General features: G+C 33.0%; 16 protein-coding genes and 1 pseudogene across 54 annotated transcripts; 7 read left to right on the top strand and 10 right to left on the bottom strand.

Moving 5' to 3' along the window:
* The first annotated feature begins 6388 nt into the window (after positions 1–6388).
* On the top strand, positions 6389–7348 carry LOC137833162 (monothiol glutaredoxin-S10). Its single transcript, XM_068641521.2, has one exon. It carries the CDS (start codon positions 6709–6711, stop codon positions 7150–7152), a length of 444 nt encoding a protein of 147 aa, XP_068497622.1. The 5' UTR covers positions 6389–6708; the 3' UTR covers positions 7153–7348.
* A 4204-nt stretch (positions 7349–11552) lies between these two features.
* LOC137832356 (Tetratricopeptide repeat (TPR)-like superfamily protein) lies at positions 11553–17276 on the bottom strand. 3 transcript variants are annotated; one of them, XR_016521555.1, is made up of 4 exons: positions 17141–17276; positions 16588–16780; positions 12956–15899; positions 11553–12773 (listed from the first exon to the last, which is right to left on the bottom strand). XR_016521555.1 is itself a non-coding variant. In XM_090303526.1 (3 exons), exons 2-3 carry the CDS (start codon positions 16676–16678, stop codon positions 13837–13839), a joined length of 2154 nt encoding a protein of 717 aa, XP_090159652.1. In that variant the 5' UTR covers positions 16679–16780; positions 17141–17276; the 3' UTR covers positions 11553–13836. The 3 variants fall into 3 exon arrangements, 1 of the variants encoding a protein (XP_090159652.1); XR_016521556.1 differs by having other exon boundaries at positions 11553–13175; positions 13434–15899; XM_090303526.1 differs by having other exon boundaries at positions 11553–15899.
* A 9129-nt stretch (positions 17277–26405) lies between these two features.
* On the top strand, positions 26406–33311 carry LOC137832355 (Protein kinase superfamily protein). 3 transcript variants are annotated; one of them, XM_068640480.2, is made up of 6 exons: positions 26406–26526; positions 26729–27122; positions 27949–28151; positions 28374–28563; positions 31525–31916; positions 32235–33311. In XM_068640480.2, exons 2-6 carry the CDS (start codon positions 26975–26977, stop codon positions 32841–32843), a joined length of 1542 nt encoding a protein of 513 aa, XP_068496581.1. In that variant the 5' UTR covers positions 26406–26526; positions 26729–26974; the 3' UTR covers positions 32844–33311. The 3 variants fall into 3 exon arrangements, with proteins under 3 accessions (XP_068496581.1, XP_068496580.1, XP_068496579.1); XM_068640479.2 differs by having other exon boundaries at positions 26418–26634; XM_068640478.2 differs by lacking the exon at positions 26406–26526 and having other exon boundaries at positions 26668–27122.
* Positions 33312–34313: 1002 nt separating this feature from the next.
* On the bottom strand, positions 34314–45694 carry LOC137832354 (ISWI chromatin-remodeling complex ATPase CHR11). The gene is made up of 25 exons (XM_068640477.2): positions 45313–45694; positions 44907–45035; positions 44716–44819; positions 40933–41036; positions 39909–40006; positions 39563–39742; positions 39248–39469; positions 38458–38592; positions 38086–38368; positions 37917–37990; positions 37558–37778; positions 37387–37474; positions 37206–37299; positions 36930–37118; positions 36791–36822; positions 36590–36666; positions 36397–36486; positions 36243–36312; positions 36084–36138; positions 35940–35998; positions 35696–35861; positions 35258–35436; positions 34943–35158; positions 34766–34861; positions 34314–34673 (listed from the first exon to the last, which is right to left on the bottom strand). The coding sequence occupies exons 1-25, from the start codon at positions 45535–45537 to the stop codon at positions 34656–34658; spliced, it is 3204 nt and encodes a 1067-aa protein (XP_068496578.1). The 5' UTR covers positions 45538–45694; the 3' UTR covers positions 34314–34655.
* A 1776-nt stretch (positions 45695–47470) lies between these two features.
* Positions 47471–52627, top strand: LOC137832353 (lipase). Of its 3 annotated transcripts, XM_068640475.2 has the most exons (11): positions 47471–47737; positions 47878–47949; positions 48111–48190; positions 48770–48835; positions 48978–49025; positions 49114–49181; positions 49941–50013; positions 50086–50247; positions 51495–51689; positions 51943–52031; positions 52168–52627. In XM_068640475.2, exons 2-11 carry the CDS (start codon positions 47883–47885, stop codon positions 52388–52390), a joined length of 1071 nt encoding a protein of 356 aa, XP_068496576.1. In that variant the 5' UTR covers positions 47471–47737; positions 47878–47882; the 3' UTR covers positions 52391–52627. The 3 variants fall into 3 exon arrangements, with proteins under 3 accessions (XP_068496576.1, XP_068496577.1, XP_090159150.1); XM_068640476.2 differs by lacking the exon at positions 48978–49025; XM_090303024.1 differs by lacking the exons at positions 47471–47737; positions 47878–47949; positions 48111–48190 and having other exon boundaries at positions 48959–49025.
* Positions 52628–54712: 2085 nt separating this feature from the next.
* LOC137832350 (CHY-type/CTCHY-type/RING-type Zinc finger protein) lies at positions 54713–58318 on the top strand. The gene is made up of 12 exons (XM_068640470.2): positions 54713–55130; positions 55382–55469; positions 55563–55619; positions 55721–55753; positions 55849–55926; positions 56080–56123; positions 56221–56261; positions 57037–57119; positions 57238–57329; positions 57421–57490; positions 57627–57668; positions 57856–58318. The coding sequence occupies exons 1-12, from the start codon at positions 55081–55083 to the stop codon at positions 57979–57981; spliced, it is 804 nt and encodes a 267-aa protein (XP_068496571.1). The 5' UTR covers positions 54713–55080; the 3' UTR covers positions 57982–58318.
* A 673-nt stretch (positions 58319–58991) lies between these two features.
* LOC137832351 (CASP-like protein 1E1) lies at positions 58992–61521 on the bottom strand. The gene is made up of 2 exons (XM_068640472.2): positions 61156–61521; positions 58992–59541 (listed from the first exon to the last, which is right to left on the bottom strand). Exons 1-2 carry the CDS (start codon positions 61404–61406, stop codon positions 59208–59210), a joined length of 585 nt encoding a protein of 194 aa, XP_068496573.1. The 5' UTR covers positions 61407–61521; the 3' UTR covers positions 58992–59207.
* Positions 61522–63609: 2088 nt separating this feature from the next.
* Positions 63610–66484, bottom strand: LOC137832352 (protein mago nashi homolog). The gene is made up of 2 exons (XM_068640473.2): positions 65949–66484; positions 63610–63890 (listed from the first exon to the last, which is right to left on the bottom strand). The coding sequence occupies exons 1-2, from the start codon at positions 66342–66344 to the stop codon at positions 63831–63833; spliced, it is 456 nt and encodes a 151-aa protein (XP_068496574.1). The 5' UTR covers positions 66345–66484; the 3' UTR covers positions 63610–63830.
* A 1343-nt stretch (positions 66485–67827) lies between these two features.
* LOC137832349 (CASP-like protein 1D1) lies at positions 67828–69656 on the top strand. Its single transcript, XM_068640469.2, has 3 exons — positions 67828–68311; positions 68780–68906; positions 69030–69656. The coding sequence occupies exons 1-3, from the start codon at positions 67977–67979 to the stop codon at positions 69252–69254; spliced, it is 687 nt and encodes a 228-aa protein (XP_068496570.1). The 5' UTR covers positions 67828–67976; the 3' UTR covers positions 69255–69656.
* A 788-nt stretch (positions 69657–70444) lies between these two features.
* Positions 70445–72081, bottom strand: PCB2 (NAD(P)-binding Rossmann-fold superfamily protein). Its single transcript, XM_068640468.2, has one exon. The coding sequence runs from the start codon at positions 71899–71901 to the stop codon at positions 70666–70668; it is 1236 nt and encodes a 411-aa protein (XP_068496569.1). The 5' UTR covers positions 71902–72081; the 3' UTR covers positions 70445–70665.
* Positions 72082–72795: 714 nt separating this feature from the next.
* LOC137832347 (uncharacterized) lies at positions 72796–75654 on the bottom strand. Its single transcript, XM_068640467.2, has 8 exons — positions 75325–75654; positions 74917–75089; positions 74729–74822; positions 74177–74287; positions 73978–74067; positions 73556–73641; positions 73323–73387; positions 72796–73115 (listed from the first exon to the last, which is right to left on the bottom strand). Exons 1-8 carry the CDS (start codon positions 75568–75570, stop codon positions 73009–73011), a joined length of 972 nt encoding a protein of 323 aa, XP_068496568.2. The 5' UTR covers positions 75571–75654; the 3' UTR covers positions 72796–73008.
* A 1658-nt stretch (positions 75655–77312) lies between these two features.
* Positions 77313–82810, top strand: LOC137832346 (putative serine/threonine-protein kinase At1g54610). Its single transcript, XM_068640465.2, has 7 exons — positions 77313–78314; positions 78690–78974; positions 79086–79403; positions 79587–79814; positions 81377–81477; positions 81771–81882; positions 82105–82810. Exons 1-7 carry the CDS (start codon positions 77976–77978, stop codon positions 82354–82356), a joined length of 1635 nt encoding a protein of 544 aa, XP_068496566.1. The 5' UTR covers positions 77313–77975; the 3' UTR covers positions 82357–82810.
* Positions 82811–83592: 782 nt separating this feature from the next.
* LOC150027370 (uncharacterized) lies at positions 83593–84251 on the bottom strand (annotated as a pseudogene).
* Positions 84252–88077: 3826 nt separating this feature from the next.
* On the top strand, positions 88078–91107 carry BMY3 (beta-amylase 3). The gene is made up of 3 exons (XM_068640464.2): positions 88078–88741; positions 89376–89861; positions 89966–91107. Exons 1-3 carry the CDS (start codon positions 88508–88510, stop codon positions 90842–90844), a joined length of 1599 nt encoding a protein of 532 aa, XP_068496565.1. The 5' UTR covers positions 88078–88507; the 3' UTR covers positions 90845–91107.
* A 1449-nt stretch (positions 91108–92556) lies between these two features.
* On the bottom strand, positions 92557–97873 carry LOC137832344 (tubby-like F-box protein 3). Its single transcript, XM_068640463.2, has 6 exons — positions 97101–97873; positions 94857–94944; positions 94616–94745; positions 94347–94526; positions 93676–94160; positions 92557–93100 (listed from the first exon to the last, which is right to left on the bottom strand). Exons 1-5 carry the CDS (start codon positions 97380–97382, stop codon positions 93689–93691), a joined length of 1152 nt encoding a protein of 383 aa, XP_068496564.1. The 5' UTR covers positions 97383–97873; the 3' UTR covers positions 92557–93100; positions 93676–93688.
* A 9704-nt stretch (positions 97874–107577) lies between these two features.
* On the bottom strand, positions 107578–114402 carry LOC137832342 (uncharacterized). Of its 33 annotated transcripts, none has more exons than XR_016521768.1 (14): positions 114189–114402; positions 113980–114024; positions 113665–113767; positions 112912–112998; positions 112453–112499; positions 111959–112016; positions 111647–111760; positions 110684–110806; positions 109947–110058; positions 109633–109715; positions 108674–108978; positions 108363–108568; positions 107982–108180; positions 107578–107814 (listed from the first exon to the last, which is right to left on the bottom strand). XR_016521768.1 is itself a non-coding variant. In XM_068640445.2 (14 exons), exons 3-14 carry the CDS (start codon positions 113744–113746, stop codon positions 107762–107764), a joined length of 1263 nt encoding a protein of 420 aa, XP_068496546.2. In that variant the 5' UTR covers positions 113747–113767; positions 113980–114024; positions 114189–114402; the 3' UTR covers positions 107578–107761. The 33 variants fall into 33 exon arrangements, 26 of the variants coding, with proteins under 26 accessions (XP_068496546.2, XP_068496553.2, XP_068496550.2 ...); XR_016521769.1 differs by having other exon boundaries at positions 108674–108824; XR_016521770.1 differs by having other exon boundaries at positions 108674–108824; positions 110684–110800.
* Positions 114403–115724: 1322 nt separating this feature from the next.
* On the bottom strand, positions 115725–119139 carry LOC137832341 (vesicle-associated protein 1-3). Its single transcript, XM_068640444.2, has 8 exons — positions 118836–119139; positions 118695–118765; positions 118540–118621; positions 118327–118442; positions 118108–118236; positions 117541–117726; positions 116703–116780; positions 115725–116142 (listed from the first exon to the last, which is right to left on the bottom strand). The coding sequence occupies exons 1-8, from the start codon at positions 118882–118884 to the stop codon at positions 116029–116031; spliced, it is 825 nt and encodes a 274-aa protein (XP_068496545.1). The 5' UTR covers positions 118885–119139; the 3' UTR covers positions 115725–116028.
* Positions 119140–120461: the final 1322 nt, after the last annotated feature.

The following is a 120461-nucleotide window of genomic DNA, read 5'->3' as shown; positions in this document are numbered from 1 at the left end:
TTATATCAATAAATTTTCTTTTTAAATATTGTGTGTCCATTAAACAACATCACTAATTTTCTATTCGTTATCTTTTCAAATCAATCTTTTACCATTGACCCTGTACCATATAAGGCATTAAATAAATAATAACATAATTGTCAAAAGAACATAATATTAATGCTTAATATATAAAAAACCGATTCTATAAATATGATGGATCAAGGTTTTTTTGCATTTATTACTAATAGTTATTCCCTACTGTTATAAAGAAACATATTCGTGAGATTTTATGAAGATATCCTTCTTTTGCCTATGATTCCCATAAGCATTAAAATTTGTCTTCTTCTCATTGAGGAAAGCTAAATATTTTCATTTTATTATTTTTTAATTACAATTTCATTAGTATATACTTATCTTATAAATATCTTTTCAGGTTTTCCAATTTTTTTATTTTTTTTATTTCATTCTCTTGAATTATTGGTAAAGATGTAAAAATATTCTGATACTTAAACCCTAAACATTCGTTACTTTTACTTTTTACCTTGAAAACATTCATTTATTTATAATTTTTTCATGGACTATACACTACATGATTAATTATTCTATATCCATTTAGATCCAATTTTCTCTTAATTACTCTTAGAAAATAATCAAGTTTTGTTCATAATAACCAATGTGTAACTTATCTAATGAGAGACATGATAGACATAATAAATAAATATGGATATTTAATAATAAATAAATAGGATCATTTAAGGAATAATTGAATTTTTATACAAAATAGAAAATGAAAGAAATGTACTATTCATAAATATTATTTGCACAGTCACTACTTAAAATTGTTATTTTTTTATAAATATTTTATAAATCATATCAAAGATGGTTTTTACTATATATTCAAGTGTTTATATAAAGAGTGTTTGTCTAATAATTATTTTATATAATTAACCAATGCTGACCTTTGTATATAGTAAGCATTTAACACATGCACATAAGCGATTCACATACCACGTACCTGAATATTTGCGTAATTTCTTAATCTTTAATTATCATATTTCTTTGTCATTGTTATTTTATTTCTCAACATATTTTTTCGGATTTTGTACTGCTTTCGAACAATTTTAAACAGAAATTCCATGAAGAATACAATACTTTAACTTTTTATTTAAATAAGTTGTTTTTTTTTTCTTATTTACACAAACATCAGTGTTATACAAGATTGACCATCTTTTTCAATTTTTTTATATAAGAAATAAATAAATATGTTTTTTTCTTCTAAATGCTATATTTTTCACTCTAAATTTATTGGATAATCTATGAAACACTCTAAACACGTCTCTTTTTTAGTTTTAAAATATGTTTTAGAATGTGTTAGAGATCCCATCGACTATATGTTTTAGATTGTGTTAGAGATTCCACATTGACTAGAAATTAAGAAATTTCATAGTATATAATACGTGGATGCAAATCTGATCTTATAAGTCAGTTTTATGAGATTAAGTTAAACCTAAATTCATTTATTAATATGATATAAAAGTTATTTCGAACTTATTCTAACAAGTGTTTGTTGAGCAGGTCAACAAGGTCAACACTTATCGGACCACCCACTTTTTAATAGACGTTTTTATGCTATTGCTTAATTGATTTATCACCTAAAATGTTAGTTCTGATTTTTTTTTCTAAAAAAGAAAAAAAAATAGAGAAACTAATCAAAGATGTTTCTCATTTTAAATCACTTTTCTTACCTTCTTTTTAAAATCCCTGAATGAGAGGCCAATATGAAGAAGAGAAAGTTGAAGGCATCTCTGAACAATATTTAAAAGCAGGAAATAAAATAATTTATAAATAATATTAAAAATAAGATTAAGTTTAATTTATTTTTACAAAACCCACTTATATGCTGATGACCTTACTTAATAATTTTTTTATGTAAAAAATAATAGTTAACACCCTGAAAAATTATACCATAAATAAGTTAGTATTTTATTTGGAGTTAAATAATATATAATTAAATATTAATATTAGTAGTTAAGGGATTTTTTTTATTGAAAATGTCAAAATATCACTTCTTCCTATATCGTGAAGTATGGTCTCACGATTCAACTCCTTCTTTTACGTAAAATAATATATTTAATTGTGAGTTTTATATTAAAGTTAAAAATTGAATCTCAAAGTATGACTAGTAAAGAGTAGTTTTATACTTTGATGAAAGATTTAAGATTTTATTTGAGAAAGAGATCCGCAAGAACATGACAGCATTGGGCTGATTGTTAAGCAGCCCATGAAGGTGGTTGGAACAGAACAAGACTCTCACTTTACTTTTGTCGATAAGGAATTCATATAAACTGGAAAAAAATTGTTATTATAATAAAGAACATGTCTTATGTAATATTTCTGTAAGTTTGGTAAGGGGACAAATCTTTTATCCTTTGAACCACACAGGACCACCTAAGATAAATATTAATTAGTGGATATAAAGAAAATTTATAAATATGTAACTTGTAACTTGAATATATAATATTAAATTAAATTAACCTTTTGGTCACTGTACCTCAAGAAGAATAAAAATGAAAATAATAATTTTGTAAAATCATCCATGACTTTTGTATCGTGTTGAGTATTGGGTGACTGGGTCAAGTGATGTGATATGATTGAGATCGTTCTTTATATGATTTATCTGACGAATTATGATCATTATTCCATATTCATTATGTCTCCATTTTAAATGGACGATGAATAAATTAAGTAAATCGGTTCCTAGAAAATTTGGTGATTGATGCTATTGAAAGATCCAATAATTAGTAAGAATCGACTTTTAGGAGACCTCCTCAATATCTCCTCAATATCGATTATATTCATAATGTAATAATCCTAACAAAAACCCACAACTGACTTCAAAATAGGATCGTCAGATTATAACGATTATACTATTATTGATGTTTTTTCTAGTGATTCCAGATTTTATTTAAGACCTGAATCGTCTATAAAACAACAACATTGAAATGAAAATGAAAATTTGAAAGAACACATATTCTCATTGATCTGGGAAGAGATGATTCCTCACCTGCCCAGAACAACTCTAGTCATGCCAAGAAAGACCAAGACAAATTAAAAATACCGATTTGTTCACAACTCTCACAAACAAATATTTGTTCACATTTGCTTAACAAATTAATATTTGTTTACATTTCATCAAGTGTTATTCTTCAAAATTAATTTTAACTTTATTAAATAATTTTTTTTCACTATGGTTTTTTTTATTTATTTTCTAAATAACATTCCATTTACTGCATGAATTCATTAAAAAAAAATAATTAAATATCAATTAATTTAAAAATAAAAATAATTAATTATTATATTTACTAAGTTATATACTATTTTATAAACTAACAAAATATTGGTATTTAAAGTAATTTCTATTATTAATAAAAAAATTATAAAGTAATTTTTAAATTGATATAGAAATTCAAAATAAAATATAGGGTTAATGAGACAGTTGAAAGGTATAACGCAATGCTAGTAGTAAAGGAATACACATAAACAGAAGGCATTGACTACCTTGATACTTTCTCTCTCCCGTAGCAAAAATGACTACCATAAAGTTGCTTCTTTCTCTAACTTCTATCTGTAATTAGGAATTGAAAGAATTAAACATAAACAATTCCTCTTTACATGGAGAGTTGAAAGAATATATGTATACATGGTTGCTCCTCCTGGATTGACTTTTATTCAACCAAGACAGGTTTGTAAATTAAAAAAAGCTTTATATGGCCTTAAGTAAGTCAGCAGAGAGTGGTTTGTCAAACTGTTATCATTTTTGCTTTCTGTGGGATATACTCAATCTATGAGTGATTGATCATTTCTTGTTTATTAATTCTTCTGAAGGATCTTTTACAATATTATTGATGTATGTGGATGATATAATATTGTCAAGAAATGATAAAGAGAAGATTGAACGAATCAAACAAGCCTTGAATCAAACATTTCAGATTAAAGATCTTGAAAATTTAAGATATTTTATTTGTCTTGAAATAGCAAGAAGTGATAGTGATTGAGACACCTATAGAGACAATTAAAATATCTGGCAATGTATCTTTTGTGATAGTGATTGGGACACCTATAGAGACAATTAGTAACTGATTTTAGTGTGTATATTGGAAATACCTTCATATCCTGAAAATCAAAGAAACAATAAACAATATCAAAAAGTTCCTATGAAGTTGAATACAAAGCAATGATCACTATTACATGTGAAATTCAATGACTAACTTATCTTCTTCAAGATTTCAAAGTTCTTTTTGAGCAACCATCTATTTTATTTTGTGTCAATGACTCAACAAGATACATTACAACAAAAATCTAGTATTTCATGAGCGTACATGTAAAAATAGATTTTCACATTATCAGACAAATTTTGAAAAAAATCTCATACATTTACTTCTCATTTCAGATATTAACTGTGACATTTATACCAAGTCTGTCAAACAAGTGTAGCCTTCGAACTTGCAACTTTTTAATGCAAAAGAGCTACACAATAAATTATGAAGCAGTAATTCTAAAAGAATATTTTAAGATCCACTTTTTCCAAATATTTCCCTTCTACAACTTCAAGTTTCCTCTTCGTACTCTCTTCCACGTCTCTATTACTTACGACATTTATTTCTATAGATATAAATATATTCTTATATAATAAATTTGAGAGTTTTTCATTGAATAGAGAATATGTATGGTGCATTCATTTTTTATATTAACGAGTTAATGCAAAGTTTTACTATATGTTAAACATTCCCTATTTTATTTTTTCTTCCTTTTAGTTTCTTCTCAAACATCATTACTCCAGTTTAGTCAATCTCGTAGGTTAATTTAAATGTAATATTAGATGCCCGTATCAAATTAATAAATATAAAATTGTCTTGATCCAAATAATCCATTCTCATAGTTGCTCCTTAATTTCAAAAGTCTTACTCCTTTATTCATTCTAAAAAAAAAATTACCATTGTTGATTTTTGAAGATACTCATCTTAAATATTTTTCTAAACTTTAAATTTTATTAAACCTAATAACACTAAAAAAAATTATTAAATAATAATTAATTTCAAAGACAATAAATAATTAGTTACTATACTAACTAAGTTAAATACTAATTTATAAATATTAAGTATTTGAGATTCTAAATTAATTACTAATTTATAATTAAAGACTAATTTAGAATCTAAAGTAATTATTAGTTAAATGTTAGTAGATATGATAACAATTTATAAATTTATATTAATAGTAAAAATTATTTTAAATACGAATAATTTTTTTAATTTATAAAATAATATTAAATTTAATCAATAAAATGACTAATTATTTTTTTTATTAATTTTTCTTATAGTTAAAGATGTAATATACAACGATTCATTGTTTTGACCGATATAAATATACTTTTTATCTTAAGAGAATAACAATAATAGAATAGTTAGACTATATATTAGAGATGTTATATTTTTTTTATCTGTAATTGAAAATATTTGTTTTTTAAATATGTCTTTAATATTTTTTTTATTCATGTTGAAATATCTCATAAATGTTACATTTAACTTATTCATTCTTGTGGATAAAAAAATATTTACTTTATGTGAATAAATTTTTCACTTCACTAGATGGTATTTTGTGGTTTAAACATTTGCAACACACGTAACACCAAAAACAAAGTGAGGTGTGTATGGTAATTCTTCTGAGTTTCTTATTTTGTTTTGGTATATCAGAATCTCCACATATACTTCCAATCACCTATATACGTATGCATATACCTCAACTACATCCGTATCCGCCATGTGTCAACCTCCATGCTCATCCCACGTGCTATCTATTCTCCTACCATTAAAAACATTCTTCACGTATTCCAATATATATTGCTTCACTTTAAAGACATAACAAAATGATGTCACCTAATAACTTTTAGGTTATATTAAATTCAAAATAATATTATAAAGTTTAATAAGATATCTACATAACACATTTCATTGTATATAAGTGAGTATAATATTTCATGAGCCGATTTTATGGGTTTGAGTTATGCTTAAAGTCCACTTCATAATATGGTATTAGAGTCATTTTGAATCTATCATAACAAGTATTTGTTGGGCTTATCAGATCATTATCGAACTACACATAATATGTTGTATCACGCACGAACTGTCACTCTCGGTGTGAAGGAGTGCGTTGGAGATCACAAATCACTAAAATTTCTTCAAAACCGAATCTAGTTAGTAAGTTTATTACTTTTAATGCCTTAGTCTTTTTTTTTAATTACTGTGAGAGTATTTTAGAACGTAAGATCTTCGACAATTGCACACTAAAATTGCATCAATTTAGAACTAATGTAATTTCACAAAATCGTTTTATGAGTTCACGTGTCTCAACAAAAACTATTTCCATTTCAAATGTAATTAACATATCATTATCTCTTAGAATTTCTCCGGATTAAAGTTGACATTCTTGACGCACCACGAAACCCACGTAATGAATGAACAATGTTTTGATCCACATGAACCATGGTGGTCCCATTTCCGACAGTGTTTGGCTTATCTTGATGGCATAGTAGATTCTTTGTCACACAAGTAGCTAGCCATCTACATTAGCAACTAACACACCACACAAGTCCCTCTCAAATCAAGGATATTTTCAGCATCAACTCATGCAAGAACCTTCAACATTTTCACCCCTACCTCTTTTCAATGCATGGCCCTTTCATCACTATATATCACCCTCACTTCTCACATGTACAAAATCAAACCAAACCACTCCCTAACTCCTACTTTCTTCTTCAAATTCCCTCCATTTTCTCATAGTATATACTTCACAATCAAGTACATAATGGAACGCATAACGAAGTTGGCATCACAGAAAGCAGTGGTGATCTTCAGCAAGAGTTCATGTGGGATGAGCCATGCAATCAAGAGGCTGTTCTACGAGCAGGGTGTGGGGCCAGCAATCTATGAACTTGATGAAGACATAAGAGGGAAGGAAATGGAATGGGCTCTCATGAGACTCGGGTGCAACCCTTCTGTCCCTGCAGTCTTCGTTGGTGGCAACTTTGTGGGCTCAGCCAACACTGTCATGACCCTTCACCTCAATGGCTCACTCAAGAAAATGCTCAGAGATGCTGGTGCTCTATGGCTCTAGAAGAAGACTAACTTCATACACCTCACATTCTACCCATTTGCAGACACCTAGCCAAACACAGCCTTATCGCAAACGCTGGTTTAATTGTATTATAATCTCATAACCTAACTTTTTTTTTGAACTTAGGGTTTTCAAATCTACATGGTACTGCAGTAATATCTAGAGAGAGTGCTTCAATATACTCTTCTTGAATTTGGGTGCATTGTTTTGCTAATATATACTGATATCAAGTATTTTTTTTGTATGTTCTTCCAATGATAAATTATTCTATACGATGAATGTTAAGTTTATTAATCATAACAAATTTAAAGTCATATATCAGATATATTTGCTGATAAAAAAAGAATATCAGATATATTTTGAAATTGATGTATATTGATGAGATTAATATGTTGGAAACAACTACTTTAAAAAGTTATAATAAAATAAGGTGGCGATAATGTTTTAAAGATCAAATCTTAATTTCTTGTAGGTATGTGTGTTTGCTTCCTTCTTACGTTTGAGCATGTCTGAGAGTTTTCAATGTTTTTTTAATGTTTTTTTGGAGTGGTATGAACAGGAGAAAATAAAACAGGTTTTAACTGCAATGAATATTGTGGGAATTGAGGAGATTCTGACTTACGTAGAGGATGATGATGATGATGAGCATCCATGCATAAGAATAATTTAAAAAAAATGAAAAAAAATTATTGGGGTGTACGTGGCAACCATGTATTTATGTAAGTATGTTGGGGTCTTTATCATTTGGAAAGAAGGATATATTCATAATTGATTGATATGTGCATATATATAGAAGTGGATAAATTTGCCTTCGAATACAAATATTCTCATTCTAGTGTTGTTCCATCAACATGTACACGTAATTCATGTGTGGCCTTTCGATATGCTTCTTGGCTATATATAATAGTATAAAAAAAATTCTGAGATTTTAAATTACTTTTTATGAATTTAATTTATATTATCTTTGAATGAAAGAAAAGTTATAACTTATAATACAAGAATGGATCGTTCTTTGTTTTATTTTTTAATTTTAATTAGGATATTTTTATTATTATAAATAATTTGGTCGTTTATGTTTATGTAACAAAAGCTTTAATTGATAAAAAAAAAAAAATCAAAGGCAACCCAATGAAAAAAAAAAAGGATTATTAGAGACATTTTCCTCGTATTCTCTAATTGGAGTCATGGTATAGATTTTTCCTCTCTTACTTTCTATTACTTTCTACGAGCTCTATGGGCACAAAGAGGACTAACGGGTAAAAATATGTCATTCAGACATCATTAATTATATTAAATATTTTTATTTATTATTTATTCTTTTTTTCTGATAAAAAGAAATCAAGTCTAAATTCTAAACCTCAAACTTTAAATACTAAATCCTAAACTCTAAATCTATCATAAGTCTTATTTTCTTCTTTTTTTTTTATCTTTTATTTATCTATGTGAAAGGAAAAGTCTTTTTAATCAATTGTGACGTAACTTGGTATTCTTTATATAAAAGATTTAATAATTTTTTTAAGTTTATGTTTGTATCTCTTTTTATTGGAGATTTCATACAGACTATATAAGCTTATGCAAATTTTACTTTAATTGTGTAAGGTTGAGTTAGACTTAAAAGCTCACTTATTAAGATGGTATAAGACTCATTTAGGGCCTAGCGAGAGTTTGTTGCATTTATCGTTATCGAGTCGTTATTGAAACATCTATAAATATATAGTCTCACGCATTAGTTGGAGGGTCTCAGCGTGAGAGGGGATGTTGGAAATTTCACATTGAATAAAGATAAAAAAAAATATTCCATAATATATGAGTGAGTGCAGACCTCGTCTCATAAATCTGTTCGGTAAAGTAAAGTTAAGTTAGGCTTAAAGTCAATTTCTTAAGACTTTTTTTTTATTCTTAATATTTGATGAGAATGATTTTCGATTTCTTCAATTAGTAAATGAATATTTTCTTTATAAATGTGTTCTAAGATGCAAATCTAAAGTCATTTGATGTTCACTATACCATAAGACGTTTGAAAGTTTAATTACATTGCTTAAAAAATTATAATTACACTACAAGAAAAGTTTTAATTAGCTGCCAAAAAAAGTGAGGGTCAAGTAAGGGACATTATTAGTGTCCCCAAATCCTACATAATTGAAACACAAAATTAAATATTAATTATAGTGTGGACAAAGAGGTTTTAAACGGACACTAAAATCATAAAAAGAAAATAGTTGTGTCCCTTATAGTCCCCACTAATTCATTAACAACTTTTGGATTAGTATCAACTTAATAGGACACTAAACTCACTCTAAGTATCATTTAGTGTCTCCTTTTTACTTTTTGTATAGATTTTTTGGGGAGGATAATATTATTATTTCTTGTAGTGTTAATTTAAATAATTAAGTAATTTTGGCTAATAAGTTGATGTATATATGTTGTAATTTATAAATACCGGATATAACTTTAATTCCAATTAATAAAAAATAAGTATTGTATTTTTTTTTTGTATAATGAATAAAAACAAGTATTGTATGCAAATAATTTTGGAATCTCATTAGATTTAATTTTTTAAAAGTTTTGGAATGTATCGTTAAAAATATTGGCGTGATCTTAGATATTAGTATTAAATAGGTTGCGAACAATATTAGCTTTGCAAAAGAGGAGTTATTGATTTGTAAGGCACATATTGTCCTTTCTCCAACAAACCAATAACGATAATGTTAAAGATTCTCATCATCTTTTTCTCTTACATTCTTCCACGAATCAAACTAATTATACTTCAATTATTCAATAACTTTTCAAAGTCACATCTCTTCCATCAAAAAGTGAAATATAAATTTCATGACATTTATTGGTGCACTGAAAACCCTATCCTCTTTTTTTTTTATTCTATTTAAAATTTTATTCCTAAAAAGTTATCAACTATCCGTTGCCTTTTAGTTTTTTGATAATTTGTTTTATATTTATATAACAATCTCAACAATTATTTAATAAACAGCTATAATTAGACTTATATGATATTTTTCACTTAAAATAATAAAATTTAATATGATCAGTAGTCTAAAAAACTCGTTAACCCAAAAGTAAAGCTTTGAAATTATCTATAATACTTTTTTTCAAGGAATAAATGCATATAATAAAATGGGCATTTAGAATATTTCAATCCTTTTATAGGAATGTCATCCACAATACATTCTCAGTATTTTTTTTCAAGGAATAAATGAATATAATAAAATGGGTATTTAGAATATTTCAATTCTTTTATAGGAATGTCATTCACAATACATTATTAGTATGGTATAACGAGATTTTCACTGTTAAGTGATTTTTATAGGAAGATCCTATCACTTCAACAAATGTTTTTAGTTATGGTTAAAACTGTTTCTTATTTTGACGATAGTTTATATCATCATTATATAGATAAAGAATAAAATGATTATTAATAATAAAAATATTATTGTAGATAAATATGAGGTAGTTGATGAAGAGATTTCGACTCAACATATGACGATAGTTTTGACGACACTGTCATTGTTTGTGGGTTTATAACAACACTTTCTCATTATTTCTCTTTTTCTTTTTTGATGTTCTGATTTATACTTTCTCTCGCTTGATAATTAAGCAACAAATATTTAACATATATTGTACAACCAGCTAGAATGAATAATATTGTATGAAACCATAAAAAAAATATTACAAATGTCAAGTCTGAAAGCTTTAAAACAAAATCCATAAGTGACAGGTAAAATTACAAAAAAAAAGTTTATAAAGTATTGTAATATCATATAGTCTATTGTAAAAAATGATAAAATAAGTTGTCTATGGGAATCTCACGTACTTAATGGATTTATAATCGAAACATGCATGAAATATTACAACAAATAATAACTTTACAACAAATAATAACTTGAATTACTACATAAAATAAACATAACTAGTTTAATTGTGAATTAGTTAAATAATTACCTAGACTTATCCTCTTTCAATGTCAACTTAGATGTTGTCATCCATTGCATTACTTAATATTCATACTCATAGACTTTAGTTTGTTTAATACACTACAGTTCACTATAAGCATAATTAACATATTCAATTGATAAACAAAAACAAGCAAACAACTATATTTTGGCAAAAATTAATTTCCTTGAGGACCTGTTGAATTAATTCAATCTTGATCTGTATGTACATTATATAATCTCCGTGGCTCTTTTAACTGCTGCTTCAAAAGCTGTACTTCCAATGATCTTTCATTTCTAAAGTTATCTACCTTTATATGAAGTGTACAATAGTCCTGCACTTTCAGCAACTTATTTCATGTGAATAATGTTTCTTGTTTCATTTCCAGATTGCTTACCATTTTGTGAGTTCTCCAAAGAAAGAAAAAGTTATGCCCAAGCTAAGGAGCATTCCCATGTCATGAACATTTTTCTTTAATGAATTAGGAGTTCGCTTTTACAATTAATTACCAAACAGGACATTTGGAGAATGTCTCCTACAAACAATCAAACAAGCGCATCTTCTCTAAAGCCTCATATCAGATTACTCCCTGCAAATAATAGTACATATGAAATGAAACAAGAAACAAAAAATTTGCATTTCAAACCTGTACTAACTAAAAAGCAAACACGTTATCTTCAGTATGGGCAATCTCCTCTGGTTTCAAACTTCCGAGACATGATAGATAACAGCACCCAGCGTCATCGTCAACTCATTTGATCCAACAGTCGTTTTAGCTTTGCATGCATATTTACAATTGAAAAGGTAAGAGAAGGTAGTTATAGAATACAAGAGGACCACAAAGTAACAACAATTTGTGGAAAAAGTTAGTGCCAGGAACAAAGCACGAAAATTAAAATGCTGAATGCAAGAAGACATGATACTCAAAGCTGCTAGATTTACCAATTTTCGTATGCAAAACTACTTTATATATTAGAGTAGCATGCATATATGTTAGAGAACAATGTCTTGTTCGGAACATGAAGTACCACCTCTCCAGTCATACACTCACTGCAACAGTTTTGTATAATTTTACCAGGATGTATGAACAATGACAAGTGAAATGCCCAAATTCCACGACTTAGCTATATAATGTTCAAATACTCATTCAAATTCTTAAGCATACTGAAGAAAAAATGACAAATCGAAACCATTATAATAATGCCAGTTGAAAACCATTTTGGTATGAAATTACTCCCTTTTGCATGACTGATAAGATTGTATATAATCAGCAAAAAGACTTAAATAGCCAACCCCTACTTGACCATTTGCTGGTGAGTATATATACTCTCTTTCCAAATGACAGAATTGATAATTCATAGATTAAATCCATTTTCCAGTCAGCAGCATCCCTATTTCATAGTCCACTGATAGTTTGGCAGACATTAGTAATCAATAATAATAAAATATTATCACCTGCATTTTGATTTCACATTTATTCCCTTTTTGTACAGTTGCAGAGACACGGAAAAAAAATCCATCAGAGCTGAATCTGGGCTGGGTTGCAGGCTTGTGGCTGTGGTCAGCAACTATGAGTGACCTCAAATGCAGTTACCTAAGCCCATTGTTCAGCTATCCATTGAGCAATGCTCGAAATAGGTTGATCCTTATGCTGAATATAGAGATATTACACACATCTGGACAATTTATAATGACCAAAACTATTAGAAAAACAGGGAACGGAAAGATAGATGCAATTTGAGAAAAATAGGAACCTTGTACATTGAAATCATCATAAAAAAAATGTTTAGATCATTCCTCTTCTTTTTAAGTGACTGCCACCTTTTGGCATTAACAAATTATCCGCATGGGTCCATACCAAAATATACTTCACATCGGCACAATTTTCTTCAATATTGACCAATCCAAATCAGTATCAATTGCATGCTCTAAAGCTTTGCAGTAATGATTGTCAGAAAAATGAGGGCTTTCTTTGGATGAAGAATCTGAAGCTGAATCCATGGTAAAGTAATCCTCACTCACAGCGCACTTATGATATTGAAGGAGAACATGCACATGACCTTGAACTGAGCATATAACTGATTGGCAATGAAAAAAAATATATATAATTGCAATTGCTAAACCAACACCTTGTAACACACTATACTTCTGTAATTGTAGATGAATAAAGTTGTCCAATTGAATGGAACACTAGAACAGGTTATGTAGCCTTTATGGAGTCTCCTAGACCAACATTATTAAGAGCATGTTGAATGTTCTGTAATGCAGGAGGGTGACATTTTAAGAATGAATTGTTGAAGGATTTAAAAAATGGCTCACTTCCAACTGGTACATACCCAATGTTAAGTCCACCATTGAAGTTGTAGAAAGTGAAATTCTTCCTTCTTGCAATGGCCGAACACAGTCATTAATTTCAGCAAGCTGCTCATTGAGAATGGTAACCCTGGCCTCAATTTCAGATCCAATAAGTTATCTCAAGCTAGACTTGTAGCATCAAATACTGTTTTTTTTTCGTAAAAACAACCTTTTTTCATTAATTTGCTTTTTCAAAAAGAACTTGTGATCTTCTGAATAATGTCTAACTCGGTTTTTGGAGAACCTGTATTGAGCTAGATGTTTTCAAATGATGAGAACATGGAAGCCAGTTCCCAATATAATTTGAAATCTAAGAAATATGGAAACTAACCAAAAACAACTATTTTTGAGCATTCCCATAATGAGGCTGAATGTAGCCATCTGCTAATCCACAACATCTTCATGAAGAGATCTTATTTCCAGCCTAGCATCTCCTATATTTTCCCTCAATAATTCCAGAATGGTTGTGATATGTTCACTTTGTGGATGAGCCTGATCCCCAGCAACAAATGCATTTAATTGATCATTAACATTAATCCAAGACCATCCTCGTTCCTTTATTACTCCCTTTGACTTCATTAACTTTCTTATATCTGCAACTTCCTTCCATCTCCCCTTGGCAGCATATATGTTAGCCAGAGTAATATGAGTTCCAGCTGAATTTGGATCCAACTGAAGCAACTGTTCAGCTGTCCATCTTCCACGATCAACATCTCCATGCTCTTTACATGCTCTGAGTAAGGTAGACCACACAACATCATCAATACCGAATGGCATAGTTCGTATCATGTGCTCAGCTTCACTCAATTGTCCTGCTCTGCAGAGAAGATCAATGATGCAACCATAGTGTTCTTTTGAAGGACTAATCTGGTACTCATTAGTCATTTTCAAAAAATAGAAGACACCAAGATCAACCATTCCAGCATGGCTACATGCTGTCAGAACGCCAATAAATGTCACATAGTCTGGCATTAAACCAACACTGGAAATCTTCTCAAACAAGTCAATGGCCTCTAGGCTATAACCATGTTCAGCATATCCATTAATCATGGCTGTCCATGATATAATGTCATTCATTTGCAAACCGTCAAAGACTTTTGACGCTTCTTGTACACTTCCACATTTTGAATACATACTAATAAGAGCACTATGAACCATTGCTTCATGATCTACGCCACTGCACAGTAGATGTGCATGCACCTGTTTCCCTTGCTCAAGAAGTGCCATGCTTCCACAAACACTCAGTATGCTAGCAATAGCGAATTCATTTGGTTTTGGCCCTTCCCTTCTCATCCATGATAGATAGTCAAAAGCTTCTTTTGCATAACCTCCTTGAGAATAAACCGCAATTATAGTGCTCCAAGATATAATATCTTTTCTAGTTATACCACGAAACACTAATGAAGCTGAAGTCAACAGACCACATTTTGAATAAAGAGTGATGATGGAATTTGCCACTGACAAAGCATCAACCAAACCAAGACGGAATACATGGCCATGTATTTGTTCCCCCCATTTAGCAATAGCAAGATTTGCACATGCAGAAATTATGGCTGCAAAAGTGAATTTATTAGGAGGGACATCTGATTTTCTCATTCTTTTAAATACTTTCACTGCATGTTCCTCTTCACCCATCTGTACATAAGTTGTAATAAGATTTGTCCATGAAACTACATCTGGCATCCTCATTTTTTCAAACAATCGCACGACATAATCTGGTTTTCCACATTTATTATACATGGTTGCCAGAGTATTAATCACAAATGAGCTCTCATCAAATCCTTGTTTTATTGTCTGTGTGTGTATAGCTTTCCCATGATGTAACAAACTCGAATCAGCAGAAGCTTTTAGAGCAATGGAAAATGTATGTGAATCATAGCCCACTTTTGATCTCCACATTTCAGAAAAGTACAACAGTCCCTCCATATTGTAACCAGCATGTACAAGCCCCGAAATAATGGCAGTCCATGATACTACATTTTTAAACATCATTTTTTCAAAGACTCTGCAACCTTGTTCTATTTTGCCTACTTTCATGTACATATCTATCAAGGCACTGCTGACAAACACTGAGTTTATCAAACCAGATTTCACTGAAAATCCATGTAGTAATTCTCCAAGGCAAATGTTGACACCAAGTGCACATGCCTTGAGTGCAACACTAATCATGAATTGGTCTCTTTGAAGTCCAGGCTGGACCCACATATTTGAGAAAAGGAACAATGCTTCATATGAATCTGAGGCATTGACATAACCGGATACTAATGTAGTCCACGAAATCTCATCTCTGTGATCCATTTTCTCAAACATATCCCTAGCTTTACAAAGTTGTCCCTGTTTCACTAATTGCTTCAGTTCAGAGTTAACTTCAAGCATATGATAAACAGGATAGACAGTTGGAGCAAGTTGTTCTCGTTTTGCTTGCTGGATCAATTCAGTGGCAGTTCCTGAAAATAAAATTGTTAGAAATACGATTTAAAATCATTCATGTCTCCTTATTAAACAGCTTAATCTTTTGGGGTTAATGGCCTAGTGTGATCCTTATCACAAAAGTTGAATTTCAGAAGAAGGAAAGTGGGTCTGTGCATTGTCCACAATTCAAGCTCAAAGGGCCCTTGCCTAAGAGGTCATACTAGAAATATAACAAAATCATTCATGTGCCTTCATTTAATGGCTTAAGCTCTTGGAATAGCCTTTTTGTTTTCTATTGAAACAGGTTGTTCAAGAAGAAACAAAAACTTAAACAAGCTTGAAACTGGATAAAAAAACACAAATACTTTTGAACTACTATTAATTCACCATTGATGTGAGCAGTCTAGATTGAGAATCTTAAGTCAGGTCACTATTATTTCATTATTATTATTACACACAAAAAATGGCATAATCAGAAACATCAAACAAGAAACCTTCATTCAAAACCACAAATGCTGTTGAACTTGATCAATGCAAATAATCATGCTGAAAACAACAAGCTCATCTAAATGCTCCATCTCAAGACTAACTGTTATATAAGCAGAAAAACCCTATAGTGTTTTCCAATAAGGGGAAGATCAGAATGATCGAAGAAGCTTTCTTCTTTTCACATTTTCCGATTAACTTTGCGGAATTACATATGCATTCATATCACGAACAAACCTGAGATGTAAGTGCTATTGGAGAAATAAAAACTCCGATTACGAGTCATCAGTGCAGTCAACAGAGGGCGAACAGGGTAATGAAAATTCATCAATCCAGAACGGGGGTTCGTAGGCCGGCGACGAAACCGTGTGAAACCCCGAGCGGTACACAACAGATTCTTCCCTATGCAGACCTCTGCTTCGATTCTATCCTGGCAGCAGAAATACAGAAAAGCTTGCATGAAGATGGAAATGAAGGAGAAAATGAAGCAGAAAAGCTTGATTTTACATATTGCATGAATTAGATGACACTGGAGTTGAATCCTGGAAATATACATATAGGCATGTAAACACACTCAGTTCCTGTACCAGTATATAATTGTCTCATTTTGTGGGTTAGGTCCATAAACCTTGATAACAGTGGGTTTCAGGTGATTCTCCCCAGAATCTTCTGGTTTCCTATAGTCTATATTATCAACAAAAGATAACAAGTTTAAACCAAATCTCAACAACTGCATCTGTAGAAGTTTATGATGCTACTACACTCCAAACAAGTCTCGTAAAAACAATACCCTTTGGCACAGATGTCTGGTCAGGACTGTCCACAAAGCTCCGCGTCAAAGGGCCAGGATTCATGATTGATATTGTTCGAATTTCATGACGAATAGCATCTAGTTGAGTCATTGTGTCGTGCAATTCCTTATGAACCTAAGACGAAATAGACCAATACAATAAAAATTAGTTTTTCATCAGAACCAAGTCTTAGCAAAGGAAGAAGATTCCTCAATGAAGCATAGATATTTCGCTAACTTTTATGTTCATATTTGACATTTTTGTCCAAGAAATTCAAAGTAAACCACATCTTGTTAAGATTATACAATGCCAAATTGTCTTTTCTTCAATTAAACATAAGACATTTACAATCAATATTATGACTTGGTCTGTGTTTGGTTTTCTGTAGAGAAAGTGCTTAATGCGTATTTACCTGAAAGCAACTAGTTATTGCCTTCATGCAACAAAAACACACACAATCTATAAAAACCCAATGAAACTAACTCCTGTGGGTTTTATAATAGTTTTTGTAACTTGGAAAATGGGAATACCTGGCGAGCTTGGGATTGCTGCATAACATTTTCAAACTGACCACGAGCCAATTGTACATATCCAATAGCTCTACCAGCAAGTCGACCTGCTGTTCTGGATATGATTGGTAAATCCTTTGGACCTACCTATCACACATAAGAATTAACATTTCTACTATAAATAATATAAATTTTGCATATGATAAACAGATGTAAGAATAACATGACCCAACCTATCAGAGCAGCAGTGGCTCCAAGCAACAAAAATATTTCTCCATATGAAAAGCCCAACATTGTTCACTGTCTTCTTGAAGAAAAACTGAATTCATTCGAAACCTTAGAGAGTTCAAACAAAGGGCAAAATGGAAATTATAGACTAAGCTTTCTAATCTTGAATCAAAGTTTTTCCACCTTGGTTTAGTTCACCCTTCTGTATTTGAGGTACTCTTTTGGAATTAACTCACATGAGGTCTACTTGTAGATCAGGACAGTTACAATTGTGTTCTAAAAAATAAATGCTGACGACTGTTTATTCATGATTGTTCAGTATTTATGGTTGCATATATTTCCTCTGTTGTCCAGTTGTCCCTTAATTATTTTCATTCATATTGAATCTCACTACTTTTAAAAATGCCTTGTGGTTTATTTTTTAAGACCTTGATGCTATCGAATATTTAACTTAAACTGTATGTCCTTTGTTTGCATGATATAAATATGTATGCTCACTGATGTAAATATGTTCAGTGCGCTGAACATTCACATTTCTTCCTTTGGATGAGAATTCTAATCAAAATACTCATTCAAACCATTTAATTGAATTTTTTTTCTGAGATTCTGTATCCATTGGTTTGGATACTGTCATGACTCATTAGTATGTATAAGTCATATTTGACATGAAATTGTTTTTGGAGCTTTGAACAGCATAGTTAGTTCTTCAATTTAAATGAGCTTTGTACGTATGAAAGTAAACTTAAGACATAAATAGCTATTCAGCAGGGGATATATGCGGGGTATTGCTCGTTGTATAGCAATGCTAAAAGCACTTCAAGAGTTGTCAAACTCGCGAGTCAACTCGTTGACTCGTCCTAGTTTACGTTTCCACATACACTTACCGAATTCACTGAGTTAACTCGGTTTTTTAGTAAACTCGGCAGACTCGGAGTGAACTCGGTTAACTCGTTCAGTTGGGTTTTCCTTTTAACCCAAAACGGTGTCGTTCTGAATGGGAAAAATTAAATGGAATAAACTCACTTTAGGGTTTCGCGTTGCTTTTTGGTTTCAGTCACATTCGTTGCGTCTTCTCTGGTGCGGAGGTGGTGCGTCTTCTCTGAACGAGTGCGGCGGTGGTGGCGATCAAGCGGAGCAGGTCGCGCGGTGGTGGCGATTGGGCAGAGGACGTCGCGCTGTGGTGGTGGTTCGTGCGTTCGTGCAGTGGTCGCGGATTGCAGGTCGACGGTTGTCTCGGTGGTGCCGTTGGGTGTTGTGGAATTAGGGTTGCATTGTGATTTAGGTTATTAGGGTTTTTTTTTTATTATTGGACTGCATAATAGAAGATGAGCTCCAAATTTGATTTGTTTTAATTAATTGAGGTGCAGTTTTTTTTTTTAAATGCTTTCTGTTTTTTATAATTGAGAAAACTTTGTTTTGCCATATTGAATTTGGAGCAGTGTATTTTTAAGGAATGTCTTGGAGTATTTTTAAGGAATTTCTCGGAGTAAATCAAATTCAACTGAAATCAATTTAAATATATTATACTTTTAATAGAAGTAAAAATCTAGAAAGTAGATCAGATATTAAATGAAAGTATGTGATAAATATTAATGGACATAATTAGAGAACTCGACATAAAAAAATTTATATTTATCTATTTTTAATTATTCAATTTTTATTACAATCTAACTTTTTATAATATTTGTATGAATTTATTTATTTGAGATATTTTAAAATTATATATTTGTAATTGACTTTTTTTTTAATTACTTTGAGAATAATTATATTATTTTAAAAAAATGATGTAATTTTTTAAGAGTTTACCAGTCGAGTTTAAAAACTCCTACAAATTTAGATAGACTCTTAGTTTGACAACCTTAAATAAGAAAAGTGTTATTATTTTTCTTTGAAAAGGTAGATAAACTAATATTTAATATATTCTTTTTACACAGTAATTGGAATAATGGAATGGAATTCCACTTATCTAATAAAAAAGTTATATAAATATTATAAACTAAAGTAAGAAACATATATTATTGTTATTATAGTTAATCATGATATTTTAGATATTATTAATTTGGAGTTTCATTATTATGATTTTTTCTTTAAAAGATCTATAATTTGATTGGAAATAAAAGAATATATAAATTATTTTTAGCCTCGATTCATCGGTGTCTAGTTTACGATGTATTTAGAAGTCTCCGTTCAAACGAGTATTTTACAGAGAACCGACAAAAAATTCCTTTAATAACTTGCCGTTTTGATACGTGAGACTATATTAAACGCGCCTGAAACATAATTAACTTTGTTGGATGATTGAAAGAGCAGAAAATTTGATGTGTGGGAGGAAGAAGTTAATGTTTGAACTCTTCTGAATTGGAACTTTTGGTGGAAAATAGAGATGATGAATTAACAGTGGAGGTGTGGTAGTTAATTCTCATCTATATATAAACAGGGCCTCAAATCTCACTATCACACATAAAAAGGTTGGGCCTTTCTTAGGTTTTGGTCCAGCGTTAAAATGAGCTTATGTCTCCCAATGCTGCTTCTTGAAAATATTTGGATATTACTACTAGCACTCACCATATTGCTATTCAAATTTCTACCCCTTCTAGAAATTTGTTCTTTTGACAAAATTATCCTTAGCATTTCACATTGGAAACAAGTTATCATTTGTATATCTTAATAAGATTTTTTCATGATATACAAGAAAAAAAACATGTTCCCAATGCGTATCTAAATATCTATCAAAGACATATAAAATTTAAATACTATTTCATATTGTTATAAAATAATTATGTTTTCAATGTTATTTGTATGAAAATGATTGGAAGATTTAAAATTATTTTTTCAATTTAATTATAGCGAATATTTTATTAATTTTTACAATTAAGTAAAACGAGGATAACAGTATAAATTGTATGAAAAGTTGTAACAATAAAAAAAAAGAAAAATTAAATGTTTAATCTGCAGGAGGTCAAAGTTAGTGACGCATATGGAGCCGTCTTTCGTAATATTTTACTTGAAAATCGTTGACCCTAATTTTTGTTAATATTGTCTTTTTTGTTAATTCAAACTAATTCTTTAAGACTCAATAGCATATGGAAACAAAACGCGATTTATTTTATATATTATTTGATCTGGATTGAATATAACATTCCTATCAACCATATAATAAGGTTATAAATAGTATGTTATTTACAATTACTTAATGTGTTTTAATTAGACTAAAATATAATATTTTAGGGACTTTGGAGTTAGAGTTTTGAATTTCAGACCAACTAAAATCAAACTATAAATTTTATAACAATAAAATTAAAATTGTTTTAGATCAAAAATACACCACTTGACATTCTCGCGTGAGTCAAAATATTTACATGAACTACGACAACCTAAAACTTCATTAACCATGTTACCACTATGTTAATTTAATTATTCATAACAACAAGAATAATGTATTCCTTCATTTAATTATTTTAAAGATATATATAGAGTTAAATGGTTTAAGCATTGGATTATACTTAATGACGTTAGATATAGATAGTTTATAGAAATTTTTTTAATAAGTGAATATGACTTATATCACGACAAACAATTATATAGCTCATTAATAAATTTTATGATAGATATTAGTTTGTGGATCCTAGTATTTACTCGTTGAATCATTGAATCTCTTTTTCTGGTTGTTTTCATTTTTTTTTTCTTTTGATCGTTCGTCGTTTAAGTAAGTGTTCGATATTCGGATACAATAAATATTGTAATAATAACATACAATTATCTTGATTGCAACACCTAATTATAATATCTAATGAAATCTTTTACTATTAGGCATTGATTAAGATGCGTCGTCATTAGAACTCACAATACCTAATTTATACACACGATTTAATTACTGTTAATACATATTTTAATAAATACATATAAGTTATATGTCAAATACATATAAGTTATATGTCATTTGGTCGGTACCGAATACCAACACACATAAATCGTTTGGTCCGATAAAAAAATAAACTAAATATATAAAAATAATAATGATTAATATATTTGAACATATATTAATTTAGACGTAAGAATTGTGTTTCTATTTTAAGATTAAACCCCAAAATTTAGCATATAATTCCAATTTAGTCCATAGAAATTAATATTTTGATCAAAATCAGAAAAGGAAATGAACTCGCATTAGCCAAAATATATGCATGAGTGTCTGTTACACGTTTTATTAAGCTTATCTTTTAAAATTTATTAAACTTAGTTTATATATTTTATCGTATTCTTTAATATATATTGACATTGTTTAAAAAATAAATAAAAGAGAAAACTAATTATTAAAAATGATATAAAAATAAATAAAAAGTGGTTACAGATATACATTCTTTCTAAAAAATAGTGCAACTAATATTAATTTTATATATTTTTGTATACTTGTGATGATTGGTGATATAGATGCAATCTTGTTGATTTAATATTCGAAAATGAAAGCCCAAAATTGACTTTAAAACAGTAGCAGGAAAACATGTCGGCATGATCTTGGGCTTCGTTAAGGCACTGTTTGGTCTAAATATTCACTCTTTCTTCTCCATTTTCCTCTTTGGCTGCTCACAGCTTCTCAGTTCAATTTAGCTAAATTTCTTTTTTATCATTTTGGCTTTTTGCTCTTTATTTTATTTCTATCATTTTTGTCTTTTATTATGCAACTATTAAGTTATGGTCAGCCTTTACAATAATATATTATACATAATACAACATATAAACAAAAAAAAAAAATCACATATTAAACAAGCACATTTTTTTAAAAATGTTTTCATCTTAGGTATCATTATGTAACGTGGCATCTTAGCTAGTTAAACTGACACTTCAGATAACAATAATCATCTATCATCACATGAAAAAAAAACATTATTAAAAAAAATACAAATGATTAAGTCAAAACTCATATATTAAAAAAACGATACTCAACATAATTTACATATTACTATTATAATAATAATAATTATTATTATTATTATTATTATTATTATTTAAAGTCTAGTGTACTTAACCTACCCCTAATAGATGAAATAAATATTTATTTTATGTAGAGATGATAATGGGATGTGTATTTGCTTATAACCAAATTATCCTACCTATATTTTAAGAAAAATAAAGACATTTAAGAATAATTAGTAGGAGGTGATTTGGTATAAAAGTTTTTTAATAAAAAAATAAAGTCTTATAAAAAATTATGTATTGAATATTAATTGTTCCACTGTTACTGAAAATTCAATTATATTATATACATTTTACCAAAAGAAATATAGATCACATTATAAAATATTAACTTTCTTCGAAATCTATAAAGAAATATATTAAAATTGGAAATTTACTATATCAAGGCATTAAATCTAGGTGTGCAAATCAATATAATGAATGAGAAAGAAGAATTAGAAAAATATCATTTGAATATAAATGATTCTTAAACAAGAAAACTTCTCCTTACGAGCTTTAAATATATTTTTTTTAACGATTTAGCTTATTGATGAAATGTAAAAGGTGTTTTTGAAAGAGAGAAATTTGAATAAATATTAAAAAAATTTAAAAATGTGCATCATGTAAAAATTAATTTTTTATTTTTAAAAAATTCTTATATATATTCTTTAAAAAAATAGAGTAAATAGAATATTAAAAAACATGATCTTAACAAAACCACTAAATATAAGTAATAAGGATAAAATAACTATTTAACTAAAGATGCAGTAAACGGTATTCATATAGTAATCATATATAAGTGTACAAAAGACTAATATATATATATATATATATATATAATTGTCTGCTTTAAGAAAATAATATTAAGTTAAGAAAATAAATTAGAAACTCTTAAAGGTAAACTATTTAGAATACTTATCGAATACTTTTGTATAAATAAAATCACTTACAAATTAATAAAATAAACTAGTCATTAATTTATTGATCTTATCCAACACACTTTACATCAAATTAAAGAAACTTAATTAATAAATAAATTGGACCATAAAAAAATATTTTTAATTATATTATTTTTTATTTATTTAATTCGATTAGCTCATCATCTACAGTAATCACACATTAAGAACCAAAGGTTAATTATTTTTAAAAAAGTAAAACAATCACTTTGAAATTTGAGGAATAAAAAATACTCACAGTCTAAATTTAGAGATGACAAATATATTTAAAGTTAAAAAGTTTAAAAATTATATATATATATATATATATATATATTTAGGCAAATTATTAAAATGGTGGCATATATATAATTTTGATAGCAAGAGAAGAGGGAAATGAAGCATTCACAGCTAGCTAGGTTAAGTAAACAACTCCGTGATTCACGTGTGGACTCCTAATGCAATACGCGTTAACAAATTTATAAACAAAAAAAATAATGAAAAAAGGATTTAGCATGAAAAGATAACTCAAATAAATTAGGTCACCCACTCACTCACTCATTTTATGGTAACAAAAGCAAAAGGTTTCAATAAAAAAGTAATTCTCAATTCCATTTCTTAATTAATATTGTGACCATAAATTAGCCTTACACCCACATTCATGCTCAGCATCAATTCAGCATTTCAAACCTAGACATGAGGACTGGTCAGCTACTCATTCAGGATTTGAACTAAAAAAAATTAAAAAAATCATACATATAGATAACATTGTTCAAAGAATTTAGTTTTATTTTTCATTTAGAGTATATGATAGAATTATGTCACACTTCTTTTTACTAAATTGTAAAAAATATAATAAAAAAATATAAAAATGTACTGTCGAGATGTTATAGACATCATCGACAATATTGGACATGTAAGATAAATATCACTTAAATAAGTTGTGCACAAAATTTGTAATTGATGTCAAATTAATACAATGATTAACTTGTAATATTCATATTAATATAGGTTAAGAAGATGAGTTACAACACATACTTATAACTAGATTGATCAATTATAAATCAATATACATATTTAATAATATTTATTATTTTCAGACATCGAATTTTAAATATTAATTTGAGTGTCTTAAATATTAACTTGAGTGTCGTAAAGACCTTTCTCTTTATTAATAATACTCATGACCAAACTCTAAATATTAAAACATTTTCAAAAATAAAATATTAAAACACTTAAATTTTATGAGATATGTGACTCATAAAATACTTATTTTATACTATAATTAAAAGATTTATTCTTTTGAAATTAACATTTCTATTTGTGAGTTTTGAGTGTAGGAGGCATTAAATCAGTACATGTCTTAATTTAATAGAAGAAGATATCTCTGAAATTACACATTTGGATTTTGTGAAAATAATTTACTCCTTTAAAAAATACATGTACGAAGAATTTTGATTCATCTATGTCTAACAATGATTATAGTTTTAGCTTTATATCATAAACAGATCATCTATATAACAAAAAAAAAAAACATGTTAATTAGAAAACAAAATCTCAAATTAGACTTTTAGTTTTAATAACAACACAAAATTTTGTGTAGGTAAAATAAATATGAAAACATGATTTTAGTTATTAATGATAATAACCTATGATGAGTTAAAAAAATTGAGATTGAATCGTTTTAGCATATTAAAACACACATATTTTAGTTACATTTTCTTCGTTATTATACATTACATTTATGGAAGTGTGTAAATCAGTGTAATCAAGAGTTATCCTGAATATTCTTCACATTTTCATTATTATAGAAAAAATATTTTGTTTCCAAATGAACCACTACTCAATTATATTCCTTCTATATTTGAAAACAACATATTTAATTTTTTTTATTAAACTCCACATTAATTAAAAATAATGTAAATTCATAACATATGAATAAGTAAAAATCTGATGTTATGAGATTAAATTAAATTTAAAATTAATTTCTTAAAATTATATAAAAAAATTTATTATAATTTTTTTTATCATCGGATACTATAATAATCGCACTTATTATATTTCCATCCCATTATATTTTTACAAGAGAATATTAAAAATTCGCATATCAATTTTAAATTAAAAAACTAACACGACACTCCTATATTACTTTTTAAAATGTCAATTTAAATTTTCAATATTACACATATAATATTTTTATTTGAATATATTATTTCTATGGTTTTTTCAATTTATTTATTTTATTACAAATTATGAAAATACTCATTAGAATAGTACAGTTTTGGTCTAGTGGGTAGATCAACCATTACCTGTTGCCCCCATCCTTTTCTTCTCTCTCCTCACTGGTTGCTTCTTTGAAGAAAATGGAGACCAGTTATTTATTTTATTTTATTTTATTTATCACAGTTAAAAAGTTAAACTAAATAACGTACATAACTTATTTTAATTTAAAACCCAGGAAAAAATTAGGAAAAAGATTATATAGTATTGTAAAAATTAAAAATTGAATAAGAAAAAAGAAAAGAAAAAAATGAAAGGAGTTGAAGAAGTATTAGCAATGGCCATCACACATGGTAAGGGTGGGACCCAGTACCCGACCCGATGATGATTATTTAAAACTAGAAATGTAGATGTACATGTTTGTAATTATTGAGAGTTGCAGGGTGAAAGTGAAACTTCGTAGGAACACGGAAAATCCAATGACAACCTCGTAATAGAGATTGTGTAACGCAATTGTTGAGTTGCAACTGTGTTCCCTAATTAGTAATTACCACCCCAATAATAATTTCCCATTTCCACTTCAAATTTCCAAATTTGAAATTTCCCTTACATTTTTATTTCTTATTATTGTTATATTATATACATAGAAATGTAAATATTTGGCCTTTATTTTATTTTCTGTTTATTTTGATTATTTATTATTTATTATTCTTCCTTTACCTTGTGCTGTGTTTCACCTCACCAGTTTCTTCGATTGGTTGATCTGCTTTCTGGGGCATGTTGGTGTCGATGAGGATCACGTTCTGAGGCATCCACTGTGAGTTGTAGAAGCGGAAAGGGCAGTGCTTGGTGGCGATTTCTGAGATTGGTCTTGTGTGGGTGTGAGTGTGAGTTGGACTGTGTTGTAGGCTTTGGAGGGGTTTGTTGTTATGAAAGGCATTATTCCTTGGTGGGTTTTGTAAGGGGTGGCTTTGATTTGCTTGGATTTGATATGGGTGGGTGTTTTCCTTGTTTTGGATCATCCAACAAGGAGGACAGTGGTGGGGTGAGGGTCAAGGAGGTGCCCAACAAGGATTCTTCTTTTAAGGAAGCTGCTTCTCTTGTTCCTCAGTCTCATCACCCCAGCAGGGCAAACACAGGTTTGGTTCCTAATTTTGCAACTTTCCTTCTCAAACTTCTGTTGCCCTCTTTGTTTGAACCACTGCTTCCCTGGCTTGCCTTCAATTGTCCTCAATTTCCCCTTTTGTGTGCCTTTTCATGGCTTTTCTGGCCATGTTCTTCAATCCAAGTTATTGGTTGCTTTGATCTGGTTCATCCGAGGTTGTGCTTGTATTGTTGCAGCCAGTGAAGTGATTTGATGGCAGTGGATATGTTTTAGCTTCACTCAATTGAATTTTGTTACTACCAAAGGCTCCTAGTTACATCTTTGGGGATCTGCCCTTGCCTTTGGATGTGACTAGTGTATCACATTGTTTCATAACGTTTTCCTTTTGCCCTTTTGACAATTCTGGGATACGAAGCTGATGCCGGGTCCAGTCCAATTGCTGCATTTTCTGTAGATTGTTCAATGTGGTAGTCTGGTAGCTTATCATAGAAATTTAGTCTAGATGATTTGTACAGAATGCCACTGTCTGAAGAAACAATTAGTTCATTCAGAAGATAGGTACTGAAAACTTTACCATTCAGGCCTGGCATTTATGCTGCTGGACGGATGGGATTGTCTGAACTAGTTGAATCACATTCTAACTGATGGCAGGATCCGATGCATGATTTAACAACGGATACCTTTGTCATTGTGCAATTCAAACTTCAACCTGTGAAACTCAAGTTGGGTTTAAGTGTTAGATGTAGTTATAAGTTTAGCAGTATAATGCCGTGATACCTTCAGTACATATTTTAATTCTCTAGTTTATCAGATGTTTTTCTGTTGCTTTTTCTCGATCTTATCTTTGATTATCTATTTAGATAAATCGAAATCATCGCGGAGTGGCACAGATGCTAAGAAGGAAACGTTGGTTCCAAAGGATGGCCCAACGCCCCATATTGCTGCACAAACATTTACATTCCGAGAGCTTGCAGCTGCTACAAAGAACTTTAGGCCGGAATGTTTATTAGGTGAAGGAGGTTTTGGACGCGTTTACAGAGGTCGCCTCGAGAGCACAGGACAAGTAAGTTGTGACATCTGCTATGAAAATTTTAGATTTCACAGATACCGAAGCTTAGCATAATGGCTTTCATGTAGACAGGATTCATCATTTTTCAATTTGCATGTTCAGCTTTCAAAGGTTGCCTGTCCACTGTCGCTTTTCCATTTGATTTTTGCACCGTCACTATAACCCTGTCTCTTTCTGATTTTTGCTGATGATATAATGAAATAATTCTCTTTGCAGGCAGTTGCTGTAAAACAGCTAGATCGAAATGGTCTTCAAGGAAATCGAGAATTTTTGGTGGAAGTTCTCATGCTCAGTCTCTTGCATCATCCGAATCTTGTGAACTTAATTGGTTATTGTGCAGATGGTGACCAGCGGCTGCTTGTTTATGAATTTATGCCATTGGGGTCTTTGGAGGATCATTTACACGGTCAGATTGCATTCTTTTTAACTGTCACCATTGCTTCCTGAATTATTATGCTTTCATATTATAAAACTACTAAATATTATATTTCAAGTTGCTTCAATCCTTTTAATCTCTTAAATGTCAAAAAATGCCATAACTCGTAGGATAAAGTAGAGAAGGGAAGCGTAGGATTCTTTGTTGGATGGGAAATTCTTTCATTCTATGGTTTTAAATTCACTGTTATCAAACAAAAAGAATTATGTCTGCGTGCTTTGACTGTATAGTTTCTAATTAAAATAGGGGGAACTGTATCTGTCATGAAAGCATGGAGAAAACAAATAAGATTGTTATCACATGGTTCAAACTACAAGGGATGAAGTACATGATTCCAGAGGCTTCGAAAAGGAGAGAGAGAATGCATTATATGTTTCAAATCAATTTATCTTAGGAGTTAGGAAAGTTACTGTAGTTTGTGAGTAGAAGGGCTAGACAGTTAGAGGGGATTTGAGAGGTAAATAAATAGGAGGAGGAGGCAAAGAGTAGCCGTTCTATTCTATCCTGTACCATTTGTAGATTGAGCTTTCGCTCATTGTGAAAGGATAAATTGTTCGTGAAGGAAAACCAGTTGAGACATCTCTCTCCTATTTTGTTTTTATTCAATTCAAAAATATTTCTTCTCTTCCCATTTGGCACCTAACAATTTATCTTCTCCTTTAGCCGGTGAAAGTGTGTTATGTCAGGAGATCATATATAATTGAAAAAACATCATATATTCCAATTAGATAATATAATTTCCCTAGGAAGATCATAGATTATCTATAGGTACATTGAACTATGTGGTGGATGCTAATTTTTTTATTTCCTTATACTTATACTGTTTGAAAATTGTGGCTTGTTCACGTGATGTTGCATTGTTCAAATGGATGAGCAGTTGACTGTTATTATTGAGTAGACATCTAGGATTCAAGGACTAACATGAATATTTTTTAGTGCATCACTAGTGTTTATACTTTATGATTTATGTAGCAAAAACTTTAGACTCATGCTTTATGATTTTCGCATGGTCAAGCAAAAATCTCCGACGAATGGCTCTCTTCCTCGAACTAGATTGTTGGTGTAGAATTTTCATACTATAGTGGTGCTAGTTCTAGTAGTCAGAAGCAGAATCTTAAATTCCAATGTACAACTGTTGGAGTAATGAGGCTTTTAGTTGAATTTGGCTTCAATAATGGTATATCATTGAACTTGCTGGGGGCTTGGTCTCTCCAAAACTTGTATGCAAATGTAAATTGGACAATATTTGAATCTAAGTATTTCTGAAAGTATCACCCTATTCTCATCTCTGGAAGATACCTTAACAAGAGGTTAGGAGCACCTCTGTCTCCTATTCCTCTATTATTTTTGCTTCGTTTAAATTGCATGGGCAAAAATTACTCTTTCCCTCTCTATTTTTATATTTTCATAGTTCCTGAATTGAGTTATCTGGGCTATCTAGAGTGTTGCTTGGAACCTCATTCAGTAGGTTATTACACGGACCACTCCCTTTAAATGTTTACTGCTTAAAGCTCCTGAAATTGATTTTAAGAGCATCCACCTAAATATATTCACATACGAAACTTAACCTCTCCTTTACCTCTAAAAATGGCTAAGCATTTTCGGCAGCCAAGGAAAGGTTCATCAAATGTTCATGTATACTCCATAAAAGATTAGAATTAGATGACATCTACACTGGTAGTGCAGGGTACCACATGCAGATTTCTGCAGCTTTATCAGCATCTTCTGTTTTATGCTACTAAATTAAGTACTGTGTAACTAATACAATCTGATATTCAGAGAATGTAAGAAGCTAACGAAACACTTGTAAGTTGTAACTAATTGTGGTACAGTTAGAGTGATTAGGATTCTCTACTACAGAGGCTATTCTACTAGTGTGGATCACACTAATTGATATACACTAATAGTAACAAACTGTTAGGAAGCTGAATCTAACGAATCTTAGGAAAAGGATTCAATATAAAATATATTTTGTGAAAAGTTTAGATTGCCTATCATGGTTTTGGGATCAGTGACACTGATGAAAACTTGGCATTCTAAAGGATGTTCCTCGTTGGCCTAACTGATGACATGAAATGTAATTATGCATTTCCAATTTCAGATCATTCACAAGTACTAAGTAAATACATGATAACTCTACCATGCTCAAAGAGTAATGTGTGCGGACTGAAGGGTTTTATAACACTTTGGAGTAAATAGTTTGATTTTTATTATCAGCATAATCTACAGTGGCAACTTTATCCGTGAAAAATTGACTTGAAGTAATACTGGCATTGAGTAATGGTAAGTTAGCAGGTTTGTATATATGTTGAGAGGGGGAGGGTGCTCATATGAGATCTTCAATGACCTCTCTTCCAAAAACTTCAACATCCATGTAGTGGCACTTCGAGATGAGCAAAGCTTGTAACTAGTGATTTAAGATAAGACCTTTTATGAATATATTTGTCTTCAATGATTTTGTAGATATTAGCTGTTTTATAGTAAAATTTGATTCCAGATCTGAAAGTTTTATGTCGCTTGAGACTTTGCATTTCATCTATTTATTACAATCTTAGAAGTAGCAATTGAGCTTTCTATTTGAATATAAAATAAAACAGTATTTTTTTCCTGTATTGCTTTTTAGGTGTTGTTACTCGTTTGACTTAATTCTTACTGGTTATGTTGCAACTGCTAATACGACAATTTAAATCTGAACTGGCTAGCTGGCTAGGTGCCAATGTGCCATAATCCTCTTAATTTGTTATCAAGACAAGACTGCTGTTCCTGATGAACAGATCACTGATAAGTTCTTCAGAATCCCATTACATTGTTGGTTTGCATCATCAATAGATATTGCTTTAAGTCGTATCTTGTTATTAGACATTAATCCACGTAAATTTTCAGCCTAAACCTATGCAGTGGAGAAATTTCTTACTCTGACTCCCTTTCCAGATCTTCCTCCTGACAAGGAGCCTCTGGATTGGAACACTAGGATGAAAATAGCAGCTGGAGCTGCAAAGGGATTGGAATACTTGCATGACAAGGCAAATCCACCAGTTATATACAGAGACTTAAAATCATCCAACATCCTCCTAGACGAGGGTTACCATCCCAAGTTATCAGATTTTGGGCTGGCAAAACTGGGTCCAGTTGGCGACAAGACCCATGTATCCACACGAGTAATGGGAACATACGGCTATTGTGCCCCAGAATATGCTATGACTGGTCAATTAACTCTGAAATCTGATGTCTACAGTTTTGGAGTTGTCTTCCTTGAACTTATTACTGGGCGCAAGGCTATTGACAATACGCGTGCACATGGAGAGCACAATCTTGTTGCATGGGTAAGTATTCACATCTTATCATCCTTGTGGTTTTAGGCCATAAGAAATGCTAACAACACTCAATCACCCTTCTTTTTAATGCACCTACTGTTGGTAAAAGTTTATTGAAAACTACCACATCATGACTAAATGAGAACACGCACCAATTTTTTTAATTTCCGATAAATTCCAGTGAATAAGTAAGTAGTGTGTTGTTATCATTTCTCCCAAGTCATACATGATGTAATCCTGTTAGTTCACATTTTGATTCATTTCTAAATTAACACGACACATTTACAATCATTTGTCTTCATATTCTTGGGAAATGGAACTTTGTAGGCGCGGCCTCTCTTCAAGGACCGTAGGAAGTTTCCCAAAATGGCCGACCCTCTACTTCAAGGCCGTTACCCGATGCGAGGACTGTATCAAGCACTTGCAGTTGCTGCAATGTGTCTGCAGGAGCAAGCTGCTACAAGGCCTCTCATTGGGGATGTGGTGACTGCTCTCACATATCTGGCTTCGCAGACATATGATCCAAATGCAGCCAATCAATCCAACAGGGTTGGCCCCTCAACCCCTAGGATGAGGGATGACAGAAGGAGCCTGGCAGACGGTGTGGACAGCCCTGATCGGCGCCTTGGCTCCCCTTCCACACACAGAAACTCCCCTGACTTCAGGAAGAGAGACAGCAGGGATCCAAGCAGCGGGACTGAGTTAGGCAGGATGGATACGGGTGGTGGCTCAGGGAGGAAATGGGGATTGGATGATTATGAAAGGCAGGACTCTCAGAGAGACAGCCCTGTAAATTCTGCAAGAGCCAGAGAGACTCCATGGAACCGCGACCTGGACCGAGAGCGTGCAGTGGCCGAAGCAAAAGTCTGGGGCGAGAATGTGAGAGAGAAAAAGAAAGCAAATGCCATGGGTAGCTTTGATGCTACAAATGACTGAGCAGACACCTGAACCCCAACCATCTTGCTGTTCATCATGTATGGTTGAGTCAGAGGATAGACTGTGTTGGTTGTCTTGGATCCAACTTGGACTGTTCTCCCAGGTCATTCTGGTAGTTTGTTAGTCATTATCATGTGAAGGAAAACAGTACACAGTTGAAAAAAAAGAAAAAAAAGGAACAAAAATAGGGGTTGGGGAGAAGTTAGTGTGGATTGGGGTATTTAAATGTAATGATGATGGTGCAGAATGTGAATTCAACAGCCATGTCTTTGTACTAACGATTTCTAGGTTCATGTTGCCTAGGGCAGCAAAGGCGCTTCTAATGTTTGGCCTCTCTTATTTGCTTGTATTGTATGATGGGGGGAGCTTAGTGGATTGCTGTCACATGATGTACTCCTACATTGTCTGTTGTATGTCTGAGTCTATGTTTTCGGCTTATACAAAAAAAAAAAATTATTTTCCACTTCACTCTTTTATTATCTCCATCTCTTGCAAACCTCCAAACTTGTAAACAACCCAATATCAACTAGTTAAACCATTATTTCAGATTTTGCAGGCTGTTTAAAGAACTGTTACTACTTTTTTTTTTCTTAAGGAAAAGCTATACCGGTTTTTAATAGAATTCTAGTGATTAGTAACATACTAGCATGGAATCCCTGCTACTATTGTCAAGATTACGTTGATTTTTTAACATGCTTTAAAATTATGTGTATAATTAAAAGAATGATATTATATATGTTTTATAATAACCTTTTTTGGGCTAAAAGTAATTGTGGCAAATATAACAAAAAATTGAATATTACTAATGCAAACAAATTATCATAATCTTAAAAAGTAAAAAAGACTTGGGTGAAAAACTAATTACAAAGCAAGTGATTTTCATGATAAGTTATGTTTTATGCAGAATATAAATTTCATCTAGACATATTTTTGACCGAAAAATACAATTAAATTCTAATACAATCCAATTCATACCTAACAGTGTGGTTGGGATAACACGTGAAAAAAAATCCCACCCACCTATACTCAAATAAACAAAAAGGGTAAATGTTAAGCAATTGAGAGAATGACAATCTCAATCAAAACAAAATAGATCAAAAGAAAACAAATTGTATCCTTTTAAATACGATATTCTAATGATAAGAAGTGATTTACACTCCCACCCTAGCCAACATTTTGTTATAGCCTCAAATTGTATACTTCAAATTGTATCCTTGCCTCTTGATTTCAATGTGTATGCAGCGAATTTCTTGCCGATAATGACTCTCACCCATTGCAAAGCTTTGGCCACCGTTGAAGCATCAGCATTATCACTCACCTGAAGCTGAAAGGTCCGTGAACATTTCTAGGGCTTTTGAAGAACATTACGTTTCCCCGTGTGTTTAACTCTTACGAACCAAATCATAAAATTAATAGTGTAGAAATTTCTATTTTGTATCGTATTTGATGCTTTGTTGTCGACTATACATGTAGAAAACGTCATTTTGAAATCATATCGAAGCTTTCGGGTTGCAAATACAGAATTCCAAATGTTAGCTTAACGCAAATAAGAATTACATATATTTCATTGAACTAGTTCAGATCTAAGGATTTGTTTGTAGATTTTACATACTTACATTCTTACAACATCCGATTTTTACATGGTATTACCTAACTAGCCATACAAGTGATATTTGGAGCCTACATAAATCAAAAAGAGGCTGGTAACACGACCTATGGAAGGCAAGCCGCCAATTGTCATGTCTGGGCCACATCTTTTAAAACCCAACAAGCCTTTACTTATCCTATTCAATATAGAGAGCACATATCCATTTATTTTCTTCTCTTCCCCTGCCACAACAGTATGATCTGCTTCAATAAAAGCAATGCAAAACCTTCTATGTAATCCAAGATGGAACTTAACTCTTAGAAAGAATGCATACCGTGCTTGCGTAATCATCCATGGTTAACTGCTTCCGCTTCTTCAAAGATGGACTCTCTGTCTGTCTTGCCAAAGCACGCTTTGATGGGGTCATGTTCTGCAAGATTTGTTAAATGAGTATGACAACAATTAATATTTGAATTCTATACTATTTACACATAATATGAAGAAAACTAACTTTAGCAAGTTTCTTCTCTTTGCGAGCTTGTCTTTCCCTCTCATCATATTCTTGGTTTTCCTTTTCTACCAGACGAATGAGGGTGTCACACCTTCTCGCCAGTTCCTGAGTTGTGCGTGACTTAACAAACCAATCAAATCGAAACAAGGGTGAAGTTCGAAATGCCGCCTTTAACTCATCCCAATTCCCATAGCCAAGTTTGTGAACCATGCATATCTGGAAATTTACAGCAAAATAACTTTTTTAGAAACCAATAGAAGGATGGTGGGGTGGAGCTAGATCTAGAAAAAAAATTGAAAGACAAAAAAAGCGTACCATGAATCTGTCACATTCTTCATTGTACAACTTCCCTTTGTTTTGCCCATACTGTATCTTTAACTCTAGCCAAGGATTCTTGTAGCGGTCCAACTTTTTCCCAATAGCTTTCATGATCTCATCTTTCCGAGAAATTCTTGCCTCCCCCCTTTCAATGTTTTTAATAATTCTGTCATAATCTGCAGTGATTCAAAATGCACAAATCAGCTTACATTCTACACAAACTAATTTCCAGCTAAAATTGACACATCAATGACTACACACAACAACAAAGTCTTATCCCACTATGTGAATATCAATACAGAAATCTGCTGCATTTTACCACCAGGCATAAAATAAGTCAAAATCAAAATATCAATCACTCAAATAGCTGGGTATATGAAACAAGCAAAACTGATTTCCATACTAAAAGATTGTTCAATAGGCACATGGCTGTACCATTTAATTCCTTGTATCTTTCTTTGAAGACCTTCGCATATCTTTCAACTTCCTCCTCAGTTTTTCCTTCCATCTCAGAAGCAATACTTTTTATATCATTTCTGCCATATTTTTCACAGGCCCTAATGAAAGTATTAAAATCCCTCCGGCTCCAAGATGAAAATCCCTATATAAACAAAATACCAATGTTAAAAACAATACTACCCATGAAAGCTTAGTTTGCAAAAGGGGGGAAATATTTCACCTCTTCTAGCAAGCGCTCCTTTTCCTCCAATTCTTCAGCGGTTAATGGATCTCCCACCTCTAAACATTCATATCATCACAATTAAAATTAATGACATAAATGTAGAAAGGAGTCGACATACTAGTCTGGAGAGTGACCACGTACCTTCTGGTTCATCAACATCTATTGAGTCCTTTATCTGATTCTTCTGGTGTGCTTGCTGAAATTTTTAAAAATAATAATGCCACCAAACAATACCAACTCATTGAGCTAAACTTAAAACCTAAAAATGTGAACAAGCAAATTAATTTTGCCTACACCTACCATGAGATAGCGAACTTCCTTTTCGTACAGTTCACTCAACCTCTGTGTGTTGAAAAACTGGAAATCATGCCTGAAGGTCAAAGAAGAAAAGGTTATCAGTACGTACATAACATAGGTGTGATGTTATGAAAAAAATAAAAGCGTAGAAGCTTACAACTGGGGCATCCTAGGAATACGGGGCTCTTTTGGTTTAGTAGGACCACCCTGACGCATTGTTTGCTTGAAGTATTCAGACTCTGAGTAGCTTCAAGAAAGAAACCCCAGAAAAAGAGAACCAGCACACCATGTCATAAAAACAAAATATCAAATTCAACATGGATGAGTAGAATGTAAAGGCAAATGCTTACTTGCGCTTCCGCTCCCTTTTTGGTGGTTCAATCCAGTTCTCACTAACAATTTTTTTAATATCAAATCTGTTCTCATCCTTCACACAAAAGGAAATTGACATGCCAATGTCAGTTGAATAGATAAGGGGGAAGGGGAGAGAAGAGAAGGTTAATATAGAGCAATAAAAAGTTTCCAAAGTTAAAACAAAGTGTGATCTTTACCTTCTCATCATCAAAATCATATAACTCAGCAGCTACAAAAAGAAAACATCAGTATTAGTAACTCTAAACTACAAACAGCCGAAAGATTAAGTGAATATGGTATTTTAAGCTTATGGATCAGTTAGTTGTAGGTACATACTGTCATCCATCTTAAATTTGATGGCATCTTCAGTAAATTTCTTCATCTTGGCATCAAGCTCAGCAGTTGCCTCCTCTCCTTTAGCAATAATTCTATCAATATCCTCATCTGTAATTGTACTATCCTTGGAACTGAAAACCATTTCAGCCCCAAATCTAACCATTTGAAGCAACTCATCTTTATTTACCGCTGCACATGAAAGCCAGTGGAATCATATTAGAAAATCCATACATCTTGAAGCAAAGAAACAAGAAAAATCATCCATCAGATCCTTACTCTTCTGCTCAGCTAATCTCCCTTGCTGAATCACCAAAGCATCCAGTGCCAGCTTTTTGTAGGCCCTTTCAATGACTTTTTCTTCAATTGTATACTGTACCATTATCATGAGGAAATGAGGTGTTAACAAATAGAGTGAATAACGAATTGAAAAAGCAAAATAAAGTTTAAAATTGCTAACCTCAGTACAGAATCGGAAAACTTGAACTTCCTTCTTTTGACCAATCCTATGAGCACGATCCTGAGCCTGCAAGTCAACTTGTGGATTCCTGTTGTAAACCACCAACCGTGTAAAAAAATTAGGTACAGATACAAATCAGATGGCTGCGTCATGACTATATGAAATACTGACCAGTCACTGTCATACAGAATGACAACATCAGCAGTAGCAAGATTAATACCAAGACCTCCAGCGCGAGTAGATAATAGGAAGACAAATTTCTCACTTCCTGGTTTGTTGAAAGCATCAATGGAAGCATCTCGATCATCACCACCAGTATTTCCATCAATGCGACAATATTGATATCCACAAAACATTAAATAATCTTCAAGTATGTCTAGCAGCCTTGTCATCTGAGGAGAAATGCAAAAAATTAGGAACAGAAAAAAATTTGAAAGGCATAAGTGAGAGCAAAGAAAAACAGATTGCAGAAAGTAAAACATTCGATCATCAGCAACAAGAATCCTATTTCAACAGTAAAAAGATCTGACCTGAGAAAATATAAGGACCCTGGAATCACGCTCTTTCAATTTAGGAAGTAACTTATCCAAAAGAACCATTTTACCTGGAAGCAAATTTTTACAACATCAAATAATCTCAAATTTTATGGATCAACCTAAAAAGAACTTAAGCACTCTCTTAATATAAGTAGGGGATTACCAGCATTTGTAATGAGATGATCTCCTGTTGTGTAGGGAGGGCCGGGTTCAGCACCTTGGAAAAGATATGGATGATTACAACATTTGCGTAGTTGCATAGCTATGTTCAGGAGGCGTTTCCGTTCACCACCAGCATTTACAACCTCAAGATCCTTCTGAAGTAATGCTCTATAATACTGTTTCTGCATCTGGGACATGCCTACTTTAAGAATAGTTTCTTTTTTAGGTGGCAACCCTTTCTCAACATCTGATTTCAACCTTCGAAGGAGAAATGGCCGAAGGACCTTAATATACATAGAAAATGAAAATGTCAATTATTTACCAGATTAACATTAAGGACTTTCAACAATAAAAAGAAGGTTCAGTAATTAACCTTGTGTAATTGTTGAACAACCTCCTGTTGGTCATTTTCACCAGAAATTTGAAACCATTCATCGAAAGTTTCAGCAGAACTAAAAATTTCGGGCAGAAGAAAGTTGAGAAGAGACCAGAGTTCATGAAGATTATTCTGTACCATTAAAAGAGATAATAAGCACCAGCAAATACATGATGAAACATACACGCAAAAACAAGAGACAAGTTTCAAAACAAAGCAAAAATAATTATATGATTAAGAAATATAAGCTTCTAGACAGTTGAAAACCAACAACACCAAAGAACATCACTAAAGTTTTAACCAATTCAAAGTTATGAACCATCCAACTCTTCAATCAGGTTAAATCAATCTTAATTGACTGTTAACAAAAAATCTTATCAGAAAACATAATGCCCAATGCACCATCTCTAATGAAATTTTGCTATACCATACATTAAAGGTTTCCCAGAAGAATAGCAAATTATATTTTAAATATTATTTTCTTACTCCACTAGCAATTTCCACAACTGATGTTAATTACTCCCATCCACAACTACAAAAAGACAAATTTAGAATTTCAACAATGCAGCCCAACCCTCCATCACAGTTAACAGGTTCTTTACTTGAAGCTTATTGAAATTACGATAGAAAACAAATGAGATCATACAAATTACAATTATTTTGAAAAAAACTGGCATCACACCACCTGCATGTTAAGAGTTCCTACAGACCAACAAATTAAATAAAAATTACAATGACAAAAAACAGTTGTTCAAATGACTAGTGTTGCAGATAGTACAAGTAATACCTGAAGTGGTGTGCCAGTAATAAGGAGACGATAGTTTGTACTGTAGAGTCTCATTGTTTTCGACAGCAGGGAATTCTCATTTTTTATTCGATGAGCTTCATCAATAATTATGTAGCGCCAACTAAATCGACGCAACACAGACTTCTCCTTGATTGCCATTTCAAAACTTGTGACACAGACATCAAACCTCCCAGCAACCAGAAGTTCCTCTTTTATATGTCTCTGCAGCAAAGACAAAACCAGGAAAAACAGGTAAAACTACGTGCCAACTGTAACTTTTCCCAAAATAATTCAACCCTGAAAAAATGGTCTTACCCTTTCATCAGGGTTGCCAAGAAACTTAATTGCACGAAGAATGGGACAAAAGCGCCGAATTTCATTCATCCAATTTCCAAGAGTAGATTTTGGAGCAACCACCATATGAGGGCCTTTTATTCCTCTGAATTCATGCAAGTAACCTAATAAAGATATGGTTTGCAATGTTTTACCAAGCCCCTACAAATCAAATTTATTTGTCATGACTTGTTTAAATCAACTCATCAGCAACACCCAAGCCTTACTACTCTGGGTAAGATCAGATATCAAATTAGTTATGACAAAGCAATTGCATGTAATACAGCTAATTCAGTTTGGCACAATTGCAAGCCGACCAAACACATACCATTTCATCAGCCAGAATTCCATTTATTCCATTCTCATACAATCGTATGAGCCAGTTTAGTCCAGCCAGTTGGTAATCCCTCATCTTCCCTTGGATGCCTGTAATAAATTAAACATAAGCAATTAACGTTCATGACACATGAGCAACCTTCCCCCCAACAAAAAAACATGTTGATTTAATATGTCAACAACAAATATGAAAGCATCTAACAGGAAGGGTGCACAAGAAAAAGATTCCATGATAAATTTATTTATATAGCACATGTAGGCCAATGAGAAATTCAGAGACCAGAATGGAGGTTGTCTACCACCAAAACACAGATAGAATAGAATGTATGGCATATCTTCTCTAGAGGTTTATTCAATCAATGCATCCTTATCCAGCACTATGATACAAATGCACATATTTAACCTATAGAAGTCAATATTATAGTGCAACAGCAGAGTCGAGGGACCCTGTGTAACACAGTTTTACCCTCCTGCAACATTTGTTTAGTGTTTTTTTTGGGTAAAATACTCCACAGAAAAATTAGGCTTTAACATCTATTCTTTCACACATTATCAGACGATTTTCTCTCATGTTCTATTTTTTCTTCTTTGTTTAGACATCCCACCAAGTTCACATTCTGCTAAATTTTGATAAAAAAAATTTCTATTAACTTCAACATAATTTTTTAGAATTTTCACTACATTCTCATTGCTCCTACATTGATGGTGATTGTGTGTGTAAACTGAGACTTATTTATCATGAATTGCTTTAACTTTAGGTTTCCTGTTTTGTTTTGATTATACGTGTACTATAATTATTTAGTTTGTAATCAAATGCTTCTAAAATAGCAGTCATCACTATCGTGATATTGCAGCATCAATGTTAGCCACTAGGGCATCACCATCTCACTATAATAACTACAATTCCAAACATTTCCACAAACAGAGGAAAAGAGGGAAAAATAATAATTATGTCAAACCAGGCAATTATAGAACCATCACGTCTCATGCACAATTTAAAAATAAAGAACACTTACATGATGGTTGTGTCATGAGACGTGTGCTGGCTACACCATCTTCTTCTTCTTTAAGGTATTCTTCATCTTCCTCTTCCTCAGTAACTTTCGATGCATGGCGACCCCTTATTACACAAATTAAATGTTAGTATAAACCCTTTTAAGCAACACAAAGTAAGTTTCAACTCTTTAGTGCTCATATTTGAAATCAGTCCCTCTATCATACAATTTTTCCTCCTCTTCAATATTAGGGGGGATTTGGTGGAGAGAGAAAAGGGAGTTAAAACTTTTCAACCGTAATGACTAAAATACCCTACATATGATTTGAAATTTGAAATTCCAAGAATATAAAAGTATAATAATTTGTAAAACCATTTCCCTTCAATTCCTCTTAGCCAAATATAATCTCTAATCAAAATTCCTACCCTGCCTCAAACCAACAGTCCCTAGAGAGCATGTTGGAACTATGTATCAATTACTTGTTTAGTTGATGCTAGTTTATCTCTAAAACTTCCTAGACAGCCTACTACCTACTACTGTACAAGAAGTATATATAATAAATACCCTTTAAAAGAACATCAAACATTGAAGCAATGGAGACAGACTTGTGAGATTACTCGTGGAATTGCACAATTACATGATTTCGCAGTCCAAAACCGTAACACATGTAGTTATGAAATGGCAGAACCAGTGAGATCAACATGCTAGCTCACAAAAACGGCAGGATTGTGCAAGTTGAGTGAGCACGAAAATGGTTCTATTTTTGACATCCATTAAATTGGGTTTTGGGTTAAAACCCAAGCCCCATGGCTAAAAAAATAGTCACATTCTGCAGTTTTTCATCTACATAAACGACCCACAAACGTATGAAACAATTCCCACATCTTCGTCAATTGCTCTCCCTTGACTCCTTGAGACCTTGACATCTTTTCTTTGCTTTGCACGAAGCACACATATTATTACTCTACAGAATTGGTTTGGACTGACTCAGTCTCCTTGGGTACTTGTCCTCTCTTTTCCTGCACATTCTTCAACTATGCAAACATTCATTTCAAACCTCTAGATTTTGTGTTGCTCAGGTCCCTTTCGTGATTCTGTCCTCTCTTAAATTCTACTGTTGCATCATCAACATGGCTTCTAATCCTCCTTCTACAGCTACCACTGTCAATGATGGCATTGCTAGTGCCTTTGACAAAAATTACTCACTCTAAAATAGTGCCAAGAAATTCTCCTGTCAGTAAAACAGATGTGGTTTGTAAGCTTGGCTTAAATCTTGGTGGTGATCCAAGGAAAATTCAATGCAAATACTGTGCAAAGTCTTAACAGCAGGGGTTTATAGCTTCAAGCACCACTTGGAGGGAAATCAAAAGGAGGTGCTTCCAAAAGCGTGTCTGATGAAGTGAAAAAAAGAGATGTTTGACATTGATGTTGATGTTGGCAGCACCAGAAATATTTTAAAAAAGAGGGGAATTAGCTCACAGGTCACAATTAAGCAAAGATTTAAGAGAGATAAAAGAGAAACTGCTTGAAAGTATGTAGCAAGTTTTTCAACAAAAATGTCATACCATTTCATGTGGCAATGAGCAAAGTGTTTGGGAGAATGCTTGATTTAGTTTCAAAACATGGCCCTAGATTTAAGTACCCTTTGTACCACAAGATCAGCATAAAATATTTGGAGGAAGAGGTTCAGACAACAAAGAGTGCTTCGGAAGTTCACAAAAATGCATGAAAAAAAAAACAAGTTGCATCATTAATGACTGATGGGTGGACTGAAAAGAGAAGGAGAACTAGACTGTGAACTTTTAAGTAAACAGACCAAGGGGAATTGTCTTTCTGAAATCTATTGATGCCTCTGTCTGATAAGTTATTTAAAGATGATGGAAAACATTGTTGAAGAGGTTGGTGAAGAGAAATTGTTCAAATTATGATGGACAATAAAGCCAATCACAAAGCTATTGGTGACATGTTGATGAAGAACGAAAGAAGTTCTATTGGACCTGTGTGCGTTGATTTGATGCTAAAAGATTTTGAGAAGATACATGTTCCTCATTAGACGATTCCAAAAGGTAGACAGATTACTACTTATATTTATTCTACAAAATCTCTGCTTTTCTCTGCTGCAACACTTTAAAATGGAAGAGATTTGTTGAGGTCTTGCCACCTCTCATTTAACATTAGGGTGTCTTAATGAGAATAAGGGTCCTTTAATTAGAATGCTTACAAGTGATGAATGAAAGGTCGTTTTGCAAGAACAAGGGATGGAAAATCTACTTGGGGATGTGGTTTAACATAAAGAGTTTTGGAAGAATATTGTCATTTGTTTGAAGGGTGCCTTCCCTTTAATTCAAGTGGTACGAATGGTTGATTCAAAAGAGAAACCAGCCATGGTTTCATCTATAAGGCAATGGATCAAGCTAAGGCGATGCGGACATCCAATTCTACTGTTAGTTCTGTTTGGGAATCATATTATAAGGAGAGAATAGAGAAAGAGTTTAGTGGGGTTAACTATTATTCCAATTTAAAGTATTCTTCTAGAGCAAGGTGAATTACTGAACTCTAATTTAAATTATTCTTCTACTTTTAGTTATGAAGATGAATGGAATATTATTGATGAAAGGTGGGACAGCCAGCTCCATGGGCCTTTCCACACTGTAGGCTATTTTCTCAATCCTGAATTGCACTATGTTCGTAATTTCAAAGTTGATACAGAAGTTAAAATTGATCTACTGCAATGTATAAAAAAGATGGTGGTTGATCCCAAGGAATAACGATATATGAAGCTTGAAGATTTTAAGAACCAAAACAAGTTGTTTGGTAATCCCGTGGCTGTTAAGGCCACTGGGAAGAAGACTCTAGCAGTTTGGTCGGAGTCATATGGGATGAAAATAAAGAACTTCAACTTTTTGTCATACACGTGCTCAGTTTAACATGCAGCTCCTCTGGATGTGAGCATAATTGGAGTGAATTTGAGATGGTGAGATTTTAAAATTTTGACATTTGAAATTAAAAAAAAAATACTTGATTTACTAGTATTTGCTTATATGTTTGCATTTGAAATAATTAGGTCCAAACAAAGAGAAGAGATTATTCAAAACAGGATACAGTGAATGATGTATTTGTCATGGTTAAATCCAAATTGGGTGAGGAGACGTTCAATGATGAGTGGATTATGGAAAATGGTGATGCAGGGGATGACAATGAAGGCTAAAATGATACTCCAAATTCAAATGATGATGAAGACTTGATCAAGCTCAAGTTGAAGACTAAGAGGATGATTTATAGTCAATGTGGGATCTCCAACAAAGTTGTTAAACTCTAGAGGATGTTATTATTGAGGTTCTTCATGAAGGAGAAGGAGCAGATGAAGATCCCTTGACTTTTGATTTTAATTTGAAAGATTTATATTAGAGTTGGAGGTTTAGGCTTTAGCCATCTAGTTGTCTTCATGGCCAGTATTCTTTTTAGGCTACTTAAATAATTAGGCATTTAAGTTTTTTGTTTTGTTATTTATGACTTCATGACTTATGAGTTGGGACTTATTAGTTATTTTATTACTTATTTGAAATGCTTTCTTTCTTATATTTATAATGGATTTAAGTTTGATTACTTATTTAAAGTGTGGTTTTATTCTTTTATTATTTATGCTGTTTTATATCCATGCATATGAATTTATATTATATTTGTAAGTCCAGTAAGATCTTACTCCACAACTTAGGACTTTGTGAGTCTGTCCCTCTCCTATTTGACTACCTTACTCTGAAGATATAATTTATGGCCTAGTTTACATGAATTCTAGGAGCGTACCTTCCCCTTGACTTCTGAGAAGAAGTCTGATCACCTTTTGCAAAATGAGCAAACAGTTCAGTCTGCTGCAAGAGATACTTAAGACGCCCCTTTCCTCTGTTGTTCTGCATTATATCATATGTTGTTCATTTACTTAACAATCACATCAATACACCAGATAAAACAGGAGTTCGATTATGAACTAGACTTGCCATATCAGCATCTATGGCTGCATTTTGTTCATCCAGTATCTCCTGGATTTTCTGTTTCTTCAATTTTTGCATTTCCTTTAATCTATCCTTCTCTCGCTTGCTAATTGCAGGATCAACATTGTCCTCGCCCTGAAGTCAGACAAAAAATGCTTAGGCTTACTCTCAAACTCTTACTTCAACAAAAAAATCACATATAAGCCAAGCAAAAGCAAGTTCAATTCGCTAGCACGCTCCTCTCGCTGTAGGTCTTCAGCATGCACCGCATTTTCCCGGACGCACATGGCATGTAAACACAGAACTTCAAGTACAAAACAGTTTAGGAAGCAACTATAGTATGAACAAAGAAGAATGAAGCAGGAGAAAGAACTATAATCTACGGACAAGAACATAGTAAATGGAGTTTGACCTGGTCATCATCGGCTGCGGGATCTTCGTCGGAATCCGGAGGATTACCAGCGGCACCTTCATCGTCATCTTCGTCGGAACTGGCAGAGCGTGCCACCGCCTCGAGTTCCTCCTCATCTTCCTCTTCGTTGATCTGTTCGTTGACCAGCTCCTTTTCCTCCGACGAACTTGAAGCATTGGAGAGCGCTTCATCGGAAGATGAGTGAGTCTTGGAAGGTCTCGCCATGGATTCCAAAATTGATAACAAGGGTTTGATAGATAGATAAATTGAAAGAGGATTCTAAGTTTGAAGTAGCAGTGTAGTTGTAAGATTGGGGAAAGTAGGTAGTTCTTGGGTTTGTAGCCGTTGGATTAAGCGTAGATGTGCGATTACCGCACAGAAGGGAAATGGGAAATTTCCGCGCCATTGATATGGAAATGGACTTTGCCGCTCAGGCCCAACTACGTGAGGCCCAACCTGTGGAAAAAGGTTTGGAAATTTCTTCCTGCACCTATCCATTTTGACATACACCCTATCATTTTCTCAAATTCCAAAATTATCCTTATTCTGGATATGAAAATCCAGAACAAAGTAAATAAAATTCAAAAATAAAAAATACATTCCGAACAAAAATATCCGGAACAAAAAAATTAAAAATACATTCCAGATAAAAATTTCCAAAATTAAAAAATGTGTTCCAATATCAAAATCTAAAATATTTTCGGATTAAAGGTTCTAAAAGTAATTTTTATTTACACCCTCTTTTGTGTAAGGTTTTTCATCATTTGAAAAGAGGTTTTTTGTCATTTTCAATAATAGATTACTAAAATAATAACAAAAATATTAATAATTTATAGAATACTAAAAGTTAAAAGAATTATAAAAAAATTTAAAAATTTAAAAATAAAAAATAAAAGTAAATTATAGCAATAATAATAAAATTAAAATTATTAACTAATAATAAAATTATATATTTTTTTATTTAGTTAGAATTAATTTATAACAATAAGAATAAATTAGTTATTATATATACATATATTATTTTATATTTTTTAAAAATTTATTATATCTATTAAATTATTTTAAATTTTTCATATTTTCTTTAATTCAAACAATCTCACTTTTCATCATCATTATTTTTTTTTTCAATTATTTTAAATCTATCTTTTAATCCAAAGAAACCATAAAAAATTATATAAATTATAATAACACTTTTTAATATTTCTACAAATTATAATTACTTTCTATTTTTCTACCACAATTATCTTCTTAGTTAAAAAGTCGTACCTATAATATTTTTAAAATTAAAGAGTATAATTATAATATTTAAAATTTAAAGAGTGCATGCATAATAAAAATATATATTTTTAAAACAAAATGAGATTTGTATACAACTTAAAAATTAGGAGATAAATTAATCAAAAGAAACTATTCAGTTACCCATACATTATTTGAACCATCTTGTTTTCATACATCTTCTAAAACGACTTGTATCTAACTATTTGGTTTAAGATAAATAAATAAAAGATATGAAAGATAATCAGAAATTTATACCAAAACTAAACAATACGATGCATCTCCTTTTTTTTTATCTAAAAAAAGGGTTCAAAAACCCTAAAAAATTCCAATACAACAAAAACATGTTTATACGTCAATAAAATATATCTTACCACTAATATCAGATAAAATAGAAAAAATATGAAAAAAAAAATCCAATCATTAAATTATACTTTAAATATAACTCAACTTCATAATAAACTTTAAATATAACTCAACTTCATATCAATTTACATGTTTAAATTTATTTATATACAATAAAATATTTTTATTTTTATTCGATAGATTATATAACACACTTTCCATAAAAAATGTAGTAGATGATGTAATGTAAGATTTTCAAAAAGTAAGGAAAAGAAAAAATAAAAGAAAGTAGTGTAAGGCAAAGAAAGTAGAAAACCTTACGGAATTATGTGATTTTCAAATAAAAAAACAAAATGGTGAGTGTGTGAAGAAGCAATATGTGCCAGGTGTCGCCACCACAATAAACCACGTCACCCAAATTTTGTATACTTTTATTCAAGTTTTAAATGTTTTTATTTTGATTAAAATAAGAATTGTTGTGTACCTGAAAGTGAATTCTATCTGTATTATTTATATATAAATTTACTATAAATTCCACGTCCACCGTTCCAATCTCATCCAGCGCAGTCACAACAGACTCTGTTCCTGTACGACACGAAAATGACGAAAACAACCCTTGCGGCGTCGTATTTGCCACTTCCCTCTCCTTTTTCTCCTCTTTCCTCTCTAAACCCAAATTATTGTTATGACTCTTTGACTTCTCATTCATCTCTTTCGCTGGAGAAAACCCTGTCACCGGAAAGCTCACCTCAGCCTTTGCGGTTTGCGATTCCGATCACCGTTCCACCGCGCCCCTCTTACGCATGTATTCAACTATTCAATTTCCCCCTTAATTTTGCCTTTTTTTTGGAACACGTCCTCAATTATTTCCTCCAATTTTCGTTGGTATTGAAGTAATTGGTCGTTTTGTTTATGCGGATTTACTTTTCTGTACTTCAATTGCAGAGTATATGGGGAAAACCACGTGGTTGATACTGGTTACCTTTTTGTGTTTGTTTGCATTCTCTAATGGTAGAGGTAAGACTTGACTCGTGTGTTAATGTTGTTATAGGGTTTACGATATTGGTTTTCTTGTGTCTTTTTGCTATCTTTAAATTCATTTAAATGTTTAGTTTTGTGTGTATTGTGGATCGTTAACGTCTATAACGCAATTATGCAATTCCCTTTTCCATTTGCAGGGTTAAAGGTTAGGCAGAAAAATCATCCTTACAAATACAATCATACTCTTGCTACAACATTAGTGGAATATGCTTCTGCGGTGAGTTTTACTTCTATGGGAAAAATACATGTTCACATTTTAAGATGTGTGCAGGCAGAGCATTTATAATTGTTAGCCTGTATTATATCTTTTCACGGGAATTGGAGGGTGAGTCATGACTTTTGGAATTGGTATTGTGATTAAACTTTCGTGTTTCAACTCCATCTCTCTCTTTCAAGGGGTTTTATACCAGTATTATGTATAATAGCAGTCTGATATGGATTTGTCATTCTTTACAAAATTTTTGAATTCCCAAGTATTCGAGACAGCTATAATTCAGCTACTTTCTTTTAGTGATAAACAAACTCAATGAGTTCATATCTGCTTTGCTGTACTAAGAATTGAGGTGCCGATCCTGATGGAGATATTCCCCATCTTGGTCAGGCTATGGTCAAATAGGTCAAAGTGGGACTTATTGTAGTGTATCATAAATTCATAATAACTTAGAGTTTAGCTAATTTCACTTGCCCGATGTACTGATTCTGAAGTTTCATTACACGCATTAGCCAATGTGTTTGTTGTGCTCTGGGAATTCTGCATGAATCATATAAAGGAATGACGTAGGTTTGGTTCTTGCAGGTATACCTCTCTGATTTAACAGAACTTTTTACTTGGACGTGTGCCAGGTGTGATGACTTGACCAAGGTGCTGATAATGTGAATAATCATTTTAACTGTACATGTTCACTTATGTCGTGGCGTGGGTGCTTTGAATTATTTATGATCTAGTGTCCTACTAATCTGTTTGTTTAAAATATTTGGTCTAAAGATCTTTAAAATGGAAACAGGGATTTGACATGATAGAGTTAGTTGTTGATGTCGAGCATTGCTTACAGGTGGGTGAAGTCTCTTTGTAGAAAAAAATATTCCAAAATTTTGTTCTAATGTACTTTGTTTTTATATAATTGTCACCACCTATTGTAGGCATTTGTTGGAGTGGCCGAGGATCCTCATGCCATCATCATTGCATTTAGAGGAACAAATGAACACAGGTGGACTTTCTTACCATATTAATTTTACTTTTATGGAATGTTGAGCCCACAGCTGTATAGGAAGCATTAAAAGGGATCTATAATTGTGCAACGTTGCATGTGATGCCTAGACACAGATGCTATTATGTTTTAGAAACAAAAATGTTTTGCTTTTAAGTTTGAATTTTGTGTAATGCTCATATATATGCTGAAATGAATACAAAGATGCATATGTAGTTGTTAGATAAGAAAATGCATTTAACTTGACTTATTTACTGCACGTGCAATGTATTATTGCCACAATGGTGTCTTCAATAATCAAACTATAGGTGGTTAAGTAATATATCTTGTTTTAATATTTATGTGTAGCAACATTCTTTTGTTTTGAAATACTGTAGATGGCAATCAATATGACCAATATTGTTCGAGACCTTGTACATTATAGATTGTTGTCTTTAAAGTTACATTTGGTCTCATATTTTATGTTGGGAAAGTGAGCATAATATGTGAAAAAAAAAGGCATGGTCAACCATGTTCGATAGCTTCTACATATAGATTTTTGTTTCTCAAGAGAGCATACGTTCTCTTATGTTGTTGACCTTTGAAAGTATTAGAGTGCATAGTTCATCTAAGAGAAAGCCAATAATTTCCCTATAGAGAAAAAAAATGGCCATAAACACATGTAAGATGGAAAATAGTTCCAAGTCTTTCAGCTGTTTGGCTCACTTTTGAGAGGATTCCAATTATTTGAACTGATTTCTTTTAACCACTTTCATACAGCTTGCAGAATTGGATTGAAGATTTATATTGGAAGCAGCATGATATAAATTATCCTGGCATGGATGATGCAATGGTGTGTAAAAGTTAGCCTTGTGTAATTCTCTGCATTGGTGTTAGTTTTGATATATTTTATCACCGTATCCAGGTACACCGTGGGTTTTACACTGCATACCACAACACAACAATACGCCCTGCAATTTTAGATGCTATAGATAGGGCAAAGAAGTTTTATGGAGATATTCAAATTATAGCAACAGGGCATTCAATGGGAGGGGCAATGGCTTCATTTTGTGGTCTTGATTTAACGGTAATTATAATTTAGCTTTCTTGGCATGACTTGGCACCATACACCAAGCTTTTCTGGTCTCAATCCCCTTTCAATTTTGGTCACCAGTATTGTTGTCTAAATTTTACCTCTGGCAGGGACTCTGAGTTTCTTGTGGAAATATCATATTTTGAAAGCATTTTTTTTTATTTTAAAAATTTATATTGCTGGTTCTTGGCTTGGGTAAAAGTGGAGTGTTATATTATGCAACCAGGTAGTTAATTTATAAACTTGTCAATTCATTTATGTTTTGGATCAATAATGTTGGAGCAAGTATCTTTTGAGGACAAAATGACAAACTTTCATTAGCATGTGAGAAGAAGCCAGCAGAAACTCTACTTATAATAATTTATAAAAGGAGATCAAGTGGAAGATATTACGAGGAGTTAAAAGCCTAAAAGCTTCTGGAGCAGCCATTATATGAAGGCTTTACTATAAAGCTGACTTTTGTTGACAATTTGGCATTTTGATAAATTGCACTGTAATCAATTGAATTCCATTCTGTATTACTCTGGGAACATTACTTTCTAGCTGTAGGTTTTTGACGAAAAGGAGTTATTTTCTTTAATCATTTTAAGTGATTGATGGATTAGAAGGTGGTTTTTGAACTTAATTAATCAAACGGATTAAGACAAGCTAAACTACTGTGCTGATTCAGTTACATTGAAGAATTTGGTTGATTAGTCAAACTGATTAATGCAACTTTTGGTTGATGTCATAATTCTAAGATAGTCCCCATTGCTAGGAATTGAACCACATCTAAACATTTTAACTCTTTGATATGCATGCATGATTTTTTCTCTCTATATTTTTGTTATTTGTGACGAGGGTTCAGTGCATTTTTTTTATGTTGCCTGTGAATTAGTTATTTGCGGATGTGTTTTCTATTAATTACACATTGATCATGTAAAGTGGGGAATGTGTTTATCATGGGTTCTTTTGGTTAAATCTGGTTTTGGAACTGGTGCATGTCAGATAAGTTCAAAATTCAATGTTAAAGACGAAATTGAATCAAATCAGCTCTTGAATATCAATATCTTTAATGATATATATATATATATGTATATATTATTTTTATTTTTTTAAATCCCCTGAAACCTATTCAGATTAGTATCCAAAGTCCAAACATTAAATTTATGTTTTTTTTTTAAAAATTATTCATTTTTTAAGATTTCCCTATTTTGTTGGGATGGAGTATCAACTTTTTTTTCATTCTTTCATTCTTACAGGTAAATAAAAATGAAAAAAATGTCCAAGTTATGACATTTGGACAACCTCGTGTTGGAAATGCTGTTTTTGCATCTCTCTACAGCGAACTAGTTCCATGTACAGTCCGAGTCACAAATGACCATGATATTGTACCTCATTTGCCTCCATACTATTATTATTTACCGCAGAAGACATACCACCACTTCCCCAGAGAGGTAAGTCATAGCATGATGAAATTTGTATAATAAACCTGCTATATTGTTTTTAAATTAGTGTATGTTTGTCTGCATGTTTGTGGAAAGTTACGACCACGTCATCTGCTGTTTGTCCTTTGGTAGCCATTAGATATTTTTGTGAATATTGGAAATACTTTCGTATCTGTATTAATTAACATTGGGGCATTCAAACCTGCAACACTTGTTTCATTTGTTTTCATTGTTCAAGAACCTGATAAGTTACGGAATGCAGGTATGGCTTTATAACATAGGATTAGGTAGTCTTGTGTACAGCGTGGAGAAGATTTGTGATGAATCTGGCGAGGATCCGGATTGCAGCAGGTTAGTCTATTTGCTCTGTCATAATGCTGCCGAAAACGCATAGTGAAAATCTTGCCACTGTATGGGTGTGAATAAAATTTAAGTTTCCCTTAATTTTGGTGCTACGATGCAATGCTGATTTGGTTATTTTATGCAGGTCAGTAACTGGGAATAGCATTGCTGATCACTTGGTCTATTATGGCGTTGACATGGGATCCGATGAGCCTAGTTCATGCAGAATTGTTATGGATCCTTATCTTCAGAGTGCTAGCATCAAAGATTCAAGAGGAAACATTATCTTATCCAAAGATCCCGCCACCCCCCTCATCAAATTGAGTAGAGAGAGTGGCAATCAGAAAAATCCCATTAATGTTGATTGAATTGGCTGTGGATCTCTTACATATGATAGGTCCCAGAGGTTTGCCGTGGGGCACTATACTTCAGATTTCGGTCCACAAAGCTGAACAGTTTTATTGAAATTGACTAGGGCTGGAAGGAGTTTGTATAGTCTTGGAATCTTGTATATATGCATCCTTGTATATATAATTAATAATTCTTGATACTTTGACCTTCAAATTCCACTGATATCAACCCTCATTTGGGTGATAATTCTTTTACCCATTGTGTGGTTTCCAGAGTTTAGTTTTACTCATTTTCTGTTTCTCACCTTTATTTAAACGTCTATTCACATTTTTTTGGCCTATTTCATTTTATTTCCTCACCATTTCTTTGTCTATTAGGCTCTTCCCTCTTATATTTTATTTGGAGATGATAGTATTTTTTATCAACCACTTTCAATAGTTTTAAAAGCAAAATAAAAAGCTTTCATATTTTTCAAAATAAATAGTATTTTTTGTATTCCTTCCATCATCATACTTTCTTATCCTTTTTATTCACTAATAAATTTCCTCATTTTTCGCAAACCCTTATTTTTAAGAGCTAAATTATTAATGTTGAATGTTGTATAGTTACTATTTATGTTTCCACAATTTTTTAGATAATTGAAGTTTAAAGAGTTGAGAAAAATACTATGTTTATTGTATTATTTGCAGCTCCTCTTCCCTTTCTTCTTGCACACTTGTTTTCTTAGTTTCCACCTCTTCTTGCACATTTATTTTCTCATATTCTTCACATTATTTCATCATTCTTACCTTTAACACTTTCACCCTCTTTCCGTTCTACTTGCACCCCTAACCCACACTGTCAACATTGTTGTTATTTCTCTCTTCGTTGTTGTTTATGTCTTCGGTTTCTGCCCTATTTTCTTGGTAGCTTACATCGTGTATACTGAAGCAACATCATGATTTTACTTTCCACAACCCATGTCTTTGTTTATTTTTCCTACTTTATATGTGATTTGATTGAGACACTATGAAACACAGAAGAAATAGAGGAAGTTTGGGACAAAGGTTGGAATATAATATCTCTTTTATAAAAAAATATATGAAGAAGATATGATGATTTAAGATATGATGTTTTATTAAATAAAGAAATTATTTTTTATTTATTACAAATAAAATGATCCCATTAAAAGATGACAAGTTACCAATAATGTAACTATATATATAATAGTATAGATATTGAAGAATCTTGATTTGAAAATTGGATTCTTAAAGTAAAGTTTAAACTACTTCTATATGATATCACTTGCCAACACTTTTACGTTACTAAGGTACCACAGATTTGTTTCTTACGTGGAAAGAACATGCTTACTATCTATGCATTGAACTTGGATTATTTTCACCTATGAGAGTTCCAATGCAAATTTATTTGGGTGACTTATTCTATTAATATTTGATAAATTCTACCCAATATTCTTATTAATTAAAAAATTAAATGATATTGGGAACAGAACAAAACACTAGTCATCTTAATTGTAATAATAATAAATAATAAATAAATGAGGTGATTCATGTGTGCCACTTGATCAAGATTACATATGGTGCATGAATCTCGAAGCCAACCCCACCTACTCTAATAATTATCTTAATTGTGTTAAATTTTACAATAATTACCTTAAAAATTACATTAATGATATTTCAATTAACTGATACTGATTTATTTTTTTTAAAAGCAACAAATAACTTTTCAAACTCATTCTTAAGATTTTTTTTCCAATTTATACTCATTATCTCTTTTCTGGTGTAAATCTGTCTCTTATCTTTTTATTTTATCAGTTTTTTTACTATATTAAAGACTAATTCAATTCATAATACTGGAAATATCTTTAATTTAACAACTTTTCTCATATTACAAGATCAATTGTGAACCAATCAAGAAGAAGTGGATTTACGCATCATCACATTAAAATATTATGTGAGATTATACAATGATAGTTTAATAACACTTTACCTAGATTTTAACTAACTCTAATACCATATTATTTATAATCAACGTAAGAAGATCTCGTAACAACTATAAAAATTAGAGTTATATATTATGATTTAATTTTATTATATCAATGTATATTACATATAATGACTTTTATAATAGTCATCTTAAAATTTATATCCATTTATTTATAAAAGAGACGTTACACGTATTATAAATGAATTTTTTACCACAAAAGAATTTGGCATTTCAAACCTGAGTTGGATGTATCATGGTACTGCAACTGCTGTTAAATTGTTCCACAAGACACTGAAACACAGCATCATGACACAACACAACAGAATAAAACGGTTTTCCTGGTAGAGATGGTTGGTTGGCTTTGGTTTCCCATTGGTAGATCCAACGGTCACATTTCTTTGAGTTAATTATTGCTGTCACTCATCATCTTCTCTTCTGCCCATCACCACCTTATCCTCTCTCTTCCCAAGTGGATACATTCTATTATTCCTTACCATTTTTTGTAGCCAAAGATTTATTCTTTTTTTCTTTTACCTGCATTAGAAAACTACACCATATCATAACAGTAAAATAACCACAACAGCAATGACTTGCTCCTTCTTTCTCTTTCTTTCTCAATATCAAGACAAACCAAAACCAAAACCAACAACAAAAACAGAATCTTCCCAATTGAAGAAACTCCCATCTCAGCCTTCCCTTCGCCCTCTCTTTTCCAAAACTCATGGAACGTTCTGTCCTTGAACGTCTTGATTTTGGGAAGATGGGATACGGGTACCTCCTCTTATTCTTTCATGCCCTTTTCATTGTTTTCTTTCATTGGGTTTTGAGTCTCACCATTTTTCAGATAAAACCTATGCACAGTTTCTTAGATGATGTTTGTATTGTTGTTAATCAAAAGTGAAGTTTATCTTATTAATTCGTGTAGTTCTTTAATCCAAGATTTTTATGACATGAATTATCCAATTAAAACTAAGTTTTTGTCCTTTGATTTATTGCTTTGATGATGTTGTGGGCTTTTATAGGTGCAAGCATTACAGAAGAAGATGCAGGATTCGAGCTCCATGTTGCAATGAGCTCTACTCTTGCCGTCATTGTCATAACGAGGCAACGGTATTTCTTGTTCTACCCCCTTCGTTTTTTTTCTGCGTTTCATCCAAAAAAATTCTCCTTTTTCTTCTATCTCACATGGGTCTGACTCATTAGAGTATGCTGAGCAAACCTCTTGATCGCCACGAACTCGTTCGCCAGGATGTTGAACATGTAATTTTCCAACTTGATTTTCATTTTCCACACTGCCTTGTTGTTGTGCCATTAACACGAAATGATGGTGATATGGTTTTTGCATTGTGATGCCCTTTCAGGTTGTTTGTTCAGTTTGTGATACAGAGCAGCCGGTGTGTACCTAATACCTATTCCCAGTTTGATTTGAATTGAAACTGTATGCTTTTCTTTTTTATGATAGCGGTTTTCCCTTATTGTTCTTTTGAAGGTTGCCCAAGTTTGTACAAATTGCGGTGTCAGATTGGGAGAATATTTTTGCAGCATCTGCAAATTCTTCGATGATGAGGTAAGGGGTCACTGAATGAATCTGTAGTATATGATTCAATCTTTAAAGTTTCCTCATTATTATGATTGTTTCACTTTTACATTAGTTTCCTCATGTAACTTGTTTGAGATCTGGCATTGTTAATCCTAGTGTTTTCCATTACACATTATGCAGACCGGGAAACAACAGTTTCATTGTGATGATTGTGGGATATGCAGGTACGTTGGCTGTTTGTTTGAATAAATCCTTCCATAAGTCCTAAGTCATCCAAGTTTATGACATGCTACTAATTTTGGTGATGAATTTTTGGAACAGAGTTGGTGGTCGTGAGAATTTTTTCCACTGCAATAAGTGTGGTATGCATTCATTATCATGTTACCATTGTTTCTCTTTAGTTGCTTTTGTATAAGAATAGTCTTTTCCTTTTCAAACTAAGTTGTGCAAATTGTTTGTTTCAAATTGTTAATATTCCTTCCATTGCTTTTCTTGAACTTGGTATCACTATCTATTTCTGTAAGGTGCTGAAGAAACATTTCATACGATTAAATAATAGGAATTTGTAGAGTTTGCATGGTAAGTGAATATTCCATGATCTGAATTCTAAGTGACACCAAAAGATCAAGAACTCTGCTTTGTATTGACCAACTTTGCGGTCTCTGCTGTATTTTCCTACATTTCTTTACTTATTACGATTTTATTTCTAAGGTTATAAAGTTGTCTTATCTTTATAGCTTCCAAATAAATTTGTTATAGTTGGAATGGAACCTTGTTTTTTTCATTATGCGAGTTTCTTAGACTTTTAGCTCTATTTTTGTTTATGCTGAATTTTATTTCTTATTTCATGTGCTTGTTAATGCAAAGGAACTCATTGTCGTTTGATTCATATTAATAATTTCCTAAATCCAATTCATTATGTTTGCCAATTGAAAGAATACATGATAATGTTATCTCTTGATCTGTGGCGTCTTATAATTTTGCGAACAGTTTGCTTAATTTATGCCATAATTTGCTTTCAGTTCCTCTTGATGAATTTTGTTTCCTTTGGAATCTGGAGTCATATCTAATAAGCAATCATACATCAGTTGCTGATTTTTTTGTTCCATTAACAAATCAATTGCTGAATACTAATAGGGTCTTGCTATTCAACTACTCTGCGTGATAATCATTTGTGTGTGGAGAACTCCATGAGGCATCATTGTCCCATTTGTTATGAGGTGCGTGCTTTGTTCCCCTCTTTCCCTGTTTCGTGTTTTCAATCAAATTAGGAAATTTTACTTTTGTGTCGTTAGAAATACGAAAGGCTTCTGACATGACTTCATTTTGTTTGTATAGTACCTTTTTGACTCATTGAAAGACACTGCTGTTATGAAATGTGGTCACACAATGCATTCTGAATGTTACCACGAGATGATAAAGCGTGACAAGTGAGAATTTAACTATTTTCAACAATTCTTTGATCTACATAACATTATCTATGCTTAATCATTGAATTGACTTGGCAATGTTGTGGATCAGTTATTGTTGTCCCATATGCTCCAGGTCGATAATTGACATGTCTAGGACATGGAAGAGAATTGATGAAGAGGTAATTGGTTAAATTTAATTCTATAGATGCTTTCACTTCATTTCTTGGCTTTAATAATGTGCAATTATCTGCTAAAAATTATTTACACGAAGAAATTATCTACAATAATGATTTCTCACTTTTTTTGCTATATTAGATTGAAGCAACTGTCATGCCTGAAGACTATCAGAACAGAAAGGTAGAGTTTTACTCAGAAAGGCTTGTTGAATACACTCTACTTTTAATCTGCATTTAATTGCTTTATGTGAAAATCTACAAATTAGGCACGGAACGTGCCCTTTAAGCATGAATGCACCTTTTATAGACATGTATATATACCATGGTTCTATCAGAAGATTTAGAAAACTAAGCAGCTTCTATTGCAGGTTTGGATACTCTGTAATGACTGCAATGACACAACTGAAGTTTACTTCCACATTATTGGACATAAATGTGGTCACTGCAACTCATATAATACTCGTTCTATAGCTCCTCCTGTTCTTCCTCAATGACTACATTCTTTTGATTCTGGAGACAGATCTTGCCGTGCAGTAAATTAAATTTATGACTCAATTGTTGTAGAGCCTCATTTGATTCATCATCAAGATTTATGATGTATTGTGGCTTTAAATTTTCTTGGGTTATTCTTTCTCCACTGTTTGTAGTGGACTAGTGGCAATGTTATGAGCCACTAATTGGGCTGATATATAAACATGTGTATATAGGGCAATGCGTTTGGACGTCATGAGGTGCTATGCTAGTATTTGTGCTTGCTAGTGATGTATTGATGTTGGGGTTGGTTTATCTGTGTTGTTGAACTGAATCTAATCAACATAATACTGTTAGTAATTGTGCTTGGCTTGCCATTATTGAATCTAATCAACACAACTCAAGATGGTTTCTTCATTGCATGAATCATTACCTTCCATGTGATTGATTTGATATATGTTGCTTCATCTAGACTTTTCTACAGAGAATTTGAGTAGATACAGTTCCATTATCCATAAGAACAATCTCTTCCACGTCCACTGCCATGAGTTAATCTACATAAATACACAAACACTAAGGAGTGGATTAGCCTTTTTATGAATTATTGCATAGAAAACACTACAATTTTTAGTGGTTGAGTTTGGTTGCTTCTGCAATGTTAAATGAATATTGTTTTTCTTTATGAGAACCATGATATTGTACTGTCAATTGAATCTTGGATGCTCTTTTACTGCCCTGCATGTTTTGTTTAGTACTCTGCAGATAGAAATCTAATAATTCAAAACTACAATCCAAGAGTAAAATAATTTTTTGGATAAATTTATAATTTTCAAGTATTGAAAAATAATGTAACTATCTTTTGAAAAGAAACTAGTATTTTTCATGAACAAAATTGTTTATTCCTGGTTTACTTTTATTTTTATTTTGGGTCATATCTTTTTATTGTCTGGATTATCTGGGGATCACATCTACAATAATAATCATGCATTTAACTTAGGTTCACTTTTTTTTTCAAATCCTAACAAATAAAAGAGAATACATCTAAAAATATACATCATTATACTGAAAGGACAAATATAGAAAATTAAAATGGTTTTTGTTAACATGCATTAATAAGCTACAATACAAACCCATAAAATATTCTTAAATAAGTTTGTAACAGACATTCCAGTGAAATGTATGACTTACATTAATTCTCAGTGATGGAATATAAGGATGTGTAATTAAGCAAACTTATTGATTTAGTATCTTAGATTGTTTGTTTAAGTCTAAAAAGATGAGGAAGCAGCAGCAGGAAGAGGAATGCTATTGATCCAAGCAGTGATATAAAAAGAGAAGCAGCCACTTGATCACAAAATTTGCCAAATAAATTACACACTTTGTTCCAGTGGACATGTGAGTTTCCATGCAAGCCAAGGAGGCCAACTGCAATGGCAGCTCCATTGCTGGAGAAGAGCAAAGCCACCATTACTGTGTCAAACACAGTGATCACTGTCTCCATCCCTTTACGCCTGTTTCCAAGAGTCAACAAGAGAGACAATGTTGCATATGAACATGCTATTGCATTTGCCCCCACAAAGTACCTAATACATCCATCCATCCATCAAATTTGTGTGAATTTCTTTTCCCATACATGATTTTATTTTAGAATGTCTCCTTAAAGAGAGGGAAAGATACAAAATAATGAAAATTTTAAAATATAATAAATGATGTGATAGAAACAAATATAAAAACCACTTTCGCAAGATTTGTGTGTATATATTTGTTTGAATTGTGAGGCGAACTTTCATATTGGATGCAAATCTCACTTTACAAGTCAGTTTTATAAGATTAAGTTAGTCTTAAAGTTCATTTCTTAATATAATATTAAAAGCATATAAAGTCTATCATGACGAAAGTTTGTTGGGTTAAACAGGCCACCATCTATAAATATACAGTTTCACACACAGACAGACCGTGTGGAGGAGTTTGTTGGGATTATACATCGACTAAAAATAATACATTGTATAATATATAGGTGGGTGCAAATAAGAATGAGTTAAATTTAAAAGTTTATTTTAATAATATTATGTTATTAATTCAATATTATTAAGAAACTAAAATATAGGTGGGATCCAATTTGTATTCATTGCTTTGATGATGTCATAACCATACATACCTGATGATGGGATAGGTATTAAAATAAATATAAGAATATATGGAAGATGGTATATGTGAAGTAGAAGTGCTAAGATTATTTATGGGCACAACATGCTTTGGCAGAAACATTTTGGATATTATTTTTATGATCATTCATTAATTCATTCCTCCCTCTTCAACATAATTCAGTTTCAGTATGGGCATCATTTAACGTATCAAACACCTAACATGTCAATTTTCTTCCATCTCTTTTTGTTTCTATTTTAGTGTTTTTGTCATTTACGTAATTCATAGAGAGAACGTTTCTTTAGCTTTAGATATTGCACAAACAGACAATCTTTTATTAAATTCTTCACACTATTTTTTTTTAATTTAAAAATTAAGAATTTTGTTGACCGAATTTTTATAAAACTACTTCAAAAAGGGATGATATATAAAGTATAGATAATTAACCTTTTTTTTTTTATCTTGTAATGAGATTTCTCTTGTCCATTATATTAAAAATTAATTTTATATGTGATATTGTGAGTTTGCTAATAAAAAAATGTTTGGTGTATTGTAAAAATCAAACCTTACTTCTTCTATACATAATTCCTTTCCACAAAACATGATAGATATATGCTTAATTTTGAGGTGATATATAAACTAAAATACAAAAGTATACATAAATAAATTTCAATAAAATAGCATCTTAAATTTCATATTACTCAAAAAGATTTTATTTGTAGTTTACAGTTGTACTCTTTTAGTAATTTCAATTTTTTCAATGAATTTGATTCTCTGCTATTTTATCTACACACAACTTTGATCTTGACAGACAAATCTTAACACAGATATCAGTATTATTCTCTTCAATCAACATATAAGAACATTCATGCTAACATTACACTGTTACATCAGTATATGGGTGCTTCTACAATTAAAACAGTAAGAAATCAAATTTTAAAAACTATCAAATTCAAATGTGAACAACAATTATTTTCTAATCCACCAAGTCCAGTGTAATTGCATTGTTGGAATGAAGATTAACAGAAAAAGTGAGGAATGAGAGAACTTACACAAAGGCAGACAAGTAATGCCACTTAGCAGCAACAGGAACATACAAAGGTGGCATAGATTCCACAAGCTTGATTGGCACAATAGCTGTTTGTTTATCTGCCCCAATGACCACAGCAGCCACAAGGGTGAGTACAAAGGCCAAAATCCTCAAAACCAAATCACAAATTCTCACTACTGATCCACACCCTCCTTTGCCATTGCTCTCACTCCCTTCCATTACATTGAAACTACCCTTACTCTCACCATCCATTCTAGTAACAAAACTATGAACCCTTGTGGTGAAGTGTTGGCAAAAGGAAAATGTGACTTTAAATAGTGTGGAACTGATGAAGGGAAGTTGATAATGTTATACTAATAAAAGGGGTAAGGGGGTTTCATTCATTTACCCCATACATTTTGTGTGGAATGGCTATTAAAGTGTTGAAAAGTATGCAATTGTGACAGCATGGAGGAGTCACCAAGCATACCAAGAATTGAATTGGTGCATTTATTGTATATACTTGTATAACTCTAGACTCTGCATAATTAGATTTGTTTAATGTCATCAAATGGACAATATTATCAACAACATCCCTATAGCCATCTTCCACCACTTTCTTTACAACCCTTCTCAACCATATCATTGGAATTTGGAACTCATTCTCACATTATAATTTTATTAAAGATATGTTTGGATGAGTACTTTTGAAGTATTTCAAAAATGAGTTTTAAGATTAGGTAGAGTTATCTTTGATTAGAATGTGTTCAAATTCATTTTAATGCTATGTTTTACATCAAAACGTTTATACAGAAGAACTGATTTATTGTAAAACATTTCTTAGTTTTTTTTAATATTTTTGCAGAGGTGAGTTGATTGTAAAAAAATATATTTAATTCTTTATATCAATTTCGTAACTGAAAAAATGGATTATGTATTGGTTGTCATAATTTAGTATAGCCAAACATGTAAGAATTCAAAGATATCTTTCACCATATTTCAGTTATAGTGGTTCTAAAATTTTGTAAGAATCATATTTCAACACTAAGAAATAAGTGCTTTCATACATGACAAAACTCATGAATGGTAACTTAGCTAAATCATCAGAAAAGCTTTGTTGAATGGTGACTATATTCATCTGCCACATTGCATCATCTTGCTACTAAAATATAAGACAACAGTTCCACATACCATGTGTGTCACTCTGATTATTTCAAACAACAATGCTATATATTAATACTACTACCTAAACTTTAAATATGCCATAATATATGATCATATATGATATGACTTGTCAACTTAAAAAAAGTTTTTTTTTTTCTATTTCATCAAGCTATGTATCATATATTTATAGATTATAACGTAAGCACGTTATTCATTTATTTGGTGTGTGCAAGATTGTGGTTCTTGTTACTTCTGGGGATGAGGATCTAAAGTCCTAACACCTCTTTTGATGTCAAATGAAAAACTGAAAAATGCAACAACACTTTGTACAAATTTACATGCATTTCTCATGATTTTGTGGAATCCATTTAGTTATTTCTCTTTCTCAACAACATCATTTATGAGTTTTGATGGTCTTCCAAGCAAACAATATTTCATTGCAAAGCATTGATGAGCATGGGCAGAGGTGGATGAAGATCACCCATCCCCACAGATTCCAGTCACTCTCAAGTTCCGTGTGTTGCTTTTATATAATATATAATATTATTTCTTAAATTTAATTAAATTTTCTGATTTCTTATGTAAAATGGTTCAATTTCAAATTCTTATGTATATTATGTGTGTGAAAAATTACTCTTGGTTTTAAAATTAATTTTTTGAAATTAAATTAAATTCAAACATAATTAAGGAACATAAGGGGTTGTCAAACACAATAATTTTGCAACTAATTATCTATCAAATTGAACCAACCGCATCTATCACATTACCTAGGACATTTATAAATATAAATCGTAGTTAAACTAGAAATTATAAGACCTGAACCTTTTAAAAAAATATATAATTAAAATATGTTAATGTGACAAAAGAAAGACTTAAGATTCTGAATTTTAAAAAAAAAACTGCTTATTATTTATATTAAAATGAAAATAAAAAATTATAAATAAGCCGACCTTATAAAATAATTGCATTAAAACAAAACTTGCAAGGAAATCTAGAAAATAACATGACTCACAAAAGGTAAAATAAGATCGATCGATGACCTTATTATTGCTGTAAACCCATTTAGAAAAAAAACGATAGATAATTATTTGAATGAACTCTAAAAATGAATCAGTTAAAATTGATTTTAATATAATGTAGTTTTAAATATTATTCAAACAGAATGTGTAAATTTCAACCGAAAAGTTAATAAAATGTATAAAAAAATATTTTTTTCATCTCAATAAATCCTGTTAAAAAAAATATGCATCCCATTGTATTTCCAATTTCAAATGTAACATTTCCTACTACCCAAACGTGGAAGCCAGGGACAGAAAGAATAACCAAGCCATGCATAAAACAATCCAATCAACACTTTGGTACAAGACTTACTCCTTTAAATCCAAAATTTGCAGTTCATGTAACCACCAATACAGAGCCAAATCATATTCATGATTATAAGTCACTCTATCACAGGTCAAACTCCATTCGAAAAAAAGTGATGGTTGTGACACAAGTACACATCGAGGATGAATGCATAATATTTCAAACATCTTATATAGGCTTGATCTTGAAGTGAAGAGAAATGAGAGAGAAGACAAAGCACTTCAAATCCTGCAAAACAGTAAACATGAAAAAAATAAACCAAAGGCAAATCTGGCATTCACCAAATTAATGAGCAGCTGCTATTATTTCCCGGAGTCTCCTCCCCGAAACTAAAGATCACGGAATAAACAAAATAATAACATATCATGGAGAACACGCATCACTAGAAAACATTTAGAAATATAGTCCGGAAAAAACTAGAACAAAGGAATTTTCAAATATCAGCTAAATTTTCATCCGTGCTGGTTATGCGGTGGCTGTCTGTCTTCCTAAAAGAGGTCCATAAGATGAGAACGTACCACCCAGATATTTCTCAAAACCAAGGTTAATATTTAATACCAAATGAACTTCAGCATGATACCTAGACGTCTTTACTTCTTTTACAAGTCAATGTTGACCATTTAATACATTAAAGTACTACAAATTACATAACCTAAGACTGTTGTCTTTTGATTGAACCACTTTTTGTTCACAGCTGCATAGAAACGTTCTTCATTTGACTACACAATTAAACATGTAAAATTGACACAAAGCAAAGTGCAAGCTATGACCCAGAACAGCATTCCAGAATGATTCATGATAATAAATTTTCTCAATAAAAAACGAATAAATAAAAGTTGTTACTCTACTATACTATTCTGCTACACCTAATAATTTCACATCACTTAAGACTCGAGGTTAAGGACAATTTAAATACACCTTCCTCCTTTAACCCTCTGAGACACCTACCTCAGATTCGGTGATTGATTCAAATAAAGCTACCTTAATGGACTTGAGGTCGGAAGATTGTCCTTGTCCGTGGGAATGAAAGAGTGGTTCCAAAGACGAATTCTCATTCCCTTAGCCCTCGACTGAGAGGCTTGTTCTAGTACATCCAATAGTCCCACTTGGTTAAGAGTTGAGACCAATTTCCTCCCTTAACCTTCTTAGGTGATTTTTAAGAACAAAACCATGATGAAACTCTAAGTTCCAAAACAGACAATATCTCAGAAGTGGTGATTGATCCTAAGAATGATATCTTAATAGACTTGAGGTCGGAACACCAACAAGAGTGTCCCATGAAAGCCCTAATGTGAATGTATCTGTTCAGAGGACTTTTTCTCGAGTTAACACATAACACCATTATTTGGTTTGTTATAGCCAAGCCACTAATCTAAACTACAAATGCTCCTGTAGTGAGCAGGGGTTACTTCTCTACTAGTCACTATAACGTCACCCAAAGCATGCTATTAAAACCTTGACAGAACCTTCAAAAACATGTTTCAGCACGTGGAATAAGGCTTCAGCTCAAAAGTTAGCTCTCCTCCTAAGGAACAAGATCCCGACATGACAATTTTAACTTGGAACAAGTGGTCGTGGCAGAAATGAAAATGCATTGGCCGGCTGATAACAAGTTTTGTTAACAAAGAAGGATAAATTGTATATGATACCAGTTTTCTTGCAATGTACCAGATTTTAAGCATATCCTTGATAAAATTCTGACAGTCTTATATTTGCTTTTCAGGGACACAGCCTAATCTATTGCACTTTCAGAAAGAAAGTGACATTTGAAGGCAGCCAAACAGACACACAGCATGTTTGTTTTTCCATTTGGAGGGAGTCTAATGTACATATGTTTGGAAAAAACTTGTTTCCTTCAAGCAAAAATCCTTTAGGCTCCCTCCCATAAAACAAACAAACAAAATCTTTAAGGTCTGATTGGATGTTCTTCTGCACAAGCAATTCTCACAAGAAAAAATACGAAGCTAAACAAGAGAGGTTTTACAAATTGGCTCATGCACAAGCTAGTTTTAGCTTAAGGAGAAGATTATTCCCTTTTTTTCTTCTAGTATAAGTGTTTACAGAGAAGTTCACCCAGGCAGGTCTTACTCTTCCACACCTATAACAGCCTATACAAGTAATACTATGTTTGCGTATAATATTCCGGTAACAAAGCAATTATTTAGCTGGCACACTAAATTCCATTTCACTTTTTTTTCCTACACATATCTATAATCAAATTTCACAAACTGCACTAAAACCCTAGCAGTAACAGAATGATACGAGAAAATGGGGTACGCGAGTGACCTGAACAAGATAGTAAAAGATGCGAAGGCCTTCTGGATCGGCACTGGACTGAACGTCGACGAGAGATCCAATCTTGGAAGTTGTGAAGGAAATGTGCTCGTTCCCCATGACAATCTCCAGCTCCTGGCGTCCCACACGGTCGGGTTCCGGCCAGTTGTTGTCGTCCTCCTTCATGATCTCGCTCTCCGCGATTACACGGCGGCACTCACACAAAACGGCGGGAGTGAGGTACACCTCCTTGCGGATTATGGTGTCGTTTTTGTAGTTGGAGTTGTTGGCATAACGAAGCTTGCCGTCAGGTCTGAACTCGAATTCAAGGAATTCGTGACCGAACTTCCCCTTGTGCCCCACGTAGTATCTCAGGTAGAATTCCCCTTTCTCCTCTTCGCTTCCCATTTTTCACACCACAAATTCGAACTCTTTCTTCTTCCTTTCTCTTCTCTGCTATGCTATTTTCTGCTTCCTTCCACAACCCAACATTTGAAAGAGTAGGTCACCCTCTACGGTGACGTTTTGGGTTTTTTTTTTTCTTTTTTTCTAAAACTAATTAATACTTCTTCCGTTTTAAATTAATGACATTTTAGTATTTGATTATTTTTTTCTTACTTTTCTTATTTAGAAGAATTTATGGAAAAATATATTATTTTTTAATTAACTCTTATAAAATTAACTTGAAAACAAGGATTTTTTTTCATTTACACTTTATAAACATGAATTGAAACTTTTGTGTGGTTGAAGTGATAATGATTGAGCACTAGAATTTAGCCAATAAAATCCAAATTCATTATTAAATTAATTACAGATTTGACTATGAGCATCTATCTACTAGAACTCAGGTAAAAGCTAGGATTTCAAATCTAATAAGTGAAATATAAAATTGATATTCATTGATTTACAAGCTTTTGATTTATTTGCATAGCTTACACTTTCACACAATTAGTGAAGGTTAATTAATTCATTTGGCTTTCAAAATATACCATATATGTATAGGATGAGAAATAGATTCCTTCCATATCCATCTTGTTTTGGTATATTGATGAATCATATTAATACGATAAATATAGAAATAAATAATATTTAATTTTTTAAAATTAAGTATGTGAATGAGAATGTATATTTACATGTATTTTTTGTTTTGATTTTTTTGAATACTTTTAGTTTATTAGGTAATTAAAAAAAATATTCTTTTTTTTGTTTGTTTTCTTTTCTCAATTATTTTACTTATACAATATTCACATAATTTCTAATGTATTTTTATGCATATCATAATCTCAATTAAGTTTTTTTTTCCAACATGTGGTCTCATTTAAATAATGTGTTGTATTTCACTTGATAGAAATCTCTATTTCTGCAAATTAAATTATCTCTATTGGAGTCCACAAATGAATATATGTTGAGCTTAAATTAATCTGCAGCCAGCAGGATTTAATATAAAAAAATATTTTTTTATGTCTCTTCTGAATTAATTATTATAAAAAATAATAAACCTATTGACCATTTATGGCAGTAATTTTTTTATGTGCTTTATTTATTTTTAAAAATATATTAAAACATTTTCTTTACTTACCATTTTCCTAGGTTATTTTAAAGCTGAAGTGGAAGGTGACAGAACACAGACACAAGTACAGTCAAGATAATCTCCATTGTTAGAGTTGAATATTTTCCTAGCAGAGCACTTAACTTTGATTAAGCATTTGAAAGGAAGTTAAAACTAACATTCAATTTTCCATCAAAGCTGTTAAGAACATATGTGGACAACCCACAAGTGAGATATGTGTCATTTAAATAAAAGAGGATATTATATATAATAACAAAGAAACAAAATAACTCTAATTCATGTAAATACATATCCAATTTTGAAATGTTAATGTTATTACAGTAAGACTGAATCACACATGCACCAAGCAACTGTTGAAACCATATCACTTAGCCTGCAGGGAACTCCAACTCATTTGCTTTTATATCTTTTTGATTCAATTGGCTTCCCACAAAGGCCAAATCCATCTATATGTGTGTGTATATAAGGAAATGTATCATGTCATTGCTCAGCTATCTGCACCTTGCATCTTTCACAGTTGCAATTTACTAGTACCTGCCACTCAAATCACCTTCACTAGTCATCTTGCTGATAAGCACCACTTCATCATGGCTTCTACAGACCTTGAGTACAAATCATCTTCAACTCCACCCCTTCCGGCCGGAGTGGATTATTTTAAAGTTGATGTGATCCTCAGATTTCTGTTGTTTGCAGCATCAGTGGTGGCACTTGGAGTGATTGTCTCCAGTGATCAAACAGAGCTTGTGCTCTTCCAAGGTAATCTTGTACCACAGCCAGCCAAGTTCAAGTACTCACCAGCTTTTGTGTAAGTTTAGAAACATTCAAATTCTTTGCAGATTACTATTTTTGTTTATTTGTTATATGATATCAAGCATCTTGATACAAAACAAGAATCAATGATGAAAATGAAGCATACCAACCTTAAGATAAAAGTTTCCCTTCACTGCTTGAACTTTTTTCTTCTGCGAGATAACTAGAGGTGTAGGAGTACCAAACTTTAAAATAAGAATGGAATATACTGGTCTTGTTTAGTATGAACTTTATTGCAAAAGTAAATAATTGACGGCCCTGCACAGGGCAAATTTTTTTCCTTCCTTTTTTGAGTATACTTTTTGTTTTTTTCTTTCTCTTCAACAATTTTGTTTGTATTTTTAATTTAAAGGTCCAAAGTCTACATTCACATACATTTATTTCTTCTCTCTTTTTTTGTCAAACAAGTCTTCTAACGACCACTTACTGAGAATTTTACCCCGAGAATATGATATGCATGCAGATATTTTGTGGCTGCATTCAGTGTCTCTGGCCTTTATGCCCTTGTTTCTGCTCTAGCCTCTATTGCTATCATCCAGAAGCCAGAGTTCAAACTGAAGTTCATCCTCCACTTTATCTTCTGGGATGCAGTAATCAATCAATTAACCTTTCTTTCCACATTGCTATTCATCTTGTCTCCTTAACTTTCTTGCTTGACATACAGAATCAAAACAAACAAATTATGATAAGTTGTTCACCATGACTTGGTACAGCTAATACTGGGGATAATAGCCTCAGCAACAGGAGCAGCCGGAAGTGTGGCATATATTGGTTTAAAGGGAAACAGTAATTTGGGTTGGATAAAAGTTTGCAATGCATACGACAAGTTCTGTAGGTATCTTGCTGGCTCCATAGCTGTGGCTTTGTTTGGCAGCATTGTGATTGTCCTGCTCATCTGGCTTTCAGCTTTCACCATTCACAGTCGAGTCCCCAAGTAGATGTAAGGAATACGGACCATTCAGCATATATATATATATGCACTCAAGAGCCACATTGTTCACCAAATCAGTGTGTCAAGTTAATATTCATAGTTTGGTCTGAATGTCTTTTGTTTTTTGTGAGTATTTCTTCTACGGTGTTGATGATATGTGAAAAATGATAGTAACACATTCTTTTCACATATTCTGTGTCATTGAATGAAATTCATGTGATGCTGGTAGATTCCATATTTAGAAAGTTTCATATGAATTCCATCTAGTAATAAAGAGCATTTCGAAACGTTGTTTCAAGTAATATGCTTCTAGGATTTCTCACGTGTGTGAAGTGTAAACGATGTCTCCAGGGACCCAGTTGTATTTTTCATTTTATTTGTGCTGAAAAGAATTATCCGTTTATCTTTCTCACTCAAGCAAAAAATGTTTATAACTAATCAATCAAGCACAGGTAATATGGTAAATGCTTTTATATTTAATTGTGCAAATCCTACTCCCCCTAGCTTGCTTCAGTACATCAGGAATGAGAGCATTTTTGCACAGGAAAATCAGAAAAAGCAAGAGCACAACTAAATTGGCAAACATGACTAAATCATTCATCAAAACTGAAGAAGGTAAGGATTGTCTTCTTTTCATTTTATGAACCGTGACCTGATGCTGAAAATCAGTTGTTGAACTTTGATATACCAGTTAGATGGACTCCAAACATGTCATGCAAGGAAGAAATTCACTACAAGTTAGCAGGACAATGAGGACACCTAAATAGGACAGCATTTGTGAGTTCATCACTTAGGGTCTGTTTAGATGAGTTTTTCCTTAAGGACTTGCAGTACAAAAAAATATGAAAAAAAATATACTTTTCCATAAGTTAAAAAATTAACTCAAACACAGCTTGAAAATAAAATTTTTGGAAAAATACATGAGAGCTTCTACACATTAACTTCAACACAAGATAATTTTAATTTATGGAAAATTCAATTTCTTTTTTATATAAAAATCCTTACAGATTCGTCTCTTTGGCAGGAAACTTCGATGGGTTATAGTTTCTCATTTTGAACAACCAAGTGACAACAGTAATTAGGCATGGCGTATTTATGTAGTTGTATATTTAATGAAATATAACACTGTATTCATATGCACTCATCCAGTTCCTTGCAAAACTAAAATGAACTTGGTTTTAGGACATCAAACTCAGCTGCCAAAATCAATAAACGATTTATTGATATGGGAATGATAGTGCAATTCAACTTAAGAATGAATCTTCAACAATTCATTTTCAGAGACTTGAATTTTCTTTCAACAATGCCTGAACTTTGTAAACATTACAATGACTCTAGCAGAATACATGCATTTACAGAAACAAAACTGGTGTCACCATTTGCCTTATTGTGTTCATACATATCTAACCACAACCGTCTTAAAATATTGTTTGCTCACCTAGCTCTTGACCAGCCATGCCCTCCCTGAGAACCGTAGCAAAAAACTCTTCCAATGTATCATTCCCATAGCTAGGTGTCTTCTCAGCACTATACTCTCCAGTCTCAGGATCCAGAAGCAACATACTTTCCGCCGCATAGTACCTTCCAATTTTCCCAAACTCAGCAGCATCTTCCAGTGAAGGAAAGACTTTAACCAGAAAGTCAAGAACCCCAATGGCAAAATCCATTATTCCTATTGGAACTTTCAAGAATTTTGGCTCCTTCCCCAAAAGCCTAAACAAGATCTCCCCTTGTTCCAGTGGAGTCAATGCCTTTCCAGGCCCTCCAATTGGCAACACCTTGTTAATCTTATCCTCACTAAGGACACAATCCACAATAAAAGAAGCCAAATCTGACTCACTTATTGGCTTACAAGCACACAGTTTCCCATCTCCAAACATAACATATGGTTTCCCATCCTTCACCAACTCAACCTGACCCCCCAAACTCTTGAAAAATGCTGTTGGCCTCACTATGCTATAGCTGAATCCACCATCCTCCTCAGCTAACTTCATCAACTCATCCTCAAACTTCAACTTGGCACGCTGAAACTCAAGGAGGGGCTTCTGCACACATATTGCTGAAAGCAACACAAAATGCGAAGCCCCTCGTTTTCTTCCAGCAACAAGGCTATTCCTTGTTGCCTCATAATCAATCTTCCAAGAGTCCTTCACCCCTCCATTTCTACTAGCAAGGCATGACACCACAACATCAAAAGAATTCCCCAAGCTGTTCAAAGACCCTTCCAAAGCATCCAAATTGGCCACATCCGAGAAACACACATTGGCCCCTCTTAACTGATTCAACGTCTGATCCTTATCAACACTACCCTTAATTCCACTCCTCTCTCTAGCAATGGCTGTGACGTTGAACCCTCTCTTAACCAACTCTCTCACCACATACTTTCCAATGTACCCAGTTGAACCCACCACCAAGACGTTAACATCTTTAGGACTCTTGCTCCTATAACTTGATGGGGCGGTCTCAATGGGTGGTGCTGGCGTCAGAGAGGCAACAAGTTTGAATCTTTCTGTCGTGAACTTAATGGGGTGGTGTGGTTTCCGATGCTTAACTGAAAAAAGGTTGATGAAGCGAGGAGAGTCCGAAGAGAAGGTTAAGGAAAGGCTTTTTTGATGGTTGAGTGAGATGAAATTGGAAGTGTAGCAGAGGGACATTTTGGAACTTAAGGAGCTAACAGAGAGCTTGAGGAGCAGAAAAAGAGTGGAAAATAGAGTGAAGAGAATTGTGAGGTGGGGAATGAAGGAGAGAGGAAAGTGATGATGGTGGTTAACTTTCGTAATGAACTGGTTAGAGAGGAAGGAGAATCCAAATGGATGGTGCCGATGAGATGACGTGGCTTTCCCAGTTGCATCCACTGTCCAATAGGATTCACTCTTCCAATTTTATTTGAGTTTAGGATAAAGTTTTTAAAAAAAATTGGTTAATTTGAACTACACCAAGTGATAATAGAGTGTGATAAAAAAGTATAGTTTTTAAGTTTTTTATTTATTTTGTACAATTTAAAGAATATATGTCTAAAAATAATTTTATATTGTTTGGTCCTAATTATTATTACTAGTGGAGCTTGTATGTTTAGTTTTTTTATGATAATAAAAATAATGAATAAAATTTGATATAACTATTTTTATGAAAAATTGCTAAAACATAAAAAATAAAATTTTAATAAAGTATGTAAAAATAGTAATTATAAAAATAATTTACTTTTTATTAATTGTTATAGTTATAAAAAGAAACATTTTCAATATTCCCTTATATCACTCCTTAAAGGATAATTTATCGTAAATAATAGTTAGTTAATGAATATAAAGATGGAAAAAATAAATAAAAGTAGTAAAAAGATATATAACAAAAACATTTAAGAAAATCTCTATTGTTAATTGGTATAAACAATAAATTTATTTATTCTTTTATAATATAACTATTCGACTAAGCTTTTTTTTAAATCACAATGTAGGAGGAAATTCCTCAAACAAAAGAGGAAATTAAATTATAGAATATTATAGAGATGTTTTTTTTATGAATGACAATCAAATTATTCATATTGTTAATTACCAGAAATTGTATTTTTCAATTAGGATGAATAATAAAAATTAAATATTATGATTTAATTATATTTTTTATTTTATGAATATTTGTCTTGATTTTTTCAGATTACAAAAATATATTAATATATATTGTGTCTGGTGTCCTATAATTTGTATTTTAACCGTAACCCGTGCCAGTGTCAACAGTATCCATGTCTATGCTTCATAGGTGATGAATCAAATGGTCTCAAGGAAATGAGCAAAGCTAGAGTACTTTGGCTCCCAACCTACTTCCTGGCGCGTTTTGGAGTTGTTTAATCTCTTGCCTAGAGGATCATCACTTCCTGCAAAGAAAATATACAAAGGCTAAAAATGCTTTGACAATGATGAGTGACATAGTGACAGCATATCAGCTAAAAATAGTTAGAAAAACAGGTCTTCATGACTACCATTTGTGTATTCATGCAAAGATTATATGGTTCGTTAATCTACTACTGGTTTTCAATCTTAAATCAACCATTTACAACAAAAAAGAGTAGTTATTTATTTACCTGTAAATTTCTCAAACTTTTTAGGAAATTTCCCACTTTTGTAAACTAGATCCATCACTTCTTGCCTGACAACACAACATTTAGAAAGGGTCAGGGAGAGAAAGGAACATATGTTGGCATCGCTACCTAACACAGGGCAATTGCAAAGGTCAGGAACAAATCTCAGATACGAAGAAGCAATTAGAGTCTCCATGATATTAGTTGCATACTCAAGGGATAGCATGTAATGTAACCTGGATAAGGGATGATTATCACAACCCAAGAAAATCCGCCCACGAAATTGTTTCTTCAAAATTGCAACTGCGAGGGAAGCTGCATCCTGGTTCGAAAAGCACATCAAACAACCTATTCAACTTTCCATATTAACGAATACTGAATGACCATAAGAAGATAAGAAAATGCAATGTTTTACTTTGTTAAGGGACTCAAATTGGTCTCATATGAAACAAAAGATGTAAGTGTGATGGGAAAAGAGAAAGCACGTGAATGAAACATCCATTGGCTTAGATGATAAACCCAGATACGATGAACTTCAATACCTTAATGACTCGATATATGTTCAAATAAATTAAAAATGCAAATTTGGGAATATAGATAAAAGAAAACCACTATCATGTTAATTTACAGAAAAAATAAGATGTACCGAAATTCTGACCTCATAATGAATTAGATTCAGGATGTGATCAGGGCGAGATTCAACAATCCCCTTCTCTAACCAATAAATATGTGGACCTTTATCTACTTTGTTTAAAATAATGTTAAGGTTGGAAGCAGACAATAGACATAAACATAACAAAGAAATAAGCACGTATGGGTAATTAGAACCCTGGTAAACAGAATTCTAAAAAGGATATATAAAGTCCAGACAGTCTTAAAACAGAACCACCAAACTCCAGAACTATTTTTTCAGCTTTTAGAAGGACATCAGTCCTAGGGCTCCTCCCTATAGGCACCACTGGACTATCCTGCACATAAAAAAATATCTAGCCTCATGAACAAGATATATTGTTGACGCAACCGTGCCTAAAACATGGAAAACAAGGAGTTCCACAACATTCACTGTAAAGCACTCTATAAGTGTTACAGAGTGTTAGCATTTCTCTTCTACAATGTTATGCACTTAATGATGAGGGAAACAAGTGATGTAGTAGAGAGTGTGTTAGCATTTTTCTCCTATAATGTAGTGCATTTGAAGATGGGGAAAACAAATGATGTGTCACGGAGCATGTTCACATTTCTCTTCTACAATGTTAAGCGTCTAAAGAGGAGGAAAACAAGTGATGTGTTACAGAGAGCACTAGTTTTTGTCTTCCGTAATGTTATGCTTCTAAATATGAGGATCAATGGCACAAATTAAGCTATAAAAGAGTGAGACAACGATCAAACAAAGAAATTTTTCGACCAACCTCATCACACAATCCATTATCGTTACAATCATAAGGAGCAGAGCTTGATGTAAACAGCAAAGAACCTTCACCATTCCAGCATGATGCAGCCAGCCTGATTGGTAGACAGTCCACCACATAAGTTCAGAAGAAAACAACAACTCGTAAACATAAATAATAATACCCATTTCAATGACAAGATTGCTAACCTAAGATCACCAAGATAATCTGAGGATTGGTAAGGCGGGGCACAGAAAATGACATAGGGAAATTTGTGTGAGTCTTTGGTCCATTTCAAAGACGGATTAACACCAATTTTAGACAATTCCTCATGATGATTATTGGTTGCTGTTTGTCCATAAACTTCACAACCTGGATATTCCTGCTTCAACAAACACATGTTATTGTCCATACACTCATGAATATATCAGAATACACAATCATCTTGCTTTCTAAACTTGAAGATATTGTCATATTAGTTTCTGAACCGACATAAATTAATAAAAAAAATCTGAAATTCACCATTAAATTACTCTTAAACTCAATAAAATTGTAAGTTTATTGTTAACCGGAAATATTTGCACCAAAATCTAGATAGTCCGAACGTCAGTGATAACCTGGCGCCAAATTTGGGCGACCAAACGACCAAGAATGCCTGGACCGACGATTAAGAGGCGGTGCGGTGAAATTGGAAGAGAAGGAGAAGCTTCGGAGAGTTGGAAATGGGTGGCCATGGTGGTGGTGGTGGTGGTTAGGGTGAGAGGCGCGGCGAATATAGATAAGGAGTGGTGGTGGTGAGGTGTCAGTTTTAGCGTATGGTGCAACTGCATGGGAGTGAAATGATTTGATAAAATCAAATGCATTGATTGATTTGATGATATGATTGTGAGAATGGTGTGAGGGACCAGTTCATATTCTTGCTTCTCTTTCACCCTAAGTTAACACACTTCTCACTCTCATTCATTCACACTCTTTTCATTTTCTACAAAACTCAATTTCTCTTATTAGTTTATAATATTTACTGTAAAATAATTAAGACTGTTTTAGTAAAAAAATAATTAAGATACCATTTCAAAATAATCTGTTTCAAAATTAGTAATTGAGACAGCTATATATATATATATATATATATATATATATATATATTAGTAAAAAAGAAAAAAATATATGAGTGAAAGCAATGGTGGGTGGATGTAGGAGTTTTCATTTTCATGGTGGGTGGATTATTAGATGCGTAATTAAAGAAATTATAATTACACGTTCTTATTGGCACAAAAACTTCTTCCGTATGCATATTTGTTTAAGCTTCTTCCATCTAAATCAAGTGAAAATATTTTTTTTTTATAAAAGCTTTAATGTTAAGAATCATTATGCAACTTGACATCTCAGTTAGATTGATACCTCAAATAACAATAATCATCTGTCATCATATGAAAAAATATTATTAAAAAAATAAATAAAATATGGAAAATTAGATCAAAACTCATATGCTAACAAAAACGATACATAGATAGACTATATCTCTTTATAAAGAATTCTAAAAACAGATTAGATGAACGCCTATTATACATTTATGAATAAATCCTAAATTAGCAAACTTATTAAGGTTCCCTCCATAGTATGTATAATTCAATAAAACTTAGCAATCATAGCAATCTAATCTTCAAGAAATACAGAAAAAACACCACTAAACTCTTTCACACTCCCACGAAAAAGATTTAATTCTTATACTTTTAATGTAATTTTAAATAAATTATTCATTTTATCTTTTTCAGTTTTATTTTCTAAAGTGTTTATCAATCCATAGTAAAAATATAATGGTATAATTGAAAAAATATATTACATTAAAATTTTAAAAATAACAGATAAAATAAACAACGTTTTCTTGGGAAAACAATCACTACACAGGACACACGTAGAGTTCCACCTAACAAAATTAATTTATTTTAAGATATTTATGCGACGTTGACTTCTAAATTTATTTTAAGATATTTTGACTTATAAATTTGTCTTACAAATTTGATTTAATTAAACAAATAAATAAAATATGAAAAAAAATTATTTAACATCCAAAATTAACATCTAGTTTAGAAATGATCTTATAATTCAATCCATACAATGTAAAAAATAAATTTAATGATGTTGTCATTTCAATATAAAATAAATTATCTTTAAAAAGGTACCTACATTTTTGTATAATAAGGTCTTTCTCATTATAGTACTGATATAAAAATTAAAAGAAAAAATGATTGGTGCAGCTAGAAATATATTATAGTATTTGTTGGTACTATTATTAAGCACATGCTTTGATCTTCCTTTATTTTTATCATAAATCTTGACCAACTTCTCAATCCCATTTTCTTTCTGAAAGCAATGTTCAAACCTCCAAGTTATAAACCACCAAAACAGGCACAAAAATAAGATAAAATGTAAGTACATAGCAAGTTTATTTAGCAACTGATCATCACTTTTACATGCACACCACCAATAATATTTTTATTTTATATTTTACTGTATGCAACAGATAAATTCGTTAATTAACCACTATCAAAGTTAATTATTAATTGACACAAACATCTTCATGGTACTTGAACCTGAATTCTGTGTCTTGCTTTGATTGGACACTATCATGGAAGCTTCTTCAACTTGATAAAACACAGTACTAAAAGGGTTAAAAAGAATGGAAAAAAAAACTTAGGGCATAGAGACATTGACACACCTCACCCATAACTGGGTTATTATAGGTACAGAGGTCTTTACTAACCTTTTGGTCCTTCTTTTAGTCAAAATAAATACAGAAACCATCATGGGTATGAGAGAGAAGTTGAAAAGGAAGGAAGATCCACTCTCACATCTTTTTCTCTCTTTCTCTCTCTAAAACATTCTTTTCTTTTCACTGATCTTTGAATCTGGTAAGACTCAAGTTCAACTGTTTCTGTTCAACTTTGATCTTCCTCCACATCACAGTACCAAAGGGAGAAAGAAAATTTTAAAAAGACCACCCTAGGGGGGGAAAAAGAAACAGTGGTTTTGTTTTCTTTGACTGCACCACAAATTGTGGGGTGTCTCCAAATCATTGCTATCTCGCTTTTGTCTGCCAAAGTTAGGGTCTTTAGAATTAGCGTTTGCTTGCACAGTCTAGCTTTTCAAGATTTATGATTAGGGTTTTGGAGGGGTGAGTGGTTGTGGGGGGTGTTTGGATGGCGAGAAAGTGAGGAAAAATGTGGCTGGTGGTAGTGGGGGGAGAGTAAATGAGAAATTTTGAGAGATGGGGTGTGCGTTTGGGAGAGAGTCTTCGAGGGAGGAGAGGAGAGAGGAAGTGAGAGAGGCAAAAGCTGAGGTGGGTAGAGCAGAGGTTGTTGAGAATGAGAACATTGAGAAAGAGAAGGAGAAGGAGGGTGGAAGAGAAGAGAAGAGGACAAGGGCAAGGGGAGAGAGGAGGCGATCTTCGAAGCCGAAGCCGAATCCGAGGTTGAGCAACCCACCTAACCATGTTCATGGTGAGCAGGTTGCAGCAGGGTGGCCTTCTTGGCTCTCTAAGGTTGCTGGTGAAGCCATCAACGGATTGACGCCTCGGAGAGCTGACACCTTTGAGAAGCTTGATAAGGTAAAGAACATCTTGGACTCACTCAATATGGTCTTGCTGTCTGGATTTGATTTTTGACAATGTGCTAGCTCTTCTTATGTTCTCCATTGCATTTTTCCTTCAATGGAGGTGTTGATGTTATTGTGTTTCTCTTTTCTGTTTTAACATAGTATGAGGAATTTCGCACTTAAGAAGGGTTTTTGGTTGATGTTGTTTGGTTATTTTTATGCAAACAAGGGCAACTGCTAAAGTAGTAATTTGGAGTTTAGCCTTTTTTCTGGGGGTTGGGATTTGTAAATTGAAAAACCTTCCAACAAATCGTGTAAAAGTTATTTCTCCTGGCTACTTGCCTCACAAATATTAAATCTCTTGTTGATTTTGCTATCTTTCAATCAGATCGGGCAAGGTACATACAGCAATGTTTACAAAGCTAGGGATTCTTTGACGGGAAAAATTGTTGCCCTAAAGAAGGTCCGTTTTGACAATTTAGAGCCTGAAAGTGTGAAGTTCATGGCCAGGGAGATTTTGATTCTCCGTCGTCTAGATCATCCCAATGTCATCAAACTTGAAGGCTTAGTGACTTCTAGAATGTCGTGCAGTTTATATCTTGTATTTGAATACATGGTGCATGATCTGGCTGGACTTGCCACAAACCCGGCAATTAAGTTCACAGAATCTCAGGTATTGGTGTGTTTATCTGTAGTTTTAAAATATATGATTCAAAAGTCTTTTACATTTTCTGGTTACTACTTGAGCTGGACCTTATTATTTGTTTGTATCTGGGTATTTTAGGTAAAATGTTATATGCATCAGCTATTTTCGGGACTGGAGCACTGTCACAACCGTCATGTCCTGCATCGTGATATAAAGGGGTCAAACCTTCTTATTGATAATGACGGAACACTTAGGATTGCTGATTTTGGATTAGCTTCCTTCTATGATCCTAATCACAAGCACCCTATGACTAGTAGAGTGGTTACATTATGGTATCGACCTCCAGAACTTCTTCTCGGGGCCACTGAATATAGTGTAGGCGTGGACCTCTGGAGTGCTGGCTGCATTCTTGCTGAATTATTGGCTGGAAAGCCTATTATGCCTGGTCGAACGGAGGTAATCTTTATGATGGATAGATTATACAGGGTCTGTTATTACATCTTCTGAATGCATAATGCGTTCAGTTCACTAGTCTATGTGCAAGATTTATTGTCCAAGGCTTCTCAATTTCTGCTACTTGTTTGTGAAATTTGTGCTTAGGATTTTACTAATATAGTTAGCATGCTTCATACGTTGTAGGTAGAACAACTACACAAGATATTTAAGCTATGCGGTTCTCCTTCTGATGAATATTGGAAGAAATCAAAGTTGCCTCATGCTACCATTTTTAAGCCCCAGCAGTCATACAAGAGAAGTATTGCAGAGACATTTAAAGATTTTCCTCCATCATCCCTGCCACTTATTGACACCCTTCTCTCAATTGATCCAGATGAACGTTTGACTGCCACTGCTGCATTGCATAGTGAAGTAAGATAATTGAATTACGTAAATGTTGTAAAGTCACCTAATTTCTTATGCTTTTATAATTTTTCTTCTTCTAAGGGCATGCTAGAACTTTATAACAGCACACCTTTTGTCATATTTATATTCCAATGCTAGAATAGAACCATGAGTATTTATTCCATAATATACCAATAGAGGCCTTCTTAGATACGTTGGGTTGTTTTTCTTCCTTTCCATATTGCTCATTCTTTTTCTTAACATGTTTTTCTTGTTACTCTTAGCTAGAACAAAACCCTAAACATACTATCGAGAAAGAAGAAATTTATTAAGACAAATGGAAAAAAAATTAATAGAAGGGAGATATAGGAGCACACCTTATCACTTTCAAAGAAAGGAATACACCTTATCAAGAGAACGAATAAGAATCAACAAAATAATGAGAAAACATATTCAAAGAAGCTACCCAAGCCTTCAACATACCTTTTAGTCATGCCCGTTAAAGCTATGCACCACCCAAATGCAGCATAGAGTGCTCTATGCGCATCTTTCTGCTAATTGTTTAATTAACACTCATGTTATGAGTGTCATAATACTGGAAGCTCTGTAATTTTGCTCCATAACTATCTTCTTTCCCGAACATGTGTTACATGGTTTTATGAAAAATTTAGTCTTGTAAGTGTATGATTTTGGAAATTTTGAACAAAGAAACAAAAGAATCTTCCAGATTCTACTTGCAGTCCAAATTACTTATTTAGCCATGCACTGAGGTTTATGTTCAACTTAAACTCTGAAAGTTGTGTAGTGTTCATGTTCTAGGTAGTTCCATTCTGTTATTGATTTGTCATTCGGTCTAGTTAGTAGTTAGAGTATAATATTCCAAAAGTATTGAAGAATGGCTTAGCAATGTCATAAACTGGTGAATTATAGGATTCACAATTTCCTCTCAAAATGAATTTGCTTCCTTAGTAACAAGCTTCGACTTCTCTCTAATCCTGGTTTTGAACCACTCAACCTCCTGATTTGCTCTAGTTTCCTGTGTCCGTCTGTTGTGCTTGTGTACTAATTTACCAAACCTGGGGTGTAGAATCCTTATCTAACTCAAGCTTACTTTAATAGAATGGATCACTTTTGCTTTGATTATACCATAAAACTAGCAACTATAGTTTTATTTCTATAACATATATTCCTATGCACTTGTAAGCGAGATTATTTAACTTTCTGAGTTTCCTTTGTTTTTGGTTGTTAAACAATGATTATTGATTATGTAAAACTTGGTTTGGAAATCATGGTATACTAAAATTAACATTTTGATGTCTGACTGCTGAACTACACTTCAATCAGTGGAGTGTTGAGTTGACACCCCCCGAACAACTGTTTTTTATTTTTTATCTCCATACTGCATTAGAAAGGGGGTTACTTCCTTGTCACAGGAAATGACAGCAATAATTAGAGTGCTATGTACTGTCAATTCAATTGTATAAAGTTTATAATTTTAGACGAATAAATTTGTGCTAGTGATCCTTAAAGTGTTTCTGTAATTGAATATAATGACCCTAATTTAATGTTATTTGGTTCTCTTTTTGCAGTTCTTTACAACAAAGCCATATGCCTGTGACCCTTCTAGCCTTCCAAAATATCCTCCCAGCAAGGAGATGGATGCAAAGCTACGGGATGAAGAAGCTAGAAGGTCACTTAAATTACTTTTGGCATCTAAGTGATAATTTCATCCACAGTTGATAAAAACCCTTATTTTCATAAAAGTTTACCAAAATGCAAGCATGTTGGTTAGGTCTTGACCATCTTCATTTTTCTTTCTATAATTGAGGTTACTAGGCATCTATACAACTTGAACACATATTTAATAACACTCCATCTTTACTTGCTCTGCCTCGTGATATTTGAGGGAGCAGAAGATATATATTTTTTGTAAGACAATAGAATGCACAAAAATCAGTATTTAATTTCAATGTCATCTTGTAGATTGAGAGCAGCTGGTAAAGCTAATGTTGATGGTGTCAAGAAATCTCGTCCACGTGAGCGACGGGGAATTCCAGTGCCAGAGGCCAATGCTGAACTGCAAGCAAATATTGATGTATGTTTGATAAGGCTCATCTCTCTCCAGCTAGTATTTCTTATTGCTTTGCTTGAGTTATGATTAAGTGATGAATTGATAATTATCAATTAGCTGCAATGGTGTAGGTTTTAACTTAACAACACATCAATATCCATTTCTTATTTATTTTTTCAATTGTCTGCAACTAATCTATGTGGAAGTTTGTTAATAAACTGTGTTAATGTTTAACTCTTACTGTAGAGACGGCGGCTGATCACCCATGCAAATGCCAAGAGCAAGAGTGAGAAGTTTCCTCCTCCCCACCAAGATGGAGCTCTAGGCTATCCACTGGGTTCTTCACATCACATGGATCCAGTTTTTGATCCTCCTGATGTTCCATTTAGTTCCACAAACTTCTCACAACCTAAAGCAAATATCCAAACATGGTCCGGTCCATTGGTAGATTCTTCTAGTGTGGGCGCACCAAGGAGAAAGAAGAAACATGGAAAGTGATGCTCATCATATACCATCAAATTCATCAAAGGAGGACTTCAAAAAACAAGAATGCTTTAAGAGTCAAAGAAATATTCTTGTAGTATAACACCAATCATTTTTTAGAAGTATTCATGATGAAGCTGCAAATCTTGCTGACATGATGTCTGCCCTCCAGTTGCTAAAGCCAATGGCATTAGAGGTAAACCAAATTGTATTTTCCTGCTCCCATTTCTTTCTCAAATGATCAGAGGTTTATTCTCTTTCTTGTATATCGTGAATTTTTTTTCTTATCAAAGTTCAATTAGGTTAGGTGAACACCTAATAAATAGGTTTTGGAACAGTGTTTTCGATTTATATTTCTCCCTATTTTTTTTCATTTTTTTCTAATATCCAGAAGCCTGTGAACTGTGCAGTACTTGTACACAGCGTTCTTTACGATCTTTGTTTTCTTTATACAATTCCCTATTACAAATTTTGTTTATTACCTTAAAATAAAAATTGTGATTCTCTCATTTGACAACGAATACTGATATGGTCTCTGGTTGTATCAGTGAAAATATTTCCATTTAGTTGGTGGTGCTTTGGAAGAAACATCAATCAATCATATATCTACTACGTTTGCATTTGAATAACTGGATGGACGTGGTATGTAATCTAAAAGTAAAATTGGAATTAAATGAGAAAATTTCTCTACCTTTTGAAAACGAATTGTCTGCTAAAGTTTGTGTTTTTTCATATGAGATCAAACTTCCTTTTGAAAATATGAAGCAAAGTCTATGGTAGTCTCTGAACTCCACTAAATCTATGTTGAATTGGACCTATATACTATGAAAAATGCAATAGTAATGGTTTGTTCGACTAAATTACACAATATTAAAGAAACGGTGATGGATTATCTACAATCTATATACAGTGGAGAGAAATCAAGAGTGTCACATTAGAGATACAACCGACACTATCTCACTTTCTTTTCCACATTTGAATCGCTTTATTTTCCTTTACCCAACTCATCATCCTACCTCCCTTCCCTTTATGTGGGGTTCGTTGGTCAAATCATTGCCCACTATTTGAGTTGGTGTGGGATGAGACAAGGAACGTGCCTAGGCGAGTTCAGCTGCCCTTCCACGTCAAGTTTGATCAATCATCATGCTCATCTCTTAACTTTTCTATACCAAACAAGTGTTTCATTCATTGCCAAAATTTGTTCCCATTTATAATTCGTGTCTCCCCCTACAGAAAAAAGGGTAGGTTGAATATCAGCTGTGTCTGAGTGACAGTTAGACTCCACTTTTTCTTTAAAGTGTTTTCAGAACACTATGGCAACAACCAATCAAATATTTTGGTTTTCTATGTATAATTTGCTGAATGTCTAAGATCCTAGCCTGTCTTTTCCTTTAGGACCATTTTTAAGTTCGTGACATCCTCAACAATAGTAAATAGTGTGTGTGTGTGTTTGGTTCATCTTCAGCTAGCAAGGTAAAAATGAGACGACCAGAAGAACCTGGGCCTCCGGAATTTCCATGTTCATGTCCTGGACCACCTTCGGTTCTTGGCAACTTCTTCAATGGACTCTGTAGTATCATATTCTCTTGGTTGGTAACATATTTCTTCTCTTCATTAAGGCCTACACTCCATCAATAACAACTAACATTAAATAATATTAAACATTATAACCCTTTTTCTTTTCTTCCTATTTACAATTCTAAGAGAAACAATAGCAATGTATTGCACTTTCGTGCGGAACTCACCACTAACTTACTTCACTATGCATGCATTAATAATGGAGTGCTGCTTTCACAGTTTCTATTTAGTATGCTGTTGCTGGTTGCTACAAGACTGTTTTGGCACACCACCTACCAATTGGAGTGGGCTGCTTCTTCCTGCACCTCCATACCTTCTTCTCTCACCTCCATAGATTTTCGTATTTCCAAAAATGTCCCTCTGTAATATTCTGGATTACATAATCTGGAAGTTATTTTTCAAATTTGTAATTACCTTCCGGATTATATAATCCGGAAGTCTTTTTTCAAATGCATGATTACTTTACAGATTACATAATTCGGAAGTCTTTTTTAACTTCTGGATTATGTAATCCGGAAGTCTTTTTTCAAATGCGTTTCCGAATTACATAATCCGAAAGTTATTCTTGGGGGTGGCACAAGAAGGATAAAAATGTATTTTCATGTTGTGTATGGAGGTGCCAGAAGAAGATATGGAGGTGCAGGAAGAAACATGTATTTTCATGTTATGTAATCCGGAAGTCTTATTTAACTTCCGGATTATGTAATCCAGAGAGTAATCATGGATCTGAAAAAATAGCTTCTGGATTATGTAATCCGGAAGCTAATTACACATTTAAAAAATGACTTCCAGATTACGTAATCCGGAATATTGTAAAGGAGTATTTTTGGAAATTTGAAAATTTATGGAGGTGAGAGAAAAAGACTGTTTCTTACTACACCCTAACACTGCACCATCATTTTCGAAGGAGACTGTTTTACCCTTTTTTAAAATAACTTCTGGATTGTTCTTTCCGAAACATATTTTTTGGAACACATTTTATTTTATTAATTCTGGATTTACCAAATCATAAATTAAAAAAATTATTATGGAAAGAATATTCTAGAATAAATTTTTGTCTTTTGGATTTCCTATTCCAAAAACACTCTTTACTTATTTATGTGAACTTTATTCCAGAAACATTTTTTACTTGTGAAAGGAGGCAAAGAAAGAAAAATAAAATAATTTTATTCGTATTGAAATGATTTCTAATCTTAAACTATCTACCATTGCTTAAAATATTTCAGGCAAAGTAAGAAAAATAAAATAATTTTATTAATTGAAATGATTTTTAATCTTAGCTATCTACCATTGCTTAAAATATTTTATGCAAAGTAAGAAAAATAAAATAAAATTGTGTGGTGAGGTGGAAGTCATAGTCTAGTGATGTCGCCTTCACGTGAATGATTCAGGCTTTGAATTGTATCTATGAATATATGTCCTACACATCACGGACACTTGTCCAAAACAATCACACTTATTAATTAATTTAATATTTTTAATATGTCCAATATTTAATGTGCTTATCCCATTTCTCACAACCAATATAATTCACAAAATAAACATTCATTTTTCAATTAATGCAGAAATATTTTATACAAAAGTATTATTTAGAAAAACAATTATACATAAAGTATTTTATTTTATTTTTAAATATTTTTCAGTATATAATATCAAACAACTTTTTTAAATACTATTGCTTAATTTTAATTTTTGTATTTAATGTAAAATTGAGATAAAATAAATCTTAGAGAAAACCCCTTTCTTTTCAAACCTTTTTTTCCTCGTACTCAATGAACCGATTAAAAACAAAGGAACAAAAAAAAAAAAACAAGTTTATCATTTTGATTCAATCAATTTAGCAGTCAGAAAATTACAAGACACTCTTCAATTTTTTCGGCTCAACGTAATTGTTCCTCACAAACTCATAAATTTTGGAATAAAATAAAAAGAAAAAGACAAACTAAACCTCATCAATATTTTGTTGCCAAAAACCCTTTTTCTTATCAACTATCACCGATTAATATTCATATAAGCGTGTACGTTTTATTTTAGGATTTGTGTCCCCCTAACACATTTCTATTATACTTATTTCACAAACACAAATTGTTTCATTATTATAGATGATCATAATTTGGAAAAATGAAACAGATTGCAAAAGAATCAAAATTGTATTTGCTAACAGATTAAAATGAAGATTTATTTTGGAAATTATTCAAATCATATATCTCTTTCTCCTTGTCTTTCTTTTATTAAATAATACTTTCAATGGCAAATTGATAACTCAAATTAAAATAAATAAATGACAAAACAACCCAAAAAAAACATATTTTTCTCAACAAAAAAAATTATTTGTAAAGTACTATTTTCAAGCGGAATGAAAAAAAAAAATCAAAGAGGTAGAACAACTGATTTAATTTAAAGTTTAATTAAGAATAAAATCTTAATAAAAAAAATACAGGATCCGTTTTATTTTATCTACTTCATTTTATAAAAAAAGAGATTTTTGAATAAATTTAATGTAGTTAATGTTCTTACAAGGTCGGGTTCCTTTTAGAGTGGTTTCAGCAATCTCCGTCTTCTTGTTCTCACGACTCTGGTGTTTAGTGTCTTCTTGTCCTCCAAGATGAACGGGGTGGGGTAAATGCACTCCGACGCTCAAGTCAGTCCGAGTATAATATGTAGGTACATTAGGGATCAGAAAAATTACCTCTGACATTGGATCTCTTTTGATATTTATAGCTTTGTATTAGACATCAGTTGTCATGAGTCTGCTTTTGAACTCAGATGAAGGTCCAAACGTGATATAATCATAACTTATGATTAAAGTGGCTTAATTATAGTTAATCATAATTTTATCGCTTTTTTTCAAGTTCACCTGATCTTGTCAGCCATTCAACCTCTCGACCATCCGACAGTACAGTTAACTAATACATGTAAAAAAATAGTTTTTGTTTGTATAAACCATAAATAATAAATAACAGTTTGGTTACTTAATTAAATCATATAACTAGAAAACCTTATACAACCTCATCACAACAGATCATCATCACTATACTCACCCCAATCATACATCTCTATGATCATCACCATTATCCTCAGTAGTTTCTAGTACACTTCCCATCATCATCATCATCACCTTCACCTCATCCACAATTCAAAATCCAAGAGGGTGCTGAGGAGGATTTCCAGCATGCAAGCTACAAGGGCCACGTAAAAGATTCTAGTTCAACTTGTGTCACAATATATAAAAATATATGTAAATAAACAAACACAACAACATATGCAATATTAAGGTACATGTTTGTTTAACCAATAAAATGATACTGTGTCTACTTGCAACCAAAGCATCTTTTATCCACTCTGATCTGAGTCATATAGGAGGAGAGATCCAAAACCAGAACTGCAGAAACAGAAGCAGATCCTGAAACATGGACCAATCAAGTGAATCTGATTCTGAAACTGAAGACCCCACACGACATGTTCCAAACCACACCACATAATACGATACATGAGTCAGCACACACGCAGCATCGCCCTATGTTTCATGCCAATCCACAACCGATACCTACTTTTCAACCAACCAATTCCCTCTTCCCATTTTTTCTCTGCAAACTCATAATTAATTAAGCCAATAATATTCAATCAACAGTTAAAAGTGCATACATAATATAATCTTTATGTCCCCCTGTTGCTCCCAAACATCATTTCTCTACTATTTTTATTTTATTTTATTTTATCTTAAACATATTACCATTCCAAATACAGAACCAAGGACCACAAATTAATAATGAAGTTTCTTAATAATATATTAATCTGCGTGTGTTAGCCTCACATCTAATATTATCCAACTAATCTACCATCTTTTAGAAATATTATTATGTTTCTGTACTATTTTATACAGCCTCAAAATAATTTATCAAGTTTTATATAAAGTTAATTATGTAAGAAAATTTACCTATAGTAAATTTTTATCTGATAATATTTCTTTCGTATACAAAACTCAAATCTCAAATGTTATCAAAATTCTATTTAAATAACTTTTTCATAGTCATAAATCAACATTAGTTTATATATAGATTATTTCTTTGCAGAAGTTAATATAACTTTTTAAAAATTAAGTCATAAGTAAACTATTTTATACTTATAAAATTAATTTATGTTAGTTTCTTCTTTTATAAGAGTTGTAAACTGATGATGATTTGTTTGGGGTCCTTAATATTTTGATTTTTTTTTATTTTATATAAAAAAAAACCAACAATACTATTATGCGGCTCTACTTTGGTCTCCTATCAAGTGGACACGTGGCATCTGTTTTGCAAGGTTTGTTTTTCTTTGGTTTAATCAATGGTCGCAAAAGAAAAAGGAAAAAGAAAAAGCGCGTTTTAGCTTCCACATCCTTATATATGCATATTGCCCTCAGCTACATTTGCAATCTTCAAAATCTCTCCTTTCCTTGAATCCCATTATTTTCTCCGCGAATTCAGTGGGAAACCTTAAATAGATATCCTGAAAAACTAGATTTTTTATTCGTTTGGTGAACGAGTATTTTGGTGTGATTATTACGGTTTTCTTTTTCTTCTTCTTCTTCTTCTTGTTGTTGTTGGCTATGGAGGTTTCGGTGATTGGAACTTCTCAAGCGAAGCTGGGAGCCTCCGATTTGGCATCTAGGGAAGTGGGTCTTTGTAATTTGAAGACTTTCAAGGTTTTGAGCGACAGAGTTAGTTTTGGTCAGAATAATCGATGGAAGAAGGCTGGGATAAGCTTCACTTTGAAGGCTCTTCGGACTGAACCCGTTAGAGAGGAGCAGAAGCGTTCTGGGCCTGGAACGAAATCCAAAACGGTGAGTTTTATGTTTTGTTTTTCTATGTTGTGTTTGGTTGAAGAGAGACTGGGGGAAATTGGGAATTTTATTTTGTGTTCGTTTCCTGTTTCTGAAGGAAACGGTTAATTAATTAATTAATTAATGATTGTTTTTGTAATTAGTTTGACTTGAACTTTTTGTCTGTTAAAATTTAAATTACATGAAAATATCAAGGATTTCTGAATTATTTTGTTCAGTTACATAGTTGGGGTAAACAATGAAATCAATCCTTGAATTTATCATCTGGTGAATTTGTGTAGTTTTCCCTTTTTGTCTTGGAAGTGGTATTTTGGAAAAAATAAATCCTGATCCTTGTCATTCTTCCTGGGAAATTTCCTTAATAATGCATAACCTAATCATCACTGTTAAAAGAGATGAGTTATTTTTTCCTTGGTTAGCATCTGAAGGGGGTTTACATGCTAGAGGTTTTCTAAATTCTAGATGTCAGTGCTAGGTGCTGCATCTGTCTTAGTAACAATTTATTATTCTACTTCATTCGAATCTCATGCAGCTATAATACATGTTAGGTAGAAAAGTACACTTAGTTTTGTTATATAATGTCAAGCTGGAGGCATTAGAAAGTATTTGACATGTTTAAAATAATATGTTGCAGGTAGATGGTGTTAGATTATTTGTGGGGCTGCCCCTAGATGCAGTTTCTTATGATTGCAATTCAATAAACCATGCTAGAGCCATTGCAGCAGGCCTAAAAGCTTTGAAGCTCTTAGGAGTTGAAGGTGTTGAGCTCCCTATATGGTGGGGAATTGTGGAAAAAGAAACCATGGGAGAATATGACTGGTCAGGCTATCTTGCTATTGCTGAGATGGTCCAGAAAGTGGGTCTCAAGCTCCATGTGTCTCTTTGCTTTCATGGGTCTAAAAGGCCAAATATCCCCCTACCTAAATGGGTATCCCAGATTGGTGAATCCCAACCCAATATTTTCTTCACAGATAAGTCAGGACAGCATTATAAAGAATGTCTATCCCTGGCAGTTGATAATCTTCCTGTGCTTGATGGAAAGACACCAATCCAAGTGTACCAGAGTTTCTGTGAGAGCTTCAAGTCTTCATTCTCTCCATTCATGGGCTCTACGATTACGGTAAATCTTTTGGATTCCAGAACCAGATGTATGCCAATAGTAACATGCTCTTTCATTCAGAATATACATGACTGACAATTTCCTCATTTGTTGCCATATTGCAGAGCATTTCCATGGGTTTAGGACCAGATGGTGAGTTACGTTATCCTTCTCATCATCAACTACCTAGCAAAACTGAAGGAGCTGGGGAATTCCAGTGTTATGACCAAAACATGCTTAGCTTTCTCAAGCAACATGCTGAAGCATCTGGAAATCCTTTGTGGGGGCTTGGTGGTCCACATGATGCACCTACCTATCACCAGTCCCCATACTCCAGTGGCTTCTTTAAGGATGGAGCATCTTGGGAGTCCACATATGGGGACTTCTTCCTCTCATGGTATTCCAATCAGCTCATAGCTCATGGAGACTGCCTTCTATCATTGGCATCTTCTACTTTTGGTGACTCTGGACTGACAATATATGGAAGAATCCCACTTATGCACTCTTGGTACGGAACTCGATCTCATCCTTCAGAGCTAACCGCAGGGTTCTATAACACAGCCAACAAGGATGGCTATGAACCAGTTGCACAGATGTTTGCTAAGAACTCGTGCAAAATGATACTTCCCGGCATGGACCTTTCTGATGCGAAACAACCTAAGGAAAACCATTCTAGCCCTCAGTTGCTACTTGCTCAAATCATGGCAGCTTGCAGAAAGCATGAGGTGAAGGTTTCAGGTCAAAATTCCTCCGAGTCTGGTGTTTCGGGGGGGTTTGCACAAATTAAGAAGAACTTAGCTGGAGATAATGTATTGGACTTGTTCACATATCACCGAATGGGGGCATCTTTCTTTTCTCCAGAGCATTTTCCTTTGTTCACTGAGTTTGTCCGGAGCCTTAAGCAACCAGAATTGCATTCCGATGATCTACCAACCGAGGAGGAGGAAGGTGCCGAATCCACGGTTTTGAGCCATGAATCAAGTGTGAGCATGCAAGCAGCCTAATGGTTGTAAATTTGTAATGTAGGATAATCATGTATATAACAATCAGTTATACCCCTTGCATCACAGTGCATGGGATGAGATTGAGGAATGTTTATTTTGTAAGCACAATGATCATATCAGAGGATCCATTTTCCTGGTTTATCCTCAAACAGAGACCTTATGGTTATTCCTTATAATGTAGCTAAGGTGGGTGGCAAAGATTACCCTTTTGTCATTTGTGCTCATGTGCACATTTATGTTAATATTACTACTTAGCTTCATAACCATTTGTTTTAAACATCTCCTTTCAAGATATCAGTTTATTAGAATTTTAGATAATTGTGAAAGATATCAAATGTCTTCAGTACCTCTTAAGTAATGTTGCTTAAAGATAAGTGTTTCAAACGTGAAAAATTAATGGAAAATACATTTTAAGCATTAATATGAATGAATTATACAACTTTCACATTTAGATTCATCCAAAGAAAAATTTAAATAAGGGGAAAACCAAATATGCATCTCAAATTAGATTCATATGAAGAAAACTTTAAATAGAGAAAGGGAAAACCAAATATAAATGTAAAATAGACTTTTTTTTTATTTAAAATAAAAATAAAAACTTACGTAAGTGTCTTTCCAACTTCTTAAAAAAGTCATTGTATGAAAGATGTAAAGACTTGTTTTTCAAATTCAACACTTTTAGAAAAACATTTGAAACATGTGTCATATGTGATGTCGATATCGAGCACAAAGACACAACATTAAAAAATCATTTAGAATCTTTCTTCTCATAATCCACCACCAGCTAGAAAGGTCCTGTTTTTCCATTAGTTTATCAGTAAAAATAACTAACAAATCATTTACATCTATCTCATTCTATGAAAATAAAGTACTTATGTTAAGTGTAAGAAATAATCTTGTTTCCCTTAATCAAATTTTTAAAGTAAATTTTTTTACAGCAATTAATATTTTGTCTAATATGATATATATTTATATTAATATCTTTCCAAATGCTGTTGGTATAGGTTTTTCTGAAAGATCATGTATTGTTGGGTCTTTGTTTAGGCTCGAGGTAGATAACCTACATGATGATATGTGCCCTTTGAACTTCGTGGAATTTTAGCAACTTATAAGAGTTGTTTTTTTTTTCGTAAATTAAAATTATTTTATTTATGAATTAAAAAATAAAAATATGATCTTTTTGCAGTTAAAATTATTTTATTTTCCCAATGCCACTCTTCTCTTTCAAGGTGTTCTGTTCAGTTAGATTGAATAAAATGCATATTCAAAGTATCAAGTTCCATTCATCGCAGCCAAAACATTTATTTTTCTTTCTTTTTATGTAAAATCATCACAATTTATCACAGAATAAAATACTACTCTCAAATTCACCTTATTTCACAATCTTAACTAATAAATCTTCCACTGCTTGTAGACTATGCCTTTTATAGGAAAAAAAAGTTTACAGTATAATAATATACAGAAATCTACATCAAAAGAAAAATTTAACTATATATTACAACAAAACTTTTACTTGGAATAGTAATTTTTGGCTCAAATATTTTAAAAGTAACTTCTCTACCCATGTGTGGCTTGTACAGCTTTTAAGCAAGACTTCCAAACAGAGTATGTAAAACTTGTGTTTAGCACATAGCGGTTTTAATTTGTAAATACCTATGTGGGAATGAATTATTCATCGTGAGATGCACTATTAGAACATTGTGTTACTACAGTTTTGGAAAGAGAATTTTCAGAGTGGATTACGGAAGGAAAGGAGTTGCACATAACAAGTTGTTTGCTCGTGTTCTTGCAAGTAGTCCAACTAACACAACATGTTCTAATCAAAGGATAAGTTGAAAGCTAGCTATGGTGTTTTGTCCCATAAACAAAACATGTCTTGTGGGGAACACGTTTTAAAAAAGACTACTATAATACCATAAACAACCAAACAGTTGTTGAAAGACAAAAATAAATGAGAAATATCATTTATGTACACGGGAGACAGAAGAAAAGTATTTTCCACTTTTGCACTTTTTGTCTTGTCTTGTGGGGTTAGGGTGGAGGAGTTTCAAATAACATTCCAAGTTCATGGTATCTTCTCAAGAGCTGGTGAATTGTGATCCCAGAAACTGAATGGATCTTTAAAATTCAGTTCAACACCCCTTCCAACCAATCTTATATTACCAAACACTTTTCATCTTTCTGCTTCCCAACAAGTGCGTTCAAACCATACTTCTCTCAGAAGTAAGAGAGATAGCTATGTATTCTGGATTGAAGCTGGCATAGACAAGAATCAAACATGGTCAATTGCAAACTGAAGAAACAAAAAATGGAATCAAACACTGGTCAGAAAATGCGAGTTCATATATAATTGTCAATATTTTAGATAGAGACATAATAGACATACACAGCATGAGGGGTAACATATTTAGAAGGATGGTCATATGAATATGGCAATCATTATTAGATAATAGAAACCGGGTTATACACTATAAGGCTCCCACCAGCTCCAGAAAACTTACAGGCAAAACATGGTAAGGATTAAAATAAAGTAAGTTTTTTAAGTTCCTAATGTGATGTCAATATTGTATTTTCCATTGAACATTTCCAATTATTTGATTCCTTATCATGAGATTTTGAAAACTCATTACTTGGACCAACATTAAATATATAGCCTTAAGTTCTATCATGACACTGCAATAGGGTAAGCTAAACCAAAATGTCATTTCTCAGTGATCTAACAATGTAATTACTATAAACACCACGCAGCTTCTATTATGAGCTTTTTATTGATCAATGTTTTTTCCCCGGCTTGAGTCAAATTTTAGAATATTGAACTTTCAAATGAATACCTGTTTAAACATGTCATTCACAAGCAATCTTGGTATCAAAGCTGCTGAGGCACATGGCAAAGGCCTGAAATGCTGAAATAGGGTATCGGTAATCCATTGTAAACAAATCCTTCCCAACTTTTCCAAATTGGAGGATAATCTTATCATGCTCTGGTCCAGCAGGTCCATTTTCTGCAGAAGCCACCAGCTGAAAGTTTTTAACCGAGGCAATTGTCACCCGGCCATGAAAGTTTAAGCACCAACACTGGAGTTGCTCATGCCACCTAGGAGCCTTGTTTTTCAACACGAGCATCCCATCCCTTTGATCAACCAGGGGTCCAGACATGGAGTTTTCTACACGATTTGATTTTGATCGGAAGAAAGGGAATGAAGGAAACATATCTATGTTGTTAAGAGAAAACTCAGTTTGTGTAGGAGCTACTCCTCCAGCTTCAATTGCAGTGGCAGGAATAGAATCCATGACACAGTGCATTCTCCTAGGCCCCCTGCTCAGGGTATATACAGATTGTAAGTATCACATGGTAAGAATATAACTAAAAGTCAAAGCATCTATGTCCACCAAAGGAAAATCTACCAATGGAAGGTTAAAAGTTTATGGATATAAGTATAACAACTATGAACTATTAGTTAATTTCATGCACAAAGCTCTACTTATAATATGTAAAGCTTACCGGGAGCCTAGCACATTCAATTCATATGAGATGTGGGCCACTGGATAGTTGCCTGTAGGGACCTTAGGTGAAACTTGTTTTAGATTCACCAGCCTTGTGGAGCGACTTTTCATAATCCTTGCACCTGAATGAGGTGGCTGGCTGTCATAGATTGTGAACTTTGTTCCAAGAAAATTTGATCTGGTTAAAAAGGGAAAGAAAAATATGTAAGTCAATGCACTGATAAACAAAGACAACAAAAATGGCCACAATGTCGAATTACATCACACCTTAGTTTCCCAACATAGGAGTTGCTTCCCTTTGACATATCATCTGCATCAAGAGAGATTATATAATCTGTGCATGTTGGACGTCTGCACTTGCGTGCAGCCAGAAGGAACTTCCCATCTTCAGCTAGAGCTGAGTTGAAGAACACACTCCGTTAGGATTAGAAGCTAAAAATGGTGGAAAAAACAAAGAAACTAAAGTTTTAGCAGGAAGATTCAACCACAAGTTATATTATATACTCACTATTGGCTAAACTGAGAAACAAATAGTACGTTTGGGTGGACCGGTTGCGCTTTATAAAGCACCGGAGGAGATTCTCCCTTGGACCAGGCTGCCAAAATTACTCACGATAAAAACATGTCAAATACAAGAGGAGGAAAACAATGCAATGAAGAAATAAATAATAAAAGACAAGAACAATAGTCATATTCAAGCATCACGACTTTCAAGTGTACAAGGGAATCTTTAGAGCAATACCATGGAGAGTGGGGAAATATAAACAAAATCAAAGCATTACACACCAAAGAGGCACCTTCTGGTACCCACTCTGCCCAAAAGTATGACCTTATTGGCCAGTATATTATACAACAATGGCCACTACCCAACCAAAACATAATACATCCCAGCTAAATTAGAACAACTGAGCAGCATAAGAAAACAAGGCTCGATGTAAGATGCACTAAGGATGCCATGCCAATAGTAACAGTGACAATACCCAGATGCCACTTTGAGTGGTCCTTTCAAATTGTCGTGGGAGGTATTAGTGACTAAATGGCCATATAAACTTCATAATAATTAAAAAATTGACATCAGTACATAGTGGTCCCTGCCTCCCAAGTAGTGATATTGAACATTCAATCCTAGTTATGGAGGGGCAAAAAGAGAATCTAGTGTTACGCAAAAAATATCCACAAATATGGTGGTCCAACTAAAATCACAATTTTCCACTGTGATAAAAAGAACATTCCAGGGATTTATACAGAATAAGCAGGAATTTAGCATTTTCTTTTTCCCAGGAGATACTGTTAAAAAACACCAAAAAACAGAATCTGTCGGAAACAATTCACCATTAGTCTAGTTAGATGGAACAACTATGAAGAACAAAATTTTCCCTCAAAATATTTAACGGGATTGCATACTTAGATCTCAAACTTAAGATACTAATTACGTTGAAACAACCCCACATCAGATTATCCATACAATCAGCGGTAAATAACAGTTTTATTTAAAATTTTAAAAATTGACATTAATTACTTTTCAAAAACTACTCTTATGAAAAAGAAGAGAAAAACAAAAGCATTGAAATGTCATGATAATTAAAAGGACAGAAAAAGACATTGAAAAATTACAATAATTTTAATACTCACAAGGAGGTTCAGTATATTTTAATTCATGTACTATATTCCTATACGTCACACAAAAAGATAAGAAAGAAGCAATGCACGAACAGCTAATTAATATTCCAAACAAACGAAGTTAATAATATTTAATAGAGTCACACAGTGAAAGTGAAAGACCCAAAAAAAATGTGTTAATTGGTTCAACTCTACCCATCAGCTCACAATTACCTTCGCCCTTGCCTTCACGACACAGGCGAGTTGCATCAATGTTTTTATTTTTTTTCAACCATAAAACAATCGAAGCACAACTCAGCACAACATCAAGACAAGATTATCGTAATCAATCTTCACAAAAACCAACGTTAGGAAGAAAGAAACCAAACAGTGGGCAACACAAGAAAACCTCGTTGCACTCAATCAAACAATCATGCTACTATGAGGAATAATACCAAACCCAATCAATAAAATAATCCCAACGCCAAAAAAGTACAAAATACCCTCCCAACTCAACAAAAAAATTAATAGAAAACTAAACGAGCATACTTTTTTTTTTAGAGAGTACATATTTAACTGAAGATAAGTAAATAGTGATGCATGCACTTGTACATAAACATTTTATTGTAAGTTTATCAACTTTTGCAGTAATTATATTAATGTAATCCAATCACAGACATGTAACTCATCGGATCCTCATGTCATCCAATCACATCTTAACTTTGTTTTGATTCCTACCTCAACTGCGACCTAATTCTGTTCAGTAAAACTGTCAGAATTTTTTTAACAGTTCGAATGCAAAAAAAATTGTTGCTAAAGAGAATTTCTGGCAATTATTCACCACCGGAACATTTTGGGCCATATTACACTCCAATTTCTATTTACTGATGTGTTGGTTAACAGAGTCAAGACACACTTGACTTCAGGAACCAAATCAAAAGTACAGGTTTGAAAATTAAAACACGCTCTAGAAATAGACTGATACGTAAAAATGGTTCACAGTTAATAACCATCTTTAAAAAAGTGGTATCAACTACTATGATCTCTGGTTAATTAATAGTGTAAAATTATGTGCAGTGCATGAAGTAAAAATTGAACTTTGAGCAAATCCCACAGAAAATTGAAGGGAAGGGAAAAAGGGTGGTGAAGAAACCTGTTTAACAGAAATGGGGAAGGTGATTTTTGAGGAAAGTTCGGGTGTTTTGACAATGTCTTTGGTGATTTGTCTCCAGCTGCGGCACACGCCGGCGCAGGCGACAACACTCTTCCGCGGCGGCCACATGTCCTCGGAGGCCTCGATTCGCAGGAGAACCTCTCGGAGAAGCTCTTGGGGCATGTTGGCCCAACAACTCTGTCTCATGCTGTCACCAACACACTCTTCTTGCTCCTGCACCACGCGATGCGACCTCGATCTCATGCTTCTGATTATGCCCATCTAGATCACCGATTCCGATTCCGATTCCGCAAAAGGTAAAGACTTTAGGAGGAGGAGGAGGAGGAGTGCGCGCGTGTGAGAGAGAAAAAGAGAGAAGGAAGAAGGGTAGTAATTTAAGCGTGTTGCGTTGATTGAGGGGGAAAGGCGGATTTTTTTTCTCAGGGGGATTAAAAAATTGATTCTTTTTTGGTGGGTTTGGGAAGATAAGAGAAAGGGTAGGACAGATGCAGAAGGGAGAGAGATGGGATTCTGATAAGAGAGAGAATGGTGAGTGGTTTTGTACTTTTGTGTTGTTTTGGAGAGAGAAAGGAAAAGGGATGGGAGATAAAGGGTTATGCAGTAAAGTGAAATGCTATGTTATGCTCTGATCTGATCTGATCTAGTGAGAGGGTTGGTTCTAACTGAGAGAAGAGAAGAGAACAATGGGTAGCAATATAGAGAGAGGAGTGTTGGCCACATGCTATGGTAGGTAATAATTGTTTGGTGGTGGTGGTGGTGGTGAGAGTGTTTTTGGGGCTTTTTGGTAAATTGGTCTTAGCAATGGAGAAAAACACAATGATAATGATGATGATTTGGTTGAAAGGTTAATTTTTGTTCTTCTCATTCAATGTAGGGTAAATACAACACTCCACCAACAAATCTCATTCATCTACATTGTAAAACTATTTATTAGTTGATAAAGGAAATGTAACTCTTAAATATTCAATTTGTTTGAACTTAATCATGTGGAAGTGTAACAATATTTATTACAAAGACTTTAATTCTAATTTAAATTCATAAAACCGGTTCATGGATCAATGTTTATCGTAGTGAGTGTTTGTTAGATCTATCGTGTCACCCGCTATCAAACCGTTATCGGATCACCCATAATATGTTATCCCACGCATGAGTTGTCAGTTTCGATGTGAAGAGTGTGGTGAAAATCTCGATTAAAGATTAAAATATTTTATTATATATAAGTAGATCTAAACCTGTTGAATTAGATTTAAAATACATTTTCTAATAATATCCTTATCCTTAAGAAATATGTTATCAGATAAAAGGTTTGTGTTCACTTAACTACTTCGGTAATAGTAAAACAGCTCACTGTATATCATTTAGTTATATCCTTAATTACTGGGCCATTTATTATTTTTATTGCTGTAATACTTCCTCTTTTACATAAAGTACTTGTTATTTAGCAGTATTTTATATTAATTGTAATATGTTTTCATTTCAATTTGAGTATCTGATAAAAGTTTTATAATAAAGTTTTTCATAGATAAAGAAAAAATATTCTAGTAAAATTTGTTTCCTAATAAATGTTATTGTTATTATTATTATATTAGATATATAGTATTTGTATTAAAGTTGTAACTTGTGAGTTTATGCATAATATCTCTGATAAGTGCTTTTTTTCTTTTACAGTGAGCAATTTTTAATTTTAGAATCATGAAACTTTTCACTTTATCTGCATTTTTTTTTATGTTTTTTTTTCTTTTTTAATTGGAGTGTTTAGGATATCACAAGATTGCCCTTATCCAGGAATAATCCCTTTTATATATGCGATATTTTTTCTTTCATAATATGATAGGCATTTTAGTTTTTTTATTTGTATTAAATGATAAAAGATTTAATTAGTCTATAAGGTCAATGAGTAACTTGAGATAATTTTGTCTTTATGAAAATACATGACAGTTTAGGCAGCATTTTAAAGAAAATATTAAGTTTAAAAAACAAAGTTATAAACAGCATGTAGACATAAATACAAAGATATGTATAATCTTTAAAAGGTAGGACACGAAGATACGGATTTATATATAAATTGATAATAAATATTTATATGTACAAATATATTTTAATTTTCTTTTTCTTTTGAAACATATAAATTTTCTCATGACTAGTTTAAAAAGATTTGTTACTTAATTTTGTAATCATAATAAAAGTTTATACAATAAAATTTGAATTTTTTAAAAAATTAATGTATTTTGTTTTTTTAAATTGTGTTTGAACGTGTTAGAATTGTCAGAAATCCAATAAATATTTTTTTTAAATTTGACACTTAATTAATACATGTCCTGCAAGTGTCATACGAGTGTCGGTATCCGATACGTGACACCATTTAAGAGGTGCGTCCGAGACTCCTATTATATCACTCCTAAATTAAATTTATGAAATAATATTTTTATAATATTATTCTTTTAGTTTTGTATTATATCAATTACTTTCTCGCATTTTTTTTTCTTCCGTTTTAGATTTCCTCTTTGATACATAATATTTTCTACAAAACTTATATACATCTACCGACATTCCTTAAGTGAATCACAACTTCAAATTCTTAGAGTTCTGAAAATATAAAATATTGCCATTACTAAAATGGAGTTACTTAAAAAAAGTTAATCATTAATTAAATTGATGAATATTTTATATTTATACAAACATATTTTTGTTAAAAATAATCGTTGATCAATAAAACTATTGTTTTTTATTATCAACTTCACAGATCTCCTTATTAGAACACGTATTGTAGTAAAATCTTTAAAGCACACGTTACTTTCGTGAATAAATAAAATAAAATATTAATATGTTTCTTTTGAAATAATAACTTTCATGTTATTGACACTATACAACTTTAACATCTTATGCCAAAAAAAAAAATTGGTTAAAAAAGCAAGAGTAAATAATTTCAACTAAAATGTATAACTTTTAATTATTACAACTAAATTTCAAGTACACTTTCATTATTACTTTTAATAAAATATATTTAATAATAAAATATTAAATGATACTAAGAAAAATATCTTTTTTCTGTCAGGGAGTGCCAATTATTTCTTCTCTCTAAATTTTGTTTCACCAAATTAAAAAGATTGAAAAAATAATTTCACAAAAAATTTGCAAAAATATAAGAATTGATCTACCTGTAAGATTATGCATGGAAAAGAGTTTTTTAGCCAGCAATGGTGAATAAGATGAATTAAATTTAGAAGAAATTGTTTATAATCATACAGAAAGATTCCATAGAAACCTCATACAATTTTAAATTAGGTGTTCAACTTTAATAGTAATTAATAAAAAATTTAAGCATATGGTATAAATTCGTTATCTATTTTGATTTAACTTTTTTTATACAGACTCATATCTTTGTTATTTTTTGGAAAAAAAATAGAGTGATATGATAAATCAGTAATGTAGTTGTTAGGCATATATTATTGTAAATGATCATAGCTTTAACACTGAATCCGTACTAAACAACATATCATCAATTATCATTCCATTTCACATCTAACACACATTTTAATATCACCAAAACTCGACAACTGCAGCCAAACAAAACATTCAACATTGTTTACTTCTTCATCATCAACTACAATGCAACATCATTTTTCCTACTTATGTGTTTATGTTTCGAATGAAATAAAATGTTATTATTTATGGTACATTCCAATTCTTATTCTTATTCAGTTTGTTTCATTTTCTGTTTAATCAAATAAGTTATTTCTATCTCTTCTTATTTTTTCCTTAATTAACAGTTTGAAAATATTATCTCATTTTGTATTACTATTTTTTTTTTTAACTTTCATTCTTAAATTTGAATTTAGTTTTATCTTGTCCACAAATTTAAAAGTGATTAGTTATGTTATCCTTATTAAAAATAATAACGCGCTTTGTTTAACGTATAAGAAAATGAAAGTGAAAAAAATGAAAAAGTCAATAAAAATATAAAAAAAATCATAAGAATTGAATAATTTTTTTTTTATTTAATTAGATAATTGTACTGGCATGGTCATCAAGATCTTAATTAAATATCCAGTTTATTGACCGACATGAACAACAACGATGTTAATTAATAACTCAACGTTTTGTTAATTTTCTTTTATTAACATCATTAATTACAATGAATTCACAATAATTATATAAATTAACACAAATTCGAGAACAATAAAAAAATTAAAAAACATGTCGCATTCACATAAATTTTTTGTGAAAATTTTAATCTCCTGATAAAAAGTAAGAATAACTACTTTAAAGTTAGGAGGACAAAAATAATTTTTTGAATCATGAGAAAAAAAAAACAATATTTTGGCCCTAATTACTTAGAGTGGCTCATGTGGACAAATACATCATCATACATGATCAATCACTCCTTGTTAGTGGTTGTTGTAACATTCAATGTTTTAATAGATTCTTTCCCTTTTACCAAACTATTTTAGACTTGTAAATGATGAGTAATAGTATTGTTATTGTAGAATTGATAGAAAAAGAAGAGAAGAAAAATTGTTTCCTTATCCAAATATGGTGGATGAGTTTAGTGGCACTGTTCTTAGCATTCCTACCACAACTTAGCAGTAGGTAGAACTCATCATACCCCACCATACTAATATCTATACGCAAAAACTATGCTTTTTCTGCATTATTAGGGTTCATTCTATCAACCACTTCCATTCATTTGCTAACCAATTTTTCCTTTTCACACCATCAAATACTTATTCATGTCAACACTCCCTTTTACCTGTACAATTAGGTTTGGATTTTTTTTTCCAAAACTTCTCTTCAAGTTAGGCTAATACTACCAAACATTAACAACATGCTACACTTGTTTTTCATTCTTTTCCTCATAAATTTTATTTTTATAATAACTATTTTAGAAATATATTGCCGGCTGTTACTAGTTTAGAGTACTTTCTGACTCTGTCCATCATTAATTAAAAAAATAAAATCTGCTTTATTAATAATATTTTTTATACATGAAACTTGAATTTCAATCGAGTAGTACTCTAACCAAACTCTTGCTAGTTGTTAAAGTAATTTGTGATTGAATGAAGTAACCTTCACAAAACTTCACCTTTCACCTTCAACAATAAAAGAACATATTTCTTTGGATCTATTGGGTAAATATAAAAGCTTTAAGCATTGTACATGCTAAAACCCACCGCAACAGTAATAAAAAGTTTTAATTAGTATAATTTAATTTACTAAAATAATAAAATTTTAAAAAACTATTGAAATAGTTAAATCGTGCTAAAATGTTATAAAGTCAGATTGTTATAATGCATTCATCTTAATAATTTTTAAAATCATATCTATTTTATACGAAATTATAATAGTTCAGTAAAAAAAAAATTAGGTGTCAAATTTTTTCACTTAAAGTCTCTGTTAACACTTAAATTAAATGCTGTAATACACCGTTAAAAAGGGGTTTGTGATGCAAGAGATAGGGGTGCTTTGCAAGTTTCCAAATAGGACAGTGTGAAGGATCGAGAAGAGTAAGATCTAATTTCTTGTACAATATTATGAACATGGTTTCTTGCGTTTTATTTAAAGTTTATGTACTATGTGATCTTTGCTTGGACTGCAACATTTGAGGAAATTTAATATTGTAATAATAAACTAAACTTAGAATATAAAGGAAATGATGCACAAGAGAGTGAAGAAAAAGAAAAGAAAAGAAAAAGGAGAGGAGTTCTGTTATCTATTTTATTCTAAATGATATGAGAAAAAGTTTTGTTTTAGATATTTGTTTAGGATAAATAAATAAAAATTGAGTTGAGAATTGGAAGCGCGCTAATAAAACCAAATGTCGGACTATAACTGCTTGTCATTTTAAAAGACCAAGACTTACAATCCTAAAGGCGGCTTATATAACTTTTCATTTCTATTAATTCATTCAACAATTCCTATTATTCTATAATACTGTAATAACCTACGACCTATGCTTAATTTAGCCTTTCTTCTAATTAAAAACTAGAAAAAAATGGACATGTAATTTGGGGAAAAGGCAAAGCAGAAAAAAATTATATTTCTATATTTGTGATGCTTAATATGAGATAAGACGCAAATAGAAGAAAGGAGAATTGTAAATATTAACGTTGTTTTAAGTAGTGTGTTAGCAAAGGATGACGCAATGTTATTTATGTATATTCGTAGAAGCTAAATGTAGATAGATGGTAACTGGAGGAGTAGCGAGTGCTTAAGAGAAAAGAGAAAAAGAGCATGTGGGTGTAGAAGGAGACAAAACTTTATAACTATTTCTGCAAACAAAAAGAGATTATAAGTGAGTCATACTACCATTACCTCACACTACTCACCTCTCGCCAAATCCATTCAAATCATATCAACTCAAAAGGTAATGCTTTCAAGTCAGACAAAAATTAGTTTAAGTTTAGGTTAGACAATTAAATTGAGATTAACTTGACTTCAAAAAAATAGTAACTTATCAAGTCCATAAAAGAATAGGAAAAGGGTAGAATGACCTCACAAAAACCAACTGCAAAGAGAAACTAGTGGCGCACCACCTCCCCACCTCCAGGGTACGAAACTTTATTTTAGCAAATATCTTAATTAATTTCATAAAATAATGATTTAATCTAATTCCATTCAATAATATCTTATGTGACCTCACCTCCAATAAATATAAATTAGAAAAAAATAGATCCAATTGAAAATACTTACACAAATATTTTGAAATAGAAAAAACCATTACTTTAATCTTATTTTCAACTCATCATCTTGTTTATAAAAGCATATTGACCAGCAAGTTAAAAAAATTAAAAAGGTAAATTAAGTATCAAAATAGAAAATACTTGAAATTTAGTTATTTTATTAAAGATACATAGAATAAATATCTGACGTGAGTCAAAATACAATCAAGTATGTTTGATTTTTCCAACAAAGCATTAGCCTAGTTGCAATGAGTCTGAAGCAGCACGTGGTGTGACATCATGTATTAGAATTTGCTGATTTTGTTCATAAAGGAAGAATATGCTTTTAGATATTTAGAAGATATGAATGGAGTGCGACAATTCCTAACACAAGAGACAAATAGCAGGGGTCTATGTCTTGGGGTCATTTAGGATGTACAGAACACCAAAAATAAAATAATATTTCCTATTCATAATTTACCACTTGCCTCACAAAAGGAACAATAACTAGTTTCACCGAAATACTCAATTTCATAAGTTGAGCACCGGATTCTACACTCCCATGGAACCTTACACAGGTAGGCTAAATGTGGTGAATATTCATATCATTCATGAACGTGCTTCAATTAAGGGTGGTCATGGATGATTGGATTTTTCAAAATTAGATCCAATCCACGGATTTAAAACCCATATCCATTTTAACTAAATAAATTTAAATAGATTTTTTTTAAATCCAGGGGATTAAATCGATCTAAGCTCGGACGACGTGACATCAGTTTGGATTCGGACAATTCGATATCGGTTCCAACCCGCTCGCCTTGACATCGGACTGGGCTCTCGACTCGACATCGACATGGGACCGTTCAACTTGACATCGACCCCTCAACATTGGCTCGAGGCGGCTCAACTCGACATTGACCAGGGCTCAATCAACTTGACATCGGCCCGAGCCCAGGAGACTTGACATTGACCTGGGCTCGTTTCTCTCGACATTAGCTCGGGCTTGCTCAACTCGACATAGGCTTAGGCTCGCTCGGCTAGACATTGTCCCGGGCCCGTTCGGCTTGAGCCCGAACAACTCAACATCGGCCCGAACCCGAACAACTCGACATTGGCCCAAGCTCGAGAGACTCAACATTGACTCGAGGCAACTCAACTCGACATCGGTTCGGGCCTGCTCGGCTCGACATTGGTTAGGCCCAATCAACTTGACATTGACTCGAGCCCATTCCACTCGACATCGACTCGGGTCTGGGAGACTCAACATTGGCTCAGGCCCGATCGACAGGACATTGGACAGGGCCAATCGACTTGACATCGGCCCGAGCCCAGGAGACTCAACATTGACCTGCGCCCGTTTGGCTCGACATAGGCTTGGGCCCGCTCGACAAGACATTGTCCCGAGCCCGTTCGGCTTGAGCCCGAATGACTCAAGATAGACTCAAGCCCGCTCCACTCCACATCGGCCTGGGCCCGTTCGCTCGACATCGACCCGGGCCTGGGAGACTCAACATTGGCTCGAGGTGGCTCAGCTCAACATCGGTTCGGACCCGTTTGACTCGCCAATGGTCAAGGCCCAATCAACTTGACATTGACTTGAGCCCATTCAACTTGACATTGACCCGGGTCCGAGAGACTCAACATTGGCTTAGGCCCGATCGACACGACATTGGACAGGGCCCAATCGACTTGACATCAGCCCGAGCCTAGGAGACTCGAAATTGACCTGGGCCTGTTTGGCTCGACATCAGCTCGGGCTTGCTCAACTCGACATAGGCTTGGGCCCGCTCGACTAGACATTGTCCCGAGCCCGTTCAGCTTGAGCCCGAACGACTCAACATCGGCCAAAACCCGAATGACTCGACATCGACACGAAGCCAGAACTCTCGACATCGGTCCAAACCCGGACGACTCGACATAAACCCAGGCCCGCTCCACTCAACATCGACCTGGGCCCGTTTAGCTCGACATCAACCCGGGCCCAGGAGACTCAACATTGGCTTGAGGCGGCTCAGCTCAACATCGATTCAGGCCCATTTGACTCGACATTGGTCAGGGCCCAATCAACTTGACATTGACTTGAGCGCATTCCACTTGACATTGACCCGGGTCCGGGAGACTCAACATTGGCTCAAGCCCGGTCGGCACGACATTGGCCAAGGCCCAATCGACTTCACATCGGCCCGAGCCCAGCAGACTCGACATTGACCTGGGCCCGTTTGGCTCGACATTGGCCTCGGCCCGGGAGACTCAACATAGGTTAGGGCCCGCTCGGCTTGACATCGACTTGGGCCTGCTTGGCTTGACTTTGAATAGGGCCCAATCGACTCAACATAGACCCAGGTTCGCTCCACTAGACATCGACCCGAGCCCACTCCACTAGACATTGACCTAGGCCCGTTCGACTCAAAATGGGCTCGAGCCCAGACGACCCAACATCGGCCTGAACCCAGACGACTCGATATCAGTCTGGGCTCGAACGACTCGACATCGATTTGGGCCCGGAAGACTCGACAATGGCCTGGGCCCGGACGACTGAACATTAGCTCGAGCCTGCTCACCTTGACATCGGCCAAGGCCCAATCAAATCGACATAAACCCAGACCCACTCCACTTGACATTGGCCTGGACTCAGGAGACTCGACATTTGTCAGGGCCCAATCGACTTGACAACGACTTGAGCCCATTCCACTCGAGACTCGAGTCCGGGAGACTCAACAATGGCTCAGGTTCGATCGATTCGACATCAGCCCAGGCCCGGGAGACTCGACATTTACCCAGGCCTGTTCAGCTCGTCATCAGCCCGGACTTGCTCAGCTCAACATTGGCATGGGCCCGTTCGACTCGACATTAGCTCGGGCCCAACGACTTGACATCAGCCCGAGTTGCTCGACTCGATATCAACCTGAGCCAGCTCGACTTGACATTGGCCCGGGCCAACTCAGCTCGACATCGACTTGAGAATGCTCGACTCGACAAAGGCCCGATGGATTGTCTTAGCTTAACTTGGATTGGGCCAAGTCAAAATCTATCCCAAAATGCAATTTGGATAATCCAAAAATGTATGCAATTTTATCTAATCCATGTCCAATTAAATGGATTTGGATTTGGATTAAAACTAATATGGATAAGGATAATTATGAATTGGATATTGTAATTTGGATTTTTTTCCACCCTTAATTTTATGCATGGAATTGCTCAAAAGGACAAAGTGCTATAAATTTACTATACTCCAATTGAGCATGTGGCCTCCAATTTCAAAAATACCCTATTCCTCCTAAGTTACTTCAAAAATCTAAATTCAAACCTACATTATATAATTGCCAGATTCCTCTTAAGTACCATAATGCGAGAGGGGAGTTCTTGGCAGGTTCAAAATAAATTCAAAAAGAAAAACAACGATTTGGGAATCATATAAAATGAAAGAGAGGTTCCAGTTTAAACAGGAAATACAGATCCGTGACTGATTGTTAATCTACGTTTACACACAACAGTCACTATCCACAACACATACCTGACCAAACAAGGAATGAAAAATTTTCAGAATCCTGCTAGAACATTGTGGTAATTAAAAGTTTTGCAATTCTGCAAATGTGATCCTGGATAATAAAAGCAAATTATCTACCGAAATAAATTAAAGATTTCCCGAAAAAACTGGAGAAACAAGCTTTAGTCTGATTATCATCAGATCATATTGTAATATCAAGAACGATGCAAGCTGCTATGCAATGTTGACCTTGTAATAAAGTTCAGCATACATAACAGAAGATTAAGTATCAAGTTGAGGATGCTGAGTGTATAGAACTAACAATTTCTTCATTTCCATCCAGTCATATAACAGAAGTTTCATGTACAAAGCAGATGACAGGATACACAATTTGAGTAATTTACTTTAACAGCTTCAAAAAAGGAGCTAAATCCTAAACTCAAGTATTGGTTACCTGTACCTTTTACCAACCCAAAAAAATTCCACCAAGGTCACTAAATAACAGGAACACTCCCATTTGGTTGCTGCATTGTTCTCAGTGAATTTCCTACAAAAACAGAACAAACAACATTCATTAACATGCTACAGCTTGACGCTGAGGATCCACAATCAGTCATATAGTTAGCGACAGGAGTTTGATGATTACTTAGTTTTCTAAATTTAGCTTACACTATAAAAATAAAAAAACAACAACTCAATAACAGATTAGATTACCTGTGTTGCTAGCAAATGAATAAGATGTTGGAAGAAAGTTGCTTCTAGTCAAACCGACATGAGTGGCTGCAGACCTTGAAACATTATCAAGAAGAAACTGATTTGACAAACTACTACTTGGCAAGCCTCCTGCCTTTAGTAAGCAAACTTCTGAGCTTTTGGCATGAATATAATCAGATTTTTGAGCAGGTGATCGGCCCTATTTTTCAAAAACAGAGAAATACTCAAGATTCTGATGTATACATCTAAAGACATTCAATTTTGTCAGTCTGATACGTACATCAAAAGATTGAATTACATTCAAACTGCATAAAATTGGTCACATGATTCGACCTATGATTTTAAATGATCAGCCTTAAATACGAGTAAAGAATGTCATACCTCGTGCACATTGTCCATTTGATCAAATGAAGGGCACCCAAGAGATGAATCTTGGAATGCGATCATATCTGCATCTGATGTCTTTGAACACACATCAGTACGCAGCTGCTCATTTATGTTCTGGAAGTAAAGATGACGAAGTCTGGCACGCAGTCGATTGGTCCTTTGTGAATAAAATATCTTCGTAGCAAGGGGTGCAGGAAATTCTAATTCAACAAAAATACGTGATGCACAAACACCCAAGTTGTATTAGAAAAACTCAACTGAAAAATTAAAGGAAAAAACAATTGAGGAAAGGTCTTCCATTTTACCAGTTGCCGAAAGTTAATGACTTTCAAAACTTAAATTATATATTTTTAATACCATTCTTGGTTGTGTTTGGATGTTGCACAAGAACATGCCCAAGGATTTTTTGGTTAGGATCTCCATGTTCTGAAGTAGTTCTTTCAACCAAATCCTTGCCTAAATGGAATCCGGAAAATTAATTAGGTGATTTATTCCATGCCCAGATCCCCAATCGCCAAAGAGTTAACAGCATAATACAGTAAAAGCAATAGCACAGTTGTCAATAATATCAGACTAAACATTACAAACACCAAGTGTTCACTGTGCATACCTACATATAAAAAGTTGAAAAGAACACAGTCACAAATAAAAAAGTACCAAGTTAATTAATATCTTTTAACGTAGAAAAGGATAAAAAAAAGCTCTGCTGGACCAAAAGTCATTTCCTAAGGAGACCCACCTTTGGTGGAATAAGAATATTATGAGAAAACTACAAGTAGTTTCTCAAAAGTTAAACATCCTTTAGTGTCCAGATATATAGAATTTTAGAAGTATGAAAAGAACTTTCACACAGTTTTCCTATTTGATGGATACACATTTATTATTGAAGAAATCTAAATTTAAGCATAAATGGAGATGAATAATAGCTTGTGTACAATTTTAAATTTATGAATGCAGATCTAAATTTAGTTAACGCTATATTTATCTAATTGTAACTTTCCGAAAAGGAAATTTTAGCATCAATGTTTTGGCATTCGACATGCCTTCGACTGCACACTAGGATATTTTTAGAATGTACATGCCCATGTTCTAGTTCACTTTAAAAAATGAAATATGATGGAACAAAATTAATAAATGTGTTTTCACATCATGCAAAGAATTTTTTTTGAAGTTAGAGTTTATAAGCAAAAATATAATAGAAGAAACTCATTATGGTATGTCCTGCCAGAACAAATTATATCAGCACGTATAATTGCACACTTACAAGTTATTCCATCATTGAGAGTTTTGGTCTCTCCAGAATCTGTTCCAGCGCTTTCTAGTACAGGTAGGTGCGTGTTTGCTCTCCTTCAATAAACATAACAGATTCAATACAAATTTAAGAGGGATGATTAAAAACTCCAGTAAATGGGAATAAATATTGAATTTATGATTATTTTCTGGTAGCAGAGGCACACAAAATCACAAGAAGGCTCCAAATATCAATATATTATCTAAGCCACAAAATTAATGACAATGATATCAAAATAATCATACTACAACTTGTGTGTGCACATCAGATGAACCAAGAAAGCATACAATTTATGACGTTTTGTTGGAGGATGCATTACAGAAGCTGGGTGATCCCTATTTCCAGGATTAATTCCAGCACCATCCACCATAGATGCTGCATCGACATAAGTAGAGTGTCCTAAGAAAAATGGAACTAACATGAATCAAGTTTTCAAATTGATTGGTAAACCAATAGCTTAGGGTACGGAAAAATAGATATCTGTATCCAGAAACTATAATAGTACTCCAATCCAGCAACATAGACTTGAGACATACACCAAACCATATTCCAATAAAATAAGTAAAAAAGATCAAATTTGTCTTAACATAAGAAATTACAGTCTAAACTATCATCAATCAACACCGTATAATATTTCAAATCAATCCATGTTCAGCAATATAATGAAAGGTTTTGAACTAAACCAGTAAGCCAAAGAGAAACAAAACAAATATCATATTCCCATATGGTCATGAGTAAAATGGTAGAGGGAGTGCCAAATTTTAGTTCAATAAAAATAGTTGCAAAGCCACAGCCAATGATATTTGGTTGTTGAAGAAAGTCAACAACACAAGTGATAGAAATGGAAAACCAAGATGCCTTAAGTGTTTGAACAAATAATTTTATAATAGATTCAATCTTGAAAAAAAATTAAAACAAGCAGCAATCCTGGTAAAAAGGAGTTTATAAGAAATGTGCATAAACTTCTGTGTAACAATTCCACCGACATTGAAAGATAAAACTTACAAAAAAACTGGGCTTTTACCTTTAACCTTGTTTGAAAATGGAATCACTCTCATTTGACTACTCAGGTGGGATTGTGACAAATCCGAGTCAATATTATCCATAGACGCAGACCTTCTCTGATTCCCAACTGGTGAAGCTTGGTATATGAGGGGTTATGAAGCACAAAAAATTAATGTTACAAAAACCTATCATTAGAATGTATTCAGAAAAACTAAAGGACTCCCTTAAAAGAAAAAACATACAGAAGAAATCCAAAATATAAATTTCAGAAAGGCTTAAATATGTTTCTAATCAACCAAAAAATTAAATAAGTACTGATTTTCGCCCCTGTAAAGTTTTTTCTTTGTTTGTGGTCCCTCTAAAATTACAACTTTTGATCTCTAGTATTACATGACAGTAATTAACTACTTGTGTTGAGCTGATAAAAAAACTACTTATGTCTTGAGTAAGAGATGCATACTACAAGTGTTGTAAAGCGATGTCACCATGCCACCTAAAAAAACTCTAAAGATTTGTAAAATAAATATTATTCATCTATCTTAAAATAAATACAAGGGACTAAATACAGTGATTTAAAATTTTGAAAGGAAGAAAATCAAAGAATATTTTACAGAGGCTAAAACTAAAGTTCACACAATTTACAAGGACCAAAAAGAGTAATTTAATTTTATAGGAACGGAAAAAAAATATAGAAACAATCAAAATTCGTTAATTTTACAGAGACTACAAATATATTTAACCTTTCAGAAAATATTATTGTTATATACCATCTATTAAAAAGATTCAGCAGAAGAATAAACTACTGAATACTAAACTAAAGTTATACTAAAAGCCTTTCAGAAAACATGATTGTTATATACAATCCATTAAAAAATCAGCAGAAGATTAAACCACTGAGTACTAAACTTAAGCTATACTAATATAGTATAGTAACTAAAAATGTATTTGCAATGCAACTCACTAATTCATATTTTAAGGATACTAGGACAATAAGCTGGTAACTTTTTCTTTTCCTTCCTAGGAGGTTTCCGATTCCCGGCGCTGCCATCAAGCTCCAACGTAGTTTGATCTGTGAGCTTTAATGACCTACAAAGTTCTGAAAACACAGGGAGAGGGTGGCAAAACAAGGTTCAGCACTGGTAACCTTTAAAAAAATGGTGGCAAAAAACGAAAGCTGGTAGTAAACTGGAGAGCAACATTTGCAGGTCAATGTGTAACTGAATAAATTTGAAAAGCCTCACATACAAAAAAGGAAAAGAAACTTTCATTATAAATACAAAAGAAGCCACCAAACCTGTATGAGCAGCAAATTGACTTTCCTTAATTGGCTTCTTGCAATTGTTGCAGCATACCTCAAAAAGGATATCAAGCAATCAGTTAGATGAATTTCTCTAGATTATACTTTTGAAAAACTAATGCCTGCAGATGAAGATAATTACAAGTTATAACATCTAAATCAATTCTATAATTTAGAAAGTTGAAATAAAATGCATAAACTGTTTCCAAACTATGCCAGATCGGCTACTGTGTGCCATCCTGGTGAACAAGGCAGTAGAAAAGCAATAAAAAAAAAACAATAATTACTGAACTTAAGGTGTACTAAACTATAGGAAGCAATAACAGGTTATAAAATATTATGCCATAGAATATCTGCATGAAACCATATACTAACAGGTTATACCAGTAAAGAAACCACATGAAAGTTTCAGGCCAGAGACTTGGGAAGAAGCACACGAATACTAGTCCACTAGCAGACAAGCAGAAGTAGCAACATGAGGCAAACCTTACCAGCTGCAAGGCATCAGTCATGGGGCTCTCACCATAGACATGCATATCTGTGATATAAAATATGTGGAGAAGCATTTTAAAAATTCCCAAAAGAAAATGACAATTGTACAAAGACCAAAAAAAGCACTTGTCCCCGTTGGCCCTAAGAAAATATTTACATTCAGACTCTGTTAAGATAATATTCTTAATGAAAACTTAAAAGAAAATGAAATAAAAAAGGTAATACAAAATAAGTCGTTCCATAAGTTAAAATTAGCTTAATTATCTAAGAAGTTTTTTTTTTTCAAACAGAGCCTTGTTGATTTTCAGTATGTGCCAATCATTACCATTCATTCTTCTACCAATTAAAATCACATTGAAATAAATAAATAATGATTACAATACATTACTATCTACCAAGGAATCCACAGATTGTACTACAAAAATGCTGATTAACAAGACAAAAACAATTTAAACAACCTTCTTCGTGAAGCAAATTTGCTTCGTCTGCCTCACGTAGTTCTGTACAGATATACTCAGCAGCCGTCTTCTGATGGGCAAAGTCATCTTCCAAGCCATGCACAAACAAATGAGGTTCAATCAGATATTGAAAATGAAAACAAACACCATAAATTAAATAGTTTAACAGACATGCATTGTCTGTGTAAACTACACAATCAATCGATCAGAAGTCAAGGTAAGTACAACTTTTTAGATATTTATGATAAAAAAAATGGCTCTATGATTTGTGATTAGATAACAATATAAAAAAAAGTATTTACACTGTCGATGCCTACACTCTATAATCCATAATCTATATCTATAATAATTAAGGGAATACAATGTTTTCATATATTATGTATACATTCTTTTAGACCTTTTTACCCATCAACTGATTTTCTTTTAGCTGAACTTCGTAAATTCCAGAAGCCACTAAGACATCTCTCATCTGATTTTCCCCCAACTAATTTATCTCGTAACTATACAACTTCTGCAAGCTGCTCTCAATTATTGTTTACTTTCTTCTTTATTTAACTTCTCCTTTATCTTTTTTATTTATTCCAGGAGAATAAATGAAGGCACTTCTTGTACTAGTTTATTCCAAAAATTAAAAACTATTTGTTGCGAGGTATTATATTATATTAAGTATAAAATATGACGACCAGAATCCAGCAAACAGTGTCAGGCACAACATGCAGCTAATAGGCACTGAAAGGTAGGGTCTCCAAATACCTGCCACTGTCTGAGAGAAACTCCCAGAAGCGAGAAGCCTTGCCATGACTTCCATTCTCCCACCTCCCGGGGAACATACCATTGAGAGGAAAAAACAATGCACCTGCAAAACCGATGAACGAGGGATCATCATCGTCATCATCAATCTAAGAGCAACACACAAAATTGACGCGACAGAGAAAAAGAATTGGAGTCAAGATCGAAAAGAAGGCTGAATAGGGAACGTGAGAGAGATAGCAATGAAGGAAGGGTGAGAAGAGTGAGAGTAGCATTCAAGAAACGTAAGAATAGATCGCAAAAGGAGAATAGGCATACCTGGAAGCGAGAAATGGCGGAATCGGTTAGAGCGCGACGAGAACCCTAAAAAAGAGAGAAAGAAATGAGGGAATCGGAATAGAATTGAGGAGTAGAGAGGAGGAGAGAGCAATGCCTGGAGAGGAGAGTGAGTGAGAGGTGGTGATGAGATTGGCAATGGCGGAAGAGAAACCCTAGAAGACAGAGAGAAGGAGAAGAATGGGATTCACCTTGTTTCTGTTTGTTTTATAGTGTTGGGGAATATGTTAGGGTTCTCCTCTTCTTCCCTTCTTCTCTTCTCTTCTCTTCTCTGCGGAGAAGGAGAAGAAGAGAAGGCAAAAAATAGAAAGAGGTTTGAAGAAGCGAGTCCAAGGGTGCGTGAATGCGTTTTTCGTATAAAGCCTTCTTCTGCATCACACCGTAACGTAACTCTACTGTACCGTCACTTCCCTTTACTTTTAATAATAATTAATAATTACTCTCATTTCTCCACGACCATCTCAATTAAAACAATACTAAAACATTAATGGTTTTTTCCCTAAGTATTTAATAATTTCTTTAATATTGCTAATAAAAAAGTTATACTTTTATGAAACTGTGACATTGCTTACATCAGCACATTTATGAATAATAAAAACATTGGTTATGTCATCACTACGAATCACACGTTTCTCTTACCATATATTACCTACCCTACTTCCATAACATTAACACAAAAACATATATTTTACCCCCAAAAACTGTTATGCCTATTCTTAGCTATAAAAAACAGTTAACAAATTCCAATCAAAACAAATTCCAATTATTTATATTATTATGGTTCTTCAAACTCAAACATTACACCCCTGTCTGTTATTCCATTTTTTTTCTCCTATGTCTCAGTAATGCTCATATTTTGTTGAACTATAACATATTGTTTTATATTATTTTTAATTAATATTTTTTCACATAACTAGATATAATCTTTTAACTTTTTTTATTTTTCGTATAATGAAAGCTAAATTAAACTCTCCAGGATAACAAAATTATAATTTTTAAATTTTAAATTAATTTATGTACACAAAAATGAAAAAAAAACAAAGAATTCAAATTCAAATGTTCCATTTTTTTAAGTTTAAATTCTTTGTTCGAATATAATCTAAGAGTCTTTCTACGTTTATTTTAATTTAGCGTTTTTATTTAATCTTCTCTTTTTAATTAAAAATCTATTCATTTTCAGTTTGTTTATAGGTTTCAAATATTGATGTAAAAAATACATTTTTGTTATTTAATATCGGAAACACATGCAATATTGTAACTACGTATCCATTTTTTTATATTATCTTATTTTAATATAAAAAAAATCTGTTATTTTAAAAAACTTATAGGGTGTAGTTAACAATTATGAAGTGCAGGTAGCAACACCCAATTGTTAAACACAACCTTTTTTCTCAATTGTACTTGCTTTAGTACTTTTTTTTTGACAAATTTCCTCACATAATGTATTTCGTTTTGACTGAGTGTAATTTTCCAATGCAAAAAGGTAACCATGCATTTCCATTATGATGTTTTTTTAAGTTTTTACATCAGTTGATTCCAAAATTTGAAAGAAATGAGAGGGTAGAGGTTAAAACTACAAACTTTTCTTTCTATTTCAATTGAGCAAATATTAGTTTACTTTTCATTTCTTCTGTTATTATTATTAAAGTGCACTAACATACTATTAGTTTTTTTTCACACTTCCTTAAGAACCAAATAATATATTAGTATCTTTGTCTCTTCTCGCCTTTGTTAAATCCACCCCCCTTTCATTGATAACCAAACTGTTCACCGAACGTAACCAGAACATTATGAACAATAATATTGAGAAAATGACCTCGTTCTGCTCTCTGATTTTGGCTCCTAATATCAGAGTCGCATATTATGCTTCTCCTAACAAGTGCAGTTCATTTCACAAGCCGAAAGGTTCCCACGTATCACATATTAACATTGGTTGAGGACAACCATTACAATTAACAATAGTCATCTACCAAAGCATTAAGGATAACACCATTTTTTTGGAACCTCAGCCATTATACACAATTTCCCCCCTTATGGATGAATATAATATCCGACTGCCATACTGACAAGCGAAACCACACAAACAAACAAAAAGGGGAAACCCTCCTGAGCTCTTTTAATTTTGATTTTCTTCTTCATCATCTCCTAACAAAAAGAGGAAAAGGATGTCAAATATAAAAAATGGTCATTCTGCAACTGAACATTAACAATAATTTCAAACATGCTACACTTCTTCCAAGCAACAGAGAGGGATGAGCATTCCACAGAAACCATCTTCTAGATAACTATGTATACCATAACTAAATTGTTTAAGAAGGTAGGAATTATTGTCCATTGAAAGAGAGTGAAAATTTGCTGGTCCCTTTAGTATGTTGCGGACACAAGCGAGAATGTGTTTTAAAAAGAGTTGTAGAGATGCTTCACAGAGGTTTGGAGTTGCCGCATCTTGTGTTGATGTTGTGCTTATAACAAAAAGCACTCACCTTTTACGTTTACATCTTACATGGCAAGTAAAATGGTGTGAGATGATTGCAAAAATCTACCAACCTATTGTTTGTTATTCCCTATTTTTTATTATGCTCATCAAGATTGTGTCAACTGTTTCCATCTAGTGTATAAAAGGGGCTATTGAAAATGAAAAATGGAATTCACGAATTTTTTATAGTTTATTAGGACGTAAAATAAAAAATAAAAAAACTACCTACCAGCTCTTGCTTGAGCAAATTTTTTTCTCGGGTGTTCCTGCACTTCTCTTCATTCAACTTCACGATGGTTCCTTCGGCCTGCAAAGATAATAACTACTTGTTGATTACTTCCATCTTTAAGGTTGAAAATTATTCGAAAGGTCAAATTGTAAACCAAGGAACTGATTCAAGGAATGTATAACTTTATGCTCATCATTGTGTAAGGCAATATGGTACTGCATAAACATTTTACATTTTTAAGCACTTGGCAATAAGCAATCGTGAGTACACTAGAGGAGAAAAAACATATTTTAAACGTAATGATAAAACATGCACTTTTTATGTTTTTTTTATAAAGATAAAAGTTTAGGTGAGTTGAAATTTGGAACTCACCAGGCTAGAACATGTCTCAGAGTCGGTTGGTACTTTTATATTATCTCACTCTTTAGCTCTATCTTTTGTAACAATAAGTAATTACTCCAAGTTGTATTTAAATCCTCCCCGTCAATGAGTAGGCGTATCTAAGGTTTTGCGGTCTATCATATTTCTGTCTAAAACATGTTCTTTTATGTTATGTCACTCTTGTTTCTTTTAAATTAAGTAAAATCCCAAGTCATCACATGGTACATAGCTTGAACATAATTTCCCTAGTCCAAATTGTCCATGGATTCCCCTTGAAGATCGTAGCCCGATTCATGTTCAAAATTCAAATATTTGTCACTGGAAGCAATATTGTGAGAGGATAATATTCTTGTTAAACTATAACCAACAAACCAACCAACCAACAGAATACGAAACTTAAAATCAAAGCAACTGTGAGATAACTGCTAATCTAAGTCAAAAACTACTAATGACTAACCTCTCTTAGCTTTGCATCCATTATACTCAACCTTGACTGCAATTCCTTGAAATCCTTATGAAAACTCAATTTCTCAATATCATTTACTTGTTTCATGTCCCCCTCCTTCTCAACTAGTCTTGGAACAGTACCCCTGTCCGTTCCATCCTCCTCCAAACCCTGGGTCACTTCCAAACTTTTTTCAACCTGACAACAGAAGAAACAATTTGAGAGCAATGTTCCTCTTTCAAGATAAATGATTAGTCTCAGACAATCTCTTGTTGACATGTAATTAATTAAGTTACTAACTCTTGTAAATTAAAAAAAAACTAAAACACGTCATATTAGTCAAGACTGTAGACACATGGTGGTCCAGAAACATATAATTAATATATTAGATGGTTTACAATTATCATGGTCCAAAACAATCTTCAAGCGACATATAATCAAATTTTGTAAACTCACTTCTTAAACTGAAAAACTCAGTTACACGTGACATAAAAACAAGTCGGGATTAAACAACACGTAGTGATCCAAGACCACGATATAATTTGTGATGAATGTGATATATAAGTGGGAGAAACTCACTGTAAGGGGGGAAGGCATTTGGATGGGTGGATCTTGGCTCAAATCTCCATTTTCAGGGGAAGAAGATGGGGTAACGAGGACCACCCTCAGCTTCTTCTCCTCGACAAGCCTTCCACTATCTTTCACAAACTGTGAAAGCGAAGAGGGAAGGGATTATAACTGTAACTAAACCACGTGACAAAATAAGCTGAATAACATAGCGTAATAAACATGACTGACCAGGTCAGAGGAGATGTCATCCTCGGTTGTTCCAGCGGGGACAACCGCGCTTTGAACGAGGAACTTGTCTTTGCAGTTGAAATCTGGTGGGGCTGTGCGCTGAGCCTGCATAGTAACTACCTCCAAAAAAAAGGAGCAGAACAGAAGAAGAACGTTAATCATTAACTGTAACAGGTTACGGTAATTGAAAAGTAAGAGCAGCGTAGTAGATACCGGTGAAATCAGCTGTTCCGTGGGGTTGGACAATGCCGACGGTTGGCCTGACGCAGTATTTCTTGGGCGACGTCGTTTTGACCTGAATTGCAAATCATGAGAAGTGAATATCGTGGAATCGGGATGAAAAGTTATAGGAGTGTATGAAGAAGCACCTTGAATGCAACATAGTGAGAATCGTGGTTGGTGAGACGAACGACGCAGCAACTCTGTTTCTTCAATTCAACTGAAAGAGAGAGAGAGAGAGTGAGGAAACGAAATGAGAAAGAGAGAGAAAGAGTGAAACGAAAACTTACAGCGAAAAGTGATGTGAGAAGGATGAATTAGGAGAAGGTCCGTGGCCATGTGAAGGATGCAGAATGAGAATGAGAATGAATGCGGAGAGGTTTAGAAGAGAGAAAGAGAGAAAGAGAGAATGGGAAAAAGAGAGAGTAAAGGAGGCATAGCTTTGCATTTGCATTGTGGTTGTGGTTCTGTTGTGTTGGTTACGTGGGTTGGGGGGGACGGTGTGGGACGGTGTGGGACTGCGACACACTGCTTGCAACTTAACCTCTCTCCTCTCCGCGCCCAACTTCTCACTCTTCTTTTCTTTCTTTTTTTTCAAATTTTCAATGTCATCTTCTACCAATATTTTCCTATTTAATCACTATTTCTTAAAGGTTATGTAATAATGTATAGATTCTAAACAATAATCTATGTTAACACTTTCTTTTTTATTGCTTCATTAATCTATATCTTAATTACAAACAATGTGTATTGTACTTGTGTGAATGATGAGGTCTAACTAATATTGATCCACTCGATACACAATTCGTCGTCGATGGTCTCTGAATTCTTCAAACTTCCTTCCTTTCTTCTCGTGCGCGTTCCACCGGTCGGCGGGTACCTGCGATTACACTTCGACGCTCAAGTTAGTGCTAGTGATTAGTCTGTTCTCTTAGAATATAAAAAACGTACGTTTTCCTCCTTTAAGAAGTCTCATTTATAGGTTGACTTGGACCTCTTCCCGTGTGGATCAGGTAATTGGTTCACTAAGATGTGTATAGTGGTCACCAGGTCATGTGTGGTGGTTCCCTCACATCACGGGGCGGTGTGTTTTTGAAATAGGTATTTTTTTTTTATCCGTGACCATTTTAAATTAAGTGCTGAAAAGAAGTGACAAAAAAAAGTGTTAACTTTTTATCTCTATCTTTATCTTTTTCTCGTCACCACTTTTCTTTTGGTGATTGGAAAATGGTGGGGTCGAAATTTGTAAGAAAAAATAAATAGGGGGAGAAAGATGCAAAATCATTATTAATTAACTTTGCCATCATTACTTTTTTTTATTTAACTATTGTTTCCAGAAACTAGTCCATCTGAATGAAAATGAATTTAAATATTTTAAATAAAGTTTTTGAACTTAAGGATTGTAAATGAAAAAAATTAATAAGAAAATAAGCATCACTAGAGAACGTAAACACAGTGACAAAATAAATAATAATAATTAGGTGAAGAAAATGTGGCATGCCCAAATGCTGATATCTCTATGAAATCTCAACCGTCGATTCATTGGCAAGAAAGGTTGTGTAGCTTTGAAAGAGGTTGTTGATGAAGCAGAAAATGGGCCATGAATGGTGTGTTGACGGTGCATACGAAGTTTGTGAATATAGTAATCGATGTTCTGGATTTAGGAAAAACCCATGTTCACTTGGTCGGAATTTTTTCTTTTATTACCAACTAAATATTTAGTGTAGGGATCCATACTTGTTTAATCTTTTATATTTGTAAAAAATAAAAAATAAAAAACTTAAGATTAATATAAAAAATATTCGATATAAAAATATTATGGTCCCTTAAATAATAATGTAGGGAAAATCCAATAATAAATAATGAGATATTACAAAGTGAAGGAATAAAAGTGTTATAAGGGATAAAAAAGGAGG

The sequence above is a fragment of the Phaseolus vulgaris genome, chromosome 6 (genome assembly GCF_051622355.1).
Source record: "Phaseolus vulgaris cultivar YP4 chromosome 6, ASM5162235v1, whole genome shotgun sequence".
Lineage (NCBI taxonomy): Eukaryota > Viridiplantae > Streptophyta > Magnoliopsida > Fabales > Fabaceae > Phaseolus > Phaseolus vulgaris.
Note: the sequence above shows the minus strand (reverse complement) of the source record. Positions and strands in the feature narration are given on the sequence as shown.

Coding starts and splice junctions, on each gene's coding strand:
- LOC137833162 (XM_068641521.2), top strand. CDS start 6,709: ATGGCCCTTTCATCACTATATATCACCCTCACTTCTCACATGTACAAA.
- LOC137832356 (XM_090303526.1), bottom strand. CDS start 16,678: ATGAATTTTCATTACCCTGTTCGCCCTCTGTTGACTGCACTGATGACT. Junction 15,900..16,587: donor CAATAGCACTTACATCTCAG/GTTTGTTCGTGA, acceptor TTTTATTTTCAG/GAACTGCCACTGAATTGATC.
- LOC137832355 (XM_068640480.2), top strand. CDS start 26,975: ATGGGTGGGTGTTTTCCTTGTTTTGGATCATCCAACAAGGAGGACAGT. Junction 27,123..27,948: donor CCCCAGCAGGGCAAACACAG/GTTTGGTTCCTA, acceptor TTATCTATTTAG/ATAAATCGAAATCATCGCGG. Junction 28,564..31,524: donor TTTGGAGGATCATTTACACG/GTCAGATTGCAT, acceptor CTCCCTTTCCAG/ATCTTCCTCCTGACAAGGAG.
- LOC137832354 (XM_068640477.2), bottom strand. CDS start 45,537: ATGGCGAGACCTTCCAAGACTCACTCATCTTCCGATGAAGCGCTCTCC. Junction 44,820..44,906: donor CAGCCATAGATGCTGATATG/GCAAGTCTAGTT, acceptor GATATAATGCAG/AACAACAGAGGAAAGGGGCG. Junction 35,159..35,257: donor AAGAATGTGACAGATTCATG/GTACGCTTTTTT, acceptor GTAAATTTCCAG/ATATGCATGGTTCACAAACT.
- LOC137832353 (XM_068640475.2), top strand. CDS start 47,883: ATGGGGAAAACCACGTGGTTGATACTGGTTACCTTTTTGTGTTTGTTT. Junction 47,950..48,110: donor TGCATTCTCTAATGGTAGAG/GTAAGACTTGAC, acceptor TTCCATTTGCAG/GGTTAAAGGTTAGGCAGAAA. Junction 49,182..49,940: donor AGAGGAACAAATGAACACAG/GTGGACTTTCTT, acceptor ACTTTCATACAG/CTTGCAGAATTGGATTGAAG.
- LOC137832350 (XM_068640470.2), top strand. CDS start 55,081: ATGGAACGTTCTGTCCTTGAACGTCTTGATTTTGGGAAGATGGGATAC. Junction 57,120..57,237: donor ATTGTCCCATTTGTTATGAG/GTGCGTGCTTTG, acceptor TTGTTTGTATAG/TACCTTTTTGACTCATTGAA. Junction 57,330..57,420: donor GAGATGATAAAGCGTGACAA/GTGAGAATTTAA, acceptor GTTGTGGATCAG/TTATTGTTGTCCCATATGCT.
- LOC137832351 (XM_068640472.2), bottom strand. CDS start 61,406: ATGGATGGTGAGAGTAAGGGTAGTTTCAATGTAATGGAAGGGAGTGAG. Junction 59,542..61,155: donor CATTACTTGTCTGCCTTTGT/GTAAGTTCTCTC, acceptor TGGATGTATTAG/GTACTTTGTGGGGGCAAATG.
- LOC137832352 (XM_068640473.2), bottom strand. CDS start 66,344: ATGGGAAGCGAAGAGGAGAAAGGGGAATTCTACCTGAGATACTACGTG. Junction 63,891..65,948: donor TCTTTTACTATCTTGTTCAG/GTCACTCGCGTA, acceptor ACTGTTTTGCAG/GATTTGAAGTGCTTTGTCTT.
- LOC137832349 (XM_068640469.2), top strand. CDS start 67,977: ATGTATCATGTCATTGCTCAGCTATCTGCACCTTGCATCTTTCACAGT. Junction 68,312..68,779: donor AAGTACTCACCAGCTTTTGT/GTAAGTTTAGAA, acceptor ATATGCATGCAG/ATATTTTGTGGCTGCATTCA. Junction 68,907..69,029: donor ACTTTATCTTCTGGGATGCA/GTAATCAATCAA, acceptor GACTTGGTACAG/CTAATACTGGGGATAATAGC.
- PCB2 (XM_068640468.2), bottom strand. CDS start 71,901: ATGTCCCTCTGCTACACTTCCAATTTCATCTCACTCAACCATCAAAAA.
- LOC137832347 (XM_068640467.2), bottom strand. CDS start 75,570: ATGCATTTGATTTTATCAAATCATTTCACTCCCATGCAGTTGCACCAT. Junction 74,823..74,916: donor GATTATCTTGGTGATCTTAG/GTTAGCAATCTT, acceptor TCTACCAATCAG/GCTGGCTGCATCATGCTGGA. Junction 73,116..73,322: donor AAAGTTTGAGAAATTTACAG/GTAAATAAATAA, acceptor TTTTCTTTGCAG/GAAGTGATGATCCTCTAGGC.
- LOC137832346 (XM_068640465.2), top strand. CDS start 77,976: ATGGGGTGTGCGTTTGGGAGAGAGTCTTCGAGGGAGGAGAGGAGAGAG. Junction 78,975..79,085: donor TTAAGTTCACAGAATCTCAG/GTATTGGTGTGT, acceptor TGGGTATTTTAG/GTAAAATGTTATATGCATCA. Junction 79,815..81,376: donor CTGCTGCATTGCATAGTGAA/GTAAGATAATTG, acceptor CTCTTTTTGCAG/TTCTTTACAACAAAGCCATA.
- BMY3 (XM_068640464.2), top strand. CDS start 88,508: ATGGAGGTTTCGGTGATTGGAACTTCTCAAGCGAAGCTGGGAGCCTCC. Junction 88,742..89,375: donor CTGGAACGAAATCCAAAACG/GTGAGTTTTATG, acceptor AATATGTTGCAG/GTAGATGGTGTTAGATTATT. Junction 89,862..89,965: donor TCATGGGCTCTACGATTACG/GTAAATCTTTTG, acceptor GCCATATTGCAG/AGCATTTCCATGGGTTTAGG.
- LOC137832344 (XM_068640463.2), bottom strand. CDS start 97,382: ATGGGCATAATCAGAAGCATGAGATCGAGGTCGCATCGCGTGGTGCAG. Junction 94,527..94,615: donor TCCTATGTTGGGAAACTAAG/GTGTGATGTAAT, acceptor CTTTTTAACCAG/ATCAAATTTTCTTGGAACAA. Junction 94,161..94,346: donor TTGAATGTGCTAGGCTCCCG/GTAAGCTTTACA, acceptor TACCCTGAGCAG/GGGGCCTAGGAGAATGCACT.
- LOC137832342 (XM_068640445.2), bottom strand. CDS start 113,746: ATGGTATGTTCCCCGGGAGGTGGGAGAATGGAAGTCATGGCAAGGCTT. Junction 112,999..113,664: donor TTTCTCTCAGACAGTGGCAG/GTATTTGGAGAC, acceptor ATGGCTTGGAAG/ATGACTTTGCCCATCAGAAG. Junction 110,059..110,683: donor ATTTTCAAACAAGGTTAAAG/GTAAAAGCCCAG, acceptor CATTTTTCTTAG/GACACTCTACTTATGTCGAT.
- LOC137832341 (XM_068640444.2), bottom strand. CDS start 118,884: ATGGCCACGGACCTTCTCCTAATTCATCCTTCTCACATCACTTTTCGC. Junction 118,237..118,326: donor ATGACATCTCCTCTGACCTG/GTCAGTCATGTT, acceptor TCGCTTTCACAG/TTTGTGAAAGATAGTGGAAG. Junction 117,727..118,107: donor AAATGCCTTCCCCCCTTACA/GTGAGTTTCTCC, acceptor TTCTGTTGTCAG/GTTGAAAAAAGTTTGGAAGT.